At 43.5% G+C, this 139,889-nt stretch overlaps 4 protein-coding genes across 11 annotated transcripts; 3 read left to right on the top strand and 1 right to left on the bottom strand.

Annotated features, from left to right (window-relative positions):
* Positions 1-49,509: 49,509 nt before the first annotated feature.
* CWC15 (CWC15 spliceosome associated protein homolog) lies at positions 49,510-60,848 on the bottom strand. Of its 6 annotated transcripts, none has more exons than XM_058687421.1 (7): positions 60,760-60,848; positions 59,346-59,484; positions 58,502-58,614; positions 57,543-57,631; positions 55,781-55,894; positions 51,615-51,733; positions 49,510-50,404 (listed from the first exon to the last, which is right to left on the bottom strand). In XM_058687421.1, the coding sequence occupies exons 2-7, from the start codon at positions 59,474-59,476 to the stop codon at positions 50,275-50,277; spliced, it is 696 nt and encodes a 231-aa protein (XP_058543404.1). In that variant the 5' UTR covers positions 59,477-59,484; positions 60,760-60,848; the 3' UTR covers positions 49,510-50,274. The 6 variants fall into 6 exon arrangements, with proteins under 6 accessions (XP_058543404.1, XP_058543403.1, XP_058543402.1 ...); XM_058687420.1 differs by having other exon boundaries at positions 60,699-60,800; XM_058687419.1 differs by having other exon boundaries at positions 60,684-60,794.
* On the top strand, positions 60,670-95,053 carry LOC131487116 (lysine-specific demethylase 4D-like). 3 transcript variants are annotated; one of them, XM_058687414.1, is made up of 4 exons: positions 60,670-60,869; positions 61,032-61,277; positions 62,906-62,999; positions 92,558-95,053. In XM_058687414.1, exon 4 carries the CDS (start codon positions 92,902-92,904, stop codon positions 94,477-94,479), a length of 1,578 nt encoding a protein of 525 aa, XP_058543397.1. In that variant the 5' UTR covers positions 60,670-60,869; positions 61,032-61,277; positions 62,906-62,999; positions 92,558-92,901; the 3' UTR covers positions 94,480-95,053. The 3 variants fall into 3 exon arrangements, with proteins under 3 accessions (XP_058543397.1, XP_058543398.1, XP_058543396.1); XM_058687415.1 differs by lacking the exon at positions 60,670-60,869 and having other exon boundaries at positions 60,880-61,316; XM_058687413.1 differs by lacking the exon at positions 60,670-60,869 and having other exon boundaries at positions 60,881-61,277.
* A 1,154-nt stretch (positions 95,054-96,207) lies between these two features.
* On the top strand, positions 96,208-111,050 carry LOC131486546 (lysine-specific demethylase 4D-like). Its single transcript, XM_058686471.1, has 2 exons — positions 96,208-96,270; positions 108,373-111,050. The coding sequence occupies exons 1-2, from the start codon at positions 96,208-96,210 to the stop codon at positions 110,374-110,376; spliced, it is 2,067 nt and encodes a 688-aa protein (XP_058542454.1). The 3' UTR covers positions 110,377-111,050.
* A 10,852-nt stretch (positions 111,051-121,902) lies between these two features.
* On the top strand, positions 121,903-130,607 carry LOC131486545 (lysine-specific demethylase 4D-like). The gene is made up of 3 exons (XM_058686470.1): positions 121,903-122,540; positions 130,197-130,255; positions 130,471-130,607. Exons 1-3 carry the CDS (start codon positions 121,999-122,001, stop codon positions 130,605-130,607), a joined length of 738 nt encoding a protein of 245 aa, XP_058542453.1. The 5' UTR covers positions 121,903-121,998.
* The last annotated feature ends 9,282 nt before the right edge of the window (positions 130,608-139,889 follow it).

Below are 139,889 nucleotides of genomic sequence, written 5' to 3'. Positions count from 1 at the left end.
TACCTGTGGCCCCAGAGGATGGACTATGGCATCACGCATACCTAGCTTCACACCTTCCTCACTTTCAAAGTTCCTACAAGGGTTGGGCAACTCAACCTCTGAGTTTCAGCTTCTGCATCTGTTTGGGGATGACATTAGTCCCTCAGGGTTGCTGCTGGCAACCTGCAACCTGTTTACCCAGACAACCCACAGTGAGTTCCCCAGTATAGGCCCGGCACCCACTGAGTACTGAATAAATGTCAGGGTGTTATTATTACTAATTTTGTGCTACAGAGATTTGGCAGATGTTCTTGTAGGGGAGGGGTGGCCTAGGAAAGGGAGGAGAGCATACAGAGATAAAACAGAAGGTTTTCTCTCTGTGCCCTGATTCTCCCACAGCTACTAAGGAAGAATCCAGGCAGCCTCTTGCTGGCTGCACATTACTTAGGGAAAATGGGCTTAAAATGGCCCCAGAGAGCCCCTTGGCTATTAAAGGAAATGCTGGAAGGCTTATATATATATATATATATATATATATATATATCCCCAGGGTTTCCGTTCCCCAGGGAATGTCTTTTTCCAGTCACTGTTCAGCTTTTATGAGTGTTTTAAAAACTCTTCTTTGAACATATCTGTAGGATAATGTACCCAGATGTCTTGCCTAGGTGACAAACTTATTTATTAATAGACCCAAAGAATGGCTACACCCACCGCAGACCTCATTTTAGCAAGGTTCTTTGAAGGATCCACCTCTTTGGAAAAATGCTGCTTCCTGCCGAAGTCTTCTTGAGGCTTGGAAATGCCGATGCTTTCGTTTCATTATCAATGACTGAGCAGGCCAACAGGAGGAGGATCTCAAAGTCATTTATGAATACCAGGAATGGTGGGATTCTGATACTGATTTCCAGCTTCCTGCTCGCCGGGGAATCGTCCTGGGTCCCAAGCATGCCAAGGCGAGCCTGTCTGGTGGACTTCTGGTTCAGTGTGGGATACAGACTCTTACATCCACGGTTATGATGCAGGGGCGGGAAGGGAAAGTGACACAAAGGAATGAGAAAAGAGTTGTTCTCCAATTAACTAGAAGAGCCATTTACCCAGACTGGGGCCAGAAGGAGGTGTGGGATAATGTATGGGAAACCAGCCTCCATGCTTCGGAAGCAAAATATAACACGAAGACAGAGTTTCAGACGAAGAGGAACGATAATAGCTTTATTGCTTTGCCAGGGAAAGAAGGCCGCGACAGGCCAAGGTCTTCAAAAACTGCAAGCCTTCTGGGAGAAGGGGCTCCGGGGAGTTTGACAGCCCGTAGCCAGTTTCAGCAGGACTGTGTACCTACCGCCAGCCCCCTGGTCATTTTCCACGTGGTACCAGGTTCCTGAAGCAAAAGGCTAGGAAGCGAAGAGGGGAGGTGTGAGCAAGACAGGGAAAAGGTTGCTTAGTCCAAAACCAAGCCTTGTTGAAGCATTAGTGCAGCCATTTTTATTTTTGTGCAACGTTATGCTTTTGAGCAGTTTCGATGAGACAGGATGGCAAGTTGGGTTCTCGGTCACAAGACGCTGAGACAGAGTTTAGAGTGCAGGACGTTTAGTGGGAGACAATTGTGTAAAGGAGACGGGAGAGGCGGGATTGGGCCGAGGCAATGCAATGCCAACAAAGCCTCGGCCAGGCGGGCGTGGGACTCTGGAGAGAAGACTGCCTGTCACAGGGCCCCAGTCAGTGGACACTGCTGGGCCTTCCCCTGCCTCCGCCTTGCTCGGCCACTAAATATGGAGGCTGCAAAGAACTGAGAGCTGATGCTGTCTGCAGATGCATCACCGTGACCAGTGGCAGGACCTTCCTTGAAAGGGGATCTGGGTCACCCAGTGCCCAGTCTGCCTCTGAGGGAGGCTTCCTGGAATAGATAACACCTAAACCGAGATTTGGAGAGATGGGTGGGGAGTGGGAGGAGGTGGAGAAAGCCCCCGGGAGAGCTTGGAGGAACCAGACAGGTTCCAGGGACAGAAGCAGGCAGAGCCAGGGGAGGGCCCGGGTGCCGTGTGGGAGATGACATGGGGAACGTGGAAGGGGCTCCGTGGGCCACACCAATGGGTCTGGACTTCGTCCTAAGAACGATGAAGTTGCACTTACAGACGAGCAGGAGAACGTCTGCTTTTGTCTCTGTGTCAATGGGCAAGTTGAGATGAGTTCAGGTGGGGCTCAGAGGGAGGGAGTGGGGGCCCTGTTGGCAGAGGGTGGGTCCCCAAGGACCTCCCCTCCACACGGAAGGTGGACTGGCCTCCCAAGCCTGGGGAAGGAAGGCTTGGCCACTTCTGCCTTTGCACGCTTGGATCACACCCACCTCCTCTGTCTTTATCCCTTCATCCAGATCCTCATCGATTTCCCCCTTTTTGGATCATCTTGAAGCAACTCCCAGACATGATGTCATTTAATCCATAAATATTTCAGGATGTCTCCCTGAAAGATAAGGATGTTTAAAAAAAAAAAAATACAATCACCATACTAATATCACCTAAAGAATCTCTGTGGTTTCCTGATACCAAATGGGAAGTGTTCAAACTTCCATTTGTCCCAGAAATGTAATCAATGTTTATTTTTTACCGTTGGTTTGAACCGGGGTCCAAGCAAGGTGCACTCACTGTGATCGGCTGATGTGTTTTTTTCAAAAAATGTTTAACGTTTATTCGTTTTTGAGAGACAGAGAGAGACAGAGTATAAATAGGGGTGGGGCAGAGAGAGAGGGAGACACAGAATCCGAAGCAGGCTCCAGGCTCCGGGTTGTCAGCACAGAGCCCAACATGGGGCTCAAACTCATGAACCATGAGATCATGACCTGAGCGGGAGTCAGACACTTAACTGACTGAGCCACACAGGCGCCACTTGGCTGATGTGTTTTTAAATCTCTTAATCTACATGTTGCCTCCCCATCCCTTCTCCCCCTACCCACCAACACCCCCAATCCAGCAGCTAATTTTTTGAAGGAATTGGGTCATCCATTTTATATGATTTCCTTGGCATCGAGATTTCACTTATTGCATCCCCAGAGTGTGGGTTTTAACATGTTCTTCTGTATTTTTTCTAAGTCATGAATGAGTCATAGGAAATGACGGACGGTGGTAACGAGAAGGGAAGGAGAGGAGAATAGTAAGGGGAGTGCTGGGGCATGAACGGAGGAGGCCAGGCTGTAAGACATCTGAAGCAGCATCATGAATGTTTTTATGTTCATTTTGGAGTAGGAAGGGGTTCATCCTTTATCCACAGGCAATGGCGAATCACTGGATATTTTAAAACAAAGGGAGAGCTTCATTCATTCATTCATTCAAGAAACATGGAGGCTTCTCACCCGTGGGAGGCTTGCCTGGCCCGGTGCTGGACCAGCAGTAGAGAGTGAGAACAGGAGGATTCTGCCCTCCTGGAGCTTATGGTCTAGGGCAGGACAGCTTTCAAATACCGCCCCTGCAAAGGAGTGTAAAAATCCCACTGTGAAGGGCACTGGGAACGAGGAGGCCTTTCAGGGGCTCTGAGATACTTCTCTGGGGAACTGGCAGTGAGCTAAGGTGAATGAAGGGTGAGTTGGGAAAGACCAGTCAAGGCCGCAGGAAGCCTTTGAAGGGGAGGTGGGAAGTGGGAAGCATATTCAAACTGTTAAAATTGGGAAAACCACGCTGAATTTATTTTTTGTTCAAGCAAGGGAGAACTAGAAGCATTAACACAATCTCTCTCCGAAGGAAGAAAGAAGGAGGATGACATCAGTATGGTGCTTAGGCTAACTTTAAATAAAACAGCATTGGGGCGCCCGGGTGGCTTAGTGGGTTAAGCGTCAGACTTCGTCTCAGGTCATGATCTCACGGTTTGTGGGTTCGAGCCCCGCGTCGGGCTCTGTGCTGACAGCTCGGAGCCTGGAGCCTGTTTCAGATTCTGTGTCTCCCTCTCTCTCTGCTCCTCTCCCACTCATGCTCTCTGTCTCTCTCTCAAAAATAAACATTAAATAAATAAATAAATAAAACAGCATTGTGACTGGTGCAAAGTGAATTGGCTTTAAGAGACCAATCGACAAGAAAATGACTTTTGGGTCTTATTTTCTTGGAAAGGACAGTTAAGATAAATGTGGGATGTTGTATTTATTGGTTGCCAGTGAAACCCTATCTACAACCCTCTACCAAGCGAGCTTACAGGCATTGGGGGTAACTAATCTGATAAAAGACTGGGGGAGTACTGTGCTCTGAATGTTTTTGTTGCCTTCAAAATCCTATATTGAAACCTCCCAAGTGATGGTATTAGGAGGCAGGGCCTTTGGGAGGTGAATGAAGTCATGAAGGTGAAGGTCGCATGAGTGGCATGAGTGCCTCTTAGAAAAGAGACCTTAGACAGTTTCTTTGCCTATTCCACGGGGTGAGGACACGACACAGTAAAAAGGTGCTATCTATGGACCAGGAATTTGGGCCTTACCAGACACTGAATTTGCCAGCAGCTGGATCTTGGACTTCCCAGCCTCCAGAACAGAAATAAATCATCCAGGCCATAGTATTTTGTTATCGCCGCCCAAAGAGATTTAGCGAGACGTCTAAGCTGTGGGTTTTCTGTGTCGGAGATCCATAGAGCTCAGATGCTTCCAGCAAGAGTGGAATACACCCTCCTCAAAGGCCAGGGGTACAAGACAGCATGTTACACTGAATAAACGAAAGAAGGCAAGGAAGGCTGGAGCTCCGGGGAAAAGTTTGTGCAGAGGAAAGTAAGACCTCAAAAGCAGGCAGGACACAGGGCTGTGGACGCACTGCAGGTCACATGGGCCATTTTAGAGCCTCAAACTTGTTGACAGTGAGAATTACTGGGGTGGTTATTTAGTAAACAGATTATTAAGCAGCTATCCTGGAGATTCTAATTCCATAAATCTGTATTGGGTCCCCAGAAACTGTTTTAAAAGATTTTCCAGGTGATCTTTATTTTCAGGGAGTCCTGGGAAAAGATTTTTCTTTTTAATAGTTGTTGAGAGTTGGTAACCTGATCAGATCTGCAATTCAGGGGGAAAAACAGAAATCTGTTGAAAGGCTGTTGTAATAGCCTAAGAGACAAATCACGGACATTTGCTCCAGAGCAGTAGTGATGGAGAAGGAGAGGAAGCTTGGTGATGGCCAGACATGGGGCTGGAGGGAGAGGACTGTGCTGGAGGTGACAGTTGGGTCTCGCTCCTGCAGCCAGACAATTGGCAGGGTCATTGGCTACAACATTGAAAAAAAAAAAAAATACCATGAGTCCGTGTTGAATAAATGAAGGTTGAGATGCCATGGAAATATTTAAGTGAAGGCCTCAAGCAAGCAATTGAATGAGTCAGAGGAGATATCTGGACCGGAGTTAGAAATAACTGGGTCATCTGTTTGTAGGTGGGAATTAAGCCTCTAGATATACTTGAAACTATTGGAGGAGGGCACAAGGAAGAAGTATTGGAAAGGGCTTAGGCCGAAGCCCTGATGAACTCCATGGAAAGGGCTGATGACAGAGGTGAGCTTTTGATAGCAACAGAGAAGGAAAATCAAAATGGTAGATGGAGGGGCACCTGGGTGGCTCAGTTGGTTAAGCGTCTGATTTCGGCTCAGGTCATGATCTCGTGGTTTATGAGTTCAAGCCCCACATCGGGCTCTGTGCTGACGGCTCAGATCCTGGAGCCTGTTTCAGATTCTGTGTCTCCCTCTCTCTGCCCCTCCCCTGCTCCTGCTCTGTCTCTCTCTGTCTCTCAAAAATAAATAAATGTTAGAAAAAAAAAAATGGTAGAAGGAAAACCAGAGGAGCAGTGTCCCAGGAGTCACGACTGGATCTGTTTTAGAAGGATCCCTGTGGCCATTGTATGAGAGATGATTAGCATCAGGGAGATGGGTGAGATGTGTTTTGTATATTCTTTTTTTTTTAATGTTTATTTATTTGAAGGTGGGGGAGGGGCAGAGAGAGAGGGAGAAAATCCCAAGCAGGCTCCATGCTGTCAGTGCAGAGCCCAATGCAGGGTTCGATCTTTCTAGGCCGAAATCAAGAGTCACCCTCTCAACGGGCTGAGCCACCCAGGCACCCCACTGCTTCGTATTTTCTAAATACTGACTTCAGCCAGAGCAAATGGGGAGCTCCAGCCTGTTGAGAGCTTCTGGTTTACCCGTTCACTTACGTGACTGAGGTCTGCTGCCTGCAGGAATGAGACTCCTAGCAAACTACTGTTCAGTGAATCACTCAAAAGCATTCTTGATCTTGTGTTTCTCTTTCTTTGTTTCTTTCAAATACAACTTTGCTACACCGAACCGGTGTAAAAAAAATTGTTAGACCTTTGGAAAATCAGGACTAGCAGGGACCCAGGCTCCTTTTGCCTGAAACCTCTATTAGTTTGTTACAGGAAACAGTAGCAATTATGCTTTTATAGGTCTTCCCGGTTTTCAAAGTACATTTGAAATCCCCTCATACGGAAGATGAAAAGGTTAAACTGAAAAATGAGGACGAAGCTACATTTTCTTGAAAGGGAACAAGTTCTTTTTAGCTCTAGCTGCAGCATTGAAGTACGTTTGATGCCCAGGGAAGAAAAAAGTCTCCCGAGAAACCAGGCAGTGCCGAGAAGTCTAGGAAACTTCTTCCGCTATAGCTGCAGCAGAAACTTGGTGTGGGTATTTGTAAGCATTTTGTAGGAGGTAGTTTGTTCAGTAAATATTAATGGAGCACCTCTTTTGATCCAGGCCTTTGGCAAGGCACTAGGGTGATTAAAGGCATCTCCAACATTGCCTTTTATTTATTTATTTTGTAATGTTTACTTATTTATTTTGGGAGAGAGAGAGAGAGAGAGAGAGGACGAGCAGGGGAGGGGCAGGGAGAGAGGGGGAGAGAGAATCCCAGGCACCCTCCTCACTCAGCGCACAGCCTGCCACGGGGCTCCATCTCACCACCGTAAGATCATGACCTGGGCCGAAATCGAGAGTCGAATGCTTAACTGACTGATCCACTCAGGCGCCCCTCCAACGTTGCCTTTCAGTGAGTAGCCGTGCAGTTGCAAACGGGAACGGAATGAGCCAGAACAATGGAAGTATGTGCCATTGTTGACGTCGGCACAGCAAAGACAGCAAACCATCGACTGTCTAGAGACCCCAACTATCTGCAGCCGCCGACCCACCGTGACTCAAGGAAGTCCTCCCTGCTGCGGACGGATGTGTTCCAGGATGGGATCTGGCCTGGTGAGGGACCCAGAGACAGGGTGGACGTGCGCACCCCGAGCTGCTTGCCTCACCAGGGGAGGCTCGTTTCAGAGGCTTGGAATTTGCCCTCTGCTGCTTGTGCGCTGAGTGCAGATGGCTGTACATTCCAACGATGACCGGGGATGCTGACCCGGCTAAGAAATGCACGGACGCTCTCACGTTGAATGCTCACGGAAGCCCTGTGAAGTGGTTACTATCAGCATTTGCATTGTAGGGGACAGGAAACTGCGACCTAGGCGGGTTGGTCATTTGCCTGAAGACATGTGATGGCAGGGCTGATACTCAGCCCGGGCCTGCCTGACTCCCGGCCTGTGCTCTGAGCTACCACGCGAACGCCAACCCAGGTTTCGTAAGCCAGGCCACAGTGACTCCACAATACGGGCTTGTTTCTGCTCCATTGGTCCTTTTGCAGTTCTGAGGACATCCTGAATTAAAAAGGGGCCTTTTAGGCAATAGGCAGGAAAAGCCTCTCACAGGATGGACTGACAGGTGCAGGCACCAACCACCAGCTGGAGTCTCCACGCCAGCGAGGGACGGGGGCAGACAAGGTGAACCATCCCGACCACGCCCACTCCATCACTTTCACATACATTTCGTCCTCCCAAGCTCGATGAGGTCGGCATTACTGTCACTAGTGTGACGCCACATACCCGGAGCCTTGGCGTATAAATTTCACAGCTGGGGCACCTGGCTGGCTTAGCTGGCTAAGCATCCAACTCTTGATCTTGGCTCAGGTCATCATCTCACAGTTCATGGGATCGAGCCCTACGTCAGGCTCCACGCTGACAGTGCAGAGCCTGCTTCCGATTCTCTCTCTCCCTCTCGCTCTGCCCCTCCCCAGTTCTCGTGTGTGCACATGCATGCTTGCTCTCTCTCCCTCTTAAAATAAATAAACTTCAGGGGCACTTGGGTGGCTCAGTCGGTTAAGTGTCCGACTTCGGCTCAGGTCGTGATCTCGCAGTTTGTGAGTTCGAGCCCCGCATCGGGCTCTGTGCTGACGGCTCAGAGCCTGGAGCCTGCTTCGGATGCTGCGTCTCCCTCTCTCTCCGCCCCTCCCCCGCTCACGCTCTGTCTCTGTCTCTCAAAAAAATGAATAAATGTTTAAAAAAAATGAAAAAATAAATAAATAAATAAATAAATAAACTTCAATCAATCAATCAATCAATCAAAACAAATGCCCCAGCTGGTGAACAGTGTAGCTGGGCCACAGGCTCACGTCGCTGCCTCTAGGCTGCCCCTTCACACATGGTGAATAACTGATGTGGGTCATTACGTGGGTTCCGTTTGGGGAGAAAATCCCCGCGCATCCAGCCGGGAAGGCTTTCTTTTTACTTGTTTCCTTTAAATCTCCGAAATGAATACTTGGAATTTCTCCTGAATCTGAGCATGAATGAAGCTTTGGGAGAGAGGGGTTTTGGGGGGTTCAGTCGGGGCACTGCTGGTTTCACTGAGGCCAGGGTGTCTGTGCTTGGCTGGTTATATAATCTTGGTAAATTTAAGTACTAGGTGTGCATGTGGGAGCCTGTGAATTATGGGTGTCCTATTTTCTAACTATTTAAAAACATACCTCTTGGGGTGGCCAGCACTTTCCCCGGATGCCTTTCCTGCAGTGTGTTTTCCCTGGCTCTGTGATGTTTGGGGCCTGTCCTGAGGCCTGAAGGCCTCTCCCGACAGATTGATTCATTCAGCCGATTGACTGGTCACCGGGTATTGACTGAACAGCTACCCGAGACCATGTGGGTGCACGCTGGAGCCCTTCTGCCTGGGCTGGAGTGCGGGCTTGTCTATCTACCAACTGTGAAAGTTGGGTAAGTTTCTTCAGTGTCTTGTGCCTCAGTTTCCACACCTGTAAAGTGGAGATAACAACAGATCCTACATTGTGAGCTGGTGGGAGGATTAAATGAGTCACTATGGAAGTGTGCAGAGCTCCGCCTATGCATGGGCAATGTGTGGGTGCCTGTAGTGACTGTTGCTCGTGACAAGCTCTGAGTAACACAAATAAATGTGTCTGGAAGGGTGTGAAGAAGAACACCACGGCGTTCCTGCCTGATCTCACACAGGGGGGTCCTGATCCAGCTGCAGAACTAACCTGATGTAGACGCTGTAATACAAAGTCAGAGCAGTGCACATCCCATCGGGAACGGCAGAGCATCCTGGGGGGATGGGGGAGACTGGACTTGATGGACTGCTTCCTTTTCTAAGATTTTTTTTTCTTAAGTGTTCTATTATTCATTGGTAGTTTCCATAATGCCATTTTCTTAAGGACAGATTTCCGGATGTTTAGAAAAAGCTGCTGATCTCCCAGGCCAAACTCTTTATTTTCCAGCTAAAATAACTGAGGCCCAGAGAGTGAATTGCCCAAGGACACAGAGCTTTGGATGGTAGAACTGAGTCCCGGGCTGCTGAGCTTTTCCATGATTTCAAATGGCTTTTTAGTATGCTGAATCCTTAATGCATAGGGCTCAGAGCTCACCTAACTAGCCATCCGTCAGCGAGGGTATAATATTGGGGGCGGGGGGATACAGATTTTTAAGATCGGTAGAATGTCTATAATCCTCATCTGGATTCAGAGGTTTACCAGCACCCCAGGGAAAGCCTTTAAAAAAAAAAAAAAACTTCCTAGGACAGAGAGGACCCTGGAGGGGAAGGGGCATGTGTATGTGTGCCAGCCTAGAGGACGTATAAAATCATGTTCAGTGGCTACAAAGGCATGGGTACCCATGAGTGTTCATAACTCAACTAGTTGGCAGTGCCTGCTGTGACCCAGGTACTTTGCCAGACATTAGGAATGCCAAGGTGAACAAGATAATTATAGACCCTACTTTCATACAGCAGTGGTTCTCAACAGGGGCCATTTTGCCTCCCAGGGCACATTTGGCAATGTCCGCAGACATTTTTGGTTATTGTGACTTGGGAGGGGGCTGGTACAGGAATGCTGCTCGACATCCTGCAAGGCATAGGAGGATCCCCCCCACCCCCCCCCCACCCCCCCGCCAAAACAAAGACTTATCTGGTCCCGAATGTCAACAGTGCTAAGGCTGAGAAGCCCTGTCACTGAGCATACAGGCTGTTAAAGTAAAGTGTGATTAGAGTCATGGGAGAGGAAGTGCAAGGCACTCTAAGAACTTAAAACTCTGAGATCTTAACCTAGAGATTAGGGCTGGCCTCTGAGCACATGGGGATATTTAACTCCTCAAGGGTAAATGGGAGGCTACGACTCAAGGGAGTGGGACCCGGAGACCCAGGAAATGGGGCACAGCTCTCCGCCAAGGAATCAGCGGTATTTAGCACGGCTGGAGTGGTCTCAAAGTGAAGTCAAGGAAGATGAGGTCTGGAGGTTCCCGTAGGACAGACCTGTACCATGCGGTAGGGGTCTAGCCCTGTTCTCATGCTGGAGAATTCTACTTGAACCAATGAAAACCACTGCCCTGGAGGACCTTAGTCCAGAGAAGTGAAGGATTTTGACTTTTATCCTGAGGACAACGGGAAGCCACGGAAAGGTTTGTATCTAGGAGATGACGGAGTAAGATTAGCATTCTGGAAAGAATGGAGAGGATGGATTTGAGGACAGCCAGAGTGGAGGACCAGTTGGAGGTTGTTACCATACCCAAAATAACAAATGAGGATGGCCCCAGCTAAGAGAGACATGTGTATGTGGATGAAAGACAGATTCTGGAGATAGGAGGTACCTACGAATGCGTGCATGTGCATAACAACCGACTGAAAAATACACTACAAGAGGGGCACCTGGGTGGCTCAGTCGGTTAAGCGGCCGACCTCGGCTCAGGTCATGATCTCGCGGTCCGTGAGTTCGAGCCCCGCGTCGGGCTCTGTGCTGACAGCTCAGAGCCTGGAGCCTGTTTCAGATTCTGTGTCTCCTTCTCTCTGACCCTCCCCCGTTCATGCTCTGTCTCTCTCTGTCTCAAAAATAAACAAACGTTAAAAAAAATACACTACAAGAATGTGACTGTTTCCAAACTTAATGGCCACCCTGACTTTGCAGAGGAGATTAGCTGATCGCATTTGTTGGTGAGTACTGACCACAGTTGCCTCCCTGAGTTGTTCTGTTTTCCCTCCCCTACTGTTTGCACGGATGAGGAAAGTCACTTGATACTTCTGATGATGGTGAGCGTTCTAAAAAACCTCAAGGTCATGTTCCCCTTCCCTATCTGCGCCCCTCTGCCTTTCTGTGGAAAGGAAGCTCCCGAGCACTGCGTGCTTCGCCCGAGGGCCATAGCCCAAGCGTCCTTTCCCTGGTCCAGCATAGCCTTGCTCATTCCAAGGGGCCCGTCTTGCCATCAGATGCCAGGCACATGGAGGCTCAGAGTCTGATCATTCACCGATGGGCCCTTGTTGGCTGGTCCCTTTGCTTCTGTGACAGTGGCTCATGCTATAACTGAAAATCAGTCCCTTATGAGTCCCCTAATGCTGCTGTAACAAATTACCACGAACTCGGTGGCTTAAAACAGCACACATTTCTTCTCTTACTGTTCCGGAGGTCACAAGCCCAGAACCAAGGTATTGACAGGGCTGTGCTCTCTCTGCGGGCTCTGGGGGAGAATTTGTCTTCTCGCCTTTTCCAGCCACTAGAAGTTGCTTGTAATGTTCGGCGTGTGGCCCCTGCTTCCATTTTGTCATATTTCTTTATCTTTATTTTTCTCTCCTTCTGTTGTCACATAACCTTCTCTGACTCTGATCCTCCCGCCTTCCTCTTATAAGGACTCTTGTGATTGTTTTGGGCCACCAGGATAACCTAGGATGATCCCTCCCCCGTCTCAAGAGCCTTAGTTACGATTGCAAAGTGCTTTTGCCACGCTAACATCTTCATAAATCCAGGGTTTGGGGTGTGGGCATCTTTGGGGGGGGCATTACTCAGCCCACCGCAGGTCCCGCACAGTTGCTTCTTTGTATCCTTGTTCATAGCTGTGAGGTCTGCCTGCCTCCCATCACTGGTAGGTGAGCCCCGCTGTTTCTTCTGGGAAGGCCAGACCCACCCCTAGTCATTCCCTGTGGGAGCTTTCAAGATACGGCTCTTTCAGTTCCCACCAACAGGCTCAACTGTTTTTAAAAGTATGATCTGGGGCACGTGGGTGGCTCAGTCGGTTGAGCATCCGACTTCAGCTCAGGTCATGATCTCACAGTTTGTGAGTTTGAGCCCTATATTGGGCTCACTGCTGACAGCTCAGAGCCTGCTTTGGGTCCTCTGTCCCCCTCTCTCTCTCTCTGACCCTCCCCCACTCATGCTTCCTCTCTCAGAAAAAAAATGAATAAACATTTAAAAAAAAAAAAAAAAGCATGGGGGCGCCTGAGTGGCTCAGTCGGTTGGGTGTCCGATTTCAGCTCAGGTCATGATCTCACAGCTCGGGAGTTGGAGCCCCGCGTCAGGCTCTGTGCTGACAGCTCAGAGCCTGGAGCCTGCTTCTGCTTCTGTGTCTCCCTCTCTCTCTGCCCCTAAACCACTCGCATTCTGTCTCTGTCTCTGTCAAAAATAAAATAAACATTAAAAAAAAAAAAAAAGCATGTTCTGAGTAAGGGGATTAAATCAGGGGTTTCCAGGCTCAGATACACATTTGTCACCAAGACTCTATGCCTGGGTATTGAGACTCACCCTTCCATTCGTGTATTCTAGAATTCCATCTATGGAAGAGGCTGGAATCCAGTGGATGTTTATATTTGTTAAAACAACAACAACAAACATACAAACAAAACCCCTCCGACTTAAAATGATCAGTTATGCTTCTTTTAAGGTGACATTGTTGCCATGGTGACCAGAGGCTAGTGAAAGAGACTCTCTCCTCTTTCCCGTTCCCCTCCCCTCTGTACATTTCCTTAGCAAAGCTCCACTGTGTCCATTAATGGACATCTCAGGGGAACTCTCTTACCTAAAGAAAATCCTCTCTCTGCTTTCTGCAAGCGGGCACGTCTGTGGCCAGCGAATCAGCCCCCAGGGCCGATAGGGCAGAGGTTGGCACATCTTGACCTACCCTCTCCCGGCAAGTGGAGTACAAGGAATCTGCTGATGTGCTCTCAGTGCATAAGTAATAAGCATCCTGCTGTCTTGTCTCTGCGTGCTGCGAGTGTCAGCGCCTGCCACAGGGAGGGATCGAGGGAGAGCAGTGCTGATCCGGGTCCCAGAGAGAACAGGGAACCCCTGAATCCACTCTCTTCCACACTGTCTTCTACACTCCTCTCCAGGATGATGCATCAAGTCCCATGGTCACATACCCTGGCACCCTTCCCCCCACCATCGTCTGAGGCCTAGTCAAGGCCTCGGAGGCTGGACTGGAGGCAAGGACGTGTAATAGAAGATCTGGGATGGAGAGATGTGATTTTGCTACCAGCTGTGGGACCTTAAGCAGGGCCCTCTCCCAAATCACAGCTTCCTCATCTGTGAACTGGGATCAAGACCTCTCCCCTGTCTGGTCTGTGGGATCCTTGTGCGGATCAGATGGGATCACCGCTGCGGTGTGGTGCCTTCTGAACTCAGTATGGGCCTGCAAACATGGTGATGATGATGATGACAATGGCAGCGGAGATGGCGACAATGTCCTAAAGTTGGACTCGTACGGCATGCAGCCTTTGCGGACTGGCTTCTGTCACTTAGCACTCAAGGTTTCTCCATGTCCCTTCATTGCTTGATAGCTCATTTCTCCTTGTGGCTGCGCTCTATTCCACTGTGTGGATGTGAAATGGTTTTGTTTGCTCAGTCACCTATGCAAGGACATCTTTGCTGCTTCCAAGTTGAAAGCTGCCACAAACATTCATGTGCAGTTTTTGTGTGGACATAAGTTTTCACTCCTTTGGGTAAATATCTGGGAGCCTAATGATGCCTGGATCATATGGCACGCTTATGTTGAGCTTTGCGAGAAATTGCCAAATTGTCTCCTAGAGTGGCTGTACCATTTTGCGTTCCCAACAGCAATAAACGAGAGTTTCTGTTGTGTCACATCCTTGCAAGCATCTGCTGCTGTCAGTGTTTTGGGTTTCAGCCATTCTAATTGGTCTGTAGTGCTGCCTTGTTTTGAGTTGCAATTCCCTAGGGACGTATCATGTCGAGCGTGTTTCCGTATGTTTCTTCCCCATCTGTATGTCTTCTTTAGTGAGGTGTCTATTTAGATTTTTGGTCCCTTAAAAATTAGATTCCCGCCTTGTTGAACTTTAAGAGTTCTTTGAGTATGTCAGGCAATGGATATGCATTTTGCAGAGATTTTTCTCCCAGTCTGTGCTTGTCTTTTCACTCTCTTCACAGTGTCTTCCACAGAGCAGAAGTTTTTGGTTGTAATGACCATCTTTTTGTTAAATCATTTAGGAATTGTGCTCTTGGTGTCGTATCTACAAAGTCAAGCCCAAGCTCACCCTGATTTTCTCCTAGGCTATCTTCTGGAAGTTTTATAGTTTTGCATTTTACACTTAGGTCTATGACCTATTCTGAGTTAATTTTTGTGAAAGATGTAGTCTACTTTGGATCCATTTTTTTTTTTTTTTTTTGCATATGGGTGTCCCATCATTCCCCACTATTTGTTCAGAAGACATTCCTTTCTCCGTTGAATTGCCTTGCTCCTTTGTCAAACATCAGTGGACTGCGTTTGTGTGAGTCTATTTTTGGCCTATTCTGTCCCATTGATCTATTTTTCTGTTCTTCGTATCAATACCACAGTCTTGATTGCTATAGATTTATAGTTAGGCTTAATATTGGGTAGAGTTGGTTCACCAACTTTGTCCCACCTTAGGATTGTGTGGGCTATTTGCAGTTTTTTCCCTTCCCATATAAAGTTGAGAATCAGTTTATTGATATGCACAAATAAATTGCTGGGATTTTCACTGAGATTGCATCAAATCTATAGATCGAGTTGCAAAGACCTGACATTTTAACATTATTGAAGAGTTCCTACCCATGCACATAGTGTATTTCTCATTTATTTAGTTCTTATATTTTTATCATCTGCATCGGGTGGTTTTCCTCATATAGATCTTTCACAAATTTTGTTATATTTACAGCTGAGTATTTCCTTTTCTTTTTTCTTTTCTGTTTTCTTTCTTTCTTCTTTCTTTCTTCCTTCCTTCTTTCTTTCTTTCTCTCTTTCTTTCTTCTTTTCTCTCTTTCTTTCTTCCTTTCTTTCTTCCTTTTTTTCTTTCTTTGATGCTAATGTAAATGGTGTTCATTTTTAATTTTAAAATCTAATCATTTATTGTTACTATATAGGGAAGCAATTGATTTTGTACCCTGCAAGCTTACTATAGTCATTTCTTAGTTTCAGAAGTTTCTTTGTGGATTCTGTGGGATTTTCTACATAGACATCATCTGCAAATGAAGAAAGTTTTCTTTCTTCCCAATCCGTATTCCTTTTATTTCCCTTTCCTGCTTTATGACTTTAGCTAGGACTTGCAGTGCATTGTTGACTGGAGTAATGACTGAGGACATCCTCACCTTGTTCTTGATCTTAGGAGGAAAACATCTAGTTTCTCACCACTAAGTCTGATGTTAGTTGCAGGTTTTTGTAGATTTTCTTTATCAAGCTAAGGAAGCTTCCCTCTACCCTTAGTTTTCTGAGACTTTTTATCATGAATGGGTGTTGAACCCAAAAGTGTGTTGTCAAACACTTCTCTGCATCTCTTGATAGGATTCTATGATTTTTCCTCTCGTTGTTTCTAGCATGTGGAATTCATTTGGGATAGTGAGTTGGCTTTGTATCCACGTGGTTGTGGTGTGTGATTCTCTTTATCTCGTGCTGAATTTGGTTTGTTCATACTCCATGGAGGATTTTTGCATGTATGTTCATTTTTTAAAAGCTCCCCCGGTGAGTCCAATATACAGTTTGGTTGAGAGACCCTGACATAGAGAAACACTCAGCCCTGTATTCTGAGAGGGATGTCCTGGGATATTCACTGCAATATTATTTATAATAGCAAACTATTGGAAACCACATGAATGTCTATTAATGGAGAACTAGTTAAATCCACTATGGCCTCTTCACACTGTGGAATACTGACTTTTACCATGGATCGGGCAGACCTATACGTATTGACTTGTTAAGATGCCTGGAAGACATTTTTAAGTGAAAAAAAGGCATGTTGTAAAGCAGTTAATAATACAATTCTGTTTTTGCGTACTACCTCAAGAGTATACACTTCTCTATGTTTGTAGGTGAGGTATGTAAAGGCGCAGAGAAAGGCCTGGAAGTATGTATACCATATTGATTACTCAGGGAAGGGCAGTGAGATTGAATTGGGGTCAAAAAGGAATTTCTTATTATCTTTAGTGCTTGAAGCTTTTGCAGGGAACACATGTCAATATAGCATCTGTGCAATAACATATGTTTTTAAATTAAAATGGCACCTAGTAAGTCCCCTGAAAAAGGTTGCAGAAGTCCCAAAATCTATGCACTATATTGTCCCTATCCTGAAGGGCTTATAATCTGATGGGAGAGATGGGTCTGCAAATACAAGAGAAATAAGATATTATACATATTATGGTGGAAAGCTGTACAGGCCACAGTGGGGGCTTAAGAGGGAAAGAATCCATTCTATCTTTGAGTGAACGGTGAGATAAGGAAAGGCATCACAGAGGTAGCAACCCTTGAGTCGAGCCTTCAAAGATGAGTGGTGTGGTGTTAATAAAACCAAGAGGCCATTCGACTGAGGTGGCCCTAAGTTTGTGGAGTTCTAAGTAAGCAAACCAAAATCTAAGCCTGTCACTGCCTCAAGGTTATGAAATCAAAACCTAAGGTCAAGTGATCGCGAATAGCTAGCTAGGCTTTAAGCTAGAGCCAATCAATAATTTCCCTGCTTTGCTTCTGCCTTTTCTCCATTAAGGTTTTGCCATTGGCGACAGCGTGGATGGAACTGGAAGGTATTGAGCCACGTGAAATAAGTCAGTCAGAGAAAGGAAAATACCGTATGATTGCACTCACATGCGGAATTTAAGAAACGCAACAGATGATCATAGAGGAAGGGAAGCAAAGATAAGATAAAAACAGAGAGGGAGACAAGCCATAAGAGACTCTTAAATACAGAGGAACAAACTGAGGGCTGCTGGTAGGGAGGTGGGTGGGGGGATGGGCTAGATGGGTGATGGGTATTAAGGAGGGTACTTTTGGGGATGAGCACAGGGTATTATATGTAAGGAGGGAGGCTGGGTGGGAAGAAGGGCTGAGAGACAGGTTTGCTGTGTTTGGGAATTCCGTGACTCTCCCAAATGTTCAAGAACAGCAAGACAGAAGACCAGACGAAAGAGGCAAGTCCAGAGCGTGGGGCAGGGAGAGTGTGCTCTCATGTTCAGAGTACTGCCGGGAGAGGCGGGGGGTGGGGGGGGGGGACGGCGTTGGGGTCAGGCACCGTGCACAGTGCTGGGCTTGCATATACTTCAACGAATACCCAGAGAGACCCTCAGGAGAAAGAGGTTTGCTTTGAGTATAGAGTTTAAACTAGACACGTCCTAAATCCAGCCCTTCCACTTCATAGCTGTGCCCTAGTCCTCACATTATACCCTGCCCAGGCCTGAGCCCCAGTCTCCTCATTCTGAAATGGGAGCAGATCCAGCTGCCCCGTAGGACCCTTGTATACAGCACGGGACACGAAATAACACGAGGCAGCCAGCCTGCTACAGCACAGAGCAGTGAATGAGTTCCTTGCTTCCCTCTCCCACACCCCCTCCTCTTTCCCATGGGCAGAGCATTTGGACACACACACCCTCCGCCTTCTTCCTCCCCATCCCCGGTCCAAGATCAGGAGGCCAGAGGAGACCCTGGGCTCCCCCCGCCCGGAGGAAGCAGAAAGTCAGTGTGGGAAAGGGCCAAGAGGGACAAGGATTGCCTGACTCTGGGGATGAGAAGCTGGTGGCAGCAGAGATCTGGGCGGGCTTCCTGACCCAGCCCCACGCCCGCTGGGAGCTCCGGTTTCTCCTCTGGCTGTTTCTGGGAACTGCGCCTGCAAAATATTTCTCTCTGTGTTCATCTGTGCTTTCAAAACCTCTGCATTAAGCCGTTCTAAATTACTGTGAACTAAGAGCCCAGCTGACTGCTTGTTTAAAGGTCACCTTAAAATCCTGACAAGCGAAGAAATTCAGCTTTCCTCTGAACGCTGTGCCCTTAATCACACTTGTGAGTACTTGATCTTAGGGGGAAAACATCTAGTTTCTAGTTCTAGAAATGCCATGGGTCAGTGGGGACAACGCCCTCGGGACAGGTACAGTGCAAAGGGAGCCCCAGCCCTAGAGGCAGACGGTGCAGGCGGGCCCATATCTGACTCCGTCACCTGCATTGTCCTGCAGATGCTCTCTACTGTTGTTTTCTCCTTGTGCAAGGGGAACGCTGCCCCGTGCCTAGCTCAGAGAATTGTTTAAAAACCAAAGATGATGGCGATGGGGGTGCTTCCCAAATATGGTCAAGCAGCCATGTGGAGGCATCGGGATGGGCTGGGTGTCCCGGATGCCGTTCTCAATAACAAGCTGCTTTGCTGGCTCGTTGGAGGACTGAGGATATGCAGAGAGCCTGGTTCGGTGCCTGGCACATAGGAGGGCCTCAGTAAGTGGCAGTTGTTTTCATTACGTGCTGCGGCTTAGTAATCCCTAACTTGGCTTCCAGCTTTCTGTCCCCCAGAACCGATCCAGGATCCCCAGCACCGGCTGGGTCTCACAGCTGAGCTCCACAGAAAATTTGATAATTTAACAATTTAACAAAGTCCGCGAAACAGTGATCCACACCCCAGGCCTTATAGAGAAACCGGCTGACCTGAGGTCGGGGCAGCTGGACTCGGAGGAGATTCTCCTAGCCTCGGAACTCACACGGGGAAATACTGGTCCCATTCAGTTCCTTGCGATTTGTGAAAACTCTCTGTCCTCAGTGCTTCCTCTTCTTTCCCATCTCCGGGTCTTATTGTGGCTCGTTGGCCTCCGTGGCCTGGGGACCAGGAACAGAGTGAGTGTCTGAAACACAAATCCATCCCTCTGGCATGAATGCTTTTACTATTTTGGGAGGCTCTGAAATTCTGCACTTAAATGAGGCTTGGGAACTCTCTGGACTTTTCCCTATTCGTGCCCCAATTGGCAGGGACAATAAAGAGTTGTTTCTGTTTGCTCCCCCTCAGAGCCAAGCTGGAGACATCCCCTAACACAGTTTTGGTGATGTGATTTTCACTGGTGGGAATGGGCCTGTTCTTCCGACGTCAGTATTGAAGGACTTTCACTCAACACTTATTTAAATTGTTTTTAAAAATGTTTATTTATTTTTGAGAGAGACACAGAGCACAACAGGGAAGGGGCAGAGAGAGGGAGACACAGAATCCGAAGCAGGCTCCAGGCTCTGAGCTGTCAGCACAGAGCCCAAAGTGGGGCTTGAACCCGTGAACCATGAGATCATGACCTGAGCCGAAGTTGGTTGCTTAACAGACTGAGCCACCCAGGCGCCCCCAACACTTATTTACTGGGTCCTACTGTGAGCTAGAAACTAGGCTGGGTGCTGGTAATATATCAATAAAAATAGGGTTCCTTAAGGAATTCATAGTTTATTCCAGAATGGCAATAATTAACCAGGCAGGTATAATTCGGTGGGTTGGGAGCTCTCGAAACAAGGGAAGGAGGTGTCTTACTCAATTTGGGGGGTGGTGGGATGTCAGGAAATGCTTGGGGGAAGAAGAAGAGGGAGAAAGGTAAAGATAGGATCCAATGGAACATTTAGGGGACAAGCAGATCTAAGAGGAGCCCGACCAGTAGCAGTAAAGCTGGGAGAAACCTCAACATATAAGCAAGGAAGGACAGAGAATTGAAGGGGAAAGAGGTCTGTAGGGAGCTACAAACTGGAAAGTGTTTGGTAGACTTGGCTGTCAGGTCGATGGAAATACCAGAGGATCCAGTTTCACTGGAGTAGTGAGGGGGAACCCCAGATCTCGGGGGTTATGGAAGGAGGGGGTCGTAAGGACCAGTCACTCTTTCGAGAAGCCTGGCTGGAAATAAGACGGTGCATGAGTGGACAGCGTTCTATTCTGTTTGAAAAGCTTTATAATCCTAATGTGATTGTATTGGCTAAAGGAAGAAAGGGCAATAGGGCAGTGGCTGGGTTGCATGGAAGATGGGGCAGAAGTCTTGTTTTAATGGAAGAGGTTTGGATGTATTGAAATCTGGGTGGGATGGGAAGAGAAAGAACTAGAAAGATGGTTCAGGGAGGAGGAGGGAGAGGGAGGGAGAAGGAGAAAGGGAACCACAAACACAGGATTTGTTTCAATGAGTAGGAGAGACGCTTCTTTTGAGAACGGAAGAAAAAGGAGAAGGGCGAGCGTGCATGTACAGACAGATTTGTTAACAATGGGGAAGAGAGGGGCGCCCGGGTGGCTCAGTGTGTTAAGCGTCCAACTCTTGATTTCTGCTCAGGCCGTGATCTCAGTGTTTGTGGGATCGAGCCCCTAGTCGGGATCCTTGCTGACAGAGAGGAGCCTGCTTGGAATTCTCTCTCTCCCTCTCTCTCTCTGCCCTTCCCCTATGCGCACATACAGACATGTGCTCTCTCTCTCTTTCGAGATAAATAAATAAACTTAAAAAAATGGGGAAGGGGAATTTATGGGGAGCATACTTGGTGATCTCTACCCCATCAAGTAAAGGCAAGGTTGTCAGTGGAAGTGATGGCCAGAAGAAAGTTCTCAAACAGCTACTGAAGGGACTAGAAAAGGCAGAGCAGGGGTGCCTGGGTGGCTCAGTCTGTTAAGTGTCTGACTTCGGCTCAGGTCATGATCTCGTGTTCGTGGGTTCCAGCCTGCATCAGGCTCTGTGCTGACAGCTCAGGGCCCGGAGCTGCTTTGGATTCTGTGTCTCCCTGTCTCTCTGCCCCCGCTCACATTCTGTCTCTCTCTGTCTCTCAAAAATAAAGAAAAATAAATAACTTTATTGAACTTAACTTTTAAATAAAAACGTTAATTTAAAAACATAGAAAAGGCAGGGCAAGTGCAGGTGTGCAGGTTTGAATTTTGCAAAGATATTCTTCCAAAGCAATCCCAGCCCCGCACCCAGCCCTACATTGTGCGTAGCCCATAAAAAGGGGCGACCTCGTCATTTGTACCAGCGTTGCGTGTGGGAGGGCTGTGGCCTGGGACTGAGCTGCTGACTAGGGGCCTGGAAAAGCCTTGCCAGATAGCACCGAGGCCCTTCCGAATTGGGAGACCTTGTATTCATTTGCAATGACCTCAATCTGCACTTGAGTATGATGGTCTCCTGCCATGTTCTGAGGTCTGAGAGTAAGAAAGGGGAAATCAGATGGACCGACATCATCCAGAGTCAGAGTTCTGCCAGATGAGTGCCAAACTAGTGTCAACGGTCAAGTTAGTGACAGTCGACAGGATCAACACTGCAGTGCAGGGGACAGGGGACATGAAGATGAGCTGAGAGATGGGAGGTGGGGAGAACACAGGAGTGTGGACAGGGAGATTTTGATGAGGGCCGGGACAGGTGAGGCGCATGCACGAAAGCGAAAGTCCAGGAAGCAGGAAGATTGAGATGAGGGGTTACTGTGGGGTCGTTAACATCTACGAGCCGTCACAGTCCTTCTGTTAGCAGAGCTCCAGGTCATGACAAGGCCTCTGTGTGGCCGTGGCGGAAAGGGCTCAGGTGGGGTGGAGATGAGCAGAGACAAGACTGTTAGGGGTGTGAGTGTGGGGGGGGGGGCTGGCCCCCCTGCAGTGACCCTGAGCCTCCCTGGTGGTGGCCCAATGGGAGTGCCGAGGACACATGGGCTCGGATGACAGTGTGTGTCTGTCTGTCTGTCTGAAGCCCATATAAAGGCTGAAGGTGTTCCTTGTCCTTTTCATGGCAAAATGATGTTACTTGATGTCGGCTGGTATTTCAGGAAAGTGCAAAGCAGGAAAAGCCTGTCTTTGGAGTGCTCTGCTGTTTTCTGTGCAGCGTGGGTTTTGACTATAGTCCTGTATCTCTGACCTTCATGCAGAAGTTAGACTGCGGACATATCTATTCATTCACTACATTTGACTGGCTACCGGAGGCTAAGACAGAAGTTCGAGCATTTGGGAGCGGGGCGGGATGAACTTGACGCGAACAGCCAGCTAGTCCACAACACAAGGCGGGGACGGAGCCTCTGAAGACCCTTCAGCCAGGCTCACAAGACTGTCTCCTACCACAGCAATGCGCACCTCGAGCCTGGGATCATTGACGGCCTATTGTGCCGGCTCTAGTGACATCCCCACGAGGACGCAGCAGGGGAACCCCAGAGCTCCCTCCCGTTTGCCAGGTTCTGTAGAGGATCCTTCCAGGTCCTGGCACTTCTGAGGTTAATGACCTAACAGATCAGGCATCGGGTGAACGAGGAGCTGACAGCCCCTATGTTTGCCACCTCTAGCTCAGGCGAGGCTTCTGAAGGGGGAAATTCACTTCTGGAAAGGGTGTTGAGGCCGGGCGGGCCCTTTCGGCAGCCCGTGCACAGCAGGGCCCTGCTGTTGGGCTCCCCTGCAGTCTGAGAAGCGCTTCGCACGGCGCACGACCTCGTGTGCTCCCCAGAGCCGGCGGCGGCAGCGGGGAGCCTGTTCGAGATCCCCAGGCCCTCCCCAGACTCCCCGAACCAGACTTTCTGGGCACGGAGCTCAGAAGCTCTGGTCTCAGCAAGGCCTGCAGGTGAATCCGGTGCCCGCGACTGACTGGGGCTCGCTGACACAGTGATTCAGAGCTCGGTCTTGGGTGTCACGTGTACCCGAATTCGAATTCCAGCTCTCTTGCCTGTGCCACTCTGGCCACGTTACCTAAACCGCTCTGAGCTCTGGCGTTCTCACAGGTAAAATGGCAATGGCTTCTTGCAGGTTTGCAGGGAATTCAAAGAAGGAGATGTTTGTAAAGAACTTGGCACAGCGGCACCGGGTACGTGATGAGCACTCAAGAAATCACGATATCCGTAAACGCTATTATTGTGAGGCTGGTAGCAGCCAGTGATCTCTTCCACACTGTGCACTTAGATTGGCCGCCTTTGGGGGCGCCTAGGTAGCTCAGTCGGTTAAGCATCTGACTCTTGGTTTGGGCTCAGGTCACCGTCTCACGGTTCGTGGGACTGATTGAGCCCTGCGTTGGGCTCTGCGCTGACCGCACGGAGCCCGCTTGGGATTCTCTCTCTCTCCCCCTCTCTCTCCGCCCCTCCCCAGCTTGCTCTCTCTCCCTTCTTCTTTCTCTCTCAATAAATAAATAAACAAACTTAAAAATATTTTCTAAAAATGGCCACCTTTAAATCTGTGGTTTCAGCTCCTGGGTTCCCAGCTTTCCTATACCCCTGGCACTGCGTCAGGTGAGGTTTCCCGGCCGATGCTCAGCCTGTCGATGCAATCCTGCCCCAGAGGCAGCTTGACCGATTCCATCCAGAGAATGGAGAGCTGTCGGACTGACCTGGCCCAATCAATTTGTTCTCTGAGGGGCGCCCGGGAGGCTTAGTCAGTTAAGCGTCTCGATTTCAGCTCAGGTCACGATCTCACGGTTTGTGGCTTCGAGCCCCACATCAGGCTCACTGCTTTCAGCCCAGAGCCTGCTTCAGATCCTCTGTCTCCCTCTCTCTGCCCCTCCCCTGCTTGTGCTCTCTCAAAAACAAATAAAGTTAAAAAAAATTTTTTTTTCTCAGTGCGCTCTGTGAATAGACTGACTCGGGTTCTCTGCAGAGTTGCAAGCCAGCTGTGTGACTCCAGACCCAGTAACCGGCATGAGCGGAGCAGCAAGGCCAGACTGTGTGCCTTCTGGGCCATCTAACCGCTGCCTGCTCAGAGAGTGGCATTTGCTTCCTGCCACCAGACTGGCCACCGTCTGTTTTAAACAACACGTTTTCTTTGAGGGATGCGAAGTGCTTGAAAATCTTTTGTTTATGTCACGTGTCCACAAAGAACGCTGCACACGTTTCCCCTCCGGTTCGATCCTCAGCCTGACTGCTGCACAGGCCGTGTTTTCTCCCACCAGTAGGTGAGGCACTGAGTCCTTGGGAGGGTAAGAGACTTGTCTAATCTCAGGCTGCTTGGCCAGTAACTGGCGATACAGAGCTATACCCCACTTTTCCTGACTCCTGGTCTAGTGCTCCTTCAAATACACCGCATAGATTTCCTAAAAGGGCACAAAAGCTCCTCCAAACCAGGTGACTTGAGCTCCAGAAAGTCTGCATTTGTGTCTGAAAGTCCCTTCTTTCGACTGGAAATCATGTCTCTGGCTGCTAGTTGACCTAATTTTCTCTGGCTCAGCTCTCCGTTGAGGAGAAGAAGCCCTTGGGATGAGAAAATAAGAAATGCCTTCTCTGCACCTCGAGTCTGGGTCACCATCTGGTCCCCGGACCCCATTACCCTTGACTCCCCGGAGAGCTTAGGATGGGTCAGGCCAGCCATGGGAGACGGGGTAAAACCAGGAGCTTCTGGCTAGTTTGCAAGGGTTCCTCTCTGATATTTCTGTGTGAACTCAGCATCCACAATGGATAGAACCTTTTTTTTTTTTTTTTTTAATTGGGTTTACATCCTCATTTTCTCTTTAAAGCAAATATGGTAACAACCTTTCTGGCCTGCCCTCATCCCTGCCTTGATGTGGGGCTCTGGCTGGGTGGCAGTGCTGAGGGGTAGGGTTTGACCTTGTGGTGACAGAGGGGGATGCTGTCTCTTCTTTGGAACAGATGTTGGCATCCGGCAACATGCCAAAGCCACATTCGAGGTTCCCAGCCTCCCTACAACCCACAGGGCAGACTGTGGGGAGGAAAGGCGGGGGCTGAAAATTGCTGATGGTGTATGCAACCTCTTCAGACTCCTGTTTCACACTATTTGCTCTTTGGCTCAAAAGCCCAGGGGAGCTCAGCTTCAGGTTGTTCTATAGTGAGGGTCTGACGTAGGTTGGTGGGGAGCAGAGCGGACCCCTGAGATCGCTTGCAGGCCTGAATGCCATGGTCTGGCTTCGGCATGACAGTTCTGGTCAGCAGGCGGTCCTGTGGCAGGGACGGGGGAAGCTGTGCCCAGGCCTCAGCCCGGGCCTGCGTGGCGACTGCCATAGTGACTAGTCCCTATGGCTGCTAAGAAAACCCAGGCCTGCTTCTATGCAGTCCAGAAGGAAGGCAGCTTCGGAGGTGGTCCCGACTCTAGCCTTCTCTGTCTCACTCCAAACTTTGTCCCTCTCTTAGTCGGCTCAGACTGCCATAACACGCCGGGATGGCTTGAACAGGAAGTTATTTCCCCCATAGTTCTGGAGGCTGGGAAGCCCAGGGTGCTGGCAAATGCCATTCCTGATAAGGACCATCTTCCTGGCATGTAGAAGGCCTGGCTGTGTCCTCACGTGGTCTTTCCCCAGTGAGTGCGCTTGGGCAGGCAGAGAAAAAAAAGTCAGCGTATGCATTTTGAGGGACACAACGTTCAGTCCATGATAGTCCTTAACTGCTGTGGTCCTTTCAAGCTAGAGAAGGAAATGTGGGTGGGGAGGTTTGTCTTCTATCATCCAAACTTCACAATTACGTGGACATTATTGAGAACAGCTTAGTAAATGTTAAAAATGCCAACTTGAAAAATAAAACCTGATTGCAGTCATTTATTCATCTTCAAATGCACAGCAAAGCCCTTAACATGTATCTGGATGAAAGAGACAGTGCTCTGTTTTAGGTCAGACACACATCCTCCCTGTGGAAGGAAACTGTCACAGGATATGAAGGGGAAAAGGGAAGCAGCCTACCTGGTCAGATGAATTCAATGCAGCTGATTTTCACCTTGACCCCCATTCTCCCCCTTCCTTCTCAGAGTCCTGGCACTGAAAGGCAGCTTAAATTAGCCACACACACACACACACACACACACACACACACACACAAAGCAAATGTGCAGAAAACTGCAGCTCAGTGGCAAACTTGTAGCCAATGAGACTTGATATTCTGAGTCTGGGGGTGGAGGGGGGGGGTACAGTGAGACCTACTTCAGTGCCATTCTGCTTGGGGTGTTAGCGGTGAGGTTCATTGCCCACAGAAGCCTGCACCTTCCTGGGCTCTGAGATCTGTCCTCCTCTGCCTTTGCAGCTGCCCTCGCCAAGCAGGAGGGAAGGAAGGCCAGGAGCTTGTAGGGACTGTGAAGGATGCCCCCAACCCCCCAGCAGGTGTGCTGTCCAACTGAGCTGTGCGCTGAGCCCAACTACTGGGACCCACCTCCAACTGTCGGCAGGGCTCGCCCAGCTGATGTGCCCCTTCCGCCGCCACGATTGATTTGGTCATTCGGTAGGGATTTCTCGAACATCTGTGATGCAGTAGCACTGGGCTGGCATTAGCTGAGTGCACAGAGCCTGTCACCAAGGGGTTGTGGTTTTGAGAGGGCAACATGTCCACAAGCAATTTAACAGAGTGCAGAGATAGACACAGCAAGAGCAAAAGGAAGGAAGGGGCAGCCAACCTAAGGGAAGACTACCAGGAGGAGGCAACCCCTGATAGGAGTCTTCAGGGAGGGAAAGGCTTTCCAGAAGGAGTGAAGGGAGGGGGTAAATAACATCACGGTGTACAACTTTGGGTCATCTTTTAAATGCAACAAAATGACTTGGGGTGCCTGGGTGGCTCAGTTGGTTAAGCGTCCGACTTCAGCTCAGGTCATGATCTTGTGGTCCGTGAGTTCGAGCCCCGTGTCGGGCTCTGTACTGACAGCTCAGAGCCTGGAGCCTGTTTCGGATTCTGTGTCTCCCTCTCTCTCTGCCGCTCCCCCGTTCATGCTCTGTCTCTCTCTGTCTCAAAAATAAATAAACGTTAAAAAAAATTTAAAAAAAAAGAGAAAAAAAATAAATGCAACAAAATGACTTGTTGAGAGGAACTGAACTCTGAGGAACAAGAACCATAACTAGTTTTCTATACAATGTGTGTGTGTGTGTGTGTGTGTGTGTGTGTGTACATAAGCACAAACTATGAAATGTCTCCCCCCAAGTCCTCCCTAATGCAAGGCTGTCTAGGAGAAGTCATCCAAACTGATGGGGTGCCCACAGCCATTCTGGTGCTCTCTCTCCTCGTCACCTCCTGCCTCCTGGGGGCTTGACTCGCCCATGGTCTCTGTGCGGCCACTCACCTCGCTGGCCTGGGCATTGCATTCATACTGGGTCAGCCTGGAATTTGGTTCCTTCCCCGGGCTTCCTAGACTGACCAAGCTGCCGTGTACCCTGTGTGATGGCGCCCCCTGCAGGTGCACGGGGCAGGGCCCATTCCCCCGGGGCTGCCCTATTTGTCAACATTCTTCCGATGTTACTGACAATCAAGTGCTCTGTGAATGGCCTTATGGAATCACAGCTACAAGGAAGAGAAGCATGCGGCTTCTCCAAGACAGGGAAGGAGCAGGAGGCCTTGGGCGCCCCGGCCCCCTCAGCCACAACTGCTCTGTCTTCTCTGTTGAATACGACTCCAGACAATTCTCTCTCTCTTTGTTTAATATTTATTTATTTTTGAGAGAGAGAGTGCGCGCACATGTGCGCATGAGCAATCGGGGGAGGGGCAGAGAGAGAGGGAGACACCGAGTCCAAAGCAGGCTCTAGGCTCTGAGCTGTCAGCACAGAGCGGGAAGCGGGGCTTGAACCCACGAACCACGAGATCACAGCCTGAGCTGAAGTCCAATGCCTAACCCACTGAGCCCCCCAGGCGCCCCCACGGACAATTTCCTCTGAAAATCACAGCTCTGCTGTGGAACTAGAAGGATTTTACAAACCTCCCTGATGCTAGCCAGAAGAATAAGCGCTTCTGAGCTGACAGCTGGCCGGAAGATTCACTCTCAGCTCTGTCCCTGTCCTTCTGGCCCATACCTTTTCACCCTGTGCCCATGATGCCCTCACTCCTGCCAGTCCCTTAATTATCTACAAACACTGTATTCTAGGAATTTCAAATAGCCTTGTAGACTCACAACAGTGGCTGAAATGGAAGACTGTTCATTCACCATTTCACTGTTGCCATGTAACCGTTTCATACCTGCGTCTGGGTGGTTTATATCAGTGGCTCTCAAACCGGAGTCCTCATCAGAACCATCTGGAGGGCTTGTTAAGACACAGATTGCTGGGCCCCACTCCTGGAGTTGCTGACTCACTGGGTCGCAGTTTGGGGCTCAGGAATTTTCATTTCTATCACGTTCCCTGGGTGATTCTGCTGCTGGTCCGGGGAACCACCCACAGAGAACCGCGAGTTTATAGGGATACCATCTAAACTTCGCACAAATCACTCCCGAGACGCGAAGACAGACGAACTTAAAAACGCAAGGAAAGGGCGACGGTGAGTGGTGGATGATAACTGGGCTCAGCTGGAGGTGGGCCGAAGAAAATGAATGGGTGATTACGAAGAGGGGGGGCCAGTAGACATGGGGCCCGCCGGGGTGGGAGGCGAGGTTAAAGAGTACACGTGACCTCACACAGGGAGGGCCTGCTCGGTGCCTTTCACGTTGTGGGAACTCGGATTGTGTTAGGTCTCACACCCCTGTCCCGAAACCATTTAGCACTAGAGGTGATTTTAAAACGCTATCATGTATGTTCCTTCACTTGTTCATAATGTGTCTGTGTCTAGCGGTCTCACAGCACCGGATGGGGCCACTGTGGATGCAAAGACAGGTGTACCCTCCCTGCCTTTGACTTGTGCTTTCTGTAGTAGGTGAGCCAGGTGGATGAGCCAAGGCAGGGCGGTGTGGCAGAAGACGTGGTGGTGATGATGCCTGTGGTATTGCTGGTGGCCGTAGCGGTAGGGTAGTGGTAACTCTCTCTACCAGGCCCTACCTGTGTTCCAGACATAGGCAGAAACACTTGTTTATGCAGAAGCACCTATTTACTCCCCAGCAACACTAAGAGACAGATATTATTATCTGTCTTTTATGGATGGAGAACCCAACTTGTCCCCAGGTCCTCGGCTAAAAATTAAGTGGCAAAGCAAGGTTCACACCCAGGTCTGCCTGCAGACTCCCAGCCCTTCCATCCCGACTCTGTCACCCGCCCGTGCCGCACCAGATGTTTGCTATGGGGACAGGGCCTCAGATTTTGTCTCGGGAAAACTTCACGGTTGGGTCAGGTCTCTCCCAGAGGATGTACTACTGCTTGAAAAACAGCCATGATGGACAAGGTGGAGGAAGACGGCCCTTCAAAAAAAAAAAAAAAAAGCAGCATTTAGAGTTTGACACTTCGGTCTACATAATGAAAGGTGCTCCTTCTAGAAAGTGAAAAGGCTAAGGAATGCAAACGTGGCTTGGCCCCCCAGCACAGGGGTCTTTGCAGAGTCCGCTTCAGCGCGTGCCGAGGGAGTTCCTGGTGGGGGGAGCGGGCGGTGGTGAGGAGCATGAAGTTGGCCAAAGGCCAACTGTGCTCTCATGAAGAACAACCAGAGCATCCATCAACACGGATCCTGCAGTCTTGGAAAAGTCCGGAATTCACAGTCATAGGAGAGTTGGTGGGGCATCAGCCAAAGAAAATCATGATTTGAAAGGACTCCAGACGGAAAAGCTGTTTCCAAAAGGTGGATTCCACAGATGGATTTGCTGAAGCACTTTCATATTCGCAAGTGGAAATTCTGTTACTATGGCCACCTGAGAAATCGCTCCAACCTGGTGACATAAAACCACTATTTATTACGCCCGCAGAGTCTGTGGGTCAGGAATTTGGACAAGGCATGGCAGAGACAGCTTGTCTGTATTTCCTGATGGCCTCAGCTGGATGACTCAAAGGCTAGGGCTTAAAATCACTTGAAAGTTCTTTCTTGTATGTGTTGGGGGGTGATGCTGGATGGGGGCCCCGGTTCCTCTTCACACGAGTATGTCCATGCGACCCTTGTTGCACTAGACTGGGCTTCCTCGCCGCAAGGGGCTGGGCTCCAAGGGTGAGCCTTCTAAGAGGGTGCACCCAGGAGAAGCCATATTGCCTTGTCTGGTTTGGCCTTGGAGCTCCCATGGCGTCACGTCTGTTTGTCGAGCAGAAAGGCCGGCCCAGGTTCCAAGTTTACTTGGCACAAATGGTAAGATTCTGGAAAATATGCAGTGCTGGAACTACTGCTTTGGTGATTTTTGGAAAATGCAGTCGGTCACCATGCACAAAAGAAGTAGACCCCACACCAAAATTAATCTATAAACATGCTTTAGTCCTTCCTCTGACTCGGCCTAGCTGTGGGGTCATGATCTGGTATCCTGTAGACAATATATATATTCTGGCTCCTGCCCTCATGTTTTGTTTAGGCCGCATGAGAATCAAGATTGCAGGTTATCTTAAGAAATCAGAAGTTCTAGCAATATGAGCTGGATATTCTTGGATGTCAGCATTTGCCAGAGCAGAGTATCAGCTGCGCTTTTCAAACCGAGTATGTGCTCTCTCCTTCACTATAGACCCTATCACTTGGGTGTTTTCCATGCATTTCAGCCTATTTCATTAGGTAGCTGGTCCCCGCAGATACGGAGTTCGGGACCCTTGGCATAGAGGATTTGACTGCCCCTAGTCTAACCATCTTCTGGTGACTAGCAGAAGAGATCACATCTAAGAAGGTATAAAAATAGGTGAAATCATTCCATTTAGTACACAGTTTCCATGTCACCATGTCTGCTTGTGTTTGTCCTAAGTTTGCCTCCCTGAGAGCTTCTAATAAAAACATTAATTTGCTCTTAGCTCAAATTATCTTTGATTTGAACAAAGATCTAAGCAGGGTTTGGGGCCTGGGGTAGGCAACTGGGGTATTAAGACCTCTGTGTAGCCAGAGGTGAAGGAAACTCATTAGATGAGCCTAGAGTAAGGCTTTACTCACCTGGGATCAAGTCTGCGCCCCCCTGAAATTACAACTCATAACTGTATGTGTGTGCGTCGTGCACATGGAGAGCATACATATTTTTATACAGGTTTCTCCAGGAGTCCCTGACCCCAAAAGGTTAAGAATCTCTGTAATGTCTTCCAAAACTTTCAGAGACAGAAGTTCAGGGTGGTGACAAAGGATTTCAAGGACTTTTGTTGCATGGGAAAGCTGAGAGTGAGGCCCAGGAAGACAGCAGAGGCCAGAGTTGGCAAAGGGCCAGCACAGGGCCAATGTGGGCCCAGAAGTCAGAGCAAACTTCCCTGAAACTGCTCTTGTCAAGATCACCAGTAACTTCCATGTTGCTGAATCACTTGGCTGACCTCTCGGTCCCCACCATACTTGACCTGTCAGCCACCTGGCCCAAATGAACACTCCTCCTCCTTGAAACGCTTCCTTCCTTTGGTCTCCAGAACTCTGATTTTCCCTGGATTTGCCCTGCCTCGATGGCTACTCCTTATTCCCCTTTGCTGTGTCCTCATCTTCGCCCTGACTTCTAAACTTTGGAAGGTCCTAGGATTCCTCTTCCTTTCAAACATTTACTTCCTGGGTGATATTGTCCAGTCCCGTGGATTCAAATAACATCTATATCCTAAAGGTTTCCAAATTTATCTCTCTTTATAATATCTGACCTTAACTTGTTTTTCAGAACTCCTATTTTAACTAGCTATTTTAACTCCCTGTCCTATGTTTCCACTCGGATGATTTAAAAGGAGTTTTCCACTTTCCCAAGCTGAACTCTTGTTTCTTTCCCCTGACCTCCCCGCCCCCAACAAATTCCTTCCTCAGGCTTCCCCATCCCGGTGAAAGGGGAGAGCCCTTCCTTACCTCACGTGGCATCACATGCTTCCCTGAATCTTTCCTACTTTGGAATCAGGACAGCCATGATCAAATCGGGAAGCCTAAATGGAATCACCTGGCTAGTCCAGTGCCTCCCACGGGTATTAAAGGTAGACAGAAACCCCCCACCCCCAAGTTTCCTGCTGTTCCACAAAATGGACCCACCCAGTTGAAATGCGGACAAGGACCAGCACATCTTACTAGAAACCTCGATCATGGCAGTCTCCCAGAGGAGGCTTTGAGGAATAGAAACTCAAGGGATGTGAGCCTTCAGATTGCATTTTTTTAGGAGAATCCTAGTGGGGGGCACGACCTTTACTTGGTTGTGAAGGTAGAACATGAACAAATGAAAAGAACAACGCAATTTGTTTTTTTTAAATTTTTTTTTTAACATTTATTTACTTTTGAGACAGAGAGAGACAGAGCATGAACGGGGGAGGGTCAGAGAGAGGGAGACACAGAATCCGAAGCAGGCTCCAGGCCCTGAGCTGTCAGCACAGAGCCCGACGCAGGGCTCGAACTCACGGACCGCGAGATCATGACCTGAGCCGAAGTCGGATGCCCAACCGACCGAGCCACCCAGGCGCCCCAAGAGCAACGCAATTTGAAGCAAATTCAGGCTGAACAGGAGACAGGAAGCAATTCTCCTGAGGGACGGAGTCAGGCTGTTAATGGGGCACTGGCACCTCGTGCAATGATTCTGTTAATGACCGGCAACCAAAGAAAGAGAAAGGCCTTGACGTGCTTCTCCATGAGTCCCAACAAAACACTGAGATTGTTTACAAAATGCTTAAAAGGACCAGATGACAGGCTGGAAGCTATTATTGTTTCTGCTTCTCTGTGTAGTTCTGCCATGGGTATTTATAATACAATCTGAGAGGCAGCTGGTTTCTGAAAGCAGCCTGTCCCAGAAGACACACGTAGTAACACCCACCCCAGGCCGGGCTGTGGTTGACGATGAGTATGATGCCCAACAGCCTTCCCTTTCCAGAGACTTGTGTCCGCACATTCTCAGGCCCGGTGGGTCTGGAGCTCGGCATTTAGAGGAACCAGGCGAAGGATCTATCTTTCCTGAACATCCTCTCTCACACCAAGCTGGAAGCACATCTCTGTCTTTTCCACTCTCTTCGCACTTCATCCAGCCCTCTACTAAAATTCTTAGGGAGGGGGAGCCTGGGTGGCTCAGTCGGCTAAGTGACCAACTTCAGCTCAGGTCACCATCTCACGGCTCGTGGGTTTGAGCCCCACGTCGGGCTCTGTGCTGACAGCCGGGAGTCTGGGGCCAGCTTCGGATTCTGTGTCTCCCTCTCTGGCTACCCCTCCTCTGCTTGTACTCTGTCTCTGTCTCTCAAAAATAAAAATAAATAAATGTTAAAAAAAATTAAAATTCTCATGACTTTCTACCCTTCACGATACTTACGTTGTGTGTTCTCCTCTTAGAGTTTGGTCTTGTGGAGGACAAGAGCTGCGGCTGATTAATCTTTGATTCTCTGGCAGTCAACAGTGCCTGTGACATTCACAGATGCTCAACGACTGTTGAGCAAAGGAAAAAATTGAGGCAGAGACTACCTTCCACGGTGCTCATGTAAAAATAGCTACCATTTTGGGTGTTTGCGATGTGTTAGGCTTTGAGCTCACACCTTCATGTCTGATTCCAAAGCCAGACAGAATAGATGCCAGCCTACAGGAAATGGTATGAAGGGCTCCTTGAAGCTTTCTGCCAGTCTGTTTGAAATGCCTGCTAGAAGTTTTCAAATAGGATCAATTGAAAGGCAAATTTCGAAGGCAAAAGTGGTAATGGGCGACGCATCATGTTACTATGTAAATTTTGACGGAGAACTTACTAATTTGTAATTAATTAGTTAATTGTTGACTTAGTTCATTTGGGCTGCTAAAACAAAATGCCAGAGGACGGGTAGCTGATAAACAACCGAAGTTTATTTCTCAACAGTTCTAGAGGCTGAAAGTCCAAGATCAGGGTGCCAGGTGTGGGCCCCCTTCAGGGCTGTGGAGCTCTTGTGTCCTTACAGGGCAGAAGGGAGCAGGGGAGCTCCCTGGGGTCTCTTTTATAAGGGCCCTAATGCTCTTCCTGAGGCTCCTCCTTCATGACTAAACACTTCCCAAAAGCCCCACCTCCTACTACCATCACATCAAGGATAGATTTCAACACACAAATTCTGGAGGGGACGCCCATTCAGACGAGAGCAATTGCTAATTAACACTGCCGAAGAACTCATTTCCAAAGCTGTGTTCTAAGTGCTTTATATAGAGCATTTTTCTTTCTTTCTTTTTCTTAAGTAGGCTCCACGCCCAGCGCGGGGTCTGAACTCACAACCTTGAGATCAAGACCCGAGGTGAGATCAAGAGTTGGACGCTTAACTGACTGAGCCACCCAGGCGCCCCTGGCTGCCACATATTTAGATGTCCCCATGCATTCATGCTGAGACCGTGCCCTCTCCAGGCTGTGCCCAGCCTGTGACTAGGCACAGAAGGAGACAACAGCCTGGCTGTCCCTGTCCAGCGCAGACCCCTCAGGTGGGAAGTGGTTGCCCTGGAGCTCCCGATTGGCCTGGCTGAGGTCGGAGGCTCCTCTTACCCAGTGCTCCTTCTTCCCCCCTCTCCTTCATAGGTGTCAGACCTGCGTCAGGGAGCGGGCCCTCCTTACCCGCTCCTGCTCCCTTGTCCCTTTAGCCTTCACAGGTGTTCCCCCAGTACATCCCTTGCATGTCTAATACCGTCTTGGCCTTTGCTTCTCAGAGGACCCAAAGTGACCCACTGAGAGACATAAAAGAAGTAAGAAAAAACTTACCCTTGGTCTGCCTGGGCCGCCCTAACAAAATACCACGGACTGGCTTACACGACAAACATTTGCTTCTCACAGTTCCGGCAACTGGGAGACCAAGAGCAAGGTGCCGGCAGATTTGGTGCACGGGAAACCCCTTTCCTGGTTTGCAACAGCTACCTTGACCTAGACATCGTGTCTCATGTCTCTTATAAAGGCACTGATCCCATTCATGAGGGCTCCACTGACATGACCGAATCACCTCCCCAATGGCCCACCTTCAAATACCCTCGCACTGGGCCTTAGAGCTTCAACAGATGACTTTTGGAGGCATGTGAACATCCAGCCACATCACCCTCCTCCTCTTCGTCTGGCCGTAATCTACCAAAGAAGATTATACAGACAGACAAGAAATGGTCAAGAAACCATTCAAGGCATCCTATAAGTTCTGGAATGTATTTACAACCCCCCTTCTTTTTTTCCAGAAAGGTTATGCAGTGCTTACAAAGATACCTATCACCCAAAGGGAAAAAAGTAAAATGTGGAAGAGATGGATCCAAGCAAAGGGAACACAGGTCTGGAGAGTGACTAGCAAAGGAAACGTGGAGCCAGGGAGAGGAAAGGCGTGCAGATCTGCCTCCGAACTCCCCGGGGACCAACCACAGAGGAGCTCCTGGCCTTCACGGGACTCACCAAGTCTGAGGTGAGACCAGCCCGGCTCCTCCAGAAGACTCACTGCTTCTCTAGTTGCCAAGACCCAGGTGCCATGAGGAATGCTTCCGCGGCTCCTGGCAAGGAGGCTCACTGTGATGAGCTTTGGGGGACCGTGCGAAACAGTTCCCTGTAAAAGCTGCCATCGGGTGTCACTGAGGGCTGCTTCCAATGGCGCTCTGCCCGGGGAATGGCCCATTCAGAGCAGCTGTTCGATGAAAGTGAGTCTACGGGGGTCAATAGCACAGCTATTGCACGATCTGGCCGATCCAGCGATAAAACCCATAACACGTCGATGTCGCTCGTCCATCCGTAACCACGGTTCTCATAAACCAGGCTCTCATAATGACTGGAATCAAGAGTTTGCGGGTTGTAGCCTTCGGGAGGACCAGGAGAGGGCAGGGTCCAATTTCTCCTTTGAAAATTAAGGGGCTGAATCAGGCCAAGAGCCACAAGTGGAACAAGGGGAGATAATCTCCAAATAAGAACTGAATTACGATTCCGGGGGATGTGAAGAAAAGAAAAAGGGAAGGGAGAAAACTTAAACCACCCCTGTCACCCACGGGCACTGATTCCGACCACCTTGGTCTCATGATTACCCTTCTGCTTTCACAGTGGCCCAGCGGCTGTGTGCCGCCCGTGGTCCCCCAGACATGACAGAGCAGACACAACATCTGGCCAGTGTTCTTTCCACTGCGTTCATCTGAGTGATAAGCTTGGGCACCCACCACTCTAGGTTAGGCTGTGGGCTCACGTTTCAAGACTAGCTGAAGTCTCCGCTAAAAATTTGGCTTAACCTGAGAAGAGCAGATTGAGCCTAGTGGAGAACTCAGGGAAGGAAAGCAGGGGCCTCCTGGGGCAACCGAGTCATTGCTGTATCTCCTGAAGCGTCTGACTCGTAATCATACCGATTCTATTTGCCTCTGAGGCCCCACTCCTCTGAACGGAGAGAATTCGAATGGAGGGTAGTTTTCATGGAACGTTATCTCCACACGAACCGTTACTGTCATTAATCTCTTTTCGTGTTTTAGCAGTGGAAAACTGACAGCTCCTTCTTTTCTATAAAGACTGAAGGAGACGCAAGCCGGAGTTTAAACGATTGCCCGGCTTTGCAGGACACATGCTTTCCCCTCTTTTCCAGAGCCAGAAACCTCAGGAGAGGAAACAGGCTTTGTAGAAGTGGCAGGTCCCCGGGGGCAGGGTGGGTCAGCAACCTCAGGGTCCTTTCTGAGCCCCATTAAGGGTACCAGGGGCAGCGGGCTAAGCCCACTCCTGCCCTTCTCGGAGCCCTGAGGGCTTCACAAGGAAGAAGACGTTATGATACCAGATGCCTCTTCCATCGGCCTCTTCCATCGGCTCCACACTTGTGGAGCACTTTGCATCTGATGGGATTCGCACGCCATCCTGAGAGGGAGATGTCGTCCCCCCTCCTCCCCCCCCGTGTCACAGCCGAAGAGACTGAGCCCAGTCCCCACAGCCTGTCCCCATGCTGAAAGTTGCCCTGTTAGCCTGTGCTGGGGCTAGAATTTGAACCCAAATACGCAAAATCGTGCTCCTCACTACCGGAGATGTTTTGGGGTTATCGCAAATGAGCAAGACAGAGACTTGGGGAGCTCAGACTGCGGTCAAACCTTGGCCCACAGTCAGTCATTACATAAGTCATACTTGCAAAGCTCTTTTCCGGTGGACCCGCAGTGTGGAGAGGCTGTGGGAGACAAACAGAAACTGCTTCAAGTGCATTTGGGTTTTGCTCACTTGTCTTCTTCTGTTCTTCTTTGTTTGTTTTGGTTGGGGAGAGGGTAACATGTAGTAACTTGCCTTATTCAAGCAATTAAAAATCAGGTATGAAGCGCCCATTATTTTTTCTGAGGGTGGGAGGAAGCGAGAATAAATAGCACGAAGCCTCTGTGAGAGGGCAGAGGCCCCTATCTCTTATGGGAGAGTCATTCCCGTGAGATGTGAGATATCTCGTACACCTAGAAGGAAGACACTGCGGAAAGAGGAAGAAGGAAGTGCCGATTGCACCTGCGGGGATCCGGGAAGCTTCCTGGCGGACTGCAGCTGGCCCAGGAGGGATGGGCAGAAACTAGAAGGCCGGTGTGGGAGGGGGAGAAGCAGGGAGAGTGCTGGAACATTTGAGACACTACAGGCAGACCAGCATAGGGGCTGAGGTTGGCGGTGTTTATCATTATCTTGAACAACCAACTTCGCACCCTTACTTAGGGAGTGCGACATTGCAAATGAGGTTTGGAATGGCCCCGAGTGACAACCACTGATGCCCTTAGGTGACTGTTTCTTTTTTTTTTTCTTTTTTAAGTTTGCTTATTTATTTTGAGAGAGAGAGAGAGAGCGAGCATGTGTGCGTGCAGTGGCATGAGTGGGGGAGGGGCAGAGAGAGAGGAGAAAAGAGAGAATCCCGAGCAGGCTCCTTGCTGTCAGCAAAGAGCCCGACGCGGGGACCCAAACTCACGAGCCGTGGGATCATGACCTGAGCCAAAATCAAGAGTCGGACACCTGACCGACTGAGCCACCCAGGCGCCCCTTGGTGACTGTTTCTAATAGAGCAGAGTTCTCAACATCAGAGCCTTCAGGGTTGGAAGCCAGGAGAGGGTGTCTCTCCCCCCTGCCAGCATGTGGCACCTCAGCTCCCCTCCCAGAACTCGGGCTCTAGCTCACCACCCCCCCCCCCCACCCCGCCGCTGCCCCCTGCAACCCCCCACTGCCCTCCACAGCTCTGCCAGCAGAACACGGTCCTCCCACCTGGCTGGAGCCTGTGTAGGTCCAGACTCATCGAGGCTCATTCCTCACCCACACAAGACCCTTCTGCATGGATGAAGACAGACTTCCCATCCCTCCTTGCTGAACACCAAACCTTCTCTTATCTGGACTAAATGTAGGGTTCTTTCAACAGTTCCCCCTCACCATTCTTGTTTCTCCTTGTTCGGTGCTGAATGTGGGCATTTATTTCCCCTAGAGCACAGCTGCGCACTCTGACACCCTGCCAATCCCCCACCCTCCCCGTGTGCCAGTGTGCACCCCTCTGGGCAGTGAGGAAAATAGCTTGTTAATACGAGGGGTGGGAGAACGTGGGGGTGGGGGCGGGAGAGAACTAAGGTTTATTAATCACTTGCTATGTGCCAGGCATCATGCCAAGAGCTTTACACATGTTATGTCTTATTCTTACAAAAATGGGATCATTATCCCCATTTTGCAGATTGGCAAACTGAGGCTCAGGGAGACGAAATGACTCAAGCAAAGTCAAGTAAGTGGTCTCTGTCTGACCCCAGACTGGCAGACTCATATGTCAAAAGGTCAGCACTGTTTCCTGAGCATCTTTGACCCCTCCACACTTAAAATGGTGTCCTGCACTGGGGCCCCTGGGTGGCTCAGTCGGTTAAGCGTCCGGCTTCGGCTCAGGTCATGATCCCACGGTTCACGGGTTTGAGCCCTGGGTCGGGCTCTATGCTGACAGCTCAGAGCCTGGAGCCTACTTTGGATTCTATGTCTCCCTCTCTCTCTGTCCCTCCCCCGCTGTGCTCTGTCTCTCTCTCTCTCTCTCAAAAATAAATAAACATCAAAAAAAAAATTTTTTTAAGAACAAAACAGTGCCTTGCACAGAGTAGGTGCTCAGTGTTAAGCACGTGTGTAGACCCACCCGCTAAAGGCACTGACTCACTATTATAAGCAAAACACATTCTAGCTTTATTTCTTCCAATTTCTTTTTTGGCTTCAAAAACCACAAACTTTTCCACATGAGCGATCTTTCATTTTTCCTGGTATGCTGCTGGACCGGGGTGCTCGGGCTTCTGACAGCCTATTAAATAATTATGTTCTGTCTTCACATGTTTTATGAGCTTTTTCCAGTGACCCCGCTCAGGAGATAATGGGAGGATGGATGTAGCAGTGTTCGTCCAGGGTTGATGGATGCGCCTGCTTTGGGCAATTTTCCAGTGGAAGAGAAGAAACTCAAGGAAACATTTTTTTTTTCTCTGACTTGGATGCTTTCAGCTAAATTTCGTCCTCTGCCTCAGCCTGGCCAGGGGTCTAAGGCGACTAAGCAGGTCTGGTGAGCCCTGGACTACAGCCCCCCTCGTGGCTGGTGACAGCAAAGCCAGAGTGAGCCTGGGCTGCCTCTTCTTGGGCACCCACGTCATCTCGTTTCTCATTAAATCGTGGTCAATAAAAAAGTGGTAAAACGTCAACTCCGAGTGGCCCTTTCCTCTGGAGGCTCCCATGCTTGCTTTCTCTGTCTAAAGAACATTTTCTTTCTTCCTTTCTTTCTTTTTTAAGTTTATTTATTTATTTTGAGAGAGAGAGAGAGAGAGAACAAGCTGGGGAGGGGCAGAGAGAGAAGGAGACAGAGGATCCGAAGCAGGCTCTGTGCTGTGGGGCTTGAACACACGGACCATGAGATCATGACCCGAGTGGAAGTCAGACGCCTAACCAACTGAGCCACCCAGGTGCCCTTAGAGAACACTCGTACCTTTACTTGCAAGCGCGTTCCCTTTGGCAATTCTATGAACGTTCCTTTTTCATCGAGGCTTCTCTTCCTCCAGAAAAGAGAGAAGGAAGGACAGGGAACTGGTATGGCTTGACACCCAGGCTTTCCACATGCACCTTGTTTAAACGCCACGGAGAGGAATGGCTCTGGGAGAAGTGGCAGCCGGCCAAAGTCGTGGTGTGGGCAGAAGGCAGGGAAGGAAGAGAAGGGGCTCTGCGCTGGAGATGTTTGTTGAACGTGAGGTGCTGGGGGGGTGGGGGCGCGGGTGGAGATGCTCAGCAGACACAGAAACATCCAGGAGCTGGGGCCGGAGACAGAGTCCGGAGATCAGCAACATTAAGCAACCATTGCTTTCTGAAAGAGCGAGCGAAACCAGCTCTTTCCCGCCTCTACCCGGTCTCCACACTACCCGCCATCCACAAGTTCCTTAGGGAGCAAAACCCAAGGGACTGTGCCTTTGTTACTCTATGTGGGTCTGCCTCAGAATGTAAAGGCTAGAGGAGGCGGCTAAGGACAACAGGCAGGAAGGGTGTAAGTAGAGGAGTCTATGAAATGGAGGCCAGGATGAGAGTCAACACCACGGAAGAGCCTCAGAGGAAGTGTCCACATAGGGCGTTCTTGAAAAAGGAGCCGGCAAGGGAACAGCGAAGCAGCTGCAGTTGGGGTGCGATGCCGGACACCGAACCCCCCCCCCCTCCCCGCTACCCTGTCCAGCCAGGACTCAACGACTGTGGGCCAGCTGCCCCAACCTGTTCAGCACCACTCAAGTCCTCGGAGTTTATTATAACATGGTTCACAATGGGGGGAACAGAAAACAAATAGAAGAGAGAAATAATATGAACAGCCAGTCAAAAGGTGATCACACTCGTATCAGTTATTGTGAACTGTCACCAGAAGGCCCTGATTGATACCGTTTGCCAGTTTCTGTGGTATAAATTCTCCCACGATGGACAATTTCAAGCTACTTATGACTTATAACTAGCCTACAAAATTTCTGGATATTGAAATACTAGCTCTTAGGCGAGTACTAAATCCGAGATGGTTCCAGAACACCACTAAACCTTGCCCATCTCCATTAAGAAGAACGATTTAGAATTATACTAGTTATCTTGGAAATATTTCTATGCAGTTTTGCTGAGTAAGAATAACAGAGGCAGGGAATTAGATCATATGATCCCATATACGTAAAACGAGTAAGTGTTCGTGTGCAAGCGTGCGTGTGATCATAGGAGCGAAGGAGAGGAACATGGACGATACACATTAGGCTGTTGATATGGGTTCTCTCGTGGGCGCTAACATGGAAGGAGCAGGGAAAGAGAGAAAAAGGAAAGCAAGAAACAAAGTAGAAGAATGCTGAGTCTTTTTATCTTAGTTTTTCAAAAGCACACACGGGGCACCTGGGTGGTTCAGTCTGTTAAGTGTCCGACTCTTAGTTTCGGCTCAGGTCATGATCTCATGGTTCATGAGTTCAAGCTCTGCATCAGGCTCTGTGCTGGCAGCATGGACTCTCTCTCTCTCTCTCTCCCTCTCTCTATGCCCCTTCCACTTACTCTGTCTCTGTCTCTCTCAGCATAAACTGTAACAAATTTTTTAAAAAAGTAAAAAGCACACATAATATATGAAATAAAATGAAATTCATGTTACGTGAAATTACATATACGTATCAAAAATTGTTAAGAACGGTGGCAAAGTGAGGCAGAAGCAATGTAAACGTGGTCAGTGGTGAACAGTATATATTAACTGACATATGCTGAAACTTTATATGATAATTATTGAAAAGGAAGAATAACTAAATTATGCATTAATAAAATAGTACCTTAAATTAACTTTTTTTCTCATTAGGTAAAAATGTGTATTCCGCTTTGGGAAATAAGGGGACGGTAAGCAGGGAAGTAGGGAGTGGACAACTCTGTCATCTGATGGATGTTGACCTTGTGTTCACAGTGGACCACCAGGTGGGGACAGGATACGGACACAGACGGTTGCTCTCCTGGAGAAGCAGTGAGACAAACGCTGACTTCCTCTGCCCCAACGGTGGCCAAAGAGAGGAGGGGTCCTACCACCCAGGCTAGCCAACTTGCCAGGAAATAACTTGTACACTGTGAAATGCACCAGAACATTATGTAAACATACATTTGTGGATATGAAAAATCAATCCATGTAGTCAGAGAATCACGAAATTCAAGAGCCAAACTTCTTGGAATTTAGATCTCTTAATTACAGTCTGAGCGAGAGAGCACAGCAGCAGTTGTTTTCCCCTGGCATTAGAACAGTCTCCCAAGGTCAGAAGCATAGAACTCCCAACACCTTGGGGCTTCTCGGTGAATCTAGAATTCCGGCACCAGACGTAGTTAGCTTAGCTCTGGCCAGCCTACACGGGGGTTAACCCATGAAACGGCTTGAAGAACGCTTCAGTGTGGATTAAAAATATGACCAGAACCTGTACGTTTTACTAACATGATGGGGCACCTCATCCTCACCGTTCTGAAAATAGGCTATAAATACCAGAGGTGCGTGAACTGGGGGAAGGAAAGGCAGAGAGCTGCGTTTGGTTTTAGACTCGCCAAGGGCAACCTCATCCTCTGTCCTGGGATCTGGCGGGTCCCTTCTCCCTGCCCTTTCTTAGGGAGCCGTTAGCGCGGCCATGACGTGTGCAAACCGGATCACAGAGAGGCAGCTGGGATGGTGACAGCTTCGTGCACGGTGGAAATTTGGAACAGGTGGAGGAAAAAAGATGATGTGTGCCTCCGTGTGCAGACATGTCTGTGAGGGTGTGTGCACACAGGTGTGTGTGAGAGAGAGCAAGTGTGTGTGTGCGCTTGGCTGTAAAACATTTTATATCTAGTTTGCCCATTAACACCTGCCCTGATATCTAGACAGAAACACACAGACTTCAGCTCAGAGGAAATGACTGTGTAATGTACCATGCTGGGAACTTGACATGCATGATGTGCAGTTCTCCTTTCCAGAGGGAAAAATACAGTCTGCTGGAAGGATCAGACAAAGGCACAAATAAACTTTTATAAAAGACAGAATATATGTGTTAATAAATGTGCTGTATCTGAACGAGTGACATGTCACTGCTAAGCATAACGGAAGCTAAGAGGAAGAACGAAATGGTGGTGCCCCTATTTCATTTTGACATTGAATAATTTATTCAATGAGGTGCCTCAGTTTAAAAATAATGACCAAGCACTTTTCTCTCCTCTCCCAAATAAACAACTTAAGAAAGAGTCAAAAGATATTGCATATATAAACCCAGGTCTGAAATAAAATTGCATCGCCTAAGATTAAATTTCTTCTATCTGTGAGGATAGGGGCTGGAAGTAGAAATTAAATCAAATTAAATCGAATTAAAACAATATGTATTTATGCATATCTGAGTCTGTAGCCTGAGAATTATATCTGCTCTATATAGGGCAGGAATTAAGTTAAGTAGATAGTGTATCTACCTATCTAGCTAGCTAGTACGTACACATGTAGTATATACAGAATATTAGATATTAATAATGTTAAAGAATACCCAATATTAATATAATATTGAAGAAAAAGATACTGCGGGTATATGCAGTGGTTCTCAAACTAGGATAATGCAGTGGTTCTCAAACTAGGATAACGAGTGCTATCAATTGGAGAGCTTTAGAAAATGCAGATGTCCCAAAGATTCTGATTTAATTGGTTGGGATATGGCCTGGGCATTGATGTTTTTAAGAGGTTCCAGGTAATTCTAATGTGCAGCCAAGGTTGAAAACTACTGGGAGCAGGAGAGAAGTTAGGAGAATAAAAAAGAGATTGGAAAATGTTAAATATGATTGCCAAAATTACACAAAAATTCAGCAAAATAATTGAAATGAAAGGGGGCAAAAATTCTCTAGAAAGTAGAACAAAAAAAGAAATATGAAGAAAAAAAAAGATGGAAGGGTAATCTACCAATCAACTGGTGTTCTGAACAGAGACTAGAGGAAAGAGAGGGGAGAAATTTTTTTACCAGAATTCAAGGCTGGGAATCACCATCAAAGGACTCACTGAGAATCAAACAAAATACAATGGTAATAGACTCACAGCTGGTATATCATTATGAACTTGTAAACCAGCCAGAGAGAGAGACGGAGAAAGAGAGAGAACATGCCAAAAAGATCGCAGGCATTAAAAACAAAATATTAGGACATATATAAAGGAATATAAAGGAGATTGATAACAAAAGTTTTCAGAAGCAATAGTGACATTTATTGAACATTGTTTTAAATCTTTATTTATTCATTTTGAGAGAGAGAGAGAGGCAGAGACAGGAAGAGAGAATCCCAAGCGGGCTCCCTACCGTCAGCACAGAGCCCCACGTGGGGCTCGATCTCACGGTTCGTGAGATCACGACTTGAGCTGAAATCGGGAGTCCAACACTTACCTGACCGAGCCACCCAGGCACCCCAGCAATCCTGGAATTTAGAAAAAAATGAAGCAAACCTTTTAAATTTTAAGAGACATTTATTTTAAACCCACACTCAGGAAAACTCTCAATGGTGTGTGTGGGGTGGCGGTTGAGGGGGCGGGTGGGGGTGAGTCAGCGGGTGGGGGCGGATAGACTAAAGCTAGATGTAGACATACAAGGACCCAGACGTGCTACCTCTCATTCATCCTTCCCTAGGAAGTTACTGCAGGGTGTATTCTGAGAGACGAACAAATCGAGGAGAAAGACACGGGACCCTGAAAATGGGAGATTCCATGTGGGAGAGCATTAAAGGCTGAGAGTATTCACCTAGAAGGATATAGAGAGAACTTGCCTACTAATCTCATATAATGAAATAACTTTTAAAAATAAAGATAAATAAAGACATTAATGAAAAAGAGAAAGGTAATCAGAAACTCTAAGAAAATAAAAAAGCTGTGTCAGCCAAGGAATTGAATCACAATATTGGTATTTTAAACTCATTGATCTACAAAATCTTCTCATAGAATCAATTTATCTGTTTGCTTTTTCTTTTGTTATTTTCTGCTTTTGCTATCATGCTCCGAAAGGCCACCCCAGCCCAGGATTAAACACGCATTTACCTATATGTTTCTCTAGTATATTTATTTGTTCTTTTCCTTTAAATCTTCAAGGAGAGGAAATGTCCCCCAGAGGACTTCTGAGGGAACAGCTCTGTGCGGGCAGCCAGACCTCACAGGCACCTGCACCGGCCCCCTGCGCAGGAGCTGAGCGCAGCTGATGCGAATCCTGGCAGGACGCCTTGGGATCTTTCTGGACTGGGGAAAACGGGAGATTTGCCAGGAGCAAATCCCTGTCTCCTAAGGATTCCGTCAGGGACAGCTTCCCATGGCCTTCTGGTACTGATGTGGTTTGCGGCTTTCTACCTCCCTTGGGATACAGCAGAAAGCTATGCAAATTAGCTGCAGCCTTGGGGCGCCTGGGTGGCTCAGTCAGTTGAGCGTCTGACTTCGGAACCACAAGATCAGGACTCGATCTCAGAACCACAAGATCAGGACCTGAGCCGAAACCAAGAGTCGGACACTCAACCGACTGAACCACCCAGGTGCCCTAGATGGCCTCTCCTTTCTTGACTGGCCAAATCGATGAGTCTTACACTGCCCTTGTGCTCAACGGTAGCAATGTATTTTCTACCACATTGTTGGGAAACTTTCCTGACGCCATTTACTGAATCGTTTACGCTTTCCCCATAGATTTTCTTTTTTCCTGCTTCTTTACCTTTAAAAATTTTTCTTATGTGTAAAAATTTTTCACGTACTTGCATTTGTTTCTGAACTTTCCACTATGTTCCGTTTTTACAAATTTATGTTCATAGACAAGTGTTCAACAATTTGGTCAAGACATTCGTTAAAAATAAAATCTCAACTTGCATGTCCACAGTGTTTCAATTAAAAATGAGTAAATGGGGGCGCCTGGGTGGCGCAGTCGGTTAAGCGTCCGACTTCAGCCAGGTCACGATCTCGCGGTCCGTGAGTTCGAGCCCCGCGTCGGGCTCTGGGCTGATGGCTCAGAGCCTGGAGCCTGTTTCCGCTTCTGTGTCTCCCTCTCTCTCTGCCCCTCCCCGTTCATGCTCTGTCTCTCTCTCTGTCCCAAAAAAATAAATAAAAAATGTTGGAAAAAAAAAAATTAAAAAAAAAAAAATGAGTAAATGATAATGAGATAAACGTAAAAATCCCAGCCTCCTGGAATTTTATCATTTCTTTTGGGTGGAGGGCTGGTATCTTCCCACCGTTGAGCCTTCCCATCCAGATATAGGTTATTTCTCCCCACGTATTAACCTTTCTAACGCCCCACAGTAGAGTGTTAGAGTTTTCTTCAAACAAGTCCTGCACGTTGCTTACGTGTGTGACTATATGCCTTAGATTTTGTGTAGCTCCCATGAATGGGATTGTTTTCCATTTTATTTCTTAAATGGTGATGGTTTGTTGAAGGGGGTAAGTAGGGAAGTGACCTGGTAGCCAGTGACTCTTTGGGGGACGGGAGAGGGGTGCCTGGTGGGGCTGGGCCTGTGACTCTGTGGGGCCACTGCCCAAGCATTGCCGCGCGCCTTGCCTTAGTTCTTCTCCTCATCCCTAGCCTTTGTGCCCTAGTGGTCTCCTGGAAGTACACGCTCTCTGAGAGTGACTAAGTCCCAGCACTTACCTAACTCACCTTCTGGAAATCGGCCTCTGGGACCATGAGTTAGAGTTTCTTTTTGTGTTGTTGTTTCATTTTTTTTTTTTTAAGTTTATTTATTTATGTTGAGGAAGAGACATAGATAGTGAGCAGGGGAGGGGCAGAGAGAGAGGGAGACAGTCTCTCAGCACCATCGGCAGGGAGCCCGATGCAGAACTCGAACCCACAAACCTGAATCGAGATCAAGAGTTGGACGCTTAACCGACTGAGCCACTCAGGCGCCCCAAGGAGTTAGACTTTCAAGGACAGGTGTGTGTTGAGGAAATCCCAGGATGCGTTAGAACCCTTCTTCTGAAGTCAAAAGGTTATTGAAGCACCTGCTCCTCTTACCTTCTTCCCCGGACTCTGGCACATACAGAGATGGCTGAGCTCCGGGAGGGCTGCTTCCAAGTAGTCTGGGGCCTTTAAGAGCTATTTCTTTGCCTCTTTCTCAAAAGAGAGGCGGCTCAAAAGTATGGTTAGATGAAAAGATCACCCTGGAGAGAGAACAGGGCAGATGCCTCTCTTGGGAGAGTGAACATGACAGATTTCTCCCTCCCCTTCCTCCCCCTCCTCATGTGCCTCTGACAGCTAGGCCAGGCGAGAGCCCGACATTCTCAAACGAAGAAAAACACCTAAAACAGTTTTGATATAGAAAGATCCCTATGGCTAAGATGTAGCAGGGGCCTCTACGGGAGTGTGATTTAGAGAAGGTGTGAGAGCCACCTTCCCACAATACCACAAACAAAATGGCACCCAACATTCATCGGAGGGGGAGCCCAAGGCCGGTCCTGTCTTCCATGTTCCACAGACTTTGCCCCGTGAAGGGGGGTTGGGTTAACACGTGGGTCATCAGAAAGGTTGGCTGACCTCCTCTCCCTTGCTCCACCCCCTCCTCCTCAGAGTGGTATCATCTAAGGAGTCCTCCTAAGTAGCCGTCTCAGAGACAGGGCACACCCCACCCCACTCCCGCTCCCTGGTGCTGGTGCTTCCAGTCTCCAGGGGACACGGACCCAGGAGGGCCTGATCCTGCGAAGCCAGGAGCATGAATGAACGGCCTCTAGTATTTTGGTGCAGAAATTTAGTCTTGCTAAGGAAGTGGGGCACATGAATTGACAGACGTAGAGTCAGAGCTGAGCAGAGGAGGTGCCTTTTCAGTATTCTGTCTGTTTTTTTTTTTTTTTTTAATGTTTACCTATTTTTGAGAGAGAGAGAGAGAGAGCAGGGAAGGGGCAGAGGGAGAGAAGGAGACACAGAATCCGAAGCAGGCTCCAGGCTCTGAGCCATCAGCACAGAGCCCAACGCGGGGCTTGAATTCACGAATGGTGAGATCATGACCTGAGCCAATGTCAGACGCTTGACCGACTGGGCTACCCAGGTGTCCTTAAGTATTCTTAAGATAAGCCTCTATTCCACTGGAGTGTCTGTCACTAGGTTTCTGATCCTGGCAACCAAGCAAAAGCAATTACCGTATCTCTTGCCCAACCCAAGCTCTGATGAGTTAGGGAGTCTCTTAATTCAAAGTGGGACCATGAATAGAACAATAGATTTTCTAAGTTTTAGCGACCCCTGCTGTATGCCAGCATAGAGAACATGTAAGACATCCCTACTATGTACCTGCCAGATACCTACACCTCAGAGCATTACTCAGTTCCCACCAAACTCCCTTATGACTGTCTCACTGCTATTGTTTCGTAGGTGAGGAAAGTCGGGACTAATTAACATGAAGAGGCAGTCGAGCCTAGTAATTAAGAGGATGGGCTTTAAGAATAAAGACCGTTCTAGGTTGGCATCTCGCCCTTACCCCCTTAAAGGTTTAGGACTTTGCTTTTAAACTTCTCTTATAAACTTCAATTTCCTTGTCTATAAAACAGGGAAAATAATGCCTACCTTTCACAGGGAGCGGTGTCTATTAAATGAACGCAGTACAAGCAACCTTCGTGAATACCGTGTCAAAGCCTGAAGTGACAGACCCGGGCTTCACGTCTAGGTCCATCTGGCTTCAAAGCCCTGGTCCGCACTCAGCATGGGCCCTCAGAGGGATAAAAGGTCCCTCAATGTTTTCCAAGATTGCAAGGCATCAGAACTAAGGAGACTGTTCCCTGCTCTGTAAATCTGAGAGCTGACACCGGAACATTAGGTTTCTTGCATCCGACTCAGGTTACACAACCTGTTTTACGCTGGGAAACTATAGTCAAAAGGGGAATGAAGACATCGAAATGACGTTTACTCCGATTCTTCCTGAACCAAACAGGGAATCTGAAGTCAGCGCAGGCTGTGGTAAGGGTGCACCTACATCAGCCCCAGTGCGCGATCCGCCTTTCAGATGCTAAAAAATTGAAGCTTTTTATGATTCAGTGCCCCCCACCTCTTTTCCTTCACTTTGCCCTGAGTCCCAAGACTAGTTTTGGGAATCTAAGGTCTTTCACATCACATCTAGAAGCACATTTTCATGTAGTTTGAAGGCATTCATACCTGTATTACCTTCGATGCAGTCATTTGGCCTAAGTCTCATCTTCATTTGGAAGCCCCCGGGACTTCCTTCGTATGTAACAGTGGTGCTATTTAGAAACTTGAAAATGAATGTAAAGGCACTTTGTAAATTGTAAAGCTGGAGAGATTTTAAAAATAGGGCTTTAAATATTAATAAAGGGTTTAAAAAAAACCCCACTAACTGAAGTCTTCAAAATTTTGTGTAAATAGATCAACTGGAAAAAAATGCAGAGCATGAATGTGGAAACCTGGGCCCCATTTCCAGCTTTACTCCTGGCTCAGGCTACATACAACCCGTGTCCAAGCTTCCACTGGGGAAATGCTGGAGTAGTGAATATGCTCTCAAAGGGTTGGAATAAATAGTCAGTGATAAAAGCATGTTATTTTTGCTTTCTAAGTTTTATCTTTAACCTTATCGAGCTATCAGTTACAACTGAAGAATCTTAGGACGGAGTCTCTGTAAACGGCTCCATTTCTGATCCCAATTTTTCCACCAAAGTGACACCCTTAAATCAGAGCCCAGGCTTAGGGAAACTTAACTTTCCAGCTGTGTAGAGACGTTCCCACTTCCCACGTACATATCCTCGAAGGTAACAAACAAGCAAACAAAATCCTATTTCCAAAGGTTTTATTTCATGTACTGTTTGCTGTTTAGAACTTTCCTATGCTCTGCATCCTAAAGTCGATCAGTGTGCAAACTCTATCTCATTCAAAAGAGACATGGCCGTTGAGTATCCAGGAAAACACAGGTGAGTGCCACATGCTTACTGGGCATGCTCAAGGAGCTGTTTTGGGCCAAGAAAAAAAGAAAGGAGTGCTTGCAGAAGCGAAAGATACCCCATGCACCCTCAGACACACACTCAGGGAGCTTAGAGGTTGAGGACACTCTTCTATACCAACATGTGGGCCAAAACAGAATTCTTTTCATCTTCCATCACGCTTTTAAAAAAGCAGAGAAGACATTACACATTAACTGACCTTAAATCAATGTCAAAGAAATGAGGAGAAAAAAATTAATGCACAAAGAAATACAATTCACAAAACAAAATATGCAATGTTTTAAAAGCTGCATACATTTCAACAAAAAAGATGGGGACACAGATTTGGTTATATAGATTTTTCAAAATATTTATTATAAGAAGGCTCCCGTTCCCATATTAAAAGGGAAACATATGACTGGAAATATTCCAAGAATGGAAACTAGGTTAAACCAATTCCCAAGTCCTTATCAAATAATGGATCCATAAAGGAGAGTATATTTTGGAACTTAAAATTAGGGAAGCCTATGCTTAATGTAGATGGGGAAAGAGAAAACAGAACAAAGTCAGAATGATCGTTTACATTTTACAGTCTTTAATTAAGCACATAAAACTGTACTATTTAATATATTTCTCCATGAACTTTTTGTGAAATTCAGATCGCAGTGTATCATTTACAAATCTTTTGTCTTTCTTCTGATCATCTACACCTTTTGCACAGTTCTTGAAAACAACATCATCATCCCACCTAAAGGAAAAAAGCAAACAGAACACTTACATGTCTGTATCAGGAGACATGAAAAAAGTGAGTTGCAAAGCTTAGTCATTACCCAGAAATATGCTCAACATATACATCATCTGATGCAGCAATTACACCCAAAAGAATAAAGTAATTCTTAATAGGTTGTAATTTTGCTTTATTACAGCAGGAAAGGCAATTCCTATTTAGAGCATACATTCTTATGACTTCTCCTGTATGAGAAACTCTGAGTTAAAAAGCAGAAATACACCGGCTTAATTGCATAAATATTTAATGTTTTCAGGTCTGAAACAAAGAGGCAGCACTGGTATTACCCTGGTTACTGTAGATGGTTCTAGATGATAATAACTGGTCAATTTACTATAGTTCGGATTACCAGATTTTATGCTCTTTGATCAGTTACCACTTAGTAATCATCCACTATAGTATGTGCATTTTATGGCAACAAAAGAAGAAACTACTGGGGTATAACCAGTAAGGCTCATGTACTGGCCCATGTCCACCTGTCACTGCTAGAGTAAAGAATATTCTGGGTGACCCTCAGAAGAGGGACAGAGCATGGGGAAGTGTGCACATGGATTCCTCCTGTAGCTTTCCCCCTTATGACCTGGCTGTGGCTCTGTTAGTCATGAGAACAACTATATGCAGAGTCCTCTGTGTCCTTCTGGCGAGTCTCTGAATGTGAAGGGTGAGCTTGGGACTCTTCCCACACAGATCTAAAACGTAACTTCTGTAGCGCCAATGGCTCAATGCACTGCTCCATCCCTAGCGCTTGGAACAGTATCTGGGGGCACCTGGGTGGCTCAGTCGGTTAAGCAGCCGACTTCAGCTCAGGTCATGATCTCACGGCTCGTGAGTTCAAGTCCTGCAGCAGGCTCGGTGCTGACACCTCAGAGCCTGGAGCCTGCTTTGAATTCTGTGTCTCCCTTTCTCTCTGCCCCTCCCCAGCTTGCACTCTCTCTCTCTCAAAAATAAACAAACACTAAAAAAATTAAAAAACAACAGTATTTGGTGTACAGCTAGTTATCAGAAATATCTACTGAAAGTAAGTACATGTTCATTCCTTCTCCTTCTATCATTCTAATATCTGACGGAGAAGATGACCAGTGAAAAAGGGGTTTTTAGAGGCTTCACATAATATAGCTTGGTATAAAACTCCCAATCTGCAATATATATCCAACTCATTAGTGTAAAGTACCTTCTTTTAACTTTGAAGTTGGCCTGAGGCTGGGATGGGCCAGTGAGATTAAGGAGAGGGTTTCCACTCAATATGTTTTCCATACGTATTCTTTCTTCTTCAGCTTTTTGTTCTTGTTCCTGTCAATAACAGAGGAGGGCTCATTTACTTACATTAATTCTGGGATCAATCTTCTTGCATAACTCCTATTTTAAAAGACTGTTAGGATTTTTATGAGGGAGCTGGAGTAAGAATCAAGGTAGCCTTTTTTTTTTTTTTTTAAAAAGATGTAAGATATACCAGAAAAGTCTCACTTAATCCAAACAATTTGGCTTTTTTACTATCAGTATTTCATGCTTGTCATCATACATTCATTAGTCCGACTCTGAAATTCTAGAATGCATATTTAAACCTATTTTCTTTCTTGAAGTACATACAAAATTCATCGCTCATTCTAAGAGAATACATCAATAAATATATTCTAATAATTTCAGAACATATTAAACATCAAAAAGACACATTTAGCAAAACTATTACCTTTATTTTTAAAGATGGGCTATATATAACCACAATTAAAAAATAATTTTATTTTGAACTATTAACAATGTAAACTTGCAGCTCCAGGATTAGTGACAAGTTATTATTTACCAAGAAGTAGCTCCTAAAATAAAACAATCATGTAAAATCTTATATTCAGTTAACATGCATTTCTACTAATTCACTGCAGGTTTTTCCATTTTGTTCTTATCATTTATTGCTACTAACTCTCCATTTTTACACCTCTCATTCTTCATCAGCTACAAGCTCGTCCTTCTTCACTTTTAATTTAGCATTAACCTCTTTAAACTCAAATCACCCTGTTTCATTTTTAAAAATATAAAATGCCTAGAATTCTTAGCCATAGTAACTGCTGATCTATCTGTTCAGGCTATTTTAAACCAAAGATAAATCCTACTTTATTGGATTTTAGGGATGACAAAAATTAATCAAGGAAAAAGAGACTTTCAATTTAAAGTGAACCTAATAGTGTTTTATATCACTTTAAAAAATAACCTAATTTTTCATACAGGCTAATGATTATTTCATTTTAATATCCAAGTGTGAACAACAGATTTCATTTTTAAGAGGCCAAATAACTGGGAAGTGACAAGATGCAACTTTTAGGGAAATAAACAGGGAAATTACTTTAGGTCACTTTCAGACCTTAAGCAAACAAAATTAAGAGCATCCATCATAGATTAAGAGCAGACAGCTTTCTAAAAACTATGTATTTTTAACAAATTATATTGATGCTGAAAGTGAAAAGATATTTCTCTGAGATGCTATAAAAAAAAAAGAGCTCAAATATACAATGCATCCAACTTATAATAATAATGTATGTGATATGATAAAGTTCTGGCCATTTTATATCTGCATTATTTTTTCTTTCAGAGTCCTGGCTGATTGCCAAACACAGCACTGGAACAAAGGTGCCCACCCTTTCCATACTCAAGTACCAGGCACGTTATGGTTCCCAAACATAGGCTAATAATGGGTAACAGCCTGCATATCAAATCCAAACCGCTCCGTTTTTATAAATAAAATGTTACTGGAACATGGATAGTCAACCTCATTCATTTTGGTATTGTTTGCAGTGGCTTCTGTGCTACAGAGAGCACTAGAGACTGCATGGTCTGCAAGCCTGAAATGTCCTGAAATATTTACCATCGGGCCCTTTACAGAAAGCTTCCTAACCCCTGACACAGGGTGACTGGTTTGAAAATGTTATTTTGGGACACCTCAAAAACCAGCCACTAGAAAACCAGACAGGCAAACAGGAAAAAAAGAAATAACTGTCATTCAATCCCAAGAAACATCAATACATTTTTGTACAAAGACAGTAGATGAGCCCCACAAAATTCCAAGATCTTTGTCTAAAATGTTTATTCTTGGTGCGCCTGGGTGGCTCAGTTGGTTAAGCGTCCAACTTCAGCTCAGGTCATGATCTCACAGCTCGTGAGTTCGAGCCCTGTGTGGGGCTCTGTGCTGACAGCTCGGAGCCTGGAGCCTGCTACGGACTCTGGGTCTCCCTCCCTCTCTGCCCCTCCCCTAGCTCGCATTCTGTTTCTGTCTCTCTCTCAAAAATAAACAAACATTAAAAAAAATAAATGAAATGAAATACATTTATCTTTTCTAACGGTCAACCAAATGCATTTGAATTCTATGTCTCTTTACATATCTAGAGCTGTTAGGCAAGCTGATAGATTCTGGAATAGAACAACTGCCCTCTAGTGGTGTGCAAGTGATATCAGGAAAGTTCTTATAATTCTTTGATTTTTAAAAATTAGATACAATTATAGGCTATTATGGGAATTATGCCACACTTTGATGAGAACTATCCTTAAAACATTCTTCTTCCAATTTGAAATCCAGCAATGTTCTACTTCCCTAGACTCCTCACATGAACCCATGTCAGTCTTTTTCCCCCCTTTAAACAGAACAAATCCTTGGTTCAAGCTTGGTTCAAGCTTGCACAGAGAGAGGCTCATTAGAAAAAGCTGAGTTGTTTTGTTTGAAAGTGGAAGCAGATATCTTCATCTGAATGTCTCGTAATGAATCAAATTCAACCTGTTCCAGAGGTCGTCATCTCTTTTCTCTCCGTCTAAACACGCTCATCCTTCTGCCATCCCCTGTATTAGTGACTGGCAGCAACATCTCCCCAGAAACTGGGGGGTCATCGTGGCTGCCACATCTAATCAGCCACTTTATCTGGTCAATTTTACTTCCTCGACAGCTCTATCAGCATCTACTTGAGTCTCTCAATCCCAATTCCTATTATGCAAAATTATCATAATTGCATGTGAGGATTACTGGAACAGCCTCCTCGATCAGTTCTCTCAATACAACCTCCATACCTCTGCCAGAGCAATCTTTCCAAACTGCGTATCCAATAATTTTATTATTCATGTTTCCCGGTGTTACTGAAATATTTCATAATAAAATAAACAAAAAAATAAAATGCATATCCAACCTTATCAATCTCCTGCTGAAATCAACTAGCTCCTCATGGCCTTCAAAACCCGAGTCCAAACTCCTTTAGCGCTGGCTTGTGAACCACTAAAGCTGTGACCTGTTCGAGCTCACCTGTTTCTTGTCTTATTTTTATTACTATGGCCAATTCATCCAAAGTTTACAAGTATGTGCTATGGGGGCGCCTGGGTGGCTCAGTCGGTTAAGCAACGGACTTCGGCTCAGGTCATGATCTCACGGTTCATAGGTTCGAGCCCCACATCAGGCTCTGTGCTGACAGCTTGGAGCCTGGAGCCTGCTTCGGATTCTGTGTCTCCCTCTCTCTCTGCCCCTCCCCCACTTGTGCTCTGTCTCTCTCTCTCTCTCTCTCTCTCAAAAATAAATAAAATGTAAAAAAAAAATTTAAAAAAAAGTATGTACTATGGATTCTATGTAATCCTTGTAACTCTCACTGAGACAGACATTCTTTTCTTTCACTGTATAAATGGAGAGAATATGGGGACCCAGAAGTTAGGTAAATTGCCCTAAGTTATATAAAACCTATTGACAGACTATATCAACATATGCCTGGAAAGAAGGCTGCAAAGAGGAGACAAAGATAGCCTCATTATATCCATGGGTTCTCGGTAGGCCATGGTTATATATCGTATTCAACTTTGATTCCTCTGACACTTACTGGACAATGACTCAATGTCTGCTGAACATATGAACAAGTATGTGAACGAAGAGCAGACTGGTAGTATTATTAGGCATGTCTGAGCTATTTGGAAATAATTTTTTTTTTTAAATTTTATTTTATTTTTGAGACAGAGAAAGAGAATGAGCAGGGAAGGGGCAGAGAGAGAGGGAGACACAGAATCGGAAGCAGGCTCCAGGCTGTGAGCCATCAGCACAGAGCCCGACGCGGGGCTCAAACTCACAGACTGTGAGATCATGACCTGAGCCAAAGTCAGATGCTCAACCGACTGAGCCACCCAGGCGCCCCTGGAAAGAATTTTTAACACAACCAAGGAAGTTAGGATGTCACAAAAATAATAGGACTTGTAGACCTACAAGTGCTGTAATATCTAGACATGGCATGATTTCTAATACGAGATGGTATTACTTACATCAAAAAATATTTCTAGTTTAGCACAGAAGATGGAGAAAGATGTAAATATTTAGTATTTCCATTTTACCTTCCTGGCCTGCTCTTCAGCTCTTTCTTTTTTAATTTTTTCTAGCTCTGCAAGAAGAGCTGCAGTATCATCATCATCACTCTCCTCTTCAAAATCTTCATCTTCATCTTCCTCCTGAAAAAGAATGACAACGGCCCAGGAGATTGGAAAGAAAAGGCACATTATTCATTTATTTTTCCATAAAAATCACACTTATCAAATCTCTGGGGCAGCAGTCAGTTTCCTGTTGGGGAAGATAAATGTACTTAAATATAATTAAAATCAACAAGCAACCAAAAAATAAAATAAAACCCCACAAACAAGCTTACAGAATACTTACTAAAATGTCCCTCATATGTTTGAGATTGTAACTTCAAGTAGGGTAACAAAATATCTTTCAAATTTACAGGGTCAAAAGAGATTTTACATATGAAAATAGTTCTAAAATCAGAGAAGAAATACTACACTGATATACGCAGTACATATGTACACGGTGTATCACCCTGAGAGTCAAATAATTTTACTAGCTCAAAACAACTTTTAAGCTAGGAAGTAAGGATAATCAAAAGTACAAAAAAGGGCGCTACATTCTCAGAATAATTTCAAACAAATAGTTATTAAGTCCCATTTAAAATTGGGTTCCCTTTATTTAATTACTGAGTTCACTACTGAATTCACCCTGTCAGGTCTGGAATTAATTGTTGACATATACATTTAGTTTGATGCTCCCCACTAAAGGCCACTCATGTTTTCCCACTGTATGTAGAAAATTGCAAGTTAATTACAGACTACAGGGCCCCACTGAATTTTAATGTTAACTGAAGCACTAATTCTAAAAACCTTCCACTTAGATCGCTTCCCTTCCTAAGCAGAGGAAGCCATTAAGTTGAAGTGCACATCTAGAGAGGGCACCTTTGGTATCTAATGTGGAAAGGCCCCTGGGTTCAACTCTTGGGGGTGCTGACAGACACCCTAGGATGAGGAATGCCCTCTGGGGGTACAGAAAACATGGTCAACCTCCAGGATTTAGTACAGAGAATTCTTTTTTAGGGAAGCTTATTCTTTAATAGAGCACTTCCTTATGTGGTTCTCTGGAGATCAAACTTGCCCTTGAAGTTTGATTACTCTTTTTTTTTTTCTTTTTTCTTTTTTTTTTATATAAAATTTTTTTTTTTTTTTTTAACGTTTATTCATCTTTGAGACAGAGAGAGACAGAGCATGAATAGGGGAGGGGCAGAGAGAGAGGGAGACACAGAATCTGAAACAGGCTCCAGGCTCCGAGCTGTCAGCACAGAGCCTGACGCGGGGCTCGAACTCACGGACCGTGAGATCATGACCTGAGCCGAAGTCGGACGCTTAACCGACCAAGCCACCCAGGCGCCCCGAAGTTTGATTATTCTTGTGATTAATACTTTTTGTTTAAGAATCAACCATGGGGCGCCTGGGTGGATCAATCGGTTAGGTGTCCAACTCCTGATTTTGGCTCAGGTCATGATCTCACGGTTCGTGAGACCAAGCCCCGTGTCCAGCTCTGAGCGGAGCCTGCTTGGGATTCTCCCTCTCTCTTTCTGCCTCTCCCCTGCTCATGCTCTCACTCTCTCAAAATAAATAAATAAACTTAAAAATCAACCATAAAGCTTAACACTGATGTCAGGGCTACATGTGAATAACAGGAAGTAAATAAATACAGGTCACTTCTCAAAGTCAAAAAACAAAAAAAGCATTTCAGAAAACACAATAAAAAAATTATCACGTGGAGATCAATGGAGGAAATAAAACATACATCTGTTAGAGGATCATCTGCATCAAGGTTGGCAGCAGGAATCTGGTCTAACCGAGGTTTCTTTGACACTGATGAGGAGGTTGTATGTTCTGGGGGAAAACAAACATCATTTAGCTTACTAAAATAAACACTGCATTTCTTGTAACATTTTAGGGACGTGTGGGCACAAAGAGCTTACAGGAACCACAGTGCCTGGAATGTGCCCTTGGTTAAGTATTTGTTGAATGAATTAATGAAAGTATTGATCTGAATAGGAGAACTATATAGCCTCTCTCGGGAAATTGAGGAAATAGTTTACATATACTGAAAATATAAAAAAGCTACTGTAACTGATGCCTGTAAATGCCTGCCAAAAACTAGCGACAAAACTAAGAGACCCTCATAGACAGAAACTTATGGGGCTCAATGAGTGTGGCTATTCTCAACAGTAAAAACCTTTATGTGAGGGGCGCCTGGGTGGCTCAGTCGGTTAAGCGTCTGTCTGACTTCGGCTCAGGTCACGATCTCGCAGTTTCTGAGTTCTAGCCCCGCATCGGGCTCTGTGCTGACAGCTCGTAGCCTGGAGCCTGCTTCAGATTCTGTGTCTCCCTCTCTCCCTAGCCCTTCCCCTCTCGAGCTCTGTCTCTCTCTCAAAAAATAAATAAACATTAAAAAAAAAAGATTAAAAAAAAAAACCCAAACACCTTTATGTGAACTGAAACAACAGCTACTAGGTATCCCCAGGTCATCCTGTTCCTTCTACCACAGAAGCACAGATGGAATTAGAACCCAACCTCATCAGTGCTAATCTAATCGCTTAAGAAAGTGTTCCTGATGTCTTAAAGCAAACAATATTTTAAACTGTTCACACCAATATTTTAAAGGCAAACAAAATACTGATCAGTTCCGATTAGAACATGAAATAAAAACCGTTATTGACCTAATTTCAGGAAACAAATGTCTGGGGGTAGTGTTAGTACCTCGTGTTGGACGATCTCTATTTTTTTCTCTGGCGGCAGCTCGCTCTCTCTCCTCCAGCTCTCTCCTGAAGTCACGGTTGCGAACCTCTTCAGGGGCATCCTGAGTGGTTTGTCTAAAGGAGAAACAAATGAGGGCAAAAATGTTACTTAGGCAACACGGATACAAGTTACATCCTTGTGATGTTTCCAATATTTCATTTTTTCTTTTTTTTTTAATTTTTTTTTCAACGTTTTCAATTTATTTTTGGGACAGAGAGAGACAGAGCATGAACGGGGGAGGGGCAGAGAGAGAGGGAGACACAGAATCGGAAACAGGCTCCAGGCTCCGAGCCATCAGCCCAGAGCCTGACGCGGGGCTCGAACTCACGGACCGCGAGATTGTGACCTGGCTGAAGTCGGACGCTTAACCGACTGCGCCACCCAGGCGCCCCTGTTTCCAATATTTCAAAAAGCACAAAGTGAGTCACACATATTTTCCCATAAGGCTGCAGATGAATTAAAATGTCTTTACTTTTTGTTAGCCATGTCATCTCAGGGCTCATTACTGTGACACTTTTAATCTCATAATGATTAGTGCAGACCGTGCACAGGCCCTCTGAGGTAACTATTACTGTGCCACCTACATATGGAAATTCCCAGTTAACAGCAATTTCTGCATCAGTAATATACAGTAGTGCATTATAATCAGAGCATAATTTTAATGTCAAATACTCTATTGCATTCTACGCCTATGAAAATAGAGGACTTAAGCGATCAATCCTCAAACATGTTACAGTCTCATGACCATGCCATTTAACATTTTTAGTCTTGTTTTCTGAACAAGAAAATGAAAAGTCTTCGTTACCTATATTTTATCTTTGTATGAGAAGGTAGGTCTCTACTTGAATACTGCTTTGAGAGTTGGCTCAAATCACCTTCTCCTTTTCCTCTCCCCCCTCTCGCAGGTTCAAAAGTTGGCCTAGCTGCTGTTGTCATCTTTTATGCTTTAAAGAAAAACAGTATCCAGTTAATTCCAATATGATAAACTCTCATTGCATAAAGTATTCATAAATATCCATCCTTGTGAAATAATTTCCAAAACTCATTCTCCAAAATTTACCTAAAGAATCTCAAACAAAAGTTTTGAAGAAAACAAATTATGAAGCTCAGGGTGTATAAGGAATACGGCTTCTTAGGCGGCTCTTAGTGCAAAAAAATCTCTCATGAAGATCTGAGTTTGTGTTCCTGTTCTCCTGTCTCTGTGACCTTGGGCAAGTCACCGGGCTTAAGTTTCTGTGAAATGGGCTAGATATCCCTCAAAGGATTATTATATGAGAATTGAAATGTCAAAGTCTTGTAAAATTTAGCACTGCCACGATTAACTTTTAAAAATTCTCAACTCAACATTACTCCACCAGACACCCTAACTAAACCTCGTAAAACAGAAAATAGGCTAGTGACGACAAGAACAAAAATTACTTTAAAATCACTGACAAAGTTAGTGAGTGTCCTGGAGAAACGAGTGCTAAAGTTTAATGACGGTTACGTGGGCAAAATTCTCCGCCAACCCTTTGTTGATCCAATTTTCTCCTACAGCCACCGTTATAAGTCAGATCTTTTGTAGGTTACAAAGCTCAAGACAGGACACTCCCCCCCAAAGGATTCTGATAAGCAAAACTCCGGGACCCATTCCTTGCGTTACTTTTGGTTTTGAGCTGCCAAGAGTGGTGCCTGGCAGATGTGGCTCCTAAAACCCCGTTAAGGGTCCGAAAAGCATGAGTGTGGGGACGCTGGGGGAACCGGTATACTGTTCCAGATTTTCAAAAAGGGAAAAGGGGTGTATGCAAAGGGAGAAACTGGGTTGTCTGCCGCTGGGGGCGCCGCCGCCTCCCACACACCCCCGGATCATCGTCGCTCCCACCTCCCGGGGGCTCGCCTTCAGGCTGTTACCAGAAACTCGCTGACTCTTCACCCAAGGCCCGACTCGCAGGGAGTTGGGGGGTTGGAGGGGCGTGGACCCTATTTAACGCCGTCTGCAAAGCTGCCTTCACCCTCCGCGCTCCGCGGCCGGCCCGGGATTCGCCGGGCTCTACCACCGCCCGCTGCTCCGCGGCCTCCTCCGCCCGCGCCCGGTTCTCTACTGCCGACTCCGGCCGCAACCACCCTTTCCCGCCCCTCTCGGACAACAGAGACGACCTGCTACCCTCCTGCCGCTCACGTCGGCCGGGGTCTAATGCTGCAGCCTCCGGAAATCATACAGACACCATTACGACTCGTACCTCCCAGGAGCCTCTGCGCCCAAAGCCAGGGCCCAAGACCCGGAAGCAAACCCTAAGCTCTTTAGTCGCAGTTTAGAGGCGGAGGCAGAGACCAATCCGCAGCAGGCAAGGTGGAAGTCGGCGTGACGACAGAAAGGGGCGGGGCCGAAACGGCCCAGGGGGCGGGCGTTTGAAATCAGTGCTTTAGGGTAGACCCTAAACATCATTTTATACCTTCGAGAACCAATTACTTAATGTCTCTTCCGTCTTTCCCTTCCCCGACCCCCTCCCAGACTCCTTCATTCCGGTGCTGCGTGGACGGAAAGCCCCGGGTAGCCGACACCACGTCCCCGGCTAGCGAGAGAGAGCGTAGAGAAGGATTACACCAAACTGTTTAAATCCAACGGCTCCAGCTTCCTCTCTCCTGAGCTAGACCCAACAAGCCTAGAGAGTTGGGCTACGGAAAAACTAGTGTTTTCATTTAATTGGATATGAAGAAAGAACAAATATGTACGGGGGCAACCACGATCTTTATAAAGGTACCATTCCTGCAAAAATATTAGTCTGCAAAAGCAAAGGTTGTATTCGTATTGTTTGTTAAAATTTCTATTTTTTAGAAAAGTCTAAGTTCTAGTGGGAGGGGAGATGTCACTATTCGAGATTCATTTATGAACCCGATTACGAGCGTTTAGAACGGTGGGCCCAACTGCCAGAAGCACGAGATGCAGTTATAAGATGGCTACTCAAGCGTTAGGTGAACTTTTAATGAGACAACGAACGAGGCGGGGGGGTGGGGGGGGACCTCAGCAGTCGTCTTTCCTCCCTTTCCCAAGAAGCACTCTGGGAGCAGGGCTCTCGTTTGCTTATTAGCCCATATTGGTATCTCTTCACATAGTTTTTGGCCACAGCAGATACTCAATATTTATTAAACAAATGAAAATTCAGCTCCTCCAACTTGGTTTCAAATGTAAAGAGCTCATTAAATTGAACATTAAAAAGCTTTATTTTCGGAACTCTTTCTTTGAAACTTATAAATGAAAAAAAGTAAAAAAAAAAAAAAAAGAAAGAAAGCCCCTTATAAAGTTCAAGATGAAGATCTTAGTTCTTAATGGAGGTGTTTCTCCCCTAGTTTTGCACGTCTCCGTAAAGGACGCTACCATGTATGAGTTATTAAACCCAAATCTTGAGGATCCTAATTGAATTCCTTTTTCTAAACCCTTCACATTTAGTTTATTTGCAAGACTTGCCAATTTTACTTCCAAAATGATACCCCACATTTCATTCCACTGCCACTACCCTAAGTCTAAGACACTTTTTCACCGCCATTTGTAATTGCTCCCTAATGCGTCTTCTTGCTTCCACTTTTGTCCAACGTACAGTTAATTTTGCATATAGCAGTGAGAGTGACCTTTGAAAATTACAAAGCAGGTAGTGTTACTCTCCTGCAGAAAAATCCACTGCACTTAGAGTAAAAGTCAAATTCCTTAATGTGACCTGAGACCTTGTAGAGTCTGGTTCCTGCCTAGCTCCTTGACTTCACTTATAATCAGACACTTCTTACATATTAAACTTTAGCCACAGCCAACAGGGCGTTTCTATTTCACAAACGAGGGTAAGGTTCCTTTGTACTAGGTTTTCTCTGTTGCCTGTGCCCCAAGAGGACTGTTAACATCCTTCAAGTCTCTGCTGAAATGTTACTGTGTCAGTGAGGCTTTTCCCTGACATCTTCTTTGTCACCCCCAAGCCCCGAACATGCAAATACCGTCACATCGCCCTACTTTATTTTTTTTGTAGTACCAAATGCTGCCAAATTTATTCTGCCATTGTTTTTTCGCCTTGTTTTTTGTCTGAGAGGCAGTATAGCAGAGTCGTTAAGAGATAAGGGATCTATAGCCTATCTTGGTGCTAAATTCCAGGTGTGCCTTTGACTAGCTGTTTAGCCTTGCCCTAAAGGGAAAGTTATTTTCCCTTTTTGTGCCCTCAGTTTCCATTATATAAAATGGGGATAATTCTAGTCTTGACCTCCTATTGTTATGATAAGGATTAAATGAAGTAATACTTGTAAAGTGCTTAAAACAGTCTCAGCAAACAGTACTTGCTAAATTAATGTTAGCTATTATTATTATTAATATTATTTTTATTATTATTGTCTATCTTCCTATATTAGAACGTAAGTTCCAGGAAAGCAGGAACCTTGTCTCTCTTGTTCACTGGTGTATCCTCTGCATGTAGAACAGTGCCTGGCACATAATAGGTGCTGAGTAAGTATTTGTTGAATGAATGAATGATTGATGCACTATGAAGTGGAGGAAAGAAGTAACAATGACAGGGTGGTGACACAATTATAGATAATACCCCTGGTTTCTATATCCCAGCTGCCCTTATCAGCCCTGAGTCAATCACCCTGATTCCTTGTGCTCTTAGCCCACCACCATGGGCTAATCTTTGGATCACCCTGATTAAATAACCACCCCTGTAATTCCATTAACACCCACATACAATATCATCAGTCCATGAAGTTAAAAGCTTTGACCTAAATGGTCTGAAAGTAGTAATTAGAAAACACTAAAAAAGTGTTTGCTTAAGTGATTTTAAAGTACTGATAAATGAAACCAAAAGCTTTTGACTTAAGTGGTTTGAAAGTATTAGAAAAAAAAACCTAAAAGCAAGTTTACTAAAAACTTAAAATATACCTTATCAGTTACCTTTGCTGGCAAAAGTCATATATAACCTCCCAGGAGTTCTCATTTTAAGCCCATGACCACAGAAATCCAGTTGTGCCTCGAATTCTGCCTGCAAAACCTCTTATGCTCCTCTAATTGCTTATTTTTCCACTCTGCAATGATATGATTTCCCACAGTCCCCTCTTTCTTCAAATCTACACACCCTTTCCACCCTCTTCCCTTCTCATCCTCTTTCCCAGGAGTGGATGATCTTCTGACTTCTTGCGAAAACAAAAGCTCTTAAACAAGGATTTCTCACGTGCCCTCCAGCAGATCTACCAAACTGCCCATGACTGCGCCCATTACCCTCAGCTCTCTATGGGTTAGTAGACATGAGATGACCTAAGCCCCCTCCTTTGTGGTCTGGATCCTAATCCCTCCAACCTTCTTTGTAACTGACATCCTGCTGTATTTCTTATCTCTCATAATCTATGAATCAATCCATTCCTTGTAGATCATTCTTATCAGGTTTTGGATACATGTAGTAGATCTTAACCTTTAACAATGCTCCTTCATTTTAATATGACAAAGGCAGTATTTTAATTCAATGTGTAAGGGATATTTTACATAATAACTATGACTGTAAAACCGACTCTTGTGGCAGGATGTAATGTGGAGTTCTAGCTTCAGAATTTACACAAATAGTATGTCCTATTGAATTGAATATCCAAAAGGAAAAAAGAAACCATAAATATCTAAGAAGAAACCTTAAGAGACTATTTCCACAACCTAGGGTTTGTAAAGACCTTTTGAGCAAGGCAGAACACCTAAGAGCTGTGCAAAGAGTAAATGTAAAACTTTATCTATATAAAATTTTTATTTTATTAAAGAAGGTGCTTAAAACAAAGTCAAAGATAAATGCTAGATTAACAGGTGAATTTTGTAATACCTATAACATAAAAGGTTACTACTACTATACATAACAAGATACAAACAACCCAATTAAAAAAATGGGCAAAGAATATAAACAGGCCATTCAGAGATAGCAATTCCAAAGAAACAATAAACATAAAAGACACACAACCTCCCTATTAGGAAGATGAAAGGAAACTAATAATTACCACATTATGGTATCAGATTGGCAATAATTTTGACAAATTAACAAGACAATTGGATGGGATTGGGAGAAAAGGGGATCCAGCTAGACAATAGGCATTGGCTCCTGATTTCTCTCACAGTGAAAATAAAAGGTGCTCACAGTGACCTACAAGACTCTCCTCTACATGATTGATTTCCTCTCTTGCTCATGTCTCTCTAGGCTACATCCCTTCCTGGTGTTATGTGATCATATCTCCTGCCTTAGGGTCCTTGCAATAGCTATTTCCTTGGCCAAGAACACTCTCACTTGTCTTATTCAGGTGTAGGTTTAAATGAGGTCACCCAAACATGACAGTCCTATTGAAAGTTGCAACCCTCCTCCCCGTTGGTCCCCCAGCATTCTGTTCTCCTTATCTCCCTTATCCTGCTGTCCTTTTCTTTTTTACATAGCATATGTCCTCTTCCATGATCCTATATAATTTAGATATGTTTATTTCTTTCTCTACTTATTCCATGCAGTATATAAATTCTACAAGGGCAGAATCTTTGTTCATCCCAATGATGTAAGCCAAGCACCTAGAACAGTGCCTGGCACCAAGAGATGCCCACAATTTTTTTACAAATGAATTAATGAATGAATGGATGGATGGATGAATGAATGAGTGATTGAGTGAGTGAGTTCACAGGGAAAGAAATCACATTTTGGTATAAAAAGCTATTGCCTTAATCTCTTTTATATTTTAAAGGAGAGAAAAGTAATTTAACATTCTGCTAGTCTGGAAATAGATTTGAAATGAAGATACACCAAGACCCAAAAAGATTTCTTTTCAGGAAAGAATCACTAAATGAAAAATCCTGTGACTCTCAGGCTCTATAGGCACCATCAAAATTCTAATTCAGTCAGCCCCACCCCCATGCAGTCACAGCTCTAATTTAATCCAACCTTCTTTCAATTCCTCCAATTCTAGTAAACCCTCTCATTTTTACAAAGTTACAAAATGTGAAAATTTTGCTTGAAAATGTTTCTTTGAAGCTTTGAATAAGAAAATGAAGAAAAACCCCCAGTGGTCACAAGTCAGAAATCACGTTAAAACAAACAAACAAACATAAACAATGGCATCTGTTTAAACTGTTTAACTTGAAAATGCCCAATTTTCTAAGATAAAAAAAACAAACTGGTCCTTTGTTTTGACAAGACTAGATGCCCTGAAGCCCAGAGAGATGATTTTCTGGAGACAACTTCAGAATGCAATTTGTGATGGTTCAGGCTAGCTTACTGGATAATAGTGTAATTTTAACACCTTTTACTTAATATGAGCACATGGCTACCTCATCAGCTGGCCAGCCCATAATTACCAAGACAATTAAAAACAAACATATTAAAAAAAAAACAGTTAAAACTAAACAACTGATGTGGGGAAAATAAAGAGACAGACATACTGGGCAAATTCTAAGCAATGCCAACAAAAGAACTGTAGCAACATTATCAAAAGTATTTTGGGGGTACTTGGGTGGCTCAGCTGGTTAGGCATCTGACTCTTGATTTTGGCTGAAATCATAATCTTGCAGTTCACGAGATCAAGCTGTGCATCAGGCTCAGTGCTGACAGCTGGAGACTACTTGGGATTCTCTCTCTCTCCCTCTCTCTCTACCCCTCCCTCACGTGTGTTCTCTCTCTCTCTCCTTCCCTCCCTCCTCAAAAAATAAATATTTAATAAAAAAAAGTATTCTTTAAATAGAATAGCATTAAGAAGGACATGAATAGGGCCATCCTATCATATCATAAAGAAAAATACTCTAGGAAAATATTTCCAATCATGAATATGCAACTAACTACGTAGTCGGGAAAAATATAAAGCAAAAATAAAGAATTAAAAGGAAAAACTGACATCCATAATTACAATGGGGATTTTTTTTAACGTAAGTTTTCTCAGATTAATAGATCAAGCAGACAAATTAACAACATTGAAGCATTGAGTACATAGATACATATGCTCATTGCATTTATATATGCATGTGTATTTATATATTATGTTTATATGTGTATAAAATCCTTGAAAACGAGAATACACATAATTTTTAATAAACATTGAACATTTACAAATTTTAATCAAATATAAAGCCCTCAAATTTCAATAAATGCTTATGTATTTCTAAATGATAATATTTAGTCTTGCCAATTTTTGAGCTTTATATAATGTTAAAAATGTTATATAAATGAATCATGTGTTCATTGTGTTTTGCTTTTTTCCTTCGACTTAATGTATATTTTGTGTAGCTGTAGTATACTATGTGGAATTCCATCGTGTAAAAATACGCAATATGTGTTATTCTAATAACTATGCTTTCTGATGTGGGTGTTACAAATGATGCCACTATGAACACTCTTATAAATGTGCAGAGATGTATGTGTGTACATTTTATTTATATATATCCTGTCAGCAGGGTGAGGGTTTTAGTTCCATACTTTCACCACACTTGATATTGTCCAACTTTTCAATTTTAACTCACCTGATAGATGATAGTAGTATCTTATCGAGGTCTGAATTTGCATTCTTTTGATTACTAAACAACATACATATGTTTAATGTCCATTTGGACTTCTTTTGTGAGGAATTGAGGTCTTCTTTTCTATTGATTCCTCTGAGTTTTTAGTACTTAGGTACCAGCTCTGTTGCTTATTTATGCTACATGTGTATTTTCCATTTCTTGACTCCTCCTTTTGGTATATTTTGATATACAAAAAGTCTTAGTATTTGGGTAGTTCAGCTGATCAGTCTTTTCCTTTCTGCTTTGTGCATGGTATTTATTGATTGAGAAATTCTTCCCTACTTGAAGTTATAAGAAATTCCTGGATATTACCCAAAAGTTTTATAGTTACAGCTTTCACAGTTCCACTAGGAATTCATTTTTGTGCATGCTGTGATAGAGAGGTCTTGAAATCTGGTAAAGCAAGCCATCTTATCTTGACCCTCTTTTATGAGTGCTGTACTATTCTTGGCCCTTTGTGCTTCAATATAAAATGTGAAATGTTATATTCTACAAAAATACTTTTGGGATTTTGATTAGAATAACATTGAATCTATAGATCAATATAAGAAGAATTGACAATTCTACACTATTGAATCTTTAAATCTATGAACAGTTATGTCTTTCCATTTATTTAGGTCTACTTCAATTGCCTCTAAGTAAATTTATATTATTTTCTTTTTAGAAAACTTGCAAGATTTTGTTATCTTTGGCCTTATGTGCCACTTAATTTTTAATACTATTGTAAATGGCATCTTTCTTAAATTTTGATTTCCTAGTTGTTGCTGATATATATAAGTTTTTTTATATATTGCTATTTTAAATTCAGAGACCTTGCTAAACCTTCTTATTAATTAAAGTAGCTTATTTATAAATCTTTTGGATTTTTCATATGTGCAGTGATATCTGTGAATAATGACAGCTTTGTTTCTTCCTTTCCAATCTTTCCCCTCTCCTCTCTCTTTTTCCTTGCTACCTTATGTTGGATGGGACATCCTGGGCAGTGTTTAATAAAGAAATCACAGGCATCCTTATCTTTTTCCTGATCAGAAAGGGAAAGCATTCAACTTTTACTAGTAAAGTGAAGGTTTTAGGTAGATGCACTTTACTCAATAAAATTTCCTTAAAATTTTTAGTTTGCTAAATGGGTGGTGGATTTTATCAAACACTTCTACATCTAGTGGGGTTCTCTTTTAGTTTGTTAGTGTGTTCCTGTATGTATTTATTTAACTATCAACCTTTCATTCTTAGAATAAACCCACCTTGATCCTGATGAATATATTGCAGGAATCAATTTACTCAAATTCTATTTAGGACTTTTGCATCTATGTTCGTAAGTGAGATTAGCTTGTTATGTTCCTTTCTCATAGTGTCCTCATTAGAGATTTGTGTAATAAAATGTGTTGGAAAATATTCTTTTTTCTGTTCTCTGAAAATTTGTCTAAGGTTGACATTGTTTCTTCTTTGAATGTTTGGTAAAATTTGATGGTTAGACCATCTGGACTTAGAATTTTATTTGTGAAGAGAGTTTTGAACTACTGTTTCGGTTTTCTTGATGTTTATAGATATACTCAGTGCTCTATTTCTTCATGTGTCAATTTTGCTATTATGTTTTTCTAAGAATTTGTTTCATCTGAATTTTAAAATATATTGGCTTAAAGTTATTTATTCTGTCTTTACTTATTTTTTAAATGTCTGCAGCAGTTACAGTGATGATCTTTTAATCTTTCCTGATATTGGTCACTTGTGCCTTCTATTTTTGGTCTTTGCTATTTTCATCAGAGGCTTTCGATTTTATTTGACTTTTCAAAAAAACAACCTTTGATTTTGTTCATCCTCTCTATTTTATATTGGTTTTCTATTTCATCCATTTCTGGTTGTATTTTTATTATTTTCTTTTTTCTACTTTCCTTGCTTTTTTCCTAAATTTCTGAAATGGATGCTTAGTTCATTTAATTTTTCAGACTTCTTTCTTTTCCTTTCTTAGATATTTATTTAAATATATAAATCTTCTTTTTAATACCTTTTACTACATCCCACAAGATTTGAAATGTAGAATACCCCCCTCTAATTTAAAGTATTTCCTAATTTCCATTTTTATTTCTTTCTGATTAAAAGTTTGTTTAGAAATTTATTTTTAATTTTATAAAATTTGGGATTTGGGTGTCTTTTTAATATTGATTTCTAACTTTGTTGTTTATAATTATGGCCTGCCTGCTTTTAGCCCTTTAACATTTGTTAAAACTTGTTTTCTGGCCACAGGTTTATGGTCAATTTTGTAAGGTTTCCATAGGACTTGAAAAAAAATTCTATTCTGTATTTTTGGGAGTACAAAGTTCAGTATATGACCATTAGGTCAATTTTTAGATTTCATTGCTCAAGTATTCTATATTTCTTTACAAATACTTGATCAATTAGTAGAGTCCTGGTCCTGTTTTTTTGATTCCCTGTCACTCTCAAAAGTGTGTCAGATTGGTGTTAAATGATATGATGTAACTTAAAGTTTAGAACCACTCTTATTAAATTCTGAAATGAATGTAGAATTTCTACTAATCAGTCAACATTCAGTATTTTACTGGAGATCATATCTAATTATATAAGACTTCCATTCCTGCCCAGCTTCCAAAAAAAAAATAAAAAAGAAAAGAAAAAAAAAGAAGCAATGACTACTGGAAAAGAAGAGATATGAGTTTTGTATTTTTTTCAGAAAATATCTATATGGAAAAGTCTAGAATCAATGGTCAGGCTGGTTTAACTAATAGGAAAAAGAGGTGTAAAGTTTGAAAAGAGATGTAGATCAATAAATAATGAAAATTAATAGAAAAATGTCTATCATAATACACTCAAAAAATTAAGAAGTTCCTAAGAATATATCTAAGGCAACATATACATTATCTTTATGGATAAAATTTTGAAGCTTTATTGAAATACATATAAGATCTGAATAAATGGAGGAATACCAGTTGGTGAATGGGAATGCCCAGTATGGGAGGTATGTCCACCTCAAGTTTTTCTTTAACTCATGCAATTTCAGTTCAAATCAATAATATTTTTGTGGAACTTGAAAAATTTATCCTAAAATTAATACTGAAGTTTAACTCTACTAATCTACCCAAATTAATTCTGAAAAAGATGAATAAGCACATAGGGACTTGACTTACCAATTACCAATACTAAGCATAAAGCTATTATAATTAAATAGTATAGATTCAGCACAGAAATGGACAAATCAATGGACTTGAATGTAGAGTTTAGAAAGAGATCCATGTTTATATTGGAACTTGGCATGTGAGAGTGGAAGATTCCAACTCAGTGGGAAAATGGGGATAGACAGATTTCTACAAACAACAACAACAACCACCAAAACGACAATATAGATCCCTACTTCCCAACAGCATTCTAAATGGATGAAACAAAGAAAACAAAAGAAAATAAAATCTTTGTGACTTAAAGGAACAGTATGTTACTTAAACAGGACATAAGGGAACAGATCATAATGGAAAAGAGAAGTTTGATTACATTTAATTTTCAAAATACCTAAAAAAGACACCATGAACAAATTTAAATGGAGGTGATGGGGTGAAGTGAGCTATTTACACACTGTGACAGACACAGAATTAGCATCACAGACATTTAAAGAACTCTTACAAATCAGTAGAAAAAGAAAAACTAATTGAAAAAGCAAAGGGTATAACTGGTAATTCATAAATTGAAACCCACATAAAGGCAATAATCAATGAAAAAACCTGCACCTCATCAGGAAACAAGCCACACAATCATATAAAAGGAAATAAATAATTTTGCCAATCAAATAGTTAACTAAAAATTTGACATTCTCAAGTGCATCTAGGGGTATGGAGAAAGAAACTTCTATTCAGTGCATGTGTTAATTAGGAAAATCACTAGGTAAAGCAACTTGACCTTGCGTAATAAAATGCAAAATACAGTTTCTGTATCACCTAAAAATATCTACCCTAGGTAAATTCTCACATATAATTACCAGAACACACATAAAAGTTTTTAGTGTAGCATCGTTCATAAAAAACAAAACAAAACAAAAAACACTTAAGTAATCTAAATACCCACTAATAGAGAAATGCACTGAATAAAGTATATTCTTATAAGAGACTATATATGTATATTTTTGTGTATTATGAGTTGAGACAGTGTTGAATTCAAAAACTGAAAAAAATTAGCATATTATGAAATCATTTATATAAAATAAAAGTAGTAGATACACAAAACAATAGTCCATATTTTTAGTGGCTACACAACACACAACACACATACAAATGAAAAGACATCCACCAATCAAAAAATGCACCAAATTCATAATAATTGTTTATGAGGCTGGGAAAGAAAAGGAGATTAGGATTTGCAGTTTACATCTAAAAGGGACTTCCACTTCATCTGAAATATTTATTTCTTCTATTTAAAAGTACCTGAAACAGGAGCAAGATCCTTCAGGATGTCTGTTCTCACTACTTCTACTCAATATTACACCGAAGATTCTAATCAGGGTAGTTAGGCAAGAAAAAAAAAAAAAAAAAAAAAAGAACAGCATCCAAATTGGAAAGGAGGGACTAAAACTGTCTTTATTGACCGACAGGGCATGATTTTATGTAGAGAAAATCTTAAGGAACCACTAAAGGACTACTAGAACTAGGTAAGTTTGGCAAGATTTCAGAATATAAGACCAGTATACAAAAATCAGTTGATTTCTGTACACTAGCAATGAGCAATGTGAATTAAAAATGAAGTTAAGAAATCAGTTCCATTCTCAATAGCATCAAAAAGAATAAACTGTTTAAGAATAAACTTAACAAAAGAAGTGGAAACTACATTGGAAACTACAAAATGTTGTTAAAGAAGAGCTAAATAAATGCAAAAGCATTCCATATTCATGGATCAGAAGACTTAATTTTGTTAAGATGGCCATACACCCCAAATTGATCTATGGATTCAGTGCAATTCTATTTAATTACTTCCGGCTCGGGGCGCCTGGGTGGCGCAGTCGGTTAAGCGTCCGACTTCAGCCAGGTCACGATCTCGCGGTCCGTGGGTTCGAGCCCCGCGTCGGGCTCTGGGCTGATGGCTCAGAGCCTGGAGCCTGTTTCCGATTCTGTGTCTCCCTCTCTCTCTGCCCCTCCCCTGTTCATGCTATGTCTCTCTCTGTCCCAAAAATAAATAAAAAACGTTGAAAAAAAAAATTAAAAAAAAAAAAAATTACTTCCGGCTCAACCCCGCCCCCCCCCCCCCCCCCCCAGAAAATAAAACTTTATGCTGAAGTTGATACATAAATACAAAGGACCTGGAATACCAAAACAATCTTAAAGAACAAAAAATTTGGAGGACTCACACTTCCTGATTTTAAAACTTACAGCAAAGCTGTAATAATTAAGACACTGGTATCAGGATAGCTATATAATTAACTGGAATATAATTGAGAGCCTGAAATAAACCCTTAGCCAGTTGATTTCAACAAAAGTTTCAAGAAAATTCAACAGTTAAAGAATAGTTTTTTTTTTTAACATGCTGCTGGAACAGTGGATATCCACAAACAAAAGAATGAATTTGGATCCCTACCTCACACCATATACAAAAATTAAGTCAAAATTGACCATGGACCTAAATGTAAGCAAATACTGTAAATGTCTTAGAGAAAACAGGAATATATCTGCATGACCTTGGGCTAGGCAATAATTTCTTAACTACAACAGCAAAAGCACAAGCAATAAAAGAATTGATCAGTTGCACTTAATTAAAATTGAAAATTTGTATACTTCCAAAGATATAATTAAGAAAGTGAAATGGTAATGCACAGACTGGCAGAAAATATTTGCAAATGATATACTCAACAAGGGACTTATCACCAGGACATACAAAGACCTCTTGCAACTCCATAATGAGAAGACAAATAACTCAAAAAATGAGTAAAGAATTTGAATAGAAATTTCTTCAGAAAAGATATGGGCAATGAGCATAGGAAAAAAAAATGCTCAACATCAAATTAGTCATTAAGGAAAGACAAACCAAAACTGCAAGATAATTCACACCAACTAGTAGAAATACTATTTTAAAAAAAGGCAATAATAAGTATTGGTGAGAATGTTGAAACATAAGGATGCTCCTATATTGCTGGTGGAAATTTAAAATTTTGCAGGCACTTCAGAAAATCAGTGTAGCAGTTTCTCTGAACATTAAACATAAGAGTTACCATATGATCCAGCAATTCCACTCCTAGGTATCTACACAAAAATAAAAACACATGTCCCCACATAGACTTGTACATGAATGTTCATAATAGCCAAAGGATGAAGACAACCTAAATGTTATCAATGGATGAATGGACAACTAAAATGTGGTATATTCATAACAATGGAATATTATTTGACCATAAAAGGAAGCAAAATACTGATACTACAACAGGGACGAACCCCAAAAACATGCTGAGTGAAACAAGCCAGACACACAAAAAACTCATTATATGATCCTATTTATATGAAATTTCCAGACTAGGCAATAGATTAGTGGTTTCTTGGAGCTGAGGGTGGAAATGGGTTGTGACTGAAAATGGGCATGAAGTTTCTTTTTGGAGTGATGGAAATGTTCTAAAACTAGATTATGGTGATGGTTGCACAGCTTTGTAAATATACCAAAAATTATTGAATTGTACATTTAAAATGGGTGAAATTTTTGTTATGTAAATTATATCTCAATAAAGCTGTTTTTTTAAAAAAAACACTTGAAGCAAATATGAAAAAATGCTAAGAATGTCAAGTCTGGCTGTTTGGAATGCAGGTTTTTGTTATATATGCAATTTTCTCTATTATTTAATGTTTCTAAAAAACAGAAAATTAAGACACCATAAATTCCTGAGCCCCAATTTCAAATGAAATAGATACACAAATCTAAAGCCTTTTCTTTTTTTTTTTTTCAATGTTTACTTATTATTTTTGAGAGAGAGAAAGAGACAGAGCATGAGCGGGGGAGGGACAGAGAGAGAGGGAGACACACAGAATTGGAAGCAGGCTCCAGGCTCGGAGCTGTCAGCATAGAGCCTGACATGGGGCTCGAACCCATGAACTGTGAGATCATGACCTGAGCCAAAGTCAGACACTTAACCAATTGAACCACCCAGGCACCCCTAAAGTCTTTTCATTATACTCTCACCCGCAGGTACTGACAGTTGCCCCCAGCCCCAAAGGAAATGACTGGATACTTGTCAGAGCACTCTCAATGAAACTTACCAGTCATACATAGCAAACAAAACTCTTCAGTGCCTGGCTCTTAAACATAAGCCAAGAATAATAGATATATGAGGAAAGCACTTAACATGAAGGACAGAAACCAAAGCGTCCTGGAAGAGTGAATTCAGGGGAAACAGACACAATGTAGAAAGCAAATGGAACCTTAAAAAAATCCCCAGAATTAATACTTCTAGAGAGAGAAAAAAATCTGAAGCCATGGAAAATACCAGAAATCCATAATGAAAGGAATATTCAGAAAGGCAAAAAGAATTTATGGAAATTAAAAATAATTGCTAAAAGATTTGGAAAATAAAGTGTAACAAAAGAACAAAAAGATGGAAAATAGGAGAGCAAAGATAAGAAAATTAGAGGGTAAGTCCAAGAGGTTTCATAACCAACTAATTGTATTTCTAGAAAGAGAGAACTGAAAATATAGTGGGAAGGAATATATTAAAGAAATGATATTAGCCTCACAGCAACGAAGAACATGAGTTTCTATATCAGAAGGTCTAGCTCAATAGTTGACAAAAAAGACTTACGGATCATGTCCTAATGAAATCTGTGAAAATCAGGACCAAAGGAATATCCTAAAAGTGTCAAGAGAGTAAAAACAGGATGCACAAAAAGGATCACAAAACACATTGGTTTTGGATTTCTGGAAGCTAGAATTCAATGGAACAATGTCTTCACGGTCCTGAAAGAAAAACGTAAAGGTAGAACAAAGACATTTTCAAACATGCAAACTTTGGTAGTTAATATACTTATGACCAACTTTGAATTTCCTTTTTAATATTTAGGAAAATTCCCATATTAGGTCTCCTGCCTTGCCAAGGTTGAAGTCAGAATTCAATCATCCAGCATCTGTTTTAGCAAAGACATAGACATATGACTTAGGATCTTCCCATCAGACACTTGATTGGAACACCTCAATTTGAAGAAATGTGAGGAAGTTGGTTTTGTACAGGATTTGTTCCTGGAGGAGGTGGTGAAGGACAGTGAGCTTTCAGAGGCAGCAGTGGCATAGACTCTAGTTGGTAATGTCTGTTGCCCATGGTCTTTAGTACCTTGGACAAAAGAAGGTATAGGAATACTTTAATATAGATTGTTCGATAATTTGGGTGTTGTTCCTAGATGCACAGTCTAAAAACCTATTCTCTGGTCCTTCCAAAGATTCTGTAAACTACTTAATAATCTATAATGTAACCTCCAAGGATGCGCCTGGTGGACATGCTCCATCAACACAAGGGAGTAAACCAGGAAAGAAGACTGAGGTGGGAGGAATCAGGGATCTAACATAATAGAGAAAGGGAATCTCTAGGATTATGATAAGTAGAAACTCTAGCCTGCAGGCTATGCAGCACCCTAAAGACTAACCAGTCCAGATTCAAGAAAGCATATGGAGGGCTCCAGGAAGGATATTTCTGAAGAGAGAAATCTGATTTGGTACCTGATGTGTTTTATGTATCTACAAGATATTTACACTACTGGAAATGAATTTGGGAATGAATTAGTATGTATAAAACCAAGCAAATGAAACAATGAGACAATTATTAACTACCTGATAAATAAAATTTTGTATGTGGAAATGCAGTCATGGTGTACTACGTGACTCAGCTGTAACGAGTTTTGCATGGTAAAAATTTAGACTTGGTTTAACCAAAAAATTTGATACAGCTATAGGAGAGGATGGAGTAGGGGAAGTCTGTGTTGGGATGAAGCATAAGAGAACTAAATCTGTATCTTTTATAGTATGACTGTCCACAATATCTAAAACTGAAAAGTCTAGAAATGTTGGAAAAAGAGAACACAAGAAACAGCTAAAATACCTAAGAGTGATTATTTTTGAGGAGTGGAAATGAGGGACAGGAAGTGTATTAGTTATTGGCCAGGGTTTTTTAGCTGCATATTATAGAATTTACTCTAGAATTCACTGTAGTCTAAGGCAAAGGAGTTTTGTGTTTTGTTTGTTTGTTTGTTTTTAGCATTAAGTAGTTTAGAATCTCTGGAAAAGTCCAAGAACCAGACTTACATGCTACTCAAGAACTGTATTGGCAATTCAAAGAAGCACATGTTAGAAGTTGTCTCAATTCAATAGAGTGGCTGTGTCTTGTAGATAATGGAGTTCAAAAAAGACTTCTGGCTCTTGCCTCTCTCTGCTGCTAGATACCACCGTGACTGCCACAGTATCCGTGTAACAAAGGAAAGTAAATAGAGAAAACTCTAATGAGGTTAATATTCCCATGCTCAGTTTATTATATGTCACAACAAAATCATAATGGGACATTTGAATTGCTGATTTAAAGGCCAAGTCCTCCCTGCAAAACAAAGTAAAACCAAATGAAGGCCAAGTCCCAATCTTTGTTACAATTTAATCTATGCTGTTCATGCCCGACACTAACCACCAAACTCTTGGATGTTCCTAAAAAAGAAACTGACACCAAACATTGGCATTTGAGGCACAAAGTGTACAAGAAAAAAATCACTTTTTTATCTTCTCTTTTCCATGCAGCTAATAAAGAAGAGTACATTGACATTTGTGGGGCAGAAACATGCAGATATCTTGGGGAGAGAAGCAAGCACATCTCATGGAAGGGATTTATAGCTTTAGACAAGTACCCATTAGAGGTGAAAGCTAACTGTCAAGTAAAACATTCTGGATAGCTCCCACTTCAACAGTTTCTGCTAAGTACCAAATACGTGGCCCAGACAAATAGTTGGCAGGGAGGCCTAGGGTTGGTGGGGAAGAGTCTCGAGGAGGTTGGTCTGGAAGGTAGGGGTTATAACTTAGAGAAGTGAGAGAGGAAGATTATAGAGTCAGGGACAATGACAAAGAATTTGGAGCCCAAGGTTTGGGTTAGGTACTATTGAGAGATATATTTAAGGAAACAAGATATAAAGATGGTGGTTTAAGTACAATCGCTTACTTTGTTTCCTCCAAAACTCCACTCAAGTAACAATAATAGGATTTTTGGCTTACAAAAAAACAGGTAGACAAGTAGAAACTGATTTACCAAACCCTGTAAAGTTGAATCCTAAATTGGCAATGAGGAAAGCCAAGAAGCAATACAATTGTCTCTACAGAACCCAAAGACTTAGGCTTTCATGGCACTAGATACCTCTGAACGTGGCAGTTAAAAGGAGGCTAAGGAGGATTTCTTGAAAATCTAAGAAGCAGTCAGAGCCTAAGATCCCCTCCCTTCCTAAACTTCTCTGTTGCCCTGATGGAAGACTAAATCTAAGAATCAGTTAGAGCCTCAGATCCCCTCCCTTTCTAAACTCCTCTTTTGCCCTGATGGAAGACTAAGCTTCATTTTCTAGAGTAGGTGAAAAAGATGGCCTCTGGACTGGGAATTTCCAGCACCTCTTGAGAGAGTGGCTGTCATAGGGAAAACAAACTGGCTTAGTGAACTTTACAAGTTGGATATTAGAAATTTCAGGGCCCCTTTTCCATATATTAGGGAAGTCAGGCCTGTCCCCTCCAGGAGGAAGACTAGAAGATCCGTCACTATTGAATATGACCAGCCCCAGAGATACATCAGAGGCTCACCCAAGAAACAGCCCAGACAGATCATCATTTAGGGAAACATAATCACCATACACCCTGAGCTTCTAAACAGTTTTTTGTGTTATAGTTCTATATGAACCAACTACTAAGGATCACCAGACATTTGAGGAAAGCCTTAAAGCTGAAAGATAGAAACTGAAACAAAAAATTAATAAAAGGAAATTTCAAAGAAACAGACCATACAGGCGGAAAAGAACCTTCAAAAGCCATTGACATGTTAATATTTTCAGAGAGATAGAAGAAATGTACCCATGAAACAAGAACAGGACAATAAGACACGGGGTGGGGGACAAGGAAGCTACATACACACAAAAAAGCTAAGGGATCAAAAATGCCTTGGAAATTAAAATTTTGAGAAAGATGGAAAAGACAACTGAAGGAGTTTGGGAAGGTAAAGATGAGGACGTTTTTCTAGAAGAGCATAGTGATAAAAGGATAGAAAACTGGGAGAAGAAAAGTTACAAAAGTTAAAGGCCCAATCCATGAGGCCTGATATCCAAATAACAGGAGTTAATAAACAGAGGAAAAAAGTAGAGGAAGTCATCAAAGAAGTAAAAAGTTTTTCCTTAAACTAAAGAACCTGAATTTTGAGACTGAAAAAAAAATTTAAGAACACTGGGATAAAGAAAATCTATAAACTTGAGAGGAAGAGAGAAAACACACAACAAACAGGACATATTTAAAGGACCAGGCATTAGATTTACATCTTCCTTTTTCCTCACATCATCCCCACAAAACAATAAAACAAGTTAACTTAAAAAAAAAATAGAATTAAAGGTACAATTAACATATAAAAGGGAAAAAAGTAAGATACTACTTAACCTGCCTCTGAAGGGGAAGTAAACTTTTTAAACAGATGTGAAAGACATTACAAAGCAAAAGACTCACCTTAAAACACTGAAATATGTGTCAACATTTTAGATTAAATAAAATCAAGGAACTATAAAGAAGCGGGAAACTGGGAAAAACCTATGAACATATCTAATAAAGGGCTTAATACCTAAAATTTTCATATGGGCAATATGTAAAATGTTCATATAAGTACATGAGAAAAAGCACTAGGACCCTAAAATGGTCCTAGGAAAATGGGCAAAGGTTATGAACCAATACATATGATGAAATGCAAATAGCTCATATTCATGAAAGGAAAAAAAAAAAAAAAAGCCTTAGTGGTACTCCAAGAAATGTAAATTAAAACTTGAGCTCCACTTTTTTGCTTACCAAACAAGTAGTTTGTTTTTTCTTTCCCCTCACCCCCCAAAGTAAAGTTACTTAATGGTGAGGATGTGAAACATTCTTTCTGAAGAGTTTTGGAAATAACAGGTTAAGGACCTTAAGATATTTAAATCCTACAGTGCAATCATTCCATTGCCACATATCTAAGGAACTTTGTTAATTTCACCAATATTTTACTGTGCATACTGTTCAAGGTACTGAAATTAGGATACATATTTATAAGTAATAACTGTCCAATAGTACAAAGTTCAGTCACTTGTATCATAAACAGAATTTATTCAACCATCAAATCCATGGTTATAAATTATTTTCAATGAGTGGTAAGTAGAATTTGTAATTCAGGAGGGAATCTTTTATTAAACACAGAATTTAGATACTTCCAGCAGAAACAGTGGCTAATGTCTGAGGCAGACAGTGACTAGGGTAGCTGTATTATCATTTGTAGAAATAAAGACATCTAAAGGAGGAAATTAATTTTAGGAGAAAGATGATCAATTTGTACTAAAAAAGTTGATTTTCAGGGGCTCAGTGGGCTGTCCAAGATGAAGAAAAATGTTAGGAGCAAGTTGGTATGATAGAAAATTATGACAATAAATAATATCTTTGAAGAGTGAGAGTGCAATGCTAAAGAAAGCCATGAACATAAATGGGGAATTTAAAGAAAGAAAGAAATACACTTAGGAGAGTGGAGCTTTGAGGTTAGTTTGCTTGCGTGTGGTAGGACGAGGAAGTGGAAACAGGGAGATAAAGAAGAAGAACCAGAGTTAAGAGGAATTAGCAGTGCCTAGAGGTCAGGGTTTTAGGACGAAGAAGGGGGTGCTCCGTGAATCAGTGATGTGGAGAGATAAAGTATAACCCCTGGAATAGCACTCGGGAGGAAGCAATTCGATGATTTACGGAGATCAATTCCAGTGGAGAAGTGGGGGCAGAACCAGAAGATGAGAGAGAGGAGGAAGTGGGTTTGTGAACAAAGACTGTTTCTGTTTGTGCTTTTGACGTGTTAGGTACTGAAAGGAAAGTGAGAGAAAGGACAATAACTTAAATTAAGAGACAAGTGACTGAGATTTAACAAAGGCAAAGGTGATAGTGATTATGTAATTGACCATCCTGGAACAGTGGGAGGTATTGATTGAAGGGGTTTAAAGGGAGAGATTAGCCAGAGAGGACTATGTCCTCTTGAGAAAGAAGAGCAGGAAGAAAGCATGTGACCAAGAGGAGAGAGGCTGCAGGTGTATACCAAATAGCCTCACTTAATTATTTCTTGAATAAATTTTTGGAGTGCACAATATAGAAATTACAAGATCCCTTGGAAACTATAATAAAGAACAGGACACAGACCATGCTTTCAAAATACTTTTATATGGAAGACAAGTACAAAAATAGCTCTGGAGATTGAGACCACAAGTTCTTGGGTTAAATATGAATTTTTCTCCTCCATAAATTGGGGACAATGATGGCACCAACTTCATACATGACCAGTTGTGAGGTTTGAATGAGACTCGATTTAGGAAGTGTTTAATAAAAGGCCTGGCAAAATGAGATACTAAATAGAGGTAACTCTTGCTGTTCATAGTATATCAAGTATGAAGGGTAAGTGCTAAGAGAGAACAATAGGAAATGAGAGAAGAGATGGTGTTTTTTTGGGGGGGTGGGCATAAAGGAAGAAAAGGGGTCAAGTTCATGTACTTGAGAAGGGGTGGAATTTAAGGACTGAGAAGGAAGGAAGGGAAATTTGGGTGAGATAATGTGGGTAGAGGCAGACAGTTTGAAATTTCATAGCATAAAGTAAAAAGGATTTCAAGACATCAATAAAATGACACTCGGTTAAAAAATACCTAAGTTAAAAAAAAAAAAAAAGTCGATTTCAAGCATCCCCATTCTCTTTCCAGCTTACATTTCCTAGTGTTCTAACAAGATTGTTTGACCCACTGGAGAAACTGAGTCCACAAGTCAAATACTATTTCATTCTCCATCACCACCCTCATGTTCTCATTTCTTTTTTTAGCCAGGATAGATTTAATGGCCGATGATTATAATCACTCCATCTACCTAATCTAATCCATCAGTGTTCCCCTTTGCATGAGACATACTTGCCTGGAAAACCTAACCCTGATGGAACCTTACTATTTGCTTTCTTCCCATCTTTTGAATGCCCCTTGTTCATGGGGAAATTTTTTGTGCCGCTGGATAGTCCTTGTGGGGGCTGCCACCAGTTTTTCAAGGCCTGGGGATAAATACTTCAAAGTTACACAGTATGAGTTAAGGAAACACATCAAGTCCAAGGTGCACACAGTCCCCCTTTTTCTTTAGCATTTCCACAGAGAGGCATCTCATGTTCAGGAGGCAGGCTGGATATGACTTTCGTTTTGTTCTTGTGGAGGGGCTCCTTCCCCTGTTCTTCCTTCTTACAGGGCTCCAATGGCAGCAACTTTATCAGGAACAGTACATACAGACTGCTGGGGGAATCAGTCTAGATGTCATACCAGCTATTTGGGGCCTGCCCTTTAGGAGGCAGCTGGGGACCTTGGGTCCATTTAGATGGTACAGTTCTCTAGCCACGGGAAGCAAGCCATTATTCCCGTGGGAAGCTGTACATAACCACTTCCCATCAGCTAGGGGAAGGAGTTTGGACTACCCTATTGTTGAGGCATTCTAGGGTAAACATCTAGGGTCATTTTTGGACACTGCTTCATAACCATCTATCCCCAAGACTCTTGAGTGCTCTCAGTTATATCTGGAATAAGAAGAGAGAGATGTTATTTGACATCCACCCAGAATTTAGAGTCTAAATTAATTGTATTTGTCATGTTCCCTTAAGGACGAGCCAGATTGTTATCTGGTCCCCTCATCCACATTTATTAGCAATAAGTTCTGTAAAGACCGAGAGGTTATTTTACCAGCTATAACCTTCCTTTCGTCCTTGGACACTAAAGTTGGAAAAGGAGAGGAGTGTACTGATCTTCCTTATCCCACCTCTGCAGATTCTTTAGTGCCTTAGGGTCCATCTAAAGCAGAGGTGCCAAGAGCTACCACCACTTACTCAAAGTGCCTCTGCCATTGGCATTTGAGTCTGCAGCATCTGTTTGTTTGGGTACTTTTACAGAAGCCACCAGGTCACAGAAAGCAAACCCTTCCTTGGCTATTTTGGCTTCAGATCCCAGACCCAAAGGAAAAAGAGTTTATGTTTAATAAAGAAGCCAAACTATGGTGACCTTGTTGGGGAATGGGATGGCATTGGATTGGGCATGCGTCCTAGCTTCCTCTTGTCTGGATGGACCTCGAATAAGGTGGAAGAACCTAGGGTGCCAAGACTCTTGGGAACCACAGGAGATGTGAGGAGTTTCTATTATTTTGAGGTGATCTTGTGTAGTCTTATTGGGGAGACTGTAGGGTGAGATAAAATGCCTCAATCTCTAACCATAATGTGGTTGACTCTTCCCCAGGAGCTCCTCCTCACCACATTTCTTTGGCAAGGTTTTCTTTTCTTCCCTATAGTTTTTGGGCAGACCCAAATGCTAATATGTTTTGTTCCCTAACAACTGTGCTATCTTTCCTATACTATTTTCTTCCCGTCCTGTCAGTGTTCCCAAGGAAATCTTTCTGTTCCTAGGAGGGTTCTACAATTTATATAACCTTCAGATCCCACAAAATGTGCTTGTGCTCTTGGTTTCTGGCAAACTTCCAGGCAATTTGTCCAGAAAAAGTCAGAAATTTCCAATAATTTTCTAAGGTGACTCCAAGTGGAATCAAAATCTCCAGGAGGTCCGCTCTGATTTCAAACACCAACTTAAGATAGTAGTAAGCTAGGGGCACCTGGGTGGCTCAGTTGGTTAAGCGCCTGACTCGATTTCACCTTAGGTTGTGATCTGACACTCGTGAAGTTGAGCCCCGCATGGGGCTCCACACTGAGTGTGGATCTTGCCTGGGATTCTCTCTCTCCCTCTCTCTCTGCCCCTCCCCAACTCATGCGCCAATGCTTGTGCTCACGTTTTCTCTCTCTCTCTCTCTCTCTCTCTCTCTCTCTCTCTCTCTCTCTCTCTTTCTCTCTCAATAGAAATAAATAAACAGTAAAAAAAAAAAAAAAGATAGGAGTAGGCTTACTTGTCCCCCCCCATAGGTACATCTAGGTAGTTTACCTGGAAAGCCCAGCATTAACTGCTCTATATCATCTTCCAGCTATTCCTCCTTACTCAGTCCTTGGCAGTTTCTCCAGTCACAGTAGCTCTGGCTGTGGAGAAAGCTGTTTGAGCTTACAAATTGTTTTTATTTTTATTTTTAAACACAATTTCAGATTTGTTGAGGGTTGGCCGTCATTTCCCGTCTTTATTTTCTTGTAAGTCTCCAAGAAAAAAATTCAGGCAAAACACGCATGCTTTGTAGCTGGTAACATTGAAAATGAGGGTGTTTACTAAAACAAAGAACATTGTGAGTTCAGTTGGAAGAGGTGGTTGGATAGCTAATTGGATTCAGTGGTGATTGGACTAGGGATGATGGACTTGGGGTGGGGCCAATGTGATTAGAATTTTGAAAAGGCATATAAGTTCATGTTTTGTTGGGAGTTGTTTTCTTGAGAGACTGTTTTCTTGAGAGAAAACCATCTCTAATTTTATCCAAAACAAGGCAATCGGAGAAGGTGATATTTGAACTGAAACTCAAGGGAGGTCAGAGAATTGCTTGTCTGCAAAGACCATCAGGTAGGCGTACTCCAGGCTTTTCTGAGACACAGCCCGGGATGTGGTTGGAAGTGAGAGAGCAAGAGGTAGGTAGAGTAGAAAGCAGTGATACTGAGCATCAAGAGGTAGTGGGGTACCAGATCATGTAGGGACTCTTAGGACATTTGAAGGATTCTAAGTGAATGGAGTAGGCATGCCCAAATTTGAAGACAGGGAAGATAAAATAGAATATTTGGAGAGCAGATAAACAGAAATTAGGAGAGTATAAAAGGATTAGCAAACAGTATTAAGGGACCTCTTGAGATAATGTCAATGAAGTAGTTAGCATCTTTTTCTCCTTAAGAATGTTTCTTTTATTTCACTGCTAAGAATGATACTTGCTGTTCATTTTTTACATTGAAACCCTTCATCTTACTATAGAAATATGTTTTAATGGTTTACAAGTAAAGAATTTAAAAATCATGAATAAGTGTTGAATTTCATCAAATAGTTTTTTGGTACCTACAAGATGATGATAGTTTTCATTTTCTTTGTTAGTATTCTGAATTACTTCATTAGATTTTCAGATACTGAATCATCCTTATATTCCTGGAATACATTCTATTTGGTCATGAGATATTATTCTTTTAATATGTTTCTTTATTTGGTTGGATAACATTCTGTTTAAGCTTTCATCTATGTTTATAACTTAAAGATGGCCTATAGCATAATTTTCTGTTGTTTTAATTTTCTGTTGTTTTCTTATTTTGCTATCAGACATTGTAGCCTCATCTGAGTGGCTTTCTAACTTTTTCTCTGAAAGAATTTGCATTAATAAGAGCTAACTTTCTTAAAAATTTGCTAGATTCACCTATAATATGATGTATCTCTTGGGCTTTTAGGGGTCATACTTGGAACCAGATTCTTATGCTTCTGTGTTCATGCTTCCTAGTTTTTCTTGGGTCCATTTTGGATATTTTTTCTCTGTAGAAAATTGATCTCTTTTGAAAATTTTGCTAGCAAGATGCTGATACGATTCTCTTAAATTTTTTCTACTGTATTATTAGATTTGTGTTCTGTTAGTTCCTATTACTGCTTGTTGTCTTCTCTCTTTTCTTATGATCAATTATACTCATGGTTTGTTGCTTTTATTAATCTCTTCAAAGAACATTTTTGGTCTTCATACCGGTTGTGTATGTATTATCTTTCATTAATTTCATCTTTATTCCTTGTCATTTCTTTAATCCTCTTCCTTTTGTCTCTATTTTCTAGCCCCTTTAATTAATTCAGTGTTTAGTTCATTTATTTCTGTTAATGTAATGAAATATGTCTCATAGTCTTTAATGCTAGCTTAATGCCTAAACTCAATCTTTATTTTATTTTTATTTTTTCCTTGAGGTATAATTAACATACAATGTTATATTAGATTCAGGTATACAATATAATTTGGCAATTCTATATATTACCCAGTGCTCATCATGATAATGTGTAGAAATTGTTGAATCACTACATTGTACATGTGAAACTAATACAACACTGTATGTTAACTATACTGGAATTAAAATAAATTTTAAAAATTAAAAAAAAATTTTAAAGAGTGCTTTGTCTCTTTTGTTTGTTCATTTGTTTTGTTTCTTCAATTTCACATTTGAGTGAAATCATATGGTGTTTGTCTTTCTCTGTCTGACTCATTTCACTTTATATCCTCTAGGTCCATCCACATTGTTACAAATGGCAAGATCTCATTCTTTTTATGGCTAAGTAATATTCTATGTCTTCTTTATCCATTTCATTTATTGATGGACACGGGTTACTTCCATATCTTAGATATTATAAATAATACTTCAATAAACATTGGGGTGCATATGTCTTTGCAAGTAAGTTTTTTCATATTCTTTGGGTAAGTACCCAGCAGTGGAATGACTGGATAATATGGTAGTTCTATTTTTAATCTTAGAGGAATCTTCACACTGTTTCCTACAGTGGTTGCACCAATTTGCATGCTTACCAACAATGCGCAAAGGGTTCCTTTTTCTCCACATCCTTGCCCATGCTTTTTGATTGTAGCCATTCTGACATAAGTAAAGAGATATCTCATTGTGGTTTTGATTTTCATTTCCCTGATGATTAGTGATATTGAGAATATTTTCATATGTCGTTGGCCATCTGTATGTTGTCTTTGGAAAAATGTCTATTCAGGTCTTTGTCCATTTTTTAATCAGATTGTTTTTTTTCAGTTTTTGTTTTTGTTTTAGGTGTTGGGTTGTATAAGTTCTCTATGTATTTTGGATATTACCCCCTTATTGCATGTATCATTTACAAATATTTTCTCCCATTTATAGGCTGCCTTTTTATTTTGTCAGTGGTTTCCTTGACTGTGTAAAAGCTTTTTATTTTGATGTAGTCCCAATAGTTTATTTTTGCTTTTGTGTCCCTTGCCTGTGGAGACAGATATAGAAAAATGTTTATATGACTGATGTCAAAGAAACTACTGTCTATGCTTTCTTCTAAGAATTTATGGTTTCAGGTCTCCCCATTTAGGTCCTTAATTCATTCTGAGTTTATTTTGTGTATGGTATAAAAGAGTAGTTCAGTTTCATTCTTTTTTTTATAGCTATCCAGTTTTCCCAACACCTTTTGTTGAAGAGACTTTTTCCCATTGCGTATTCTTGCCTATTTTGTTATAGATTAATTGACCATAGAAACATGGGTTTATTTATGTGATCTCTTTTCTGTTCCATTGATCTATGTGTCTACTTTTGTGCTCATAACATGCTATTTTGATTACTATAGCTTTGGTAGTATATCTTGAAATCTGGGATTGTGATACCTCCAGCTTTGTTTTTCTTTCTCAAGATGGCTTTAGATATTCAGTCTCTTGTGGTTCCATACAAATTTGAGGATTATTTGTTTTAGTTCTGTGAAGAATGTTGTTGGTATTTTGATGAGGATTGTATTAAATCTGTAGATTGCTTTGGGTGATGTGCACATTTTGACAACATTGGTTCTTTCAATCCATGAGCATGGAATATCCTTTCATTTGTGACCTCAATTTGTTCTTTTTTATTTTAAATTTATTTATTTATTTTTGAGAGAGAAAGAGAGAGAGAGTGAGCATGATCAGGGGAGGGGCAGAGAGAGGGGGAGAGAGAGAATCCCAAGTGGGTATCGTGCTGCCAGCATGGATCCCAGTGTAAGACTCAGTCCCACAAACCATTAGATCACAACTTGAGCCGAAATTGAGAGTTGCATGCTTAACTGACTGAGCTACCCAGGTGCCCCAGCTCTTCTTTAAATGCTTTGTAGAAAATGAACAAATCAGGAGACTATAGATGCTGGAGAGGATGTGGAGAAACGGGAACCCTCTTGCACTGTTGGTGGGAATGCAAATTGGTGCAGCCACTCTGGAAAACAGTGGGGGTTCCTTAAAAAATTAAAAATAGACTTACCCTATGATCCAGCAGTAGCACTGCTAGGAATTTACCCAAGGGATACAGGAGTACTGATGCATAGGGGCACTTGTACCCCAATGTTTATAGCAGCACTCTCAACAATAGCCAAATTTTGGAAAAAAACCTAAATGTCCATCAACTGATGAATGGATAAAGAAATTGTGGTTTATATACACAATGGAGTACTACGTGGCAATGAGAAAGAATGAAATATGGCCCTTTGTAGCAACGTGGATGGAACTGGAGAGTGTGATGCTAAGTGAAATAAGCCATACAGAGAAAGACAGATGCCATATGGTTTCACTCTTATGTGGATCCTGAGAAACTTAACAGAAACCCATGGGGGAGGGGAAGGAAAAAAAATGAGGTTAGAGTGGGAGAAAGCCAAAGCATTAAGAGACTGTTAAAAACTGAGAACAAAATGAGGGTTGATGGGGGGGGGGGGGTGGGAGGGAGGGAAGAGTAGGTGATGGGCATTGAAGAGGGCATCTTTTGGGATGAGCACTGGGTGTTGTATGGAAACCAATTTGACAATAAATTTCATATATTAAAAAAAAAATAAATGCTTGGTAGAATCTACCTATAAAGCCATCTGGTTCTGGACTTTTGTCTTTTGGAAGTTTTTTGATTACTGATTTAATTTCATTGCTATTAATTGGTATGTTCCAATTTTCTATTTCTTTCTGATTCAGTTTTGGAAGATTATATATTTCTAAGAATTTATCCATTTTCTTCTAGGTTGTCCAGTTTGTTGGCATATAGTTTTTCATACTATTGTCTTATAATACTTTTCACTTCTGGGGTGTCAGTTGTTATTTCACCTCCTTTATTTCTGATTTTAATTATTGGAGTCCTCTCTCTTTTTTCTTGATGAGTCTGGCTAAAGGTTTTATCAATTTTGTTTATCTTATCCTGGTTTCATTGTGCTATTCAGTTTATTTTTTTAGTCTCTGTTTCATTTATTTCTGCTCTAATCTTTACTATTTCCTTTTTTCCATTGGCTTTGGGCTTTGTTTGTTTTTCTTTTTCTAGCTTCTTTAGGTCTAAGGTTAGGTTGTTTGTTTGAGATTTTTCTTGTTTCTTTAGGTAGGCCTGTATTGCTATAAACTTCCCTCTTAGGACAGCTTTTGCTGAATCCTAAAAATTTGGGGCCATTGTGTTTTCATTATTTGTCTCCATGTAGTTTTTCATTTTTTATTTTTTACTTTTTTAATGTTTATTTTTGAGAGAAAGAGAGTGAGAGAGCAAGTGAGGGGCAGAGAGAGACAGAGACAGAATACAAAGCAGGCTCCAGGCTCCGAGCTGTCAGTACGGAGCCCAATGCGGGGCTTGAACTCACAAACTGTGAGATCATGACCTGAACTGAAGTCAGACACTTAACCAACTGAGCCACTCAGGATCCCCTGTCTCCATGTATTTTTTGATATCCTCTTTGATTTCTTGGTTGAGCCATTTATTGTTTAATATTATGTTATTTAACCTTCATGTATTTTAATTCTTTCCAGATTTTCTTGATTTCTAGTTTCATACTGTTGTGGTCAGAAAAGATGCATGATATGATTACAACTTTTTAAAATTTATTGAGACTTGTTTTGTGGCCTAATGTGATCTCTTCTGGAGAATTTCCATATGCACTTGAAAAGAATGTGTATTCCACTGTTTCAGGATAGAATGCTCTGAATATATCTGTTAGATGTATCTGGCCCAATGTGTCATTCAAAGCCACTCTTTCCTTGTTGATTTTCTGTCTGGATGATCCATCCATTGATATAAGTGGGCATTAAAGTCCCCTACTATTATTGTATTAGTGTCAATTTCTTCCTTTATGTCAATCAATAGTTGTTTTATGTACTTAGTTGCTCCCATATTGGGTGTATATTTACAGTTGTTATAGCTTCTTGTTGGATTGTTCCTTTTGTCATTATGTAGTATCCTTCTTTGTCTCTTATTATAGACTTTGTTTTAAAGTATATTTTGTCCAATGTAAATATTGCTACCACAGCTTTCTTTCCACTTCCATTTGCATGGTAAATGTTTTTCCATCCCTTCACTTTCAATCTGCATGTGTCTAGATCTGAAGTGAGTCTCTTGTAGCAGCATATAGATGGGTCTTGCTTTTTTATCCATTTAGTCACCCTATGTGTTTTAGTTAGAGCATTCAGTTCATTTACATTTAAAGTAATTATGATAGTTATGTACTTATTGCCATTTTGCTACTTATTTTACGTTTGGTTTTGTAGTTCTTCTCTGTTCCTTCTTTCCTTGTTCTGTTCCCTTGTGGTTTGACGGCTTGATATGATTGGTTTCCTTTCTCTTTATTTTTTATGTATCTATTACAGGTTTTGATTTTTGGTTACCATTAGGTTCAGATGTAACATCTTATGCATATAGCAGTCTATATCAGGTCATTTACGTTTGAACTCATTATAAAATTTTTATTCCCCCACCCCATGTTTTATGTATAAGATGTCATGCTTTATATCCTTTTATTTTGTGAATCCCTTGACTGATTTTTATAGATTTTGTTGATTTTACTGCTTTTGTGGTTTAGCCTCCATTATGGTTTTATAAATGATTAATCTACTACTTTATTATATGTTTGCATTTGCCTATGAAAATTTTTCCTTTCATAATTTTCTTATTCCTGATTATGGCATTTTCTTTCCACTCAAAGAATTCCCTTTAATGTTTCTCATAAGGCTGCTTTAGTGGTGATGAGCCCTCTAACTTTTGTTTGTCTGGGAAACTCTTTGTCTCTCCTTTTATTCTGAATGATAATAAAGCTGAGCAGAGTATTCTTAATTGCAGGTTTCTTTCTTTCAGTACTTTGAATATATCTTGCCACTCTCTTCTGGCCTGCAAAGTTTCTGCTGAAAAATTAGCTGATAGCCTTATGGGGTTTTCCTTGCATGTAACTCTTCTCTGGCTGCTTTTAAAATTCTCTCTTTATCACTACATTTTGCCATTTTAATTATTATGTGTCTTGGTGTGGACCTCTTTGGGTTAATTTTGTTAGGGACTCTCCGTGCTTCCTGGATCTAGATGTCTGTTCCCTTCCCCAGATTAGGGATGTTTTCACTTATTCAAATTAATTTTCTGCCCCATTCTGTCTCTCTCTTTTTCTGAGATCCCCATAATGTCACCAAGTTTCCTTAACTGATTCTCATGTTTTATTATGCTTGTTTTTTCTATTCAACTTGATTGCTTACCATTACCCTGTCTTCCAAGTGCTAGTCTGTTCTTCCACCTCCTCTAATCTGCTATCGATTTCTTCCAGTGTATTTTTTATTTCAGTTATTGAGTTCTTTATCTCAGATTGGTTCTTTTTTATATTTTCTCTCTTTGTTTAAGGTTTTACTGAGTCCATAAGTATGTTTTATGACCATTACTTTGAATTTTTATCAGGCATATTGCTTATCTCAGTTTCATTTAGTTCTCTTGCTATGGTTTTGTCCTGTTCTCTTTTTGAACATATTCATCTGTCTTCTTATTTTGTCAAGCTCTCAGTGTCTGTTTCTATGTATTAGGAAAGTCAGCTATGTCTCCTGATCTTGGAAAGTTGAGGCTCTATAAAGAAGAGGTCCTTAGGTGCCTTACAGCACAATGCCCCCTGTTCACCAGAACCAAGCACTTCAGAGATGTATACTATGTGGGCTGCATGCACCCCCCATTATGGCTGAGCTGCACTTAAAGTCTATTTTTTGATAAACATATGGAAATTTGTGAAAATCATCATAGCTTGATGAATTATCACAATTAGCTCTTCTGATAGCTGTGTAACCAGCCCTAGGTTAAGAACAAGAGTATTAATATTTCTTCAGAGGTTTCCTTATGCCCCACTCACAATCTCTCTCTTTCTCAAAGGTAACTACTACTCTGACATCTAATATAGCTAACTTTGCCTCATTTTTATCTTTTCTTTAAGTTTTTTTATTTGTTTTGAGGAAGAAAGAGAGAGAGCAAGTGGGGGAGGGCCAGAGAGAGAGGGAGAAAGAGAATCGCAAGCAGGCTCCACACTGACAGCACAGAGTCTGATGTGGGGCTCAAACTCATGAACTGTGAGATCATGACCTGAGCTGAAACCAAGAGTTGGATGGTTAACTGGCTGAGCCACTCAGGTGCCCCTCATTTTTATCTTTATAAAAATGGAATCATGGATTATGTTGCTCAGTATGATGTTTATAGAATTATTTTTTATGTTTCTATGTGGTTTTGTTTATCGTCATTCTATATTATATTCAATTGTATGAATATACCATAATGTTCATCCATTCAACAGTTGATGGGTATTTAGGTTGTTTCCAGTATTTGGCTACTAGAAGTAATTTTGTTATGAACATTCTCAGAGGTACCTTTTAGTGCAGAGTCATGCATGTTACCTAGGCATGTTTCCTCATGTATGCACATGTATGCGTTCAATTTTACACATGCATATGCTCAGTTTTATTAGTAAATACTATCCAAATAGTTTTCCAAGGTGAGTGTAATGATTTCCATTATCTTTATTAGAGTGTGAAATTCCCATTGTTCCACATCCACACCACCTCTTGTTTTATCATCTTATAAAATTTTAGCCTTTTATGTGGTATATATAAAAAATGGAATACTACTCAGCAACAAAAAAGAATGAAATCTTGCCATTTGCAACAACATGGATGGAACTGGAGTGCATTATGCTAAGTGAAATAAGTCAGTCAGAGAAAGACAGATATCATATGTTTTCACTCATATGTGGAAGTTGAGAAACTTAACAGAAGACTGGGGGAAGGGAAAGAAAAAATATATATAGTTATGAAGAGGGAGGAAAACCATAAGAGACTTTTAAATACAGAAAATAAACAGGGTGAAAGGGGGTGGGGGTGGGAGTGTGGGAAAAATGGGTGATGGGCATTGAGGAGAGCACTCATTGGGATGAGCACTGGGTGTTTTATGTAAGTGATGAATCATGGGAATCTACTCCCAAGAGCACACCGTATGCCCTGTATGTCAGCTAACTTGACAATAAGTTATATAAAAAAATAAAAATAAATAAATAAAAATAAAATAAAATTTTAGCCCTTTGGGTGCCTGGGTGGCTCAGTTGGTTAAGCATCTGACTCTTGGTTTCAGCTCAGGTCATGATCTCACAGTCAGTTCATGGGATCAAGCCCCGTGTCTGGCTCTGCTCGGACAGAGTGGAGCCTGCTTGGGATTCTCTCTCTCTCCCTCTCTCTTTGCCCCTCCCACTCCCCCCGTCAAAATAAATAAATAAACTTAAAAAAATTTTTAGCCATTTTTTGAGCGTTCAATAATGTTCCATGGTGGTATTTTATCTGTAACTCTCTAATACTTTTCCTACATTAACTTTCAAAATTTTTGTATTGTTTTCTTTTAGGCTTTGTCTAAACACTGCCCTGAAGACACTACCTTTAGGATACCCACCGAAGACTGAGTGATTCAACAAACCTCAAGAGGACCGAACCAGGTGCCAACAGAAGAGCATCCCAGAATTGCAGGCACAGCCACCCTCATTTCTGGGCGAATATTCTACCACGAGTGCTGTTCCCTGATGAATCAGCAAGCCTAACAAACATTATCCTTTAATTTGCATAGTAATAGTAGTCCACCGGTGTTTCCAGCTGACACAGACACTCAAATTCATTTTTGAAAAAGTAGCATTTTCCAGCATCCTCAAATATCCAGAAAATATCTAAAAAGTTTGGGCTTTGGTGCTTATTAATGAAAACCATGAAGTCTAAGGCCAACTTTGCTCAGAACCCAAATTGTACCGTAATGATATTTCATCCAACCAAAGAAGAATTTAATGACTTTGATAAATACATTGCATACATGGAATCCGAAGGCGCACACCGCGCAGGCCTGGCCAAGGTGATTCCCCCCAAGGAATGGAAAGCCAGGCAGACCTATGACGATATCAGTGACATCTTAATAGCAACTCCCCTCCAGCAGGTGGTCTCCGGGCGGGCAGGTGTGTTTACTCAATACCATAAAAAGAAGAAAGCCATGACAGTGGCGGAGTATCGCCAACTGGCAAACAGCGGAAAGTATCGGACTCCGCCACACTCGGATTTTGAGGATTTGGAGCGAAAGTATTGGAAAACCCGCCTGTACGATTCTCCGATTTATGGCGCTGACATCAGCGGCTCCTTGTTTGCGGAAAACACTCGACAGTGGAACCTTGGCCACCTGGGAACCATCCAGGACCTGCTGGAGCAGGAGTGCGGCGTGGTCATCGAGGGCGTCAACACGCCCTACCTGTACTTTGGCATGTGGAAGACCACCTTCGCCTGGCACACGGAGGACATGGACCTTTACAGCATCAACTACCTGCACTTCGGGGAGCCCAAAACCTGGTACGCGGTGCCCCCGGAGCACGGCCGGCGCCTGGAGCGCCTGGCCACCGAGCTGTTCCCGGGCAGTGCCCGCGCCTGTGACGCCTTCCTGCGGCACAAGGTGGCTCTCATCTCGCCCACGGTCCTCAAGGACAACGGGATCCCCTTCAATCGGATCACTCAGGAGGCTGGCGAGTTCATGGTGACGTTTCCCTATGGCTACCACTCTGGCTTCAACCACGGCTTCAACTGCGCAGAAGCCATCAACTTCGCCACCCCGCGATGGATCGATTATGGCAAAGTGGCGTCTCAGTGCAGCTGCGGGGAGGCCAGGGTCACCTTCTCCATGGACGCCTTCGTGCGCATCCTGCAGCCTGAGCGCTATGAGCTGTGGAAGCGCGGGCAGGACCGGGCTGTTGTGGACCACACGGAGCCCACCTCGCCAGACAAGGGGGAGCTCAGCGCCTGGAGGGAGGCCCAAGCTCCCCGGAGAGCCTTGCTGGGCCTGAGGCACCTCCCACCCCGCCGGGCCACGTGCACCCCTCGGCCTGTGGCCGCTAGTGGTGGGACTGGCCGTCGCACCCCGATGTGCCTGGCCTCCCCACGCTCCTTGCCGGCCCAGAGTTCTTCCTCTGGTGCCCAGTCTGGGCTTGTCCCCGCCTGCACTTCCCAGGAGGCTGGCCCCACCCGACCACCGACCCCGATTCCCTCTGCCCGAGATGTTCATCCCTCAATGGGCAGATGTGGTCCTGGTCGTCGTCCTCGGGAACAAGGGGCCCGGGGGCCCAGCATCCAGGCCCGGGCCAAGAGGCGTCTCTCGGTGGGAACAACGCACACAGCCCAGTACCCTGAGGCTCTGCCCGGTCCTGTGGATGAACCCTCAGTGGACAACCCTGTACCACTGAGCCCTGGACTCCAGCAACCTGCGGAGGCTTCTGGGTACAGTTGTGCCCTTTTCCCCTAAGCCCAGGGGATAATGTTGTAACCTACTGCTCTTGTGTGTGGAGGCTCCTTGAGACCCACCACATTTACATCAGAGCTTTGGGCCAGCCTGCAGGTTCCTGGTCTTCAGAGGCCAGTGATGTTGCCACTGATGCGTTGAGTCCATGTTCTTTACCATGTTCGCCATAGTTTGTTCTTCCTGCCAGACTCTGGAGTGTCTTTCGACACTGCTAATTCCTGTGTTGCCAACTGAGGTTTCGTCCACTAGACACTCTTGTGTCTCTGTAAGCTAGGTCCTGCTGAGGTCATGAGAGCATAATCTTCCCCAGACTCCTCTGGGCCAATGCTTCTGGGTTTTGATTCTCCTCCAATCTCCCTGACTTTTCTCCAACCCTACCCCTTCCCCCCTTTCTTGCAAAACAAGGCCGTTTTGACCAAATGGGTCAGTAGAGACTCAGAACATAATTTATGATCTTTCTGAGTCTTGGATGTATTCAAAATGTGTTATGGCCAGTATTTGTTCACAAATGTATTAAAGGTAACCACAATGTTAAAATCTAAAATTTGTTTCTAATAAATATTGTGCATTCAAATAATTGAGGGGTTGAGGTTATTCTTTTCTGCACTTTTCTTGGTAATTATATCAGAACATTTCAAGCAAGGCTGATTTTTGTTGGCTGGCTGCATTGCGTGATGTTGATGAGGAAGCAATTTGGCAGGTGGTTATTGGGTATGAGCTGACCGGGTGGGTGAGGGGATTTGGCTTGCAGCCCTATCTTAAGGGTGACTTGGTGGAAGTCACCTGGTACTTTTCTGGGCAGTAGGACCCCAGCTGCTGGGAGGTGAGCATGCAGGGGACCAAAGTGCCCCATCCCAAGACCTTCTCCCCAAGTCTGCACTGCGTTTTCAATACTTTGCATGGCCCATTCATTGACTCATCCCAGGAGACATGTGCACAAAGAAATGGACAAGGGAATTCTACTTGTTAACATGTGCTGTGAAGACAGGAAAGGGGTGGGATGCTGGAACACACTGGGCAGGGCTGGCCTAGGTTGGAGGAATCACGGAGAGTTTCATTGAGCAGGAGACCTCTGCCAAGACCCAACTAACAAAAAGGAAGCTGCATCCAGAGCTGATTTCCACTTAGAGGAAACAGTAAGTGGAATAGACCCAACATGGAACTTCTGTTTTCTCAGGAATAGAGAGGAAGCTCATTTGTGTCTGGGCATAGAGAGGAAGAAAGAGAGAGGCAAGGTGTAGGATATGAGGCCCTTGTAGCTCTTGTAAAGTATCAGGGTTTTTTTCACCTTGACAGGAGAAGGCATTGGAAGTTTGACACAGCCCTTGACATGCTGGGATTTATGGATTTAAGCAGCGAACTGAGTTGTGGTGTGACGATGTGGGGGCAGGAGTAGTTAGAAAGTCCAAACAATAGTAGTGTTGAGAGTCAATGGTTATTTCGATGTCAGAATTGAAAATACACACAAGTGGAACAACTCAGAATCAGTCTTGGAAATTGCAAGTGAGGGTTGGGTACAGAAGGAAACATTTCAGAGAAGCAAAGCGCCTCTTCCCTCCCTCCAGCTCTCCCCTAAGAACATCACGAAAGCTCTGGCATTGGAAGCCCCACGTACCTCCGAAGGCAAGAGTAACGAAAACATAGTTTTGGGTGGGAATTCTGATGCAGGAATGTGTGTCTCATTCTACACCATGCAGCTGGGCACCTTGGTCTTTCCTAACGTGACCGGAGATGGAAGTAGACTCTGGAATGCTGGGCTTGGGAAGCCGAGCTCAGGGACACCTGGTACAGCGGGTGACGGGAGGGGGGGGGGGGGTGGAAGCCCCGGATGGAAGTGGACTGGGAGCGTCTGGAAGAGAGCAGCCCTAGAGAGCAACTGGACCCACAGCATATCTTTTTTTTTTTTTTTTTAATTTTTTTAACATTTATTTATTTTTCAGACAGAGAGAGACAGAGCATGAATAGGGGAGGGTCAGAGAGAGGGAGACACAGAATCTGAAACAGGCTCCAGGCTCTGAGCTGTCAGCACAGAGCCCGACGCGGGGCTCGAACTCACGGACCATGAGATCATGACCTGAGCTGAAGCCGGCCGCTCAACCGACTGAGCCACCCAGGTGCCCCCCACAGCATATCTTACATGAGCAACGAAGACACTTCGGTGTAACGCGTTACTGAGAGCTTGAGGGGGTTTTTTTTGGTCCTTCGATTGAGATCAGTTGTGGATACAGCAGTGTAGGGGAATGCAAGAATTCTGAAAATTTCAAGGGCACCCCCTGGCTCATGTTCCTATTTTAAATGTTAGGAATTGAGATTCTCATTATGTTTCAGGAATCTTACAAACTCTTCCCTGGCAGATAGATGTCCCGGGCAGCTTAGCATAAGCTCAAAAAAGGGTTGGGTCTTAAAGGGGAAGAAACAAAGCTGATTTCCAGAAAATATCGTTCCCATTGGCATTCCTCTGTTTTCAGCCAGTTATTTTCACATATTTGTTTTAATTTGCCTTGCTCAATAAGGACAGGAAATATTAAGAATGTTGTTCAGCGTACTCAAACTTTTCTAAGCTTTTTAATGTTTGTTTGTTTGTTTGTTTGTTTGAGAGAGAGAGCAAGAGAAGAGAAGGGGCAGAGAGTGAGAGAGAGAATCTCAAGCAGGGTCAAAGCTGTCGGTGCAGAGCAGACACAGGACTCGATCTTATGAACCATGAGATCATGACCTGAGCCAAAATAAACAGACTGACACTCAACTGACCGAACCACCCAAGTGCCCCTAAACTAGTCTTCTTGAAAGGACTGGGAGCCGAGGGTGGTATTGAAGGGGCTTCTGCAAGCAGTTTTATTCACAATCCTATTTCATTTCGTGGCGACACCCTCAGTGTAGACACTCAGTGTTGACTACTCTTCTCAGTAAAAGACACCCATTTCCAGCTGTCTCTCATGTCCACTAAGGTTTTCCTATGCTCAATCTTGGTAAAGCAAGGGGCATTTATCATAACAATTATATAAATTGCCACTTTTGTTCTCACTGCCATGATCTCTTCTAGACATTTCTTAACCTGTGAGAGAGAACAATGGTGAATTCAGTGTATATTCAAGTTTATAGGCAAAAGTATATGCGGCCACAGGTAATATGGTGTGCGTGGTCTTATCAACTTATCCCATTACGTTTTATTTTTTATTTTTTTTAATGTTTATTCATTTTTGAGAGACAGAGGCAGAGCACGAGCGGGCGAGGGGCAGAGAGAGAGGGAGACATGGAATTCAAAGCAGGCTCCAGGCTCTGAGCTGTCAGCACAGAGCCCGATGTGGGGCTCAAACCCACAGACTGCAAGATCATGACCTGAGCTGAAGTCAGATGTTTAACCCACTGAGCCACCCAGGCACGCCCCGTTAGGTTTTAAAAATTCAATATTACATTTACAAGCTCTGAAGACATTGCTGTATATAGGTCTTAGTCCAACAAATTAAACGAGATCTGTTGTCAATTTTTATCTTATTCACTCCCCTTCTGATGGATAACAGGATTATTTCCAAATCTTTGTGAATTCGAACGCTTTCCTGAACAGCTTTGTATAAAGAAATAGAAATACTATGTTGTATTTAAAGATCATTTTCAACTTTCCTAGAACAGTCAGATTGGCTTCCAATTTATATCTCCACTAGCAGTGAGGGAGTTCTAGCTTCTCTATATTTTGGCCCATTCTTAAAAATCACATGCTTTTATGCCTCCTAATATAAATGAGTAAAAACTAGAATCTCATTGTGTTTGCCTGATTGCTAGGAACTCTGCACATATTTTCATATTAGCCATTTAGATATAATTTGTTAATATTGCCTAATCTGAGGTTTTGCCCTCTTTTGGGGGCTAGGGGATTGTTTTGTTTTGTTTTTTGTAGTTTTTTGTTTGTTTGTTTTTTGCCTTTGTAGAGGTTTTGTGATATTCAGGATACTAATTCATTGTGGGTTTGGTGGTTTGTTTGTTTGTTTGTTTCGGCATGATGAAAATCTCCTAGAGTGTAAGTTTTAATTATTTTTATATCATTGAATTAGGGTTCTAAAGGTAAACTGAACCAATAGAATATATAGAGATACATATAAGAGGAGCTCTTATTATAGGAATTGGTTCACATGGTTGCAGAGGCCAAGAAATCCAGTGATTTTCTAGATTAATGTTCTGCAAGCCTGACAACCAGAAATATGGTGATGTAACTCAGCATGAGTCCAATGGCCTGAGAATCTGGGAGCCAATGGTAGAAGTCTGAGTCTGGGTCCCATCACACTTAAAAGTAAAAAAAAAAACCAGTGAGGGCCTCTGGGTGGCTCATTTGGTTAAGCATCTAACTCCTGACTTCTGCTCAGGTCGTGATCTCGCTGTGCTGAGAAGGAGCCCTATGTCTGGCTCTTTGCCGACAGCACGGAGCCTGCTGGGAATTGTCTCTTTCTCTCTCTCTCTCTCTGTTCCCTCTGTTCATGCTCCACTTTTATCTCAAAACAAATTAAAAAATGTTAAAAAATTAAAAAAAAAATTTACCAGCAAAAGATGGGTTTATTCTGGAAAAGGAGAATCACAGGGTGAGACAAAAAAGCTGGGGCAAAACTGTACGCGAGTCTGGGGAACAAAGGACAGATATGCTTTTTTAAGGAGACCAGGGGTAAGTTAGGAAGGCTCTTTTAAATTAAATGTCCACTGCAGTGAAGTGGGAGTTTCAAATGTGCTGGTTTTTCATTGGCTGAGCTGTTGCCCGAGATGAGGAAAGCACCTCTTTCTCCAGCTATTATCCAGTAATAGCCACCTGCAAGATCAAGTCCACATAAGGTTGAGTCTGCCTCTTCCTGTTGGGTCCGAAATTGACATGAGAGCTCCCCCTGCCAAAAGCTCCCAGCTCCACTTTGGTGAGGTTCTCCACTACCAATTTTCACAGGCCAAACACCTGGGAACCAGAGGCCCTACGTCTGATGTCGCAGGGCAGGCAAAGACGCTGTGTCAGCTCAAACCGAGAGGCTGCATTGACCTTTCTTCTTCTTTCATTCCGTTCCAGCACTTGATGACTTGGATCAGCTCACCTGTATGGCTGAAAGTGATCTTTACTCGGTTTACTGATGCAAATGCTAATCTCTTCCTGAGACACCCGCGCAGACACACCCAGGAATAATTTCTTTAGCAGCTACTGTGGGCAGCTCTGAGCCCAATCAAGTCCCTGCATAAAACTAACCATCAGAGTCATTACATTGGAATGAGTTAAGTATATCAGACATTGCCACCATGGTGCTTTTGGTTCTTTAAGGCCTTTTTTTCCACCCTGAGTTCAAAAAGACAAATTCTTCAGTATGTTTTCTGTTAGTCGTCAAGCTCTGTTTTGAATCTTCAGCCTGCAATCCACCTCAAATTTATGTAAGTGGTGTGAGGTAGAGCTCTACTATTTTTTTTTTTTTCTCTCAAAAATAGTCCAGGGGCGCCTGGGTGGCTCAGTCGGTTGAGTGTCTGACTTCGGCTCAGGTCACGATCTCGCGGTCCGTGAGTTCGAGCCCCGCGTCGGGCTCTGGGCTGATGGCTCAGAGCCTGGAGCCTACTTCCAATTCTGTGTCTCCCTCTCTCTCTGCCCCTCCCCCGTTCATGCTCTGTCTCTCTCTGTCCCAAAAATAAATAATAATAAAAAAAAACATTGAAAAAAAATAAATAAACGTTAAAAAAAAATTAAAAAAAAAAATAGTCCATTCTCCCCCACCCCCAGTTTGGTGTTCCGTCCCCATTATATAGAGATTCCCAGTTACACAGTATGCGTGTCTGGCCTCATCTATCTCCTCTACAGATGTGTTTGTTCGTTGCAACTCAACCATCACAGCTTCATAGTGGAGAAGTCAGCCTTCTTTGTCCTCCTTTCAAGGAATAATCTCGGAGATTCTTTGAATATCTGACTACCACTTGCTAGATCTGTAACCTTAAGAAGTTTGCCTAATGTCTCCTTGACTCAGTTTCCTCACCCGGCCAACATGAGGATAAGGAGGAGGACTTCCCTGGAAGGGTCGTTATGAAAATTAAACCAATAATTCTAGGAGCGCCTGGGTGGCTCAGTCAGTTAAGCTTCTGAGTGGCTTATGTCATGATCTCACGGTTTGTGGGTTTGAGCCCCGCGTCAGGCTCTGTGCTGACAGCTCAGAGCCTGGGACCTGCTTCAGATTCTGTGTCTCCTCCTCCCCTACTCGTGCTCTGTCTCTCTCTGTATTTCAAAAATAAATAAATGTTAAAAAAATGAATTATTCTATGCAGACTATTTTGAACATGTCTGGTATTGGTACTCTCCCTATGCATTAGCTAGCTACTTTTTAATAATATATGTCCTATTAGTTGTAAAGAGGGACTTCTCTTCATCAAAAGATATGAAAGAGAGCGTGAAAAGGCAAATCAGGGAGAGGAAACAGATACTATATTACTCATATCCAATGCAGAGAGAATATCCAGAATATATAAAGAACTACTTCAAAGAAAGACTGACAACCCAGCAGAAAAATGGAGAAAATGCTTGATTAGGCACTTAACCAAAGAGCATATCCAATTGGACAATATACTAAAGAAAAAAATCTCTCACCCTCTTTAGTGATCCCCTGGGAAACGCAAATCATAATGGGATACTCCTGCACGGCCATCTGATTAGCTAAAATAAGAAGGCTGATAAATCATCGAAGGTTTGCAAAAGTGAGGAACCACAAGCACCCTCATATGCAGCTAGTGAGTGTGTAAATTGGTAAAAACTCTCCAAAAACAGTTTGGCAGGACAAAGTTTGAATTTACGTTCTGTGACCAAGAAAGTGAGTTTTAGGTCTGAATGCACGTGTGTGCTCCAATGAACGTGTGTGAGAGTTTTCAGAGCAACACTGTAAGAGGTCAAGGGTGGAGGCGACCCAGAGGCCCCTCGACAGTTTAAACGTTTATATGGCTGAACCCATGACTGCCCTGAAACAGAACAGAGTCCAGCGATGGGCGACAACATCAAAATGATCAAAAAAATACACAGAAGGGTACATTAAGGCACACAAAGTAGGATTGTATCGATACGAATAAGGTTAAATAAAGTTTTCAAAAATGGGCACAATTTTAATTTTATGTTGTTTACCAAAATTGCTACGCCCAGTGTCAGGATAGGATTAGTGTCAAAGGCAGTTGGGGCTGTAATACCAGAGGGGACGGACAAGTCACGTTCCTGGGTGTCTGGTGAGGTTTTATTTTCTTGACCTGGGTGGTGCTTGCTCTATAGTTATTTGTTAACAGAACATATAAGCTTTATACATTTCTGTAAGCACATAGTTCATGGTTTTAAAACGTTAAAAGGAAAACCCCCCTGCTTCCTGTTCTAAAACTATTAAGACCTATAGTGATTCATGAAATCATTTGATTTGTGTTGTGTTTTGTAGACTGTTTGAAAAATCTAGATTATATTTCTAATATTTTTCATTTGAATATCACTTATTGGTGTCTTCTCTTGTTTATGTTATTTTATTATACTTAGTAATACTTTCCTTTTTTAGAACAGTTTTAGATTTCTGAAAACTCGAGCAGGTAGTTCAAAGAGTTCCCATTCCTCCCAACCCCTCCCACTCCCATTTCCCCCTAGTATTAATGGCTTCATTTCGATGACACATTAGTTCAATGAATGAGTGAATACCAATGTTATTTACTAGAACTTCCTTGTTTTTCACAAAAATACTTATATAGAACCTTGACAATTTTGGGGAGTAGCAGTCAGTTATATTGCAGGTTGCCCCTCTGTTGGAATTCGTCTTTATTTATGATTACCCTTGGAGGAAGATTACAGAGTTACAGTGCCATTTTTGTCACACCATATCAAGGGCAGATACTATCAACATAAGTTATGACTCTCGGTGTTGACTTGGCTGAAACCATGTTCATTTCACGATCTCCATTGTAAAATGACTACCCCCACCCCACTTGCCACTCTGTACTCCTGAAGGCAGTCAGTATTCACAGCCTGCACGCAGGCAGCAGAGTGTTACTCTCACCTCCTTTAGAGTGGAGTATATGCAATGTATCTGGAATCTTCTGCAGGACAGATTTATTGGTCCTTCTCAATTTGTTAATCATTTATATCAGTGTGGACTCATAGATATTCATCTTTGAGTTGTCATTGAATAGCACTTTCATTATTTTGTTGGCCAGATTGTTTGAGTTCTGGCCGTTAGGAGCTCTTTCCTGTGGTTCCTGTGCCCCTTTGCGGTGACTCTCAATGTCTTTATTGGTGTAATGGGTCCTTAATTTCAAGATTTGAAGAAGCTCCAGGCTCAGGTCATCCGTTTCCTGTCCCAGTCCTAGTAACTTCTTTTCCTTCATCAGATTTGCCACTTTTTTTTTTTTTTAATTTTTCCCTAAAAGTATTTGTTTTCTGGGACACCTGGGTGGCTCAGTGAGCTGTGTCCTACCCTTGATTTTGGCTCAGGTCGTGATCTCATTGTTCCCGAAATCCAGCCCCTTTTGAGACTCTGTGCTGACAACATGAGCCTGCTTGGAAGTCTCTCTCTGCCCCTCTCCACTCACACTTCCTTTCTCTTCTCTTTCTCAAAATAAATAAATAAACATCTTAAAAGTATCAGTTTTCTGTTTTATTAATCATCTTTATTTTTGCAGGTGTTCATTTTCCCCTTCATTTATTTATCATGGTATCATTATTCTGATTTTTTTTTCCTTTTCTCTTGCATAATACCGCTTTGTTTTTCACTGAGTTGAACATACAAATCAATAGCATTTTATATGGATATTATTGTAGGCGTTATGTGGCTTCTAATTTTCAAATAAATATAGTTGTGTTCAGTTTTTTATTGCTGACTTTCAATTTTCTTTCACTGTGGTCAAGATTATGCTCAATATGTTGGCTCCATGGAAATGTTATTGCTATTTATTTTGTGGTCTTATATCAGTAATATTTTAAAAGTTTCATTATTTTTGAGGCAAAGAGAGAGAGGCAGAGAGAGAGAGGGAGAGAGAGAGAATCCCAAACAGGCTCCTTGCTGTCAGCACAAAGCCCACCAGTGGGGCTCACATTCACAAAACCGTCAGATCATGACCTGAGCCAAAATCAAGAGTGGGTGCTTAACTGACTAAGCCACCCAGGTAACCCTTATATCAGTAAATTTTTATAAGTATTTTATATGTATTCAAAAGCATTTTCTGTTGTTATTCTTTGTGTGTGTGCTTTACTTCCCAGTGCTGTGTGGTTAGGCACATAAAGTACATCACTGTTACATTTTCCTAGTGAGTGTTTCTCTTTGATAACTCTAAACTTTCTTGTATCCTATAAATATATTTGATGTTAATTACAGGTATCTTTTGTTTAATGTTTGCATAGTTTGACTTTCCCACTCTCCATTTTCAGCCTCTTAGTTTGCTTTGTTTAAAGATTGGTTTAAAAAAAACCAAACAAACAAGAGATTACACAAAGTCGGATGATTACTTAAGACCCCAGCCCCAGGATTCCGTTAGATGGGCACTGATACAATTAAAATCAGCTACTGGCCAGGTATAAAGCCAGAGCCATCAGGACGTGAGCTGCATTTGGACGTGAGCTGCTAAGAGTACGAGGTCTCTCCAGGCCCTGGAGTACCTTCAGCTGGAATCAGGATTTTCTTGGTGGAAGGTAGGTCGCTTTATTTGTGCTATTTGCTCTTGTGAGCAAGAGTTATTTTTCTGTTACAAGTTTAAGTTGCTGACTGTAGTTTTATATATATTTACATTTGAGAAATACACATTGGGACCTCATTTCCTTGGGTTAAAAGAAGGCAGTAAAAACAGTTTTATTTTTAGGGGTTCTTGGGTAGCTTAGTGGGTTAAGCGTCTGACTCTTGGTTTCAGCTCAAGTCACAACCTCAAGGTTCATGAGATTCAGACCTGCGTCGGGCTCTGCACTGATGGCTTGGGATTCTCTTTCTTTCTCTTTCTCTCAAAATGAATAAATAAACTTAAAAAAAACCCAGTCTTACTTTTAAACTGTGTTTTCAGACTTGTGGAGTTAATATTCTTCTTAATAACTTCTTGGTAAAAATCATAGATTTTCAGGAAAAAGCCCTGCATTCAGCAGGCTGGTATCCAGTGGAATTAAGACGGCTTCAAGAACTGGCTACTGGTTTCTAGAATTGGACTACTACCCCTGCATTAACTAGTTGCAGAATGCTATAGATATTTCTCTATGCTAACCTGTGTCTGGAAACTTTGTGGAACCCATCAGTTTTAATAATTTGTCTTTTAATGCAACATGATTAGGTTTTAATTAGACTGCTTCAAGTGTTTACCCATTAAGGTTGAGAACATCCGGTGTAAACTTAACATGAGCATTTATGTTCTGTATTTTGTTGTTTACATAAATCTTTGCTTCTATCATGGCACTTCTTTCCCTTTTTAAAAAAATATGCATTAAAATAATAAAATAGGTGTTGAGTTATTTCAAATATTTTTCTGCATGCCATCAGATGATAATTGTTCCATTTGATTGGTGAAGGTATTCAGTAATACTGGTAGAGTTTTTAAACCATCCTTGCAATACTTTATCATGATGTGAGTGTTTTGGTTTTTTTTTTAATGCCATTTCTGGTAAAAATGGGATAAAATTTTATTGGAGACTTTTGCAACTTTTACCCTCAATAATGTTGGCCCTAAAGAGCGCTTATCCATTGTCAGTCCCTCTAGGTTTAGCTCCCAGGTTATGCTGGTAGCCTCACAAACAAACTGAATATCATAGTCTAGAAAATTTGTATGAGGCAAGAGTTAGAATCCACTTGTAAAATGGCGTATTAGGTTTTTATGGGTCATACTTAAACAACTTGTTTTATTTTTATTAAGTTTATTAGTATATATAAGTATTCTAGTTTTTTCTTGCACCCATCTAGGATATTTGCACTTTTGAGAAAATTGTCCATTTTTAGTTTTCAAAGTTAGTAGCGCCAAGTTATTTATAAAATTGAATTATAATTTAAAAATTCTCTACTAGATGTTCTGCTGTATGTCCTCTTATCAAAATGTGGGCTATTTGTATTTTTCATGCTCACGTGTTTTCACTTCTAATTGTCTTTATTAGAATCAGGTTTTGGTTTTGGTGATCACTTCTACTTAAGTTTATTTGTTTATTTTGAGAGACAGAGAGACAGAGAGAATCCCAGGTAGGCTCCAAGCTGTCGGTGTGGAGCCCGATGCAGAGCTCGGTCTCATGAATCACGGAATCATAACCTGAGCAGAAACAGCATAGGATGCCTAACCCACAAAGCCCTTGGTGATCATTTCTATTGGGTAAAATGTTTCATTCGAAATTGTTTGAGCTCATATCTTTGTTTTCCTTTCCTTAATTTACCTTTGAGGTTAATTCACCCAGGGCTTCACTCATTTATTTACAAACTTGCTCCATTATTCTTGGTTCGGTTAGATGTTTCTCTTTTTTCTGTCTCATGCTTTGCCCTCAATTCCTTTTTTTTTTTAATCTTAACTTTACTGAGGTATAATTGACATTAAGAGTTGTGAAATACTGAAAATGAACATTGTGGTGATTTGATGTATGTACACACATTGTAAGAGGATTTGCCCGTCGAGATGATTAATACAACAATCAGATCACATATTTACTTTTTTTAAATGTATTTTTTGGTGAGAACGTTGAAGTTCTATTCTCATAAAATTTCAATTCTACAGCACAGTTTTATGAACTAGAGTCACCATGGTTTACATTAGATCCTCAGAAATTAGTCATCTTATACCTGAAATTTTGTAGCTTTTTACCAACCTCCCCCTATTTTTCTCACCCCCAACCCCCGGGAACCGCTATTACATTCTGTTTCTGTAAGTTTCACTCTTTTTTTTTTTTTTCTTAATTTGTTGATTCCACACATAAGTGATACCATGCAGTATTTGTCTTTCTCTATCTGGTTTATTTCACTTAGCATAATGCCTTGAGGTCTATGTTGTCCCCAAAGCCAGATTTGCATCTTTCTCAGGACTGAATGGTATACCCTTGTGTGTGTGTGTGTTTGTGTGTGTGTGTGTGTATCACATCACATCTTCTTTTTTTTAATAGCGAGGTTGAGAGTTATTTTTAATTAAAGATTAATGAACATATAGTATTATACTGGTTTCAGATGTACATTATAATGACTGAACAATCCTTTTTTAAAAGAAGTTTATTGTCAAATTGGCTTACATACAACACCCAGTCCTCATCCCAACAAGTGCCCTCCTCAATGCCCATCACCACTTGCCCCTCTCCCCCACCCCCCATCAACCCTCAGTTTGTTCTGTGTATTTAAGAGTCTCTTATGGTTTGCCTCCTTCCCTCTCTGTAACTTCTTTCCCCTCTACCCTTCCCCCATACGTTATGTTTCTCAAGATCCACATATGAGTGAAAACATATGATATCTGTGTTTCTCTGACTGACTTATTTCATTTAGCATAATACCCTCCAGTTCCATCCACATTGCTGCAAATGGCATGATTTTATTCTTTCTCATTGCCAAGTAGTATTCCATTGTGTATATAAACCGCGATTTCTTTATCCATTCATCAGCTGATGGACATTTAGGCTCTTTCCATAATTTGGCTATTGTTGAAGGTGCTGCTATAAACATTGGGGTACAAGTGCCCCTCTGCATCAGCACTCCTGTATCCCTTGGGTAAATTCCTAGCAGTGCTGTTGCTGGGTCATAGGATAGTTCTATTTTTAATTTTTTGAGGAACCTCCACACTGTTTTCCAGAGTGGCTGCACCAGTTCGCTTTCCCACCAAGAGTGCAAGAGGGTTCCTGTTTTTCCACATCCTCGTCAGCATCTAGAGTCTCCTGATTTACTTATTTTAGCCAATGACTCAACAATTCTATGCGTTACTTAGTACTCATCATGGTAAGTGTGCTCTTTAATCCCCATCACCTATTTCACCCATCTCCCTACTCACCTCCCTTCTGGAGACCACCAGTTTGTTCTCTGTATTTAGGAGTCTGGTTTTTTGTATATCTCTTTTTCCTTTGCTTGTTTATGTGTTTTGTTTCTTAAATTCCACATGTGAGTGACATCATATGGTATCTGTCTTTGACTTATTTCATTTTACCACAGTTCACTCACTAGGTCCATACACATTGTTGGAAATGGCAGGATCTCCTTCTTTCTTACGGCTGAGTAATATTCCATTGTATATATACCACTTCTTCCTTATCCATTCATTAATGGATATGCACTGGGGTGCGTCCATATCTTGCTATTGTGAATAACGCTGCAGGAAGCATGGGGTACAGACATATCTTCGATACTGTTTTCAGGTTCCTTCAGGTATATACCAGGAAGTGGATTGCTAGATATCATATGGTAGCTCTATTGAATTTTTTGAGGATCCTCCATACTATTTTCCATAGTGGCTACATCAGTTTACATTCCTACCAACAGTGCAGTTTTTGCACTGAAATTCCAATTTGAAGTTAACGTCGCTAGACCGATTTTGTTTATTTTGATGCTACGTTAGTATTTCTTTTGTCATTCCTTTATTTTCAAATATTTTGTGCTCTTTCCTTTAGATTTAGCCTTCAAACTTTCTCGAAGAGGCTCTCTGCTCCAGTGAGGTGAGGCGCCGCGCATGCACTGAGGCAGGTGCATCAGGAGAAGCCTCAGAGACGCGCGGCTCCAACTGAGGAAGCCTCAGAACCGCAGGCTGAGCCAGGACTTGGTGCAGAGGGCGTGTGCCACTAAGAAACACTCTATTTCCTTCCAGCACGAGATGCTGCCCAGAGTGGCATCCCCCACCCCGTGAACAGGCAAGCCTGGAAGAGATATCACTTCATTTGTTTAAAATTTCAAGTCCCAACTACTGCCTCACTCACATGACACAGCTTTTTTTTTTTTTTTTTTTTTTTAAATAAAGAAAGACTAGAGAAGGTATTATATTACCCCCCTGCTTCCTCGGGTATCTAAAACATACCTGAGACCCCAGGAGTCAGTTACTTATTACATTGCAGCCATGAAGCAGCCTAAGAACCCAAGTTACACAATCATGACCTTTCACCCAACCACGGAAGAATTTAAAGATTTCCTCAGATATATTGTGTACATGGAATCCAAAGGGGCACACCGCGCAGGCCTGGCCAAGGTGATTCCCCCCAAGGAATGGAAAGCCAGGCAGACCTATGACGGTATCAGTGACATCTTAATAGCAACTCCCCTCCAGCAGGTGGTCTCCGGGCGGGCAGGTGTGTTTACTCAATACCATAAAAAGAAGAAAGCCATGACAGTGGCGGAGTATCGCCAACTGGCAAACAGCGGAAAGTATCGGACTCCGCCACACTCGGATTTTGAGGATTTGGAGCGAAAGTATTGGAAAACCCGCCTGTACGATTCTCCGATTTATGGCGCTGACATCAGCGGCTCCTTGTTTGCGGAAAACACTCAACAGTGGAACCTTGGCCACCTGGGAACCATCCAGGACCTGCTGGAGCAGGAGTGCGGCGTGGTCATCGAGGGCGTCAACACGCCCTACCTGTACTTTGGCATGTGGAAGACCACCTTCGCCTGGCACACGGAGGACATGGACCTTTACAGCATCAACTACCTGCACTTCGGGGAGCCCAAAACCTGGTACGCGGTGCCCCCGGAGCACGGCCGGCGCCTGGAGTGCCTGGCCACCGAGCTGTTCCCGGGCAGTGCCCGCGCCTGTGACGCCTTCCTGCGGCACAAGGTGGCTCTCATCTCGCCCACGGTCCTCAAGGACAACGGGATCCCCTTCAATCGGATCACTCAGGAGGCTGGCGAGTTCATGGTGACGTTTCCCTATGGCTACCACTCTGGCTTCAACCACGGCTTCAACTGCGCAGAAGCCATCAACTTCGCCACCCCGCGATGGATCGATTATGGCAAAGTGGCGTCTCAGTGCAGCTGCGGGGAGGCCAGGGTCACCTTCTCCATGGACGCCTTCGTGCGCATCCTGCAGCCTGAGCGCTATGAGCTGTGGAAGCGCGGGCAGGACCGGGCTGTTGTGGACCACACGGAGCCCACCTCGCCAGACAAGGGGGAGCTCAGCGCCTGGAGGGAGGCCCAAGCTCCCCGGAGAGCCCTGCTGGGCCTGAGGCACCTCCCACCCCGCCGGGCCACGCGCACCCCTCGGCCTGTGGCCGCTAGTGGTGGGACTGGCCGTCGCACCCCGATGTGCCTGGCCTCCCCACGCTCCTTGCCGGCCCAGAGTTCTTCCTCTGGTGCCCAGTCTGGGCTTGTCCCCGCCTGCACTTCCCAGGAGGCTGGCCCCACCCGACCACCGACCCCGATTCCCTCTGCCCGAGATGTTCATCCCTCAATGGGCAGATGTGGTCCTGGTCGTCGTCCTCGGGAACAAGGGGCCCGGGGGCCCAGCATCCAGGCCCGGGCCAAGAGGCGTCTCTCGGTGGGAACAACGCACACAGCCCAGTACCCTGAGGCTCTGCCCCTCCCTATGAATGGACTCTTCATGGTCAATCCTGAACCACTGAGCCCTGGACACCAGTTTTATGCTGAAGCTTCTGGGTGCTGTTGTGGCCCTGATCTTCAACCCTTAGGGCCTCCATTGGATCCTGAGAATGCGATGCACCCTGGCCCTTGCGTGCTATCCCTGGACAACATCACAATCAACTTCTCTGACAATGTCCCACTGACTTGCCCCAATGTCACTGGGACTCGGAGAAGATTCCCCAAGGACTCTGATGGGGATTGCAAGGCCCCTGTGAACCTCTCTGAGGTTGTAATGATAGACCACACTTATGCCTCTATGAATCTGACCCCAGCTCCAGTTGCCAGACCTTTCTGCACCCCTGACCGTGATCCTCTGGGTTCAAGTGTGAGGCAGTCGCCCTCTTTGAGCCCTGGGATGTGTTCACCACCCATGGAAGATCTCCAGCCTTTGAGCTCATGACTATTGAAGATTTTGCCCAGTATGGCTGTATCTGACCCTCAACCCCAGGAACCACAGAAGCTCTCAGGCCCACAATAATTCTGTGCTGGGCCTGTCCCAGAGGTGCTTTATTTTGTAGAAAAGACGCATCCCCAAAGATGCCAGCTTCCACTGGACATGCTACATGCCACTGCTCATGTTGAAACTAGACCTAATTGAGTCTGTCAGCCAATTCTGCCTCAGGGATCTTTGTAACTTTATTTTCTTAAAGTTGCATCTGCAAAGCAAGGAAAGTCTAAAATCCTTAACATATCTTTTTAGTATCAAGATTATTTATGAGATACCTTCTTAAAAACAAGACAACAGGTCCTAAATGGAGTGTCTTATGCTAAACGCCGTGTCACTAAACAGAGACTTAATTTGTATTTAAATGGAGAAATGGAGGTTTAATCCAGTTAATCAGGAATCGTCTGATCAGTACCAGTTAGGTTATCTGCTGATAGACTCCTTCCATCCTCTAAAGGAATGTAACCCCCATAATCAACTCAATTTTTTTTTTTGCCTAGTATAATTTCCTTCTTCCTCTTCCTTTCTGCCTATAAAAGTCTTTCATTTTGGAGCTCCTTTCTATTGGCCAGATCGGATGCTGCCTGATCCGAATTGATTTTTTCTCAAATAAACTTTTACAATTTTTACTATGCCTCCAGTTTTCTTTGAACAGTCTGAAACAAGAGTGTCTAGAATAGTTAATAGTGAAAGAACAAGCAAAACAATACCAAGTAAAATACAAACAGAAAGTAGGGGTCATGGATCTTTCTATCAGACAGATTAGACTCAAGGGCAAAAGGTACACAGAAAGGCTTTTTATGATGCCTATGGCTAAATTTCACCCAGAAAATACAGCAGTCATGAATATCCATGCAACTTTGACAAAGTATAAATTACTTTCTAGATGAACGGTAAATTTAAAAACATAGCTTAAAAAAAAGTTGAGAGAATCTCATTAAAATACGAGAATTTAAGTTACCATATTTATAATTTATAATAATAATAATAATAATAATAATTTATAATAATAGACATTTGGTCTTCATCCCTGCCTCTGGTATAGAGCTCTTAAAACCCTTGGAATCTCCTAAGAAATACGAGTGATAAGGTGTCTTTTGTTGTGTTAATGATGCAATTTTTGGAAAGTCCCAAGTCATCTTAATGTGACTGACCAGAGGAATCAACCTTCTGAATGGATGGTTGGCACTTTCACTCCCACCCCCTTGACCTCCAAGGGAGGGGAAGAGAAAGTGGAGGGTGAGTCAATCGCCAATGGCCAATGATTTAACCATTCAGGCTTATGTAACGAAGCCTCCCTAAAAGCCTGAGCAGAGTGGGTTTGGAGAGCTCCTGAGTCCGTGAACACCTTGGGGTGCTGGGAGAGCCGTGCGCCTGGAGAGGGCCAGGAAACTCTGCACACGTTCCCTCTACCTTGCCCTGTGCATCTTTTCCATCCGGCTCTTTCTGAGCCCTATCCTTTCATAAAAAATGGAGATCTAGTAAGTAAAATGTTTTCTGAGTTCTGTTAGCCATTCTAGTGAATTAGTCAAACTGAAGAAAGGGGTTGAGGCAGCCTCTGATTTACAGCCAGTTGGTCAGAAGTATAGGCAAGTACGGGGTGGGGTGCAGGGGTTGGGGGTGAGGGAGCGTGACAGTCTTGACCCTTTAACCTGTAGGGTCTGACACTATCTCCAGGTAGATAGTTTCAGAAATGAGCTGAATTCTCAGACATGGTAGTGTTCTGAGCATTGGTGGTGGTGCTGGTGTGGAGAAACTGGAACACATATTGTAATTGGATGTTCAGGACCCCTTACTTAGTGCAAGACAGAAAAAATGGACAAACTTGATGATGTTGAAAACTTAACATTAACAATAAAGGCAGACTTATGAACCTGGTAATAGACAATACTTGCTTTTGTGAAGTGCCAATGGATCAGTCGCAAAAACTGACATATATTAGTGTGAAAAAAATCAATAAATTCCCTAAACAAAGGAAAAAATCAAACAGCAATTATCATGCAATAAAACTAGAAATTAATTTAAAAAAATTTTTTAATGTTTATTTATTTTTGAAAGAGAGAGAGACAGAGCATGAGTGGGGTAGGAGCAGAAAGAGAGGGAGACACAGAATTGGAAAGAGGCTCCAGGCTCTGAGCCATCAGCCCAGAGCCTGACGTGGGGCTTGAACTCACAAACCGTGAGATCATGACCTGAGCCGAAGCCGGACGCCACCCAGGCGCCCCTGGAAATTAATTTTTTAAGACAGAAACTATCAAGGTCTTTTTTCCCTGAGAACTAAAAACTCTCAGTTGAATGACTTGATCTGAGCCAAATTTTAGCCAGATTTCCAGGAAACAAGGAAACAACATAAATATTTGTAATTACATGACCTCTGGAGCTGGACTGCCTGACTTTGAATCCTAGCTTGACTCTTACCACTTTGTGTGACCTGGGCAAATTACCTAATGGTGGTGACTCAATTTCCTCAACTTTAGAATAGGGAGAGTCATAGCACCTACCTCATATGATTAGTATGATGGTTCTATGACTTGATACTTATAAAGTACTAAGTGGATGCCTGGAGTCCAAGAAGCATTATTGGAGGGCTTTTAGATTTAAAATGAATTAAAGGGCCACCTGGGTGGCTCAGTTGGTTAAGCTTCCAACTTCAGCTCAGGTCACGATCTCACCGTTCATGAGCTTGAGCCCTGCATCAGGCTCTGTGCTGATGGCTCAGAGCCTGGAGCCTGCTTCGGATTCCATGTCTCCCTCTCTCTCTGCCCCTCCCCCATTCACGCTCTGTCTCTCTCTCCTTCAAACATAAACGTTAAAAAAATTAAATTAAAAAATAAAAAGGAATTAAATACACATGGGAATATATGACATTCAGTTAAAATAATATTAAGGAAAATTTAGAGCCTTAAGAGTTTTTATCAATAAAATTGGAAGAATAAATTAACTGGTTTAAGCTTCTGTCTCCTAAAGTTAGGGAAAAAACAAAGAAAGTACCAGGAAGGAATTTATAAAGGTATTAACTGAGGAGTTAGAAAAAATATATAAAATAATATAACTAATAAATCAACAAGAAGATCAGATAATATGGATAATTTTCTAGGAAAAATTAATTGAAACGGATTTCAGAAAAGAAAGAAAATCTAAGACATAAATTTCTAGGTAGGAAATATAGAAACATGTCAAAAAATCTGCCTCCTCAAAAATCACCAGTACCAGATAATTTTCCACTGTAACCATGAAACATTTAAAAGCAGGTATTTCCAAATCTCTTCAGGCATTCAAAAAGAAGAAAAAATTCAAAGTTTGAAAATTCGAACTTTGCATAATGAGAGAAAATAATAATCAGATGTTATTTATGAACACTTACACAAAAGTTTTGAATTAAAAATTAGCTAAGACAGTGTAACTATATTATAAAAATAACCCAATGACTAAATGGGATTTATTGCAGGAAGTTAATGACAGTTTAAACTAAGAAAATCTGGTAATATAACTTACCTAATTAATAGATCCAAGAAGAAAAGTTGAATGACAATTTTCATAAATGTTGATATGCATTTGACAAAATTCAACACTCAGTCTTATTTTATTTATTTATTTATTTATTTATTTATTTAATTTTTTTATTTAAGAGACAGTACGCATGTGTGTGAGCAGGGAGAATGGGACAAAGGGAGAGAGAGAGAATCTTAAGCAGGCTCCATGCTCAGCATGGGTCTTGATCCCACAACCCTGGGATCATGACCTGAGCTGAAATCAAGAATTAGATGTTCAACCGACTGAGCCACCCAGCTGCCCCTCAGTCTTGTTCTAAGCACACCTCCATGTAAGAATCAGTGAATAATAATTCCTTAAAATGAAAACATTGTCTCTAGCTAGTTAGCTATTTTAGTCCCAAACCAACATTTTATTTAAGGTAGAAATATTTGAGACATTTCTACCAGTAATTAAAATAGAGTTAGAGGTATTAACCAATGCAAAATATTAGAACTGTAAGTGATGGAAAATAAGTGATAAAATTACTTTTTTTTTTTAAGTAGGTATGATTAAATACCTGGAAAACCCAAGGAGGAAGCTAGTTAAAGTTTTCTTTTTTTTTCCTCTTACTCTACCCTAGCAGGGCTCTGTGCAGCCCAGATTTTAATTCTTGCAAGAAGTCAATCAAAATTTTGTTGTTCATCTACAATGAGTAGCAAAAAGGAGAGAACTTAGAGAGCCCAACATTTGGGGATTTTCAATTAGGTAAAAAAAAATTGTTGGGTATATATTATGCAAACTGAAAGGACAGTCAGCATTGGTTAAGAATTCTTAAAGTCAAGGGGTGCCTGGGTGGCTCAGTCGGTTAAGCGGCCGACTTCGGCTCAGGTCACAATCTCGCGGTCCGTGAGTTCGAGCCCCGCGTCAGGCTCTGGGCTGATGGCTCAGAGCCTGGAGCCTGCTTCCGATTCTGTCTCCCTCTCTCTCTGCCCCTCCCCCGTTCATGCTCTGTCTCTCTGTCTCAAAAAACAAAAACAAACAAACAAAAAAAAAAACTTTAAAAAAAATTAAAAAAAAAAAAGAATTCTTAAAGTCAAGATTCAAGATTTTAGAAAAGGTGAGATCTCAGGGTGACTAACTTGGGGTGAGGATAAAGATCATTTAATAAAAGGGAGGAGGTGAAGGAACTGAGTGATCAGTTTGCTGAATGATGTTAAGGAAACTCTTGTGACCAGGGCACCTGGGTGGCTCAGTGTGTTAAGCTTCTGACCCTTTTTTATGTTTATTTTTATTTTTTTACTGTTTTATTTATTTTTGAGAGACAGAGAGAGACTGAACTGAGCAGGAGAGGAGCATAGAGAGAGGGAGACACAGAATCTGAAGCAGGCTCCAGGCTCTGAGCTGTCAGCACAGAGCCAGACACGGGACTTGAACTCATGAACTGTGAGATCATTGCCTGAGCCAAGGGCGGACACTAAACCAACTGAGCCACCCAGGCGCCCCAAACGTCTAACTCGATTTCGGCTCCTGTCATGCATGATCTCATAGTTCTGTGAGATCGAGCCTCGAGTCAGGCTCTGCGCTGTCAGCTTGGGATTTTCTCTCTCTCTCTTTCAAAATAAATACACTTAAGAAGAAAAGAAAAGAAAACTCTTGCGACCTTTGATGCTTTTCTTGTTTACTTCAGTGGTCGCCCACACGCAGCCAGTACAATTGCTCCTGAACAACACGGGTTTGAACTTCGAGAGTCCACTAGTAAGTGGATTCGTTCCGAAAAATACAGTACAGTACTGGAAATGAATTTGCTCTTCCTTTTAACTCTCTTAATAATATTTTCTTTACCCTAGTTTACTTTATTGTAAGAATTTGGTACATAAAACAAACAACACAAAATACGGGCTAATTGGCTGTTTATGTTATCAGTAAGTCTTCTGGTCAACAGTAGGCTATTAGTAGTTGAGTTCTGAGGGAGTCAAAAGTTATACACAGATTTCAGCTGTGTGGGGGCATTATCACCTCTAACACCCAAATTGTTCAAAGGTCGACTGTATTTTAAACTTGCAACTGTTCCCAGAACTTCCATTTTATCATTCCTCTCATTTTTGGCAGATGACCTTAATCCCTACTTCCTGATGAAGGTTCCGAAATGATCCCAGACCTCTCTCCTCTGAACTCCTGTAACACTCGGTAACACTTTATTGAGCACAGACAATATGCCAGGAGCCGTACGCACCAAGCGCCAAGGTGAGCGGTTCATTTAATGTACAAAATCACCGTATTGTCATTCTCATCATATAGATGAAGAAATAAAATTATGGAAAAGTTGGATACAATGCTTGAGGTCACCATTTAGTAAATATTAGGGTCAGTATTCAAATCCAGCTTGTCAGTTAGTGCTAATTCTGCACTTGTCTTACCTTCCCCATGGGAATAAACGTCTTTTCAGGAAGGCTTAAGACTTGACTCATTTTTGTGTTCTCCATTAATCCTATCTCGATAACTTCAGCATTGTAGTCCCTCAGTTCATGTTGATTTGGGTCAAGGATTTGGTGAAATCATCTAGCTAGTTTTCCCTCTTTCCTGACTAAAAGTTTCTCTACATCCTTGTTTCTACCTTTTATGTGGCTTTCGATTTTAATTCTATCTTGAATTACAGTGAGGAGCCATGGGATTGGATTAGGATATAGCTGATTCAATTAAAATGCTATTATTGGAGGGCACCTGGCTGGCTGAGTCAGCAGAGCATGTGACTCTTGATCTCAGGGTCTTGAGTTCAAGCCCTTCTTTGGGTGTAGAGCTTACTTAAAAAACAAAAATAAAATAAGTAAAATGTTATTGGCTTATCAGCCCATTCCTTTTCATTTTGAGGATGGGTCCATTAAGAAAGCACTTTATGGGGCGCCTGGGTGGCTCAGTCGGTTAAGCTTCCGACTTCCGCTCAGGTCATGATCTCTTGGTCGGTGAGTTCGAGCCCCGCGTCGGGCTCTGTGCTGACAGCTCAGAGCCTGGAGCCTCCTTCGGAATCTGGGTCTCCCTCTCTCTCTGCCCCTCCTCTGTTCATGCTCTGTCTCTCTCTGTCTCAAAAATAAGTAAATGTTAAAAAAAAAATTAAAAAACAAAAAACAAAAAACAAAAAACTTTGAACATGACAACATAGCAAAGCTAGTTACCACCCATGAGACAATAACTAAATATATGTGTGTGTGTGTGTGTGTCTGTGTGTATATATACATATATATATCTATATATATATATATTTTTTTTTTTTTTTTTTTTTGAGAAAGAGCATGCATGGGGTAGGAGCAGAGAGAGGAGGAGAGAGAGAATCCCAAGCAGCCTGCACGTTCTGCACTGAGCCCATAGTTGGGCTTGATCCCATGACCGCGAGATCATGACCTGAGCCGATATCAAGAGTCAGATGCTTAACTGACTGAGCCACCCAGGCGCCCCTATATATATTCATTTTTACTCAAGGAGAGATGGAAACTCTATCTATCAGATTTCCAATGTAAAAATAAAGCTGGTCCCACAACTGAAAAACAGAAGCTTTAAACTTGTAACAGAGAAAGTTCTTCCTTTCTACAACTTCACACATTTAACAAGAAAAAAAGAACAGAATAATATATAACCTATCTTACACTGATCCGAAATCCTGATTTCAAATGAGACAATCCCAGCCGCATAAAGTGCTTTTTTTTTTTTTTAATCTTTTATTTTTGAGACAGGGAGAGACAGAGCATGAACAGGGGAGGGGCAGAGAGAGAGGGAGACCCAGAATCCGAAGGAGGCTCCAGGCTCTGAGCTGTCAGCACAGAGCCCGACGCGGGGCTCGAACTCACCGACCAAGAGATCATGACCTGAGCGGAAGTCGGAAGCTTAACCGACTGAGCCACCCAGGCGCCCCATAAAGTGCTTTCTTAATGGACCCATCCTCAAAATGAAAAGGAATGGGCTGATAAGCCAATAACATTTTACTTATTTTATTTTTGTTTTTTAAGTAAGCTCTACACCCAAAGAAGGGCTTGAACTCAAGACCCTGAGATCAAGAGTCACATGCTCTGCTGACTCAGCCAGCCAGGTGCCCTCCAATAATAGCATTTTAATTGAATCAGCTATATCCTAATCCAATCCCATGGCTCCTCACTGTAATTCAAGATAGAATTAAAATCGAAAGCCACATAAAAGGTAGAAACAAGGATGTAGGGAAACTTTTAGTCAGGAAAGAGGGAAAACTAGCTAGATGATTTCACCAAATCCTTGACCCAAATCAACATGAACTGAGGGACTACAATGCTGAAGTTATCGAGATAGGATTAATGGAGAACACAAAAATGAGTCAAGTCTTAAGCCTTCCTGAAAAGACGTTTATTCCCATGGGGAAGGTAAGACAAGTGCAGAATTAGCACTAACTGACAAGCTGGATTTGAATACTGACCCTAATATTTACTAAATGGTGACCTCAAGCATTGTATCCAACTTTTCCATAATTTTATTTCTTCATCTATATGATGAGAATGACAATACGGTGATTTTGTACATTAAATGAATCGCTCACCTTGACGCTTGGTGCGTACGGCTCCTGGCATATTGTCTGTGCTCAATAAAGTGTTACCGAGTGTTACAGGAGTTCAGAGGAGAGAGGTCTGGGATCATTTCGGAACCTTCATCAGGAAGTAGGGATTAAGGTCATCTGCCAAAAATGAGAGGAATGATAAAATGGAAGTTCTGGGAACAGTTGCAAGTTTAAAATACAGTCGACCTTTGAACAATTTGGGTGTTAGAGGTGATAATGCCCCCACACAGCTGAAATCTGTGTATAACTTTTGACTCCCTCAGAACTCAACTACTAATAGCCTACTGTTGACCAGAAGACTTACTGATAACATAAACAGCCAATTAGCCCGTATTTTGTGTTGTTTGTTTTATGTACCAAATTCTTACAATAAAGTAAACTAGGGTAAAGAAAATATTATTAAGAGAGTTAAAAGGAAGAGCAAATTCATTTCCAGTACTGTACTGTATTTTTCGGAACGAATCCACTTACTAGTGGACTCTCGAAGTTCAAACCCGTGTTGTTCAGGAGCAATTGTACTGGCTGCGTGTGGGCGACCACTGAAGTAAACAAGAAAAGCATCAAAGGTCGCAAGAGTTTTCTTTTCTTTTCTTCTTAAGTGTATTTATTTATTTTTTTTTCTTTTTTCAACGTTTTTTTTTTTTTTTTTTTTTTTTTTTTTTTTTTGGGACAGAGAGAGACAGAGCATGAACGGGGGAGGGGCAGAGAGAGAGGGAGACACAGAATCGGAAACAGGCTCCAGGCTCCGAGCCATCAGCCCAGAGCCTGACGCGGGGCTCGAACTCACGGACCGCGAGATCGTGACCTGGCTGAAGTCGGACGCTTAACCGACTGCGCCACCCAGGCGCCCCTTAAGTGTATTTATTTTGAAAGAGAGAGAGAGAAAATCCCAAGCTGACAGCGCAGAGCCTGACTCGAGGCTCGATCTCACAGAACTATGAGATCATGCATGACAGGAGCCGAAATCGAGTTAGACGTTTGGGGCGCCTGGGTGGCTCAGTTGGTTTAGTGTCCGCCCTTGGCTCAGGCAATGATCTCACAGTTCATGAGTTCAAGTCCCGTGTCTGGCTCTGTGCTGACAGCTCAGAGCCTGGAGCCTGCTTCAGATTCTGTGTCTCCCTCTCTCTATGCTCCTCTCCTGCTCAGTTCAGTCTCTCTCTGTCTCTCAAAAATAAATAAAACAGTAAAAAAATAAAAATAAACATAAAAAAGGGTCAGAAGCTTAACACACTGAGCCACCCAGGTGCCCTGGTCACAAGAGTTTCCTTAACATCATTCAGCAAACTGATCACTCAGTTCCTTCACCTCCTCCCTTTTATTAAATGATCTTTATCCTCACCCCAAGTTAGTCACCCTGAGATCTCACCTTTTCTAAAATCTTGAATCTTGACTTTAAGAATTCTTTTTTTTTTAAATTTTTTTTAACTTTTTTTAAATTTTTTTTTGGGGGGGGACAGAGAGAGACAGAGCATGAACGGGGGAGGGGCAGAGAGAGAGGGAGACAGAATCGGAAGCAGGCTCCAGGCTCTGAGCCATCAGCCCAGAGCCTGACGCGGGGCTCGAACTCACGGACCGCGAGATTGTGACCTGAGCCGAAGTCGGCCGCTTAACCGACTGAGCCACCCAGGCGCCCCTGTCATGTTCAAAGTTTTAAAGACAGATTTTTATCAGGTAAAGTCTTCATTTCATGGGAAACTAAAGGAATAGACCAGAGTTGGACATGAATGATTTTAGAGGATACTGAGGGAGTAGATAAGAACAGTGCTGAGAGGATTCAATTTTTGATGGCACACGTAGAGCCATCAATCTATGCTGCTTCATTGTGAAGTTGCATTCAAGGGGGAAAACATATTTCTGGATCTTAGAAAATGCTCATGTGAAATCAGGATTGCATATTATTGGACAGTTGCCTGTTTACTTCCCCACCCTTGTTCTTAGAAACAAACAAAGAAATGTAAAAGAGATTAAGGCAAGAACTATTTACATTTGAAATAGAGTTTCAAATTCTTAAATCTTTACTTTTTATTTTAGCGATTAAAAACATTTTGGGGGCATCTGGGTGGCTCAGTCGGTTAAGAGTCCGACTTCAGCTCAGATCATGATCTCACCTTTCATGAGTTCGAGCCTTGGGTCGGGCTCTGTGCTGAGAGCTGGGAGCCTGGAGCCTGCTTCGGATTCTGTGTCTCTCTTTCTCTGCCCTTCCTCTGTTTGCGCTCTGTCTCTCCCACTATCTCAGAATAAATAAACATTAAAAAACAATTTAAAAAACATTTTAAAAAATTTTATCAAATCTTCAGACTATTGAAGCATGTGGGTTTTTGCATCTTTCCACATTCAGGTTTCAAACACATATCTTGACCCCAAATAGGTTTTATTTTAGTGGGATGATAACAAACTGAGGTTACTAGCAGTGGAAAAGAACATTTTTGAGTCCGATTGATCTGCTGACAATGGAATTATATTGGAGCTGATTGGATAAAAATGATCTTTTCAATTGCGTCTACCTTCAACAATTGGTTTTGATTGAAATGCCGGTCAAAAAATATCCCATTTCCTTTGTGCAAGAACCTAACTGAAAGTAGGGTTTCCATTCCTGAATGAATTGGCAAGCTGGGAGGTATTCTTACAATTTTAGTTGCTTAAAGAGTTCAAGTTAGAACTGGTGGTGATGTGTGACATATATGAGAGGTTTTATCATTGTAGTAATTAATACCTATGTTTATATGATTGTGGTTTCGTGTGGACCCTTCAGCTATATATATCCAGACAGACCTTGGGATTTGGGACTTCGATGCTTATTAATTTAAAACCATAGTGTCTCAGGACATGGCATATAGAATCTAAGTTTTTTTAAATTTTTTTAAATGTTTTTATTTATCTTTGAGACAGAGAGAGACAGAGCATGAGGAGGGGAGGGGCAGAGAGAGAGGGAGACCCAGAATCCGAAGCAGGCTCCAGGCTCTGAGCTGTCAGCACAGAGCGTGACACGGGGCTCGAACTCACGGACCGTGAGATCATGACCCGAGCTGAAGTCGGACGATTAACCAACTGAGCCACCCAGGCGCCACTCTAAGTCTTTTACAATAATGACATTTCATCCTGTAGTGAAAAAAAAAAATTAACATTACGGAAATAATGTTGCCTCCATGGAATCCAAAGACAGGAACAGAACAGGCCTGGCTAAAGAAATGGAAAACCAGGGTGTCGGATACCGCTGCAATAGCCACTCCTTTCCAGCAGGGGGCGACGGGGAGGGGGAGCGTGTTTACTAAATTTGCCAAATGAACAGGCCCGGCTGCGGGGGGAGTACCGCCAGCTGGCAGGAAAAGTTCAAGTGTCAGATCCAAGCATAAAATTCGGAGCGAAAATATTTGAAGACACCCTTATACATATGACCAAATTGTGGCATTAGAAATCAATGCTTCTTTACATGATCAAAACGCTGACACCTGGGGACCATCCAGGGCCTGCTGGAGCAGGAGTGCGGCGTGGTCATCGAGGGCGTCAACACGCCCTACCTGTACTTTGGCATGTGGAAGACCACCTTCGCCTGGCACACGGAGGACATGGACCTTTACAGCATCAACTACCTGCACTTCGGGGAGCCCAAAACCTGGTACGCGGTGCCCCCGGAGCACGGCCGGCGCCTGGAGTGCCTGGCCACCGAGCTGTTCCCGGGCAGTGCCCGCGCCTGTGACGCCTTCCTGCGGCACAAGGTGGCTCTCATCTCGCCCACGGTCCTCAAGGACAACGGGATCCCCTTCAATCGGATCACTCAGGAGGCTGGCGAGTTCATGGTGACGTTTCCCTATGGCTACCACTCTGGCTTCAACCACGGCTTCAACTGCGCAGAAGCCATCAACTTCGCCACCCCGCGATGGATCGATTATGGCAAAGTGGCGTCTCAGTGCAGCTGCGGGGAGGCCAGGGTCACCTTCTCCATGGACGCCTTCGTGCGCATCCTGCAGCCTGAGCGCTATGAGCTGTGGAAGCGCGGGCAGGACCGGGCTGTTGTGGACCACACGGAGCCCACCTCGCCAGACAAGGGGGAGCTCAGCGCCTGGCGGTGGGGGTGGGGGGGGGGTGGGGGTGGGGAGGTCTGCCCAGAATCTCCACCCAGTTGGCAGACATGAGTTGTCATCATCGTCCTCAGGAACAGGAGGCTCAGGAGTCGACTGCCCATGCCTGGGCCAAGACGCGCTGCACACTCCGGACCCCGAGGCTAGTCCTGCCCCGGGACAATGCTGGCTATCAGACCCCTGCAACCTGCCATCGTGCTATGGCTTCCGCAGCTCAGAGTCCTTGAACGGACCTTGCTTCCTCCGGTCCCTCCCAGTCCTTCCTGGTTGCCTCAGATATGCCACCACTTGACACTGTTAACAATCGTTGGAGCTCTGGGCCAAGGTGGAGTTTGCAAAACGCTGTTATGTTTCTGGTAGAGCCCTCCCCAAATGCTGCTGAACTCTGGATCTCCGGCAGTAAATAGCATCAGTTCCTTGGTTTCATTTGCGTCTCGAGCTTGTTGTGGTTAAGAAGATTAGGTTTGGCATCAACCAGATTCCAATCCTAGCTCTGTCACTCACTAGAGGTTACGGGAAACTGAGCAGGTCAATGCACCCTTTCAGAGCTTCAGAGCCCTCCTCTGGAAAATGGGACACTGCACACTAGGCAGATTGTTGTGAGGACCTTATTAGCCAAGGTGTGAAACCATCTTTTTTTTTTCTTTTATGTAGGCTCTAAGTTGGGGCTTGAACTCATCACCCTGAAATCAGGAGTCAAATGCTCTACTGACTGAGCCAGCCAGGCACCCTGCATTAAACCATCTCTCTCTCTCTCTCTCTCTCTCTTTTTTTTAAGTGTATTTATTTATTTTGAGAGACAGACAGAGTGTGAGTGGGGGAGGGGTAGAGAAAGAGGGAGGATCTCAAGCCAGCTTTGCCCAGACAGGGCTTGAACTCAAGAAACCATGAGATCATGACCTGAGCAGAAATCAGGAGGCAGCCGCTTAACCAGTTGAGTCACCCAAGTGCCCCACATTAAACCATCTTTTAACAGTGCCTACCATGAACTGCCCTGTACTCAACCAACAGTAATTAACATTTTTATCTTGATTGCCTCCTTAGGGGCCACCTGGGAATATGGGCTCTGCCTAATCTTTGGAAAAGTCTGGGTCAGAAGAGGAAAGATTTTACATGAGCACTCTCAAAATAAAAATAGAAGAGAAAGTCCAAAGGAGACTTATAATTACTTTTTGGGAAGGGAGCTGAAACTCAGACTAAACACATTAAGAGGGGAGTCTGTAAGGTGCTAAGAGTGTGTGAGTGTGTGTGGGGGCGGGGTTGTGTGTGTGCGTGTTGTTTCCTTCTGTTCTGCAGCTGTAAGGAGTGAAGCCTTTGTTTTCCTGGAGCAGCAAGGAAATAGGGAGGTAGATTTTCTCTTTCTCCAGCGAGGCTTGGAGATAGAAGAAGGAGGTAGGTGTGGCCATAAAGAGGCCGGGAAGATGGGCCCTAGTCCCCAGGATCCACGGTAGACAAGAAAGGAGACTTGGGGAAGCCTGCTTGGGCCTAGAGAGGTCTGGGGAACTCAGCTACAGCGAAGGCTCGTTGCTACTGCTCATCAAATGCTGGTCAGGACATTCCGAGAGGGACTTGTTTCTCTATCCGGGACAACCAGAACTGTGGAGGGAGGTTCTGGTGCCTGGAAATGCCCATTGTAGGGAGCTGTGTGGGCTCTGCCTGCCTCCTCGCGGACCTTCTGATGGAAGATGTGCCTCAGGACAGTGGGTCACGTGACATCTCTGGGGACCTGAGATTTGCTGCTGGCCAAGGAAGAACAGTCCGTCTTGTGGGTAGAGAAACCTGTAGTCATTGGGAGTTGTGTGGGACCTCTTGCAACACGTGAGACACAACTTGAAAAGATGAAAGTCACTGCAGCGAGGGCGCCAAGAAGTTAAGAGCTGCTGGACGGGGGTCCTCAGCCGGGCCGCTGTCAAATAGAGGCGCTGAGGTTAAGCTCTAGTTCTGGAGAGCGCCGAGCTTTCTCTCTGGCTTCTCCCCGCTGCTGGCCTCTCCTGCCCCTGTGCATCTCTGCACCTCGTGGCCTCTCCAGCCCTCCCGTCAGTAAACCCAGCCGATGGGGCCTGCTGCACAGTAGCGGCTGTAACCATCGAGCCAGATTTCCCAGGGCCCGGGCCACTCCCCACAGTGTCGCTTGGCTGTGAGGCAATCTCCCGTGGCCTGACTCCAGAACGTTGGAGGCTTTCCTTTCTCACCGTCACAGAGCCAGTGACTGACTCCCCAGGGTGACTCCCGGGAGAGTCGGACTCTGCTTGTCCGCTACAAATGGCCTTCTGTCCTCAGTATGGGAAATTCTAGGAAGGCCGTCAGTCTGGATGGTGATCGTGATTCCCTGTTGATTCTTCTTCCCTCCCTCCTCCCCTCTAGCTTCTTACTTTGAATGGTCAGGCAAAGAAACAATCATGCTGTTGACGTGGTTTTATGTTTTCCCTCTACCCACAGACTCGGTTCCTCGATATGTCCCGCCCTGCATGCTGATGCGCAGAGTTGATTCTGGGGCATGATATAGTTAGCAAAGCAAACCTTTCTGTGATCACGGTTTTTGCCTTTCCGGCGCTGTTTTTGCCCTTACTCAGAGACGAGCAGTGGACTTATGGGAGAATAGCATTTGAACCTGCGCTTAGTCGCAGCAAAAAATCGTTGATTTTCTCTGAGCCAAAATTACGGCGCAAGAGTTCTGGGCAGTGCTGTGGGGTGTCATTGTGACAGGCATGTAGGAAGTGCTCAGTTCATCTGGATGTGGATCTCTACACCCTAGCTGCCTCGAGGGCAAGCACGAGGCCAGGGACACGCTCTTGGATTCTCTCTTTCTACGCTGCTCAGTTCTACGACAGCCCTCATCACCACCCTCACGGGCTTACCCGTGCCTTTTTCTTTGTAATTAATGGACTTTATTTGTTGGAGTAGTTCACAGCAAAATTAAGCAGGAAGTATGGGGACTCCCACATCCCCCTCCCCAGCCTCCGCTACCAGCATCCACACTTAGGTGGTACAGTTGGTAGAGTTGATGACTCCACACTGACCCATCATTATCACCCAACGTCCCTAGTGACACGAGGGTTCATTCTTGCAGGTGTTCATTCTGCGGGCCTGCCAAATGTATAAGGACACATACCTACCCCTATAGTTCTGCGCAGAATGGGTTCGCCCTGACCCCTCCCAAACCCCGGGCAACCTCTGATCTTCGCACTGCCCTCATAGTTTTGCCATTTCCAGAATATCGTATAGTTGGCCTCATACAGCAGGTCGTCTTTTCAGATGGGCTGCTTTCACTTAGTGATATGCATTAAAGTTTCCTCCATGCCTTGTGGCTTTAGAGCTCATTTCTTTTTATTGCTGAATAATATCCCATTGGATGAATATACCGTTGCCTATTTTCCCTCTCTCCTACGGAAGGACATCTTGGGTGCTTCCGAGTTTCGGCAGTTATGAATACAACTACTATAAACCTTCAGGGGCAGGTTTGTGTGTAGATGGAAATTTTCAGCACATTGGGGTAAATACCAAGGAGTGTGGTTTTGCTGTATCACATGGCAAAAGTATATTTAGTTTTGTAAGAAAATGCCCAACTGTGCCTCACCCATTATTTTTACTGGTAGAAAACTTATTTTTTTTTCCCCCTGATCTACCACATATTTGTACAAAAGGTCACATAGGCTTGTTTGCAAATTCCACTCCTGGTCGTGTTTGGCCTTGTTGTAATGTTACCAAGGCAAGGTCAAGATTTCATACAGAGTCAGGAACCAGAAGACCCAACCTTTATGCAGCCTCCTACACTGATTTGTTGAGTAATCTTTCAATAAATCCGCTCTTCCCTCTGGCCCTCCACTTCCCTGTTTGGGCAAACAGAGCCCTTAGCGCATCGCACCTGTTAGAGTTTGCACACAACGAGTTCAGACCAGGGCAAACATAACTTGTGCCAAATAAATATTAGCTATTATCATTATGACTTAAAAGCCAGAACTTGTGAGACGGTCATAAGAAACCGTACTTGACTGCTACTTGTAGAGGTTGGTGTTTGGGTCTCGGGACTCCTGTAAGAGTTATAATAAAATGTTCCAGTTAGGGATTTGGCTATTTGGCCACTCTGAATTATTCAGAAAGATGAACCATGACACCATTTCAGTTTCTGTGTGTGTGAGGAGTCCTTTCCGGATACTTAGAAAGAACTTCAGCATGATAGTTATATCACTGGACTGTGGCTATCTATGGACTTGAAGTTGCTTTCCCCCCCATAAGTTTGTGTTACCTTTCGTCATTTTAAGTAGGAAACCACAAACAGTTGGAAGGAATTGGTGACAGAGATAAGCTGAAAGGAAACCGATCTGAGTCGAGCAGAACGCTGGTGAGGCTCAGCCCTTCAGTCCACCTGCCTTTCCCATCCCACACTGCACACCAGCCTGTCCCCCTGCAATTCCTCACACGCTCTTGTCCCTCAGTGCCCCCTCACAGCGGGGTAATAGTGATGCCCTTCTCACGTTAGTGGTGGGTATTGCAGGGATAAGCAATTTCAGGGAGGACAGAGGGAGGCAGAACTGAGCACTGCGGGGGGAAGTTATCACTGGAAGTGCCAGTCTACAAAAACTTAACATTTGCGTGGTAGTCGAGTTTCTGCATTTTCTTCTTCTTCTTTTTTTAGTGTTTAAGGTGGGGGGTGGGGCAGAGAGAGAGGGAGATACAGAATCTGAAACAGGCTTCAGGCTCTGAGCTCTCAGCACAGAGCCTAATGCAGGGCTTGAACTCACAAACCATGAGTTCATGACCTGAGCCGAAGTTGGAGGCTTAACTGGCTGAGCCACCCGGGCACCCTGGGTTTCTGGATTTTCGTACCTCACCTGTGGTATCCTGGCATCCTGTGTCCTAATTGTTCAGCCCTCAACCTCCACCCTAACAAGCTCTATATCCAGGCCTGTAGACCTCAGACAACATCTTTTCTCTGTCCCATCTCTCAGAGCCTCTTCTCAAAAGATTCACATCCTGTCTGTGCATTTTGGGGCTCATTCATTCATTCATTCAGCATGTTTACTGGGCACTTACTATGTACCAGGCACCGTTCTTGGAATCAGGGAAACAACAGTGAAAAGGGAAAACTTTCAACTCTCCTGGAGCTCAGATTCTCATCATCAAGAGTGACATATAGTAACATGTCAAGTAGTCACAAGGACTATGAGGAAAAATAAGCAGAGTAAAGGGTTACAGGGTGATAGGGCTGCTATATTTGATAGGGTGCCCTTTTTAGGGATGTGGGAAGAGACTTTGAGAAGACTGCTTGGGGATGTGCCATGAGGACATGGGAAAGGGGGTATTGTTATGGGCAGAGGGACAACAGGTGCAAATGTCCTGAGGTGGGAGCATCCTTAATGCACTTGCAGATTAGCGAAGTGGGTGGAAGGCAGAAGTGTGAGAGGGGGTGCCTAGTCACGGATCTGGACTGGGGGAGAGGCACAAAATACAGTAACTCAGTTAATGAATGCTGCTCTGTACAGCCACTGAGTGGTCGTGGTGGTTGGTGTTTTAGGTAAGCTGAGGAAAGAGGAATTTGGGGACCAGAGAGCCTTTGAAATCACACATAGTTCACAGCCAACCCTGGAAGCGGCTCTGTCTTTCCTACCAAATGCAAATGCTGAGAGCAGGAGTTCTATATATTTTGGTTCCCTGCTGCATCCGCTAACATGGCGTGTGTTGGACACACAGTAGGTACTTTAGACTTGTACTGAATCAGCTGAGACTCCAGCAGACACAGCAGGTCCCTGGCATTCACCAAGTTAACAACCATTTCAGCTATTTATGAGCAACTCAGATTAACTGTGTGCAGTCGATATTTTATGAGGCCAAATAATGCAGAGGGCTATGAACCTAGTGTGAAGGAAGGAGACCTCTTGCTCCTGGGAAGTCTGCAGTAGGAATTCTCTAGCCAAACAGCTACCAGGCGAATGATCAGGTGTGAGTTGAACAGGCAGTAGATTTAGAGTGAGACTGTGCAGGGGCACCTGGGTGGCTCAGTCGGTTACGCATCTGACTTCGGCTCATGTCACGATCTCATGGTTTGTGAGCTCAAGCCCCACGTCGGGCTCTGTGCTGACAGCTCGGAGCCTCGAGCCTGCTTCGGATTCTGTATCTCCCTCTCTCTCTGCCCCTACCCCACTCATACTCTGTCTCAAAAGTAATTAAACACTAAAAAAAAAATTAGAATGACACTATGCACAGGTAAATCCCAGGTCCAGATAATAATATTCAGGAAAGTGTCATTACGAATTGACAAAGATGTCAGGATCCCCTGTGAATGTCAAAGGTCTAATGAGTTTCTCCTTGCTGAGAAACTCCTGGGAACCAGCTGGCCTCACCTTACTCCTCTTGTGATTATATCACCTGGACTGTACTTCCCCATGACCCTCTAGGACCCTAAGTACTTTATCTTAACTCTGGTTTAGCTTGTGGATTACACCAGATTAATACAATTGACTATTATCTCTCTTGGTTTTCTGTGTGTGGTGACAACTCAATGCATATTGTTGGTTGAATGAATAAATGACTCGAAACCATCAACAGAGTTGAAAAAAGGATTAGCATCATAAGAAACAGCTAAAATAGGTCAACAGTCTCTATTATAGCATTATCGCTTTTGCAGTAATTGTTTTAAAATAAGATATCCAGGGGCGCCTGTGTGGCTCAGTCAGTTAAGCATCTGACTTCCCCTCAGGTCATGATCTCATGGTTTGTGGGTTTGAACCCTGTGTCTGGCTCTGTGTTGACCGCTCAGAGCCTGGAGCCTGTTTCAGATTCTGTGTCTCCCTCTCTCTCTGTCCCTCCCCCGCTCGTGCTCTGTTTCTCTCTCTCTCTCTCAAGAATAAACATTAAAAAAAATTTTAAATAAATAAATAAATAAATAAATAAATAAATAAATAAATAAAATAAGATATCCAGCTCTAAGCTGGGGGGTTGAAATAACTTGCAGGGGGTGCCTCCGTGGCCCAGTCAGTTAAACATCTGACTTCGGCTCAGGTCATGATCTCACGGTTCGTGAGTTCAAGCCCCACGTCAGGCTCTTCACTGACAACTTGGAGCCTGGAGCCTGCTGTAGATTCTGTGTCTCCCTCTCTCTCTGCCCTTCCCCACTCACCCTCTCTCTCTCTCTCTCTCTCTCTCTCTCAAAAATAAATAAACATTAATTTAAAAAACAAATAAAGAAAGAAATGACTTGTAGAACCAGAGGAACACTCTGTTTCTCACATTCCAAATGCGATTCATTCATTCACTCAACGAACATCATTAGGCACCCTCACAGCCCAGCACTGTACAAGGTGCTTGGAATATGACATAATATGGAGTTTATGATCTGCTTGGAGACACAGATAAGCTGTTAGGCAATTTCACCATGCCACAGCTTTTCAGCAACCATAACAATACCCGGGCTCTCCGCAAGCCACTGGTTTTAGAGCCCCTAGAGAAATGTATCATTTCGGGGGAGCACTCAGCCTTAAGTTCAAGGCCCAAGCCCCATGGGGCTCTCAGAGCTGTTACTGGCTATAACGGGGCTCATGGCAGTCTTCTTGCTTGCTTTATTTCTCTATGGTGGCTGAGAAATGGATACGTGCCACCTTTTTTGGGGAGAATGATGACTGTTCCAGACATCTCTATTCCTTACTCGCCAGTTCCGCAGGGGGAAGGGGGCTGGCTTTGAGTTCCCCCAATGGCTGTTTCACTCTGGAAAGTGAGTGTACCGTACTGTCAGATCCCTCCCTTGACCTCTGCCCGTGGCATTGACGTTCCATGGCTCCTTTAGAGAGCATTTGAATTCCATTTCCTGTGTTCCATTCTGTCTTCCCACTATCTGCCCGCCCACCCACCCACCCAGCTATGGACTGAATGTGTTCCCTCAAAATTCATACACTGAAACCCTAATCCTCAATATGATGATGTTTGCAGGTGGGGCCTTGGGAATTGGATTGGTCATGAGGATTAACGCCCTTCTAAGAAGAGATCTGAGACCAACGGAGGTTACAGCAGGGTCTGTAAACCAGGCAGTGGCCCTCACTAAGAACATGACCATGTTCGTGCCCTGATCTCAGACTTCCAGCCTCTAGAACCATGAGAAATAAACGTTCAGACAGCCAGTGTATAGTATTTTGTTAGAGCTGCCTTAATGGACATAGACACCCTCCACCCTGCTTGTCTAGAGTTCCCACCGGTTACTCCAGGGGAAAGGTGAAAGAAAGAGCGAAAGAGACGGGGAAACACAGCTGCCGTATCGAGTGTGTGCGGCGTGCCAAGAACGCTGACTTGCAATTTATACACGGCATTCATTTTGCCTTCCCAGAGGTTGGTCTGGAGAGTCAAGCAGATGGAGATTTGAAGCCCAGCTCTGCCATTTGTTAGCGTGGCCGTGGGCAGGTGACTCACATCGCAGAGGCCCAGCTCCCTGGAAAGACGGTGTAGCAGAGTGGTTACCCATACACATTGTGTGTTCAGACCCCAGCACCCCGCTCACAAACCATAACCTTGGTGAGCTGCCTCGTCTCAGCTTCAGCTTCCTCTTCCCTACAAGGGAAACGATAATAACAGTACCCACAACAACAAGGTGATTGTAAAGCTCAAGTAAGTTAATATAAGTGAAACACCAAGTAGTAACCAGCTCAAAGTTAAGAACAGGCCATTCGTTCGCAGCTGCTTGTTGACTATTTTTTTAAAAAGTGTAATTTCAGCACAGTGTTTGGCAAAAAGCACACAACAGAGTCGCTCCATGACTGATGTTTTTATTATTATTATTTTGTGTTGCTTTAATGACATTATTGTTACCTTTATTCGGTTTTTGGTTATTAACTATTATTTCAGACGTCAAGGTGACAGACCTCCAGTCTTCCTTGCTAAAATGCTTGAAAAAAAAGAATGACAAAGGAAAAGGACTGTAGCTGCCTGTCACTCAAAGCGTGGTCTAGATCAGCAGTATGGACATGGCCTTCGAGCTTGCTAGAAATGCAAAAGCTCAGACTCCAGCCCAGACCTATGGCTCAGGAAGCCCTGCTGCAGGACACCGGCTCTCAACCCAGCACATTTGTAACATACTGACGTCTGGATGCCCTGCCCCCACGCTCCCCACCTCATTTTAATGGCAGGAGTATAAAATCCGGAAAGTTCCCTGGGTGACGCCCACGTGCAGCCAAGTTGAGGACCACCCATCTAGCATGTGGCCCATGGGGAGTTAGGCCGCAGGGGTGGATGGGAGCTTAGTTTTTTCAGCAAGTGCCAGTGAGAGTTCTGGTTTGTTTTCTTGTTCTTCGGGCCCAGTGGAAATAGGAAGGGACACAGAGAGGACACATTCCTCTCTCCCCGCCCCCGCCCCTGCCATTCCCGCCTTCATTCCAGGGAACAGGACACGTGACAAGGCTCTGTGCAGGCTTCTTGGCCAACATTTCTGCTTCTCTTTATTGTGGATCACGGTGTCCTGGCTGCGTTGGCTCCCACTGTCTCTTTCACTCAGGTCACTGTGCACACGGGGCTTGGCTTTCCAGCTGTGGGAGTTTGTATTTCTTTGAAGTGGGGTCCTTCTCTTTCCATCCATTCCTGTCCACTGCTCATGTCACTCAGAGGCTGCTTGGTTGGAGAGAACCTGGCCAGAGACTTCCTGACCTTTCCTGTGAGACCTTTGACCTCTGGTGGAAAATTCACATTCCCACCGGGCTCAGGCGAGTTATCTAAGTGAGTGTTACCGTCGAGATGTTGGTTTATGCCCCACAGTAAGACCAAGGACTCTCCCTGGGGCCAGCCTGCTGTCTTGTTTTGTGGGAATGAGGGTCACAAGGCTGTCGTTTTCTGCATTTTCCAGAGAAGTTGGCAACTTATATTTTAGGAAGAAAACCTCCAGATTTTGAAATGTTGGCAGCTAATTGAAAAACTTAAAAACCCTATCAAACACTTCTGGAGACCAAACTAAACATTTCTGGAGGCCAGAGTTGGCCCATTGTTCTCTGAGACATGCCCCCTGTTGTAAACAGCCCGTTTGGGTTGCCAAGATGCCACAGTCATGGAGACCAACTTACATGATCTCATTCTACCTTTGGAGCCAGTAAAAAAGGGAAGATACTCGGAGTCCTCTAAGTCATGTGACCAAAGGTTTATAGTCCAGGCGGCTTGTTAGTTCAGTAGACCCCCTACATGCCTTCCGTAAGCAGGCTAAGTGTGGTTATTTCTGACTCACACCCTCACATGTCCTCCTATGGTTGCAGGGCACCTCCCTGCCTGACCTGGGGCTACATGGCTTAGGAGTTGTGCCAAGACAAAGGTCTCAAATGTCCAGGGACTATAATAGCAGAACTTGCTGGAAGAGCAGGGGGCACACACAGTGTTGGGCAAGGTGAAGGGGACAGGCCTGTGGGAGACCCAGGAACTGAGTCCATAGTCTAAATGTCATTGGAAATGTAGTAGAGCTCTTGGGGGGAGGAGGCAGGGGCATAAAGCATCAAGAGGGGGCATCTTCACAAAGAGACAAGCATAATACTGTCTGGTAAAAATGACGTCATCTAATCACCACTGGTGGCCAAAATCAGGAACTAGCTAACAAGTCAAGGAAGAAAATTCAATGAATATGGCCAATGTCATGGTTTCTTCTGACCTTTCCATTTTCTTCAGTAAAGCCTTTTTAGACAAATCAGAGGGTGGTTTCATACCATGAACCTCTTGAGTTTTAGCATGAATATGCAGACTTAATTGCCTTCGTGGCATGTAAAATAGTGGTGCACCTTACAATCAGTGGTATCTTAGGGGCACCTGGGTGGCTCAGCAGGCTAAGTGTCCGACTTTAGCTCAGGTCATGATCAGGGTTCATGAGTTCCAGGCCTGCATCGGGCTCTCAGCTCTCAGGGCAGAGCCCACTTTAAATCCTCTGCACCTCCTGCCCCTCTCTCACTCTCAAGCACGTGCACTCTCTCTCTTTCTTGAAAACAAATGAACATTTAGAAAAAAATCAATGGTGTCTTAGAGGTGATGAAACTCGTCCACCGAACCTCTTGGCACCTTGATCTTGGACTTCCGAGCCTGCAGAACTGTGAAAAGTAAATGTTTGGTGTTTCTACCACCTTTTGGTGGTATTTTGTTATAGCGCCTGGACAGATTACTGCAAATACTAAATAGTATTAATAGGGGTTAGGCAACACAACCAACCCAAGCAGTTTATCCGTATCTATAGAAAGCGTATTTAGGTCTTCTGTCTCCATCAAAGCCTCCCCATCATGTTTGTATTATAAGGAAGAATGACTAAGTGCCTGGTGTTCTATGAACAACTAATGGAAAGGAAATCCTCTTGAGAGTTTTTCTAAAATTTATACTTACTAAATTTAGTGGTTTCTAAACTTCAACTCAATGTAATATTATTTGCTTTAAAAAAAGGTGCACCCCTGGGGCGCCTGGGTGGCTCAGTCGGTTAAGCGTCCGACTTCAGCTCAGGTCACGATCTCGCGGTCTGTGAGTTCGAGCCCCGCGTCGGGCTCTGGGCTGATGGCTCAGAGCCTGGAACCTGCTTCCGATTCTGTGTCTCCCTCTCTCTCTGCCCCTCCCCCGCTCATGCTCTGTCTCTCTCTGTCTCAAAAATAAATAAAAAGGTGTGTTCCTATTTTTTCTCTGGTAAGATTTTTTCTCTAAAATTTAAAATAGACAAGCATAGAATGAAAAAATGTTACTTATCCTGTCATGCAGAGATAATTACTGAACTCTCCTCAGTCTTTTATGGTTTGCATATGTTCATACAGTGTGGTCATGCCAGGTGTATGATTGTTTATTCTAGGTTTCTAATTTTTCTTGCTCTAATAAACATGTTAATAGCACTGCAGTTTCTTTTTTTCCTGCAAAGGTTTTTTTTTTTTTTTTTTTTTAACGCTAGTGTCGTTAACCTACAATTACTTTGTAGACAATCTAGTGATTTAACACTTCTATACAACACCTTAATCCCCATCACTTATTTCACCCATCGCCCGCCCACCTCCCCTTCGGTAACCATCACTGTGTTCTCTATAGTTAAGTCTGTTTCTTGCTTGTCCCCCTCTCTCTTTTTTCCTTCCTGTCTTCATTTGTTTTGTTTCTTAAAGTACACATATGAGTGAAATCATATAGTATTTGTCTTTCTCTGACTGATGTATTTCACTTAGCATAATTAATACTCTCTAGCTCCATCCATGTCACTGCAAACGGCAAGATTTCACTCTTTTTTGTAGTGACTTTTTTGTATTGACTGAATAATATTCCATTATAAGTATCTATCTATCTATTTACCTACCTATCACATCTTCTTTATCTGCTCAGTTGATAGGCTGCTTCCGTAACTTGGCTCTTGTAAATAATGCTGCAATAAACATAGGGGTGCATGTATCCCTTCAAATTAGTGTTTTTGTATTTTTTCGGGTAAATACCCAGTAGTGTGATTACTGGATTATACGTTGGTTCTATTTTTAATTTTTTTCTTTTAATTTTTTGAGGAACCTTCATACTGTTTTCCACGGGGGTTGCACCAGTTTGCATTCCCATCAACAGTGCATACACAAGGGTTCCTTTTTCTTTGCATCTTTGCCAATGTTTGTTGTTTCTTGTGTTTTGATTTTAGCCATTCTGACAGGTAGGAAGTAACATCTCTTTGTGGTTTTGATTTGCATTTCCCTGACAATGAATGATATTGAGCATCTTTTCATGTATCTATTGGCCATCTGGATGTCTTCTTTGGAGAAATGCCTTTTCATGTCTTCTGCCCATTTAAAAAGCTTTGTTTTTAATGTTTATTTATTTTTGAGAGACAGACAGACAGACAGACAGACAGACTCTGAGCGGGGGAAGGGCAGAGAGAGAGGGAGACACAGAATCTGAAGCAGGCTCCAGGCTCTGAGCTGTCAGCACAGAGCCCCAGGTGGGGCTTGAACCCACAAATTGCGAGATCATGACCTGAGCCAAAGTCAGATGCACACTGACTTTGACTGAGCCACCCAGGTGCCCCTTTTGCCCAATTTTTAATTGGATTATTTAGTTTCTTTTGGTGTTGAGTTGTACAAGTTCTTTATATATTTTGGATACTAACCCTTTATTGGTTATGTCATTGTCATTCAGTAGGTTTATTAGTATTTTCTTTTGCCATGCAGAAGCTTTTCATTTTGATGTAGTCCCAATAGTTGATTTTTGCTTTTGTTTCTCAGGGGACATGTCTAGAAAGATGGCATTATGGCCAGTGTCAGAGAAGTTACTGCCTGTGCTCCCTTCTAGAATTTTTATAGTTTCCTGTCTCACATGTAGGTCCTCAATCCATTTTAAGTTTATTTTTGTGTATGGTGAAAGAAAGTGGTGCAGTTTCAGTCTTTTCTTTTTTTTTTTTTAAATTTTTTTAATGTTTTTTATTTATTTTTGAGACAGAGAGAGACAGAGCATGAATGGGGGAGGGGCAGAGAGAGAGGGAGACACAGAATCGGAAGCAGGCTCCAGGCTCTGAGCCGTCAGCCCAGAGCCCGACGCGGGGCTCGAACTCACGGACCGCGAGATCGTGACCTGAGCCGAAGTCAGACGCTTAACCGACTGAGCCACCCAGGGGCCCCAGTTTCAGTCTTTTCTATGTTGCTGTCCAGCTTTCCCAACAGCATTTGTGGAAGAGATTTTTTCCAATTGCCTATTCTGCCTCCTTGTTTGAAGATTAGTCAACCATGTAATTGTGGCCTTATCTGAGCTTTTTCTCTGTTCCATTGATCTATGTGTCTATTTTTGTGCCAGTATCATACCTGTTTGATTACTGGAGCTTTGTAATATAACTTCACATCTGGAATCGTGTTATCTCTAAGTTTGTTTTTCAGTCTCAAGATTGCTTTGGCTCTTCAGTGCCTTCTGTGGTTCCATACAAATTTTAGGATTGTTTGTTCTAATTCTGTGAAAATTGCCATTGGTATTTTGCTAGGAATTGCATCAAATCTGTGATTGCTTTGGGGAGTATGGATATTTGAACAATATTCGTTCTTCCAATCCATGAGCATGGAATGTTTTTTTTTCCATTTCTTTGTGTCATCTTCAATTTCTTCCATCAATGTTTTATAGTTTTCAGAATATAGGTCTTTCACCTCCTTCATTAATTTTATTTCTAGATACTCTATTCTTTTTGATGCAGCTGTAAATGGGATTATTTTCTTAATTTCTCTTCGTGCTGCTTCATTATTAGCGAGTAGAAACACAATAAATTTTTTACATTGATTTTGTATCCTGTGACCTTATTGAATTCATTTATCAATTCTAGTAGTCTTTGGGTGGAGTCTTTAGGGTTTGCTATATAAAGTATCACGTCATCTGCAAATAGTCTGAGTTTTGCTTCTTTCTTACCCATTTGGATGCCTTTTATTTCTTCTTCTTGACTGATTCCTGTTGGAAAGTTTTATTTTTTACTTCCTTAATACAAAGGCAATATACATTTGTTCTAGATAAGTCGAAATATATAAATTATTCAAACTGAAGAAAATTTAAAATATCAAAGTTTAATACAGAATGTTCCGCATTCTCACATTGACAATGGAATCAATATTAAAAGGGAACATGTAATTGGCAAGAAACAAAAAGCCAGAGAAGCTGCTTCTGGTCCCCTCTCTAAATATCCAACACCCACTTCTGTCTGTATGCCTGTCTGGGCCTTTTGGGGCCCAGAAGTTGAGCTAAATTACAGCTGGTACAAAGAGGTCTGGGAGTCACTCATGAGATGAGCCTCCAAGGTTCACTAAAGCATTACCAGAAATGTGATGATACTTTAAAAATTTCATTTATTGAATCTTCCCTTGGGGAGAGTGCTATAGATGATTGGAAGACAATACTTTGATTAGCTACTTGGGGAGGGGTGTAAAGTCTCCAAAGGGCCCTCTTGAGTAGCCAGATGGTCACTATCCTTCTAAAAGTGGTAGGTTAGCTGCACAGTTTTGGTTTGCTCCCTGGCAGATGGAGGTTTGGGGCAAGAGCAAGATTGCTGAGCCCCATTGTCAGAGATCCTACTTCTCTGCTGCGTCTCAGAGCACCCAGACTTTCTGATAAGTAATCAGATAAAGAATATTGATCCAGAGGGACACCATAGTATTAGCTCATCCAAGGTACCTGTCTCAGCAGCTCTGTTATATATTTTTTCTGAGATCTTGCTGAGATACAGGGATGGATACCAGATGTCTCCTCCAACCTCAAGCCAGGTGTTGAGAGCGGCTTCTTTCTTTCTTGGCAAACGGGTCAGTCATGTCATTAGCTGCCATTGTCAACATAGAAACATAGACAGTTGTTTAAAACTGAGCGATACTGATTGGCTCTGATGAAGTTAGAGGAGTTATATTTATATTTTATGTCTGTATAGTCTATTAAATACCTATGTAGTACTTTTTATGTGCCAAGGATATTTCCAAGCTTTTTTTTTTGTATCCTGAATTTCACCACATCTAAGACAATGCTGATTATAAGATGCACCATTATTTTACATACCACTGAGACAATTAAACTATCCCACACTATGAATTGTAAAATGCATCTCAACTCTGGAGATGTTAAATGTGAAAAGTGTGTGTCTTAGACTCAATGAAACACGGCGTATTAATGCATTTAGCATTTAACACTAGGAGGTAGGGGCTATCATTATCCTCATTTATACACGAGAAAATTGAGGCACAGAGAGGTTCAACAATTTGCCCAAGATCTCAAAGCCAGTAAGAGGATCCAGCATTTGAACTCAGACAGTCTAACTCCAGAGTGCAAGCTCATAACCACGACACTCTTCTCCCTATAGCTAGGGAGAGCCAAAAAAAGTTTCAGAAAAATTTATCTTCATTTTTATTTCTTTATTTTTTATGGAGGTTTATCAGAAAAATTATTTGAAATATTTCTCCACACGAGGGATTCCAAGTTATTCCTGCCTGAAGTAATCCTCTAACATCCGGACAAATATCCAGAGGCAGCTGAACGATCCAGAAGCGCCCAGCGGCTCCGTGGGCCAGGTGCATTTTTTTAGTGCAGGCTAACGGGCAGGGCGTGTGTATGCGCACACACGGATGCTGCTTCTATGAGAACAGAAGTTGTCTAGTTATTACTTTTAGACATCATCCAAAGTTCAGCTTTGCTAGAAACAAGGCAGCTCTGCCCCAAGTTTAGGTGAACATGACTCAGCCTCCCGTTGGCATGCGTGTCCACAGCCCGGTTGACTCAGATGCCTTCTGCCACTCACCGGAGTAGCGAGCCAGGCATGCTTTCTTAGAGTTAGTCATTATTAGGAAAATAAACCGGGCATTCTAACCCTCATGATTTGTCAATTTTGTACAAGCGCTAGATGATCCACAGACAGGAGTGCCAAAAAGTTGGCTAGAAATGAATTATTCTGGTGTGCGAGCCATTGTTTCAACGTGCCTCATCATCGAGTATGGTTTTCCACTGTACTCATCGTCTTTCCAGAGCTTCTCCTCCTGATTAGCCTTCTCTGCCCTTAGAGCATGCTTCCTTTAAAGAACACGTCTCCCACTGTATTATAATTACTTGTCTGTCTTCCCTGCCTATTTTAAGTTCTGTGGTGCAAAGGTCTGCGTCAGTCTTGCATTGGGATGAAGTCCATGTTACAGAAAATTCCCAGCATTGCCTTCCCTGGTCTGAGGCAGAGCAGGTGTCTGGGATCCATTACCTTCTGCTTTCCATCCTGGCTACCCGTGTAGCACTTCAAGGTGGTAGATGTTTTAAAAACATTTGAAAATGAATGAATGAACTAGAGCAATGAGAATCCAAATAAAGTTTCATGAAAGAAGGGTTTTTTTTTTCCTTTCATTCATTCATTCATTCACTGATTGTATTAAATCATCACCCTATAACAGACACTAGGTGTGTTTTTCTCTCTAATATTTTATTTTACTTTTGAGAGAGAGTACGTGCATGTGTACACACACAAGCAGGAGTAGGGCAGAGAGAGAGGGAGACAGAGGATCCAAAGCAGGCCCTGTGCTGCCGGCAGAGAGCCCAACAACGCCAGGCTTGAACTCGCCAACCATGAAGTCATGACCTGAGCCAAAGTCAGACACTTAACTGAGCCACCCAGGGGCCCCGCACTATGTATGTTTCTAAGCCGGGGGGGGGGGCGGGGGGAGAGAGATAGCAATTACATACAGGGGAAATACTGGGCTTACCAGGCACAATCAGATGGGGCCCTTAACCTCATGTAGGGCAGCAGCAGGGTGAGTGGGGAGAGCAAGCTTGTTCATATTTGTGGAATATTTAGCCAGATCACAGTAGATGGGGTGGGGAGCGTTGGTAAATGAAAGGGGTGAAGGAACTGGAATGCGTGAGGTGTGAGTGGTGAGAATTCCAGGCCAACAGTAGTTTATGATGCAAAG

The sequence above is a fragment of the Neofelis nebulosa genome, chromosome 10 (assembly GCF_028018385.1).
Source record: "Neofelis nebulosa isolate mNeoNeb1 chromosome 10, mNeoNeb1.pri, whole genome shotgun sequence".
In the NCBI taxonomy this organism is placed as follows: domain Eukaryota; kingdom Metazoa; phylum Chordata; class Mammalia; order Carnivora; family Felidae; genus Neofelis; species Neofelis nebulosa.
This window is presented reverse-complemented; position numbering and strand designations above follow the sequence as displayed.

Excerpts from the sequence above, each read along its gene's own strand:
- CWC15 (XM_058687421.1), bottom strand. The coding sequence starts at position 59,476 with ATGACAACAGCAGCTAGGCCAACTTTTGAACCTGCGAGAGGGGGGAGA. Across the intron at positions 55,895-57,542 it reads CAGATGATCCTCTAACAGAT|GAGGAAGATGAAGATGAAGA; the intron begins GTATGTTTTATT and ends ATTCTTTTTCAG. Across the intron at positions 50,405-51,614 it reads AACTTCAAAGTTAAAAGAAG|GTGGGATGATGATGTTGTTT; the intron begins GTACTTTACACT and ends TTTTTCCTTTAG.
- LOC131487116 (XM_058687414.1), top strand. The coding sequence starts at position 92,902 with ATGAAAACCATGAAGTCTAAGGCCAACTTTGCTCAGAACCCAAATTGT.
- LOC131486546 (XM_058686471.1), top strand. The coding sequence starts at position 96,208 with ATGGAAGTAGACTCTGGAATGCTGGGCTTGGGAAGCCGAGCTCAGGGA. Across the intron at positions 96,271-108,372 it reads AGGGACACCTGGTACAGCGG|AGAAGGTATTATATTACCCC; the intron begins GTGACGGGAGGG and ends AAGAAAGACTAG.
- LOC131486545 (XM_058686470.1), top strand. The coding sequence starts at position 121,999 with ATGTGGAAGACCACCTTCGCCTGGCACACGGAGGACATGGACCTTTAC. Across the intron at positions 122,541-130,196 it reads CTCAGCGCCTGGCGGTGGGG|TTCCGCAGGGGGAAGGGGGC; the intron begins GTGGGGGGGGGG and ends CTTACTCGCCAG. Across the intron at positions 130,256-130,470 it reads TGGCTGTTTCACTCTGGAAA|GTGGGGCCTTGGGAATTGGA; the intron begins GTGAGTGTACCG and ends TGATGTTTGCAG.